This window comes from Dioscorea cayenensis, chromosome 9 (assembly GCF_009730915.1).
Source record: "Dioscorea cayenensis subsp. rotundata cultivar TDr96_F1 chromosome 9, TDr96_F1_v2_PseudoChromosome.rev07_lg8_w22 25.fasta, whole genome shotgun sequence".
In the NCBI taxonomy this organism is placed as follows: Eukaryota; Viridiplantae; Streptophyta; class Magnoliopsida; order Dioscoreales; family Dioscoreaceae; genus Dioscorea; species Dioscorea cayenensis.
Genome location: NC_052479.1, coordinates 22,588,162 through 22,732,340, shown reverse-complemented (window position 1 = coordinate 22,732,340; position 144,179 = coordinate 22,588,162). Strand labels below are relative to the sequence as shown.

Genomic DNA, 144,179 nt, shown 5'->3' with positions numbered 1-144,179 from the left:
AGCAAAATATTGAATAAAAAGAGCTAAAATCAGAAAGCGCGCGTGTGTGTAAATTCACTCATGTCAACCCAATGTCCACAACATGGAGTTCTTATTAACAAGGGCTTATTTATATACAAAAAAGAAAAGGTAGTAGTTTCACACATCCTCTAAAGTAGCCCTTTCCCAAGATGCCTTCCGAGTGACTTTCACACTTTCAAGGTGGTAGCTCTTTCTACCATGGATAGTAGCTTTCACTCGTCCTATTAGATAGATTTTTATCTCATTAGGGCATAACTAGTATCTGACTTATGAGAGTAGTTGCATACATCCTAGGTGGTAACTCCTTTCACTTCCTATGTACAAGCAAAACAATAACTTCTTCGTTATTTTTTTTTACTCTAAAATAATGCTATTACAGTCCCACGTACTGAACTAGGGTTTTCATGGGTTTAAGCTGTGAGTAGTGTACAAGATAGGTAATTAGACAAAAAGTTTTTAAGTATCTCAAGTAAAACTAAAGCATGATGGCATTCAATGTTCAAAATTCTCCTACACTTAAGAATACAGTCCTTGCACTTAAGGTGAACCGTCATTGCTATATGAGCATGAACATGGAACGCATAAATATAAAACATGTGTAGTGTGAACTCCCCCCACACTTGAGATGTACATTGTCGTCAATGTATGCATGTAAGCATAATAAAGATCATGACAATAAAAATACTATGTGTTAAGATAAGCAATTGAAACAATACTCCCCTGAACTCCAAGTGCAAAATTTGGGGGAGTCTACATCATGGATAGTTGAGTTCCAACGGGTTGTGAAGATCACATGGCCATGTGGAAATGCCACATGGCCATGCCTATTACTAACTCATCATCAACAACACTCACAAGATCATCTTCACGTATATGAAAAAGGAGAAGGGGGGGTGGGGTTCAGTGAAGCTCAATAAAAGCAAAACAAGAAACTAAGACAACAATAAAATAAACTAGAAACATGGGAAAAGTCACCTCAAATGTTGGACTGGTTGATGGTATTGTTGGTGTTGATGATGCAGGCTCTCACACAGCTTTCAGAAATACGTGTGTATATGTTTTTGAAAGTGCTACAATAACAGTGCTACAATAATTTCTACAATACACAATGCTAGAATTTCAAAAAAAAATTCCACACAACCATGTGGATCTATGGCCGCGGCAAGCATCGGCCCCAAAAATGGCTACAAAGTTACCCAAGACTTTAACAAAGTATTATCAATTGTTTTTACATGAATATTGAATACTAATATAGATAAATCATCACCAAATTTGAAGACAAAGATGCATGGCAAAGGAAGGAAAATGATGAAGCTTACTGGAGAATATAAAGTGCAAAACTTGGATAACACACCGGGAAAACCTCACAAATCCTTTAAATAGGTGACAAAATTGAATGGGGAAGAAGAAAAAACGTGATCCTTTACATGGAGGTGTTTGAAGATGAAAGGATGTGAAGATGAAGTGTTAAGAGGAAAAAAATGGCCCTTTCCTTCAAATATGATCCACACGGGGGTGTGGAAAATCCACACCCACCTGTGGATTATTTGGATGGTCTAAAGTCTTCTGAAACAAATTCAGATGGCCATGTGGAAATTCTATATGGCCATGTGGATTTTCTAGATGTCCTCAGGATTTATGAAATAAATCCACATGGGCATGTGGAATTTTCACATGGATTCTCTGTATAGAAAAGAGTAAGCTTGAACCCATCCACATGGGAATGTGAAAAATCCACACCCCCAGAAAAGATTCTTTGGATAAACAGAAAACCCACCCACATAGGCATGTGAAAAATTCACAACCCCATGTGTTTCAATTTTTTTAGCACAGAAAATTTATCAAAATTTGCAGAAAACATTGGAAACTCCTGGTAAAGCAGCAAAAATCTGAAATTAAATAAATAGATGGCTAAAAACTCACCTAAACTCAATGAAAACATCTCAAAAAACACATGGTATCATAAATTTAACACCAAAAGACGACGAAAAGCACTCAGTACGAACAAAATTAATCAAAAGCAACTACTCAGTGGAATTATTTATACAGAATTAAAATTATAAACTAAAACTAAAGTAAACACTGGGGTTGCCTTCCAAGAAGTGCTTTTTTATGCCACGGGCTTAACGTACTAGTGTCTTACCTCAAGGGGGTTCATGAAGGAGAAAAGATTATTTGTCATTACTACTCACCTCACCACCAAAGTATGGTTTGAGTCGATGCCCATTTCACTTTAAATGTACCTCTATTTAGATGGGTGATCTCAATAGCTCCATTCAGAGATACTTGAGTTAGGGTGTATGGCCCAAACCATTTAGACTTATGCTTTCCTTGGGAATAACCATAGGTGAGAATTGAAAAGTAAAACCTGATCCTCCATCTATGAAATTCTTTGTCACCTTGATGTTCTTACCATGCTAATAAACCCGTAAATGTACATAATTTATAAGTATATATTTTTACTATTCATGTATTAATTGATTAATCGATGTTTTTTTTGTTGTTTAATTGGTTTTATTCATGTTACAAGCCTCAAAGAAGCCCAGGTCAGCTCAACGATGCAATTGAGGAAGAAATCAACACTTAAAATGACATTTTAGAGCCCGGTATTGTAGCAAGCTCTGTAGCTTGAAGGAGTAAAGAAACACCAAAGTCTCAAGATTTGTCAGTTGACAATCTAAAAGCTATGAAGATGCACACAAACCTGCTTGACACAAAGGGAATATACTCTAGAAATAAGTAGTATTGCTAATTAGCTAAGTGATGATCAATTGGTGATTTCTTTTAAGATGTTAATGAAATAAAATGAGAAGAAAATAAGCCAAAGGTAAAGAGGAAGAAACAATCAATGATAAAGAGGGGTACTTGAACAATGCTCCCCTTAGGACTATTGTTTCAAGTGCAAGACTAATATTATGCTTCCCTAATTAAGTTTCAAAGAGCCGTGGAAATCCAAAAGCACACAGTACCAAATCTAAGGTCAACTGTGTCTAGCCCTTTACGTATGCCCTGGCGGAAAGAAATACTCTCGATACCTTACACAGCGTGGAACCGCTTAGGGTTCTAGGGACGTCAAGAGATAAACCCGATTCCCAATGTTAGATCTAAGCCTTTGGTCCAGGTGAAAGACCCCTAATCACAACTAAGCGCCAGTGAAAGGGATCTCTCAACACTTCACTCTATTGTGCCTATACAATAAAGCCAAGTGGAGGAGATCTATCAACAGTTCACTCTATTGTGATTGCAAAGAACTCTTGGAATGTAGTGGTAGGATATATCACATCAGAAGGGAAAGGGGACTCTCAGCTACCTCTCGAGTCACCCTCTCAACCCTCTTCAATCTTGCTAAGTCTAACCCTAATAGTGATGGTCACTCGTTAAAAGGGTTCATAGATGGATTCTCAACCCTAATGTCACTCTAAGGGAAAATCAAACCAAAGGATTTCCAGATTGAAACTAAATTTAAAAAACTCGATTAAAAAGAAAACATAATAAAATTCAATGAAGCAAAATCGTCTCTAGGGTTTACAAGTCCAAGCACCCACTAGGGGTTTAGCTCTCCATGGAGCATTACAAAATCGAAGGATAAATCAAAGATAAATGCAAACTATCCATAAGAATAACCCCCTTGTTGTCCATGATGATGGTCTCCAAGAGCCGCTTCTCCTACTCCAAAGATTCCTCCGTGAAGCCTAGGGCACATCTCTCGAAACAATGTCGTCGAAAACTCCCCCAATAACTCTCCTTCGAAGGTAATCAATGTTGAATCTGCTAGAAACACTACAAAACTTGGCAAAAACCTCCTCCAAATCCTAACCACACTCTCTCCAAAAGATCTGAAAAAGACCTCAAATATAACTCTTCGAGGCGGATATTTATAATGCCAAAATAGGGATGTCACATGCCATGTGGAATATCCACATGGGCATGTGGATTCTTAGGGTTTCTGAAATTTACACTTTGTGAACAGTAACAGCTATAGTACACATGAATAGTACGTTACTACAATACTGCTACAGTGGTCCCGAATGCCTTCTTTTCCATTGAGATCACATAGATTGGCACACACCTGTGTGGTAGGTCATGTCAAATGACGCTCTCAAAAACTCTGCACTAGCTGAAACATGAGTTTGTGACTGCCTTTGTTCCCTTCCACTTTGTCAATAGACTTGCACATTCTTGGAAGTTTTCACATACCCTCATGTGTTTGATCATGAATCATATCTTGAGACTTGTTCCATACAAGAGAATCCTCAAAAATTGCATTCATGACCTATATTTCCTTCCTTTCTTCTTATGCTGCCTCCACAATCTTGAATGCATAAAAGAATGCAAAAACACACGTATGAGCCATAAAACCTAACCAAAGTATTGCTCATTATAAGTAAAACATTCTCAATAATATGCATACACAAGCACTTATCAAACCTGCTGAAGAATGTGCAGTTACCATAGCAGTTTTGCTATAGTATTTTGTTGTAGCACTTTATGGAAATCTCGCCAAAAATCCCAAGGCTCTCATGGGTATCTTCACACCCATGAACAAGACTGTGAAGCCAGCCCAAGAAAGATTTCAAAAGAGGTTTTTATGGGGTTTTTGGGCTATTCATCATCTCCTACCTTTGAGCTCTCAACTCCACCTCTAGATCCAGGGTAAAGGAAGCCAAAAGAAGACATCAACGGAGTGAAAATTAAAAGTAGAAGCAAGATTTGGCAGGATCTTCCCTCATCTCCTTGTGTAGAAGCTTGTATAGGACAAGGAACCCACCTCTTTGTTGGCTTTGTTGGAAGCTTTCCACGGCTTGTTACTCCCCATTCATCTCTTGAGAGAGTCTTATATTGCTTGGTTTAATTGTTTTAATGGTTTTGAGCATGTATTTTGTTACCATAAACATCTAAACCACAAGGTTACAGGATGTCTATGAACCTTTGGGTGAACTTGTGTAGTTGGATGTTTTGATCTACTTTTATTGCAATTGGTGTGTTTGAGATTCAAGCTTGGTATATTTTGATACATTGGTATACATGAGAACTTATCTTGAAGGGTATTCATGTATAAATATGTCATGACTATCAGGTATTTTGTACCCCTCCAAACATTAGGGTTGGACATAGTTTGAGTATCGGCCATAATTAGAGAATTCCCTGCCCTTAATGTGATCATAAGAGGATTTGGTCAGAAGAAATTCTGTATCAATACTCATATTGGGATTAGGGGTCAATTGTCGTGACCATTAGGTTTACCTATCTTTGGAATCTCTTGGTCTGAACCACGAGTTGCATGGTAATCTTAGAATCCTTCTTACTTTAGTAGCCCTAGGGGAATCTACATCCTTGACCATTTTCATCCCTCAGATTTTCACCCCCATTTATCTCGACTACAGACTCCTTCCTTAAGTTCTTTTTATTTCTTTTGGTATTATAGAGTACTCATTCAAATCTGCAGGCTAGACAATATATGAAGAGGAAGTAAGGGTAGCTCCTTGGTCCGTGGGAATAGGACACTCTCTTGCTTGCACGAGAGGTATCACTTGACGACCCGTGCACTTGCGGAGTCACAACCACATGCCAACTACATATCCTTTCTTTATAAATTCTAGAAATTTAAAGGCTCTCAACCTTTATTCATCCAAATCGTTAAGGCGGAGCTTCCTTTGTTCCCCAGCTCGTCCAAGATCAAAATTCATTGTCTTGATCACCCAATATGTCTTATACTCAAGTTCTACCGGCAAATGACAAGACTTTCCACAGACAAAATTGTAGGGTAGTTCATATTGGAGTCTTATATGTTGTTCTATGAACCCACAATGTATTATCAAATCGTTTTGACCAATCCCTTTTTCCTTGTTCTACGGATTTTTTCAAAATCCTCTTTAGCTCCCTATTAGTGACTTCCATCTAACCAATTGTTTGAGGATGATATGGAATGGCAAGGCAATAGTGCACTCCATAATGTTTTAACACCTTTTCAATCTGAGTATTGCAGAAATGGGTCCCTCCATCACTGATTCTAATTCAAGGAGTTTCAAATTAGGCGAAGAGTCTCCTCAAGAGCTTGACCACAGTTCTAGTGTCATTAGTAGGAAAAGCTTGGGCTTCCACCCACTTAGACACGTAATCCACATCGACTAAGATGTATTTATTACCATTTGAGCTTGGGAATTGCCCCCATGAAATCAATACTCCAAACGTCAAATACCTTGCAAAATTGCATTTGATTTTGAGGCATTTCATCTCGCCGTGAGAGGTTTCCTGCTCTCTCACAATTATCGCAATAGTGGATAAAATGATGTGCATCATGAAATAATATTGGCTAATAAAATATAGCAGCCAATGCTTTTTTAGTGATTCTACTTAAAGCATAATGACTCCAATAGGTCTTGAGTGATAGTGTGCAAGGATATTCCGTCCTTCTTCTCTTGAAACACATCTTTGGACCACATGATCGTCACAAATCCGGAAAAGAAAAGGATCCTCCCATAAATAATTCTTTAGATCACAAAAGAACTTCTTCTTTTGCTAAAATGCAAGCCCTTGTTTAAGAACTTTCCTTGACAATTTGTTTGCAAAATTTGTGAACCAGGGAGTTTCAGTTCATTCCACATCCTGTATCTTATACAAATTTTCTTCAGGGAAAAAGTTATTAATTTCCTGATTTGATGACTCATGTCCTTTAAAACTCTCCAATCAAGATAAATGACCTTCAATTACATTTTTAATGCCTTTCTTGTCTTTGATTTCCATATCAAAGTCTTGCATAAGTAAAACCCATCGAACTAACCTCGGTTTGGCATCAGCCTTGCTCATGAGATAACAAAGTGCTAAATGATTAGTAAACACAGTAACTCGGGATAAGATAAGATATGGCCTGAATTTGTCAAAAGCAAACACCACTGTTAGTAACTCTTTCTCTGTGGTGGTGTAGTTCTCTTGAGCACCTGTGAGGGTTTAGTGGTATAATATCTCGGTTAAAAATGCCTATATTTCGTCGATCTTAGGACTGCCCCAATTGCATAGTCACTAGCATAACATATGAGCTCAAAAGGTGAGTTCCAATCTGGTGTGATCAAAATTGGCTCCTGAATTAATTTCTTCTACAGTAGATTAAAAGCAACCAAGCAATCCTTTCTGAAATCAAAAGGAGCATCCTTTTTTAGCAGCTTCATCAACGGTTGAGTGATTTTGGAGAAATCCTTAATGAAATACCGGTAAAACCCAGAATGCCCCATAAAACTATGAATTCCTTTCACATTAGTTGGAGGAGGAAGCTTCTCTATGACCTCAATTTTTTCCTTGTCCACTTCCATTTCTTTTTGGGAAATCTAATGCCTAGGAACTATGCCTTCTTGGACCATAAAATGGTATCTCTTCCAATTCAAGACAAGATTTGTCTCTTCACACATAATGAGCACTCTCTCCAAGTTCTTCAAGCAAATTTCCAAAGAGTTGCCAAACATTGAAAAATAATCCATGAACACCTCCATGATATCCTCGAGAAGGTAATCAAAAATAGCAGTCATGCATCGCTAAAATGTAGCTGGTGCATTCCATAATCAGAAGGGTATTCTCCTGTAAGCAATGGTACTATAGAGACAAGTGAAATTTATTTTCTCTTGGTCTTCTAGAGCGATAGGAATTTGAAAATAGCCTAACATTCCATCGAGGAAATAGTAAAAGTTATGCTTGGACAACCGCTACAACATTTGATTAATAAATGGCAATGGAAAATGATCTTTTTGAGTGGGATCAGTTTGTTTCGCTCATTCAGCCTCCTATAATAGATGCACACAAGCTAACCTGTAACTGTTTTGAATGGGATCAGTTTATTTCGCTCATTCTTCACCACAACCATGCCTCTTTTCTTAGTAACTAGTTGAGTAGGACTCACCCAAGCACTATCTGAGATTGGATAAACAATATTGCTAAAGTGACAATCAATTGGTGAATATGACCAAGTTGTAATCAAAATATAAAACAAGAAAATAAGCAAAGGGCAAGAAGAGGAGACAATCAATGTAAAAGTGAGGTACCCGGATAAGTTCCATCTAGGATTCTTGTTTCAAGTGCAAGACTAAAACTATGCTTCCCTGATTAAGATTTAATGATTTATGGAAATCCAAAAGCACAAGGTCCCAAATCTAAGGTTAACCATGACTAGTCACCTATGAGATCCCAACAGAGAGAAGACTCTCGATTCCTCAAATCATGTTTGACTAATTAAAGCTCTAGGAATTCCATGTGATAAACCCTATTCCCAAATCAAGATCAAACCTTTTGGTCCAAACAAGCGATCCCAAATCACAACTAAGCCCCACGCCAGAAACTCTCTATGCCTCACTCTGTATGCAATTGTAAAGAACTCTTGAAATGTGGAGATAGGATAAATCGCATTGGAGAGGAAAAGGGAGGTTCCACTACCTCTCGACTCACCCTCTCACCCCTCTTCAACCTTGGTAAATCTAATCCTGATGGTGATAGTTGATTGCTTCAATACAAGTGTACGGGATCGCCAAGTAATACCTCGCATGAAGACACGAGGATCGTATTCTTCGGGGCTATGGATCTCCTATTACTCCTTCTCAAACTATTATCTAGCTTAAGATCTCAAGTGATGGAATTTACTCAACTAGAAGCAATTAAAACTAAAACAAGATTTCAAACAAATTAGAGAGAACAAGCAATGAGCAAGCAAGAAATTCAATGTAATGCAAAGTCCTATGGATATGGATCCCCTTGAGGAGTTATCATGAAACATGGATGATGATTAAAAGATGCAAGGGTAAAATAGACCAAGAGATTTCTAGATTAGAACAACCCCAATTTCTTGGCGATTGAACCCTAATCCCATACGAACATAGATAGGAATTTCTTCCAAATCCACATTCCTACGATTGCATTTAGCATAAGGAAATCTCAAATAGGAGTAAAACTACTCTTCTTCAGCTTAACCTAACATGGTGGGCTACGAAAACCCAATTTCTCGGCGTGATGATACAAGTATCCCCTTCTAATCCATTCATGATCTAATACATGCGAGCAAGTCACATCTACATGCATCACTCACAAAAGAGCTACGGATTTCTCCTTAGTGTAGCACTTAGCATGAAAACAATGGATTAAATCTCAAAATTACCCAAGCATAGATTTAACAAGTAATCATGCAAAATACATGATAAAATCCACCAAGGTTCACCAACACCCGGTGGCCTTGGTGGTCTAGTGTGTCATCATCCCACAACAAGCAATACAATCAAGTGAAATCAAAAGAAAAGCATAAATGAAACTCCCTACATGAAATAGTGGAGGAGGAGGTAGAAAATGTGTTGAATGATGCTTTCCCCGCCAAAGGAGTGCCGAATGATGCTTCCTCTAGCCGCGGGTCTCCTTCTTTCAAATCGTGGTAGATCTCCCCTTGAATGATGTTGCCTTCTTGCCTTGAGAGTCTTGGAGCTTGGCCTTCAATGATCTCTTAGCTTCCTTCTCCTTCTTCTCCTTCCCAAGGTCACCCAAAGCCTCTCACGTGGTCTCTCAAAATATGCCCAGAAAAAGTCCTCGTTCTGCCCTAAAAGTTAGTATTTATACACCCCATGACATACGGGTCATATAGGGTTCTTATGGGGGTCGTATAGCACTCAAAAACCATAGATTCGCGTTCATACGGGGTGCATACGGCCTCCATGCGGCCCTGTATACTGGGTAGTATGGCAATCTAGGCAGATAACTCCAAATCATTCTACTGCTACAGTGTATACGACCCCTATACTGGATAGTATGGGGGTGGTATGAAATTCCTGTTTTCTTCTCTTTTCGCCTAAATGATATCTTCTTATTCTCCATCGCTTCCTTATGCCCTACAAAGCAAATAATAGATGATTAAGCTCAAAACGGGGATCAAACCTCACAAAATACATGCAAAGTGAATACGATATATATATGAAAACACCTACATTTAGACACTTATCAATAGTCACTCGTCAAAAGAATGATTAGAATAGGTTCTTAACCTTAGTGTCACTCTAAGGGAAAATGAAACATCAAGAACACAAGATTGAAACTCAAATAAATACTCAATTAAAGGAAACACAATAAAAGTCAAAGAAACAAATACATCCTAGGGTTTACATGTCCAGATACCTACTAGGGGTTTAGCTCTCCATAGAGGAATACAAAATCAAAGATAAAAGCAAGTAAATATGTAGACAATCCATAAAGATAGCCACCTCTTGTTTTGTGATGATGGTCTCCAAGAGCCGGTTCTCATTCTCCAAGGACTCCTTCTTTGAGCCTAGGGCACACCTCGATGAATCAATGTTGTTGACGGCTCCCCTGATAAATGCTTGTGCGATATGAATGCGAAGCGTTCATTCCTTATGTTGAGCATTACTTTTCTCAGGTTTTTACACTAATATGTGTGTTTTTATGTTACTTTCGTGCAGGTAGGGTTGTGAGGCCAAGTATGAAGGAAAGAAGCCAATGTGGATTACAATGTACCGATTTTGGAGGAAATCTTGCTAAGGTTCAAACACGAATACATAGGTCGATGTGAGATGCTAGAGTGTGTGCCAACCTCCTCGTATTCGAGTTGGCACATCCATTTGGAGGGGCACAAAGGTAGTCACACTCGAGCATTCTGACTTATACACATAGAACAAGAGCTTCACCAACGTGCTTATCATTGAAGATGCAAGTGATCCATGATGTGAACGTGTGCCCGTTTGCGTTACTCCTATGAAAGTATGGATTCGGGAAGCTATTCAGGATGGATACTGTAGCAGGGCAATGCAGAAGCATATTAAAAAGTACTGTAGCGATCTTGTTCACGACGGCGAGAGAAGCGAGGGAGTTCGAGAGGATCGGGCGGGCGTGTGGAAATTATCCACGCCCGTGTGGAAATTCCCCGCAGGCGTAAAAGCATCACGCCCGTGTAGTCGCCCGATTCCAGCCCTATTTAAAGCTGATTCAGACCCGATTTCAGCATTCTTTTCTCCATCTTTTCCCCAACTTGAGAGAGGGCTTCGGCTAGGGTTTCGAGGGGTATTGGCCAAGGTTTTGGAGAGCTTCTATGGCTCCGACATCGTCATTCCTTAGGAGAAGGTTGGTAGGGGAGCTTCCGTCGAGGCGTATACTATACCGGACGAGGGAATCCTTGGACGACGAGTAGAGGACTTTCCACAAGACCATCGACACGACTATCAAGGGGGTTTCTTTATGGATTCATTGCTTTTACATTCTATTTCTTTGATTGTACTTAGCTCCATGGAGAACTAAACCCCTAGTGGGTACTCGGGTATTGTGAACCCTAGGATGTATTTGTTTCTTTGAACCTCTTTATTATGCTTTCAATAAATTGATGTTTATTGTGAGTTCCAACCTCGAATGCTTGATTGTATGGACATTTCCCTAGAGTGACACTAGGGGTTGAGAGTTCTTGTTGGTAACCCTTGGGTGGTGACACACCACGGCGTTAGACAAAAAGCTAGGTTGGAGAGGGTTGAGAGGGTGAGTCGAGAGGTACAGGAGCATCCACTTTCCCCTCTAGCGTGATAGATTCTACCTCCATTCCTCAAGTTCTTTGCAGTCATAATAGAGTGAATGGTCTAAGGGATGAACTTCAGCGGGGCTTAGTTGCGCGTGCAGCGTGACATGCATTGAGGTGATCTTAGTATCTTGGGCTCAATTGTGGTTAGGGGACCTTCCACCCGGACCAAAGGGTTAGGTCTATAATAAGGAAGAGATTTATCACTTGGAATCCCTAGAGCTCATTGCAACTCTATGCAGGTGTGAGGTGTTGAGATTGTTCAATTTCTCCTCCGGGACATTATAGAGTTAGGCATAGTTGACCTTAGATTTTGGGACTATGTAATTAAAGAGTTTCCATGACTCACCATTGCATTGATTAGGAAGCATAATAGGGTTCTTGAACTTGAAACAATTATCCTAGGCGGAGCATTATCCGGGTACCCCATCTTTATCGATTGCCTTACCCCCTTCTTTACTTTTGCTCTCTTATGTGTTGCTTTTACTGTTGAGAATTGAATCATTGCCACACTCATTATCATTGATCTTTTACATAGCTAAGAATCAAATTAATTATTTTTATTCCCTACTCCCTGTGGATTCGATACCCGCTCACCCGGGATTATTACTTCGACAAACCCGTGCACTTGCGGAATATACGCAAGGAGATCTTGCCATCCCCTAATAACACACCATTGAACAAAATCGATGTTGAACGGTGTAGATACACTCCCAAACCTTGTAAAAACCTCCTTCGAACCCTAGCCATGCTCCCTCTCCAAGATAGGAAAATGATATCCAAATAACTCTTCAAAGTGGCTATTTAAACTCTGAAATCGGGGATCCACATGAGCATGTGGAAAATCCACACGCCCATGTGAAAATTCCACACCCCCATGTGGATTTTTAGCTACACTTAAAACTCCTCAAATGAACTGCAAATTTCATTATGTTTTCTTCTAAGGCCACCCAGATGGACACACATCATTGTGGTAAGTCATGTGGCATTTCATAAAGTATTAAAACCATTTGGAGAGCTTTTAAAATCTTTGACCACACTAGAACATGAGCGCATGACTACCTTTGTGCCCTTCTTCATCACCGATTTACTTAAACTCTTTAGAAGTTGGCACACACTCTCATGTGTATAATCCCGGCTTGTATCTTGCTCATTATGTTGAACAAAAGAACTCTATAGAAAACCTCCATGATCTATTTTTTGCATTTTTTTCTCCTCATCATGCCTTCACAACACTAAATGCACAAAAGAACACAAAAACACAATAATGAGCCATAAAACCGGATGAAAATAATGCACAATGTAAGTAAAATATACTAATTAATATGTATACACAAGAACTTGCCAGTCATCCACAGATTAGATTTCTATTTCACCCTCATAATTCCATTGTTCTTTGGCATTTACCTTAAGGAGTTCTCCCACTTGGTTTTCCAAGTTGTGAAGAGATGCTTTGATATTAGTGAGTGTGGTACCAAAGCCTTCAAATGAGGCATCATTTTTTTGCATAAATCTTTCCAATACCTACTCAATGCTAAAGTTCTTTCTTCGAGATTGCTCACATTGAAAACTTGGGTGGTAATTATAGAACAACTCTTGAGGTGGGATATAGCTGTAGCTTTTGTTGTTCTTCCCATACTTGGCCAGATTTTGCAAAATGTAAACTTTTGCTCATCATGGCTATAAGAATCACAAGGTTTCTCTTGATATATTTGGCATACATATTATTGCAGAAGGTTTCTGTCATAGTTGTCATAACCCTTGTACGACATTGAATGGTCCTTGCAAAAAAAGGAATTAATGAGTTAAAAAATGAAATAAAGTAAATATGAAGAAAGAGTAAAAGAATAAATGGCTAAAAAACTAAGCTACAGGTTTTTGTAGAATCTCCTGACTAAGCGCTTCCCCATCAACGACGCTATAAAGTTGACAAACCTCTAAGATGTATGAATATGAATGAAAAGTATGCAAATATTAACAATTAGTCCATGAATACCACTATTAGAGTGGGTCATCATATTATCTCGTAAGCGAGCAGAGAGAGTGTGATTCGAGGAATGCATGTAGATGCCCTATCACTTCATTTCACTTAATCAAATATCCTAAACGTTAATGTTGTTTCTTTATCCTACTTCTAAAATTTACTAAACAGTTCAATGGAAGATCATTAAGTGCAATTGGAATGAGTTCTAGAGAATGCATGAAGATTCCCTTAATGATTACTTGTGAAACAGTGTTAAGGTGTGATGATTCAATCTAGCATTGGACCGAGGAATTCAAAAGGAATTACATCGTCCCAATCTCTTAACAGCTGTGTCTAAACACAAGGAACTTAAGATGGAATCTCTTCCATCCCAAGCTCCTATGTTAGCCTTAAGTTTAAGAACTCCACTAGAAGGTCTAATCAAATCCTAACTCAAAAATCCCAACCTCCTATGGAAAATATGCACTTTCAAGCACTTATCAAATATCCACACACTTAAACATTTGCTTGTCCTCAAGCAAATAGAAAATATACAAATAGAAGACATGATAACATGGGCATGCTCTATAAAGAGTGGTTTACTCTACAACAAAAAATACTCTTCCAAGTGTCAATCTCTTGGTCCACTATCTTATAGTCTAGATTGTGTTGCAAAAATCTTTTCAAGATTTATTCAAACAAAATACTATACTTTTCATAACCTGTTATAAATGAACACGCTCTTCTTCTTCTTCTTCTTCTTCTTCTTCTTCTTCTTCTTCTTCCTTTTTATAGTTAGTAGCTTTCTATACTTCCTAAAGGTAGGCCCCTCTCTCGCACTAGTGCCTTTTTGCATCCGACTTATTGGGAGTGTACCATATTACCACAAAGAGATAGCTCTTTTTATTGTCAACAATTTTTAACTAAAATAATAAAATGACTAATACTGATGATATCCCAACTATAAAACATCATCCTCTAAACACGCACAAGATAGAGCAAGATGCTACTCACTGATCTGGTCTATCCTAAGGACTTCAATCAGTACAGCTCTAGATGCTACTCACTCCACTTACAAAGAATACTAAGTCTTAAACTACTAAGTACCACTTCAATGGACAAATAAGATCCTTCTAAATCTTTAGCTAGAAACTGAACCCTCTTTCTTCTCAAAACATTAGGTAGGTACTCAAAAAGATCACTAGGATTTTTATTTTCATTTCATCATTCATTTCTCCCAGTCCGACTAACGAGCGCACCAACATCATTTTAATGCTCGAGGGTCCACATGCCTGCAGTTAGGCACAAGAGCCACCCTAACTCACTGATTACTACGTCTACGTAGCGATTCATGCTTTTAGTAGCAGGGAGGAAATTCTCTACATAGACTCATCTCTTTTCATTTCATTTCATTTTTCCTCTACACACACTCACCCTAGATCACATCTTCGTAGTACTATACGTGACGAACACTGGATTAGCTCAACAAGACTTAGAAGTTCTTAAGAGTGCATTGAAGGATAGAACTAATATTTTGAAGGCCAAGTACTCAAAGTAGTGTTTTAAGGCAGAGGGACATCATCATTCCACAAAAATTTACAAATACGAGCACGAGGGAGTAACTAGAGGGAGTCAACAAAACACATAGATGAAAATAGTAAACAACAACAGGTGGGTAGGGCAGACCCGTGCCAACTTATCCAGGTGCAACAAAACACAAACAAAAGAACTAAAAGTGAGCATTGGTGTCCATGCTCAAACAAGCCATTACTCATCACAACTGGATAGTAGGGTGGTATGGCAGAAGAAGGAGGTCCATAGTGTGCGAGGATGAGCCATGTACGAGAGTTGTGAAATGGTGAAAATGCGCCTCAGCCCTACACTATCCTCAATGATCCGGGTGAAGCTGGCCACGATCTCACGGGCCTTGACGCAGCCTAAAACCTCTCCCTCAATCTCAATCTCAGTGTCAAAGTGCGTAATGATGTAGTGTCGGTAGGGACTGCACGCCCTCAAGCTCGACTCGTGCTGGCTCTGTCACCGACTAGGACTCACAGAGTGGTGGTGACGTGTGTGTCTGCCACTTGCATGCTCGCCACCACCAAGCCAATCGCTCGTACGTGGGCCTTCTCGAGTGGTGTTGCACCTCCTACAATGGTCATACCTCATGTTTGCTCAAATAAACCCATGCCACGGATCAATCTAGTCACATAGGGCCCAGATGAGATATAGCTCCCGAATAAGGTATCCGAGCCCCTGGTGAAGAAAATGCATCGCGACAAGGTGGCCAAAGGTGAGTAGGGCAGCGCTCGAAGATGCCATACATCATGTAAATATCAACATGAGTGACCACCCCTACATCCCGCACTGCCCAAATAGAACGAAAGCAACAGTGATAGCATGAATGAACTGGTAGCGGGGTGCGCCACTGCGCGAGGCCTTTTGGGTCTGATCACTACCTGCCAAGATCATCCAATAGTTGCTTCTCCCCACTTCACTTGGGTAATCAAGCTTAAGATGTGTACCGGGCATGTAATTGATAAACTCATCATCATAGATCCCCAAGTAATTAGCAAAGTCCAAGTGGTGCATAGTACGCTTTTTCCCAAAAACTTGAAAACGGATCGTGATACATATCCTATTCCACTCGGATTGTCCATCTTGTTGTGCCTCAAATGTACTCAAGACCTCCAAGGTTAATTGGCAAAAGATTGGCTCGTTGATGGCAAAAAGCTTGTCCCAACAATTACGTGATAACCACTCCTTGACTTGATTTGCTATCCCAAGGTTCTCTCCACAAGCCCCCAATCAATATAGCACAATGTCCCAAGTGGTTTTGTATTCAATCTATCATATCTCTCTCGATGATGGGGTAACTTGAAGACGGGTTCATCGGTTGTAGATGAGGGTGTGATGGTTCTTGGGCTCTTAGAGGCAAGTCTTTTTGTGTGAGGCATCCATACAATGAAGACAACCTTGTTCAAGCCTGGTGATAGATACAAGATAAACGTCAAAAATAAATGCAAAAGATAGAGGAAACAAATGAAAAATCGAATTTTTCAAGTCATAGGGCCGTATGGTCACTATTCACGCAACAAGAGTTTCCCCTATATTCATAGAATAGAAAACTTTTTACATAAATTTGAATTAAAATTCATCCATGACGTCTACATCATGCAAACCAAGTCAAAATTGCTAAAGAAATTCCTCACGTAATCTCGAGAATGCCCAAGAAATGAGAGAGATAAACTGGGGCATTGAAAATCATCATCTGTGCTGAAATCTTATACGACAAAACAAGCCTTTAACATTAAAAGGGAAACCAATAGATCGAAGTCTCCAAATGGATTTGGAAGAAGTTTTAGGAGGAAAAATGAGAAGATTTGGCCAAGAAATGAGGGAGAGAGAAGAGAGAAATTTGGTGAAAAGATGAGAGCAAAGAGAGAGAGAGAGAGAGAGAGAGAGGGTCGAGGTTTATAGAGTGGTGGAAATCTATACGTGCCCATGAGTTTGTGCGAGCCGAGTAATGCAGCCCCTCTCGGTCAGGAAATCTGAAGCCATCTCCAGAGCCGGCCCGTGTAGATGCGTTGCCCGTGACTCCCGCCTGAGGTGGCAGCCCGCCGCAATGATTGCTCTGTGTTCATCTGCGATTTACGATCTCGTCAAGATTATGGCCCGTATAGCTTTTAAAACCTTCAAAACATTGAAAACCTGTGCTCTTAGTCATGTAGCATGGTAGTGGCAAGGTCAGAACATTCTCCAAAATGAATGAAACAAATAAAAACGCGATGATCTTGCACGATGAATTAACACCTAAACATGAGTTTCTGATGGAGTTGCACCGGATGTTACACTACAATTAAAACAGGATGAGAACAATGTGCCAAGTGTGTGTGAGCAATGAACTATTCAAAGACATAAAAGAAGTCTAAGAAATACGTAAAATTGTTTGAACTAAGATCTAGAATATGAAAATGTGAGAAAACACTCTCGCTCAGGTGCTGCCTCCCAAGAAACGACTTGCTTCACTGTCACGCAGCCCACTGATCATCTTTCATTCCTCACTCCTATAGTTCAAAGAGTTTGAAGCCACGACCTCATAGTAGTGTTGTTTCTTCCCGTTAAATTCGGTGAAAACTTTACTTGACAAGAACTCGAATTGTTCATGAGTAGAGAGGGTGAAAAATTTTCCTTCCTCCTTGAGATGTAAGATGAAGCTTTGGTACATTTATTTTTTCTCCCATGAATCTCCGCTCACACTTTCTTCATAAATGATTATCTTTTCAATTGCATTCAGTGCAGGATACCTCTTTCTAGGTTGCTTGAAAGTTGTGAATTTGAGGATGATAGTGAGGTTCGCCTTGTTCTTCATTCTCCAACTCTCCCCAAATACTATCTAACGGGTTGATCGAGCACCTCTTGCACAATCGAAATCAACCTATCGCCCATCAATTAAGTAAAGTGTGTCATCATGATCTAAAGAATGTTTTATAGTAGCCGACAAAGTGTACACCACTTCTTCTTCTCAGACTCTTAGCGTTAACTTCACTTCTTTCAAATCAATTAGCAGGCTGTGTACGAGGAATGGTCGCCCAAAGAATCATGAGTATCTCCCCATCCTCATCTATGTCCATGATGACAAAATCCACAGGAAAAACAAATTTGTCACTCGGACAATCACATCTTCAACAATCCAACGAGGTTTCCTTATTGATCGATCCGCCAATTATAAGGTCATCCTCGTGGGCCTTAACTCATCCAAACCAAGTTTGAAATACATGGTGTAGGGCATGACGTTTATGCTAGCCCCGAGTCCGCTACAACATTTTCTTGGACTCCACCCTCAAGCATGTATGGGATAATGAAGCTTCCCGGATCTTTCAACTTTTATGGGAGCTTCTTTTCTAGAATGGCCGAGCAATTCCCCATAAGTGCAACCGTGCCCTCTTCCTCCAACTTTCTCTTGTCTTTGAGGAGCTCTTTTAAAAAGTTGGCATAATTCGGCATTTGAGTCAATGCTTCAACTATCAGGATGTTCAAATGGAGTTGTTTGAAGATGTTGATGAATTTTTTGAAGTGAACATCCTCCTTTTCATGCTTCAATCTGGTTGGATAAGGGATTGGAGGCTTGTACATGGATGTTTTTGTTGGTCCTTGTTATTGGGGCTTGTCGTTCCTTCTTTGATTTTTTTCTTCACTGTTTTCTTCATCTAGCTTGGGGTCTTCCCCGAAGGCTACCCCACTTTTCTTGACACTTGGGTCAACTTGACCCTTGTCTCCACTTGCCTCCCACTTCTAAGAGCAATGACCTTCAAGTGCTCCCTTGGATTGTCTTCCGTGTTACTTGGAAGACATCCTACAGGACGTTCATAATTTGCCTTTGTGAGTTCCCCTACTTGATGCTCAAGTGACTTTACCGAAGCTTGGAGGTTTCTCAAGATAGAACCTATCTCACTGAACTATTCGGCGTGCTGAGTGACCTGAGCATTCACCTTGCCAAATTGTGCATCCATACTACTAGTTAAGCATTGAACCTGTCATTAGTACTGAGCATGAACTTAGTAAGGACCTTTTTAGTAGTAAATTTCTTCTCAAAGGCTGGTTGTTGAAATTGAGATCCTTGAGGTGGTGCACCTCTTTGTTGTTGGCCTTGGTTCCATGAAAAATTTGGGTGGTTCTTCCACCCCGGATTGTAAGTTGAGCTGTACGGGTTTCCTTGATTTCGTTGCCTCCCCAATATAGTTGACATTCTCAATGGAAGCAACCGAGGATCTAGCAATAGGACATTGGGCTACACCATGCCCACCACCACAAGTACTACAACTCAACACTGATTCTGGCCTCGAACTACTGCCCATAAGAAGATCAAGCTTTCGAGTTAACACATTAACCTTTGCGGCCAAGGAGTAATTGCTACTCACTTCATAAAGCCCAGTAGTCTTTTGTGAAGATCCTATTGAGGCCCGATGTGATTTATTGCTCACCATAGACTCAAGTAATTGCTCGACCTCATAAGGATACTTGTTGCTAAGGGAACCACCCGCTGCGGCATCAATGAGTTGGCGAGTAGCATAATTCAGCCAGATGTAAATTATTTGTACCCACATCCATGAGGCAAAACCGTGATGGGGCACCTTCTAAGGAGATTCTTGAATCTTTCATAGGCTTTAAACAATGTTTCAGACTCCCCTTGTTTAAAGGCTGAAACTTCTTGTCTCAACTTGGCCGCTTTGCTTGGCGGAAAATACATCCCAAGGAACTTCTCGACCATATCCTTCCACATTTTTCTAGATCCTGGAGATAATGATGTAAGCCAATAATATGCCCTGTCTCTCAAACTGAATGGAAATAGCCTCAAATGGATAGCATCGTCCGACACCCCATTAATCTTGAATGTAGAGCAAATTTGGAGGAACCGGGAAAGGTGGTCATGTGTATCCTTGACAAGTACACCTTGCTTATATCCCGCAAGTGCACGGGTTTGTCGAAGTAATAATCCCGGGTGAGCGGGGTCGAATCCACGAGGAGTAGGGAATGAAAAATACTTTAATTTGGTTCTTAGCTACGTGGAAGATCAATAGTGATTGTGTGAAAATTGATTCAATTTTCAAAAATAAAAGAAACAAGTGAGAGAGCAAGAATAAAGAAAAAGGTAAGGCAATCGATAAAGATGGGGTACTTGATGATGCTTCACCTAGGAAAATTGTTTCAAGTGCAAGAACCCTCTCTATTATAGCTTCCTAATCAATGCAATGGTGAGTCGTGGAAATCCTTACATACATAGTCCCAAATCTAAGGTCAACTATGCCTAACTATACTCATGTCCTGAGGAGAGATTAAATAACCTCCTCAACCCTCGCTGACTCGAATAAAGTTGCGAATGGGCTATAGGGATTCCAAGTGATAAATCGCTTTCTAATTATAGACCTAACCCTTTGTTCCAAAGCGGAAGGTCCCTGAGCCACAATTAAGCCCTAGATACTAAGATCCCTCAATGCTTCACCCATTGCACGCGTAACTAGGCTCCCGACATGAGGTCTCATCCCTTAGGAAACATTCACTCTATTATGGCCGCAAAAGAACCCGAAGCGAACGGAGGTAGAATCTATCACGCTCGAGGGGCAGGGACGCCTCCACTTCCCCGACTCACCCCTCTCAACCCTCTCCAACCTAGCTATGCTCTAACGCCTCTGGTGGTGTGCCACTCACTCACAAGGTTACCAACAAGAACTCTCAACCCTAGTGTCACTCTAGGGAAAATGTCTCATACAATCAAGCATTCAAGGTTGGAACTCAAAAATAAACATCAATTTATTGAAAGCATAATAAAGAAGTTCAATGAAACGAGTACATCCTAGGGTTCACAATCACCCAAGTACTCCACTAGGGGTTTAGCTCTCCATGGAGCTAAGTACAATCAAAGAAATTGAATGTAAAAAGTAATGAATCCATAAAGAAACCCCTCGATGGTCGTGTCGATGGTCTTGTGGAAAGTCCTCACCTGTCGTCCAAGGATTCCTTCATCCGTATAGGATACGCCCGATCAAGCTCCCTACCAACCTTCTTCCTAATGGAATCACGATGGCTCGAGTCGAGAACCTCTCCAAAACCTTGGCCAATCACCCCTCGAAACCCCGGCCAAAACCCTCTCACCACTGGGGAAAAGATGGAGAAAAAGAATCCTAAATCGGGAGCTGAAAATCGGCTTTTAAATAGGGTCGAATCGAGTGACTACACGGGCGTGTATGATGTCACATCGCCTCGTGGAATTTCCACATGGCGTGATACACCTGTGCATTCTCCTCGCTGTTCTCTCGATTTCTCACCGGGCTCACATGCTGTTTTCGTCGCATTAACCTCGCTTTCAAGCATCACTTTTGGAAATACCCTCGAATTCCCATACTTTCATTGGGGTAACGCAAACTAGCACACGCTATGTCGTGAATCACTTGCTTCTTCAATGATGTACACGTTGGCGGATCTCTTGTTCTTATATGCATAAATCATAATGCCTCGAGTGTGACCCGCCTTTGTGCCCTCCAAATTAATGTGCTCACTGAATATGAGGAGGTTGGCACACACTCCAGTATCTCACACCTGACCTGTGTCTTCGCTTTGAACTTAGCAAGATCTCCTCCAAACATAGGTGCATTATGATCCACATTGGCCTATTTCCTTCATACTCAGCCTCACAACCCTACCTGCATAAAAGTAACATAAAAGCACACATATTAATGTAAAACCTGAGAAAAGTAATGCTCAACATAAGGAATGAACGCTTCGCATTCATATCGCACAAGCACTTATCAATCCTCATTTACAAGACCATTGAATTGAACCGAGTTCCGGACCATGCCGATTGTACTTGCTTTAATTTCAAAGTTGTTGATGCCACTTGATGAAAGCTTTGAAACACCAAACTCATCACCGCGGAATGGAGTGTCTTTCATATCTCGGATAAAGTACATCGCTTCTTCAGCCCATGATTGAAGACTCTCATCCTCAATCTCAATGATTTGCATTCGCCCTTCACCAACTTCTCTCGACTCATGCAAAAGTTCTTTCAATCTCACTATTCGGTGTAATCAAGGTCGATGGATTTGAATGTGTCATGCACAATACCTTGCAAAACCAAGAAAATTGGTAGAAAGTTAAGATCAACGGAAAAGAAAAATAACGATTAAAATGAGTAAATAGTGAAATGGCTAGAGTAATAATCTAAAAGTTTCCTAGAATTCCTTAAAGAGCCCCGACAACGGCGACAAAAACTTGATTGCTTCCCCGTAAGTGTACGGGATTGCCAAGTAATACCTCATATGAAGACACGAGGATCGTATTCCTCGGGGCCAAGGATCTCCTATTACTCATTTTGAAACTATTATCTAGCCTAAGATGTCAAGTGATGTAATTTACTCTACTAGAAGCAATTAAAACTAAAACAAGATTTCCAAGAAATTAGAGAGAACAAGTAATGAGCAAGCAATAAATTCAATGTAATGCAAAGGCCTATGGATGTGGATCCCCTTGAGGAGTTATCATTAAACATGGATGATGATTGAAAGATGCAAGGGTAAAATGGATGAAGAGATTTCTAAATTAGAGCAACCCCAATTTCTCGGTGATTGAACCCTAATCCCATATGAACATAGATAGGAATTTCTTCCAAATCCACATTCCTATGATTGCATTAAGCACAAGGAAATCTCAAATAGGAGTAAACCTACTATTCTTCGGCTTAACCTAACATGGAGGGCTACCAACACCCAATTTCTCGGGTGTGATGATACAAGTATCCCCTTCTAATCCATTCATGATCTAATACATGTGAGCAAGTCACATCTATATGCATCACTCATAAAAGAGCTACGGATTTCTCCTTAGTGTAGCACTTAGCATGAAAACAATGGATTAAATCTCAAAATTACCCAAGCATGGAATTAACAAGTAATCATCCAAAATACATGATAAAACCCCCCAAGGTTCACCAACACCCGGTGGCCTTGGGGGTCTAGTGTGTCATCATCCCACAACAAGCAGTAGAATAAAGGGAAACACAAAAGAAAAGCATAAATGACACTCCCTAGATGAAATAGTGGAGGAGGAGGTAGAAAATGTGCCGAATGATGCTTTCCCCACCAAAGGAATGCCGAATGATGCTTCGTCTAGCCGCGGGTCTCCTTCCTTCAAATCATGGTAGATCTCCCCTTAAATGATGTTGCCTTCTTGCCTTGAGAGTCTTGGACCTTGGCCTTGAATGATCTCTTAGCTTCCTTGCCCTTGTTCTCCTTCCCAAGGTTGCCCAAAGCCTCTCAAGTGGTCTCTCAAAATATGCCCAAAAAAAGTCCTCGTTCTGCCCTAAAAGTAAGTATTTATACACCCCATGACATACGGACCATATAGGGGTCATATTGGGGTCATATAGCACTCAAATACCCTAGATTCGTGTTTCATACAGGGTGCATACGGCCTGCATACAACCCTGTATACTAGGGAGTATGGAAATCTGGGCAGACGCCTCTGAATCATTCAGCTGCTACAATATATACGGCCCCTATATTGATAGTATGGGGGTGGTATGAAATTCCTATTTTCTTCTCTTTTCGCCTAAATGATATCTTCTTGTTCTCCATGGCTTCATTATGCCCTACAAAGCAAATAATAGATAATTAAGCGCACAACGGGCATCGAACCTCACAAAATACATACAAAGTGAATATGATATATATACGAAAACACCTACATTTAGACACTTATCAATAGTCACTAGTCAAAAGAATGATTAGAATAGGTTCTCAACCTTAGTGTCACTATAAGGGAAAATGAAACATCAATAACACAAGATTGAAACTCAAATAAATACTCAATTAAAGGAAACGCAATAAATGTGAAAGAAACAAATACATCCTAGGGTTTACATGTCCAAATACCTACTAGGGGTTTAGCTCTCCATAGAGGAGTACAAAATCAAAGATAAAAGCAAGTAAATATGTAGCCAATCCATAAATATAACCACCTTTTGTTTTGTGATGATGGTCTCCAAGAGCCGGTCCTCATTCTCCAAGGACACATTTTTTTAGGCTAGGGCACACCTCGATGAATCAATGTTGTTGACGGCTCCCCTAATAACTCTCCTTTGAACAAAATCGATGTTGAACGGTGTAGATACACTCCCAAACCATGTAAAATCCTCCTTCAAACCCTAGCCATGCTCCCTCTCCAAGATAGGAAAATGATACCCAAATAACTCTTCAAAGTGGCTATTTAAACTCTGAAATCGAGGATCCACATGAGCATGTGGAAAATCCACACACCTATGTGATAATTCCACACCCCCATGTGGATTTTTAGCTACAATTAAAACTGCACAAATGAACTTCAAATTTGATTATGCTTTCTTCTAAGGCTACCCAGATGGACACATATCATTGTGGTAAGTCATGTGGCATTTCATAATGTATTAAAACCATTTGGAGAGCTTTTAAAATCTTTGAACACACTAGAACATGAGAGCATGACTGCCTTTGTGCCCTTCTTCATCACCGATTTACTTAAACTCTTTAGAAGTTGGCACACACTCTCATGTGTATAATCCTGGCTTGTATCTTGCTCATTATGTTGAAGAAAAGAACTCTATAGAAAACCTCCATGATCTATTTTTTCATTTTTTTTTTATCCTCATCATGCCTTCACAACCCTAAATGCACAAAAAGAACACAAAAACACAATAATGAGCCAGAAAACCTGATGAAAATAATGCACAATGTAAGTAAAACATACTAATTAATATGTATACACAAGAACTTGCCAGTCATCCCCGGATTAGATTTCTATTTCACCCTCATAATTCCACTGTTCTTTGGCATTTACCTTAAGGAGCTCTCCCACTTGGTTTTCCAAGTTGTGAAGAGATACTTTGATATTAGTGAGTGTGCTACCGAAGCCTTCAAATGAGGCATCATTTTTTTGTATAAACCTTTCCAATACCTACTCAATGCTAAAGTTCTTTCTTCGAGATTGCTCAAATTGATCACTACCTGCCAAGGTCACCCAATAGTTGCTTCTCCCTATTTGACTTAGGAAATCAAGCCTAAGACGTGTACCGAGCATGGAATTGATAAACTCATCATCATGGATCCCCAAGTACTTAGCAAAGTCCAAGAGTTGCATATTACGCTTTTTCATAAAAGCTTGAAAAGGGATGGTGATACATTTCGTATCCCACATGGATTGTCCATCTTGTGGTGCCTCAAATGTACTCAAGACCTCCAAGGTTAATTGGCGAAAGATTGGCTCATTGATGGCAAAAAGCTTGTCCCAACAATTACGTGATAACCACTCCTTAACTTGATTTGCTATCCCAAGGTTCTCCACAAGCCCCCAATCAATATAGCACAATGTCCCAAGTGGTTTTGTCTTCAATCTATCATATCTCTCTCGATGATGGGGTAACTTGAAGACGGGTTCATCGGGTGTAGATGAGCGTACGATAGTTCTTGGGCGCTTGCAGGCGAGTCTTTTAGTGTGAGGCATCCATATAATGAAGACAACCTTGTTCAAGCTCATAGGGATACAAGATAAATCAAAATAAAATGCAAAAGATAGAGGAAACAAATGAAAAAATGAACTTTTGAGGTCATAGGGCCGTATGGGGGTCGTATGGTCACTATTCACACAGCAAGAGTTTCCCCTATATTCATAGAATTGAAAACTTTTTACATAAATTTGAATGAAAATTCATCCATGACATTCACATTATCCAAACCAAGAAAAATGCTAAAGAAATTCCTCACAAAATCTCCAAGAATGCCCAAGAAATGAGAGAGATAAAACTAGGGCATTGAAAAAGCATACTGATGAAATCTTGAGAAAACAAGCTTTAACATTGAGGGAAACCAATAGATCGAAGTCTCTAATGGATTTGGAGAAGTTTTAGAAGGAAAAATTAGAAGATTTGGCCAAGAAATGAGGGAGAGAGAAGAGAGAAATTTGGTGGAAAGATGAGAGCAAAGAAAGAGTGCAAGAGAGAGAGAGAGAGAGAGAGGTCGGGGTTATAAAAGGGCCGGCCCATACGGCCCCCATATGGCACCGTATGGGGGCCGTCTGGGACCCATCTGATGTGGCACAGAGCCTCTGAATTGCTCTGTGTTCATCTCAGACGACTCCCATACTCCCAGTATGGCTGTATAGCTTTTAAAAATTTTCAAAACTTCAAAAACCTGCTCCTAATCATGTAAAAAATGGTATGGCAAGGTCTAAGACTTCTCCAAAAATGAATGAAATAAATAAAGCGATGATCTAACACATGAATTAACACCTAAACATGAGTTTCTCAAGGTGTTGCACAAATACACCACAATTAAAATGATGAGAACAATGTGCCAAGTGTGTGAGCATGAACTTATTCAAAGACAAAACAAGTCCAAGAAATACGAAAATTGAAATGAACTAAGATCTAGAATACGAAAAATGTAAGAAAACACCCCCGACTGCTTGGGTGGACTCCCAAGAATTGCTTGTTTAACGTTACGAGTCTGATGTACCTCATTCCTTACCTCATGGGGATTCAAAGAGTTTGAAGTCACCCGCAATTTCCCTAGTAGTGTTGTTTCTTCCCGGTAAATTCAGTGAAAACATTGACAAGACCTCGAATTGTTCATGAGTAGAGAGAGGGGTGAAAAATTTACCTTTCCTCCTTGAGATGTGGGGTGATGAAGCATGGTACGTTTATTTTTTCTCCCATGAATCTCCCTCCACAATTTCTTCATAAATGATTCTTTTTTCTCTTTTTTCTTAGCATTGGTACAGGATACCTTCTCTTTTGGTTGCATCGAGCTGTGAATTTGAGGATGGAAGTGATGTTCGTCTTGTTCTTCATTCTCCAACTCTCCCAAATACTCATCCAACGGGTTGATCGAGAGCACCTCCTGCACACAATTAGAAATCAACCTATCAGTTTCATCAATGAAGTAAAGTGTGTCATCATGATCTAAAGAATGTTTCATAGCAACTGGCAAAGTGTACACCACTTCTTCTTCTCCGACTCTTAGCGTTAACTTGCCTCATTTCAAATCAATTAGGGTACCCGAGGTGTTGAGGAATGGTCGGCCAAGAATCCGTGGTATCTCCACATCCTCATCTATGTCCATGATGACAAAATCCATAGGAAAAACAAATTTGTCCACATGGACAATCACATCTTCAACAATCCCACGAGGTTTCCTTGTTCATTGATCCGCCAATTGTAAGGTCATCCTCGTTGGCCTTAACTCATCCAAACCAAGTTTCAAATACATAGTGTAGGGCATGACGTTTATGCTAGCCCCCGAGTCCGCTAGAGCATTTTCTTGGACTCCACCCTCAAGCATGCACGAGATAATGAAGCTTCCTGGATCTTTCAACTTTTGTGGGAGCTCTTTTTCTAGAATGGCTGAGCAATTCCCTGTAAGTGTAACCGTGCCCACTTCCTCCAACTTTCTCTTGTTTTTGAGGAGCTCTTTTAAAAACTTCACATATTTCGGCATTTGAGTCAATGGTTCAACTATCGGAATGTTTAAATGGAGTTGTTTGAATATGTTGATGAATTTTCTGAAGTGAACATCCTCCTTGTCATGCTTCAATCTGGTTGGATAAGGGATTGGAGGCTTGTAGATGGATGATTTTGTTGGTCCTTGTTGTTGGGGCTTGTCGTTCCTTCCTTGATTTTTGTCTTCACTGTTTTGTACAACTAGCTTGGGGTATTCCCCGGAGGCTACCCCACTTTTCTTGACACTTGGGGGTCAACTTCGACCCTTGTCTCCACTTGCCTCCCTCTTCTAAGAGCAATGACCTTCAAGTGCTCCCTTGGATTGTCTTCCGTGTTACTTGGAAGACACCGTAGAGGATTTTCAGAATTTGCCTTCGCGAGTTCCCCTACTCGATGCTCAAGTGACTTTACTAAAGCTTGGAGGTTTCTCAAGACAGAACCTGTCTCACTAAACTGTTTGGCGTGCTGAGTGAGCTGAGTATTCACCTTGCCAAATTGTGCATCCATACTACTAGTTAAGCTATTGAACATGTCATTAGTACTGAGCATGAACTTGCCAAGGACCACTTTAGTAGTAAATTTCTTCTCAACAGCCGGTTGTTGAAATTGAGATCCTTGAGGTGGTGCACCTCTTTGTTGTTGGCCTTGGTTCCATGAAAACTTTGGGTGGTTCTTCCACCCCGGATTGTAAGTTGAGTTGTACGGGTTCCCTTGATTTTGTTGCCCCCCAATATAGTCGACATTCTCAATGGAAGCAACCCAGGAGCTAGCAATACGACATTGGGCTGCACCATGCCCACCACTGCAAGTACTACAACTCAACACTGATTCTAGCCTCGAACTACTACCCATAAGAAGATCAAGCTTTCGAGTTAACACATCAACCTTTTCGGCCAATGCATCATTGCTACTGACTTCATAAAGCCCAGCAATCTTTTGTGAAGATCCTCTTGAGGCCCAACGTGATTCATTCCTCACCATAGACTTAAGTAATTGCTCGGCCTAGTCGGGATACTTGTTGTTAAGGGAACCACCTGCTGCGGCATCAATGAGTTGGCGAGTAGCATAATTCAGCCCGTTGTAAATGATTTGTACCCCCATCCATAAGGCAAAACAGTGATGGTGGTACCTTCTAAGGAGATCCTTGAATCTTTCATAGGCTTCAAACAATGTTTCGGAGTCTCCTTGTTTAAAGGATGAAATTTCTTGTCTCAACTTGGCCGCTTTGCTTGGCGGAAAATACCTCCAAAGGAACTTCTCAACCATATCCTTCCATGTTTTTACAGATATCGGAGATAATGATGTAAGCCAACGATATGCCCCGTCTCTCAAACTGAATGGAACTAGCCTCAAACGGATAGCATCGTCCGACATTCCATTAATCTTGAATGTAGAGCAAATTTTGAGGAACCGGGAAAGGTGGTCATGTGCATCCTCATTTGCAAGAACATTGAATTGAATCAGGTTCTGGACCATGCCGATTGTACTTGCTTTAATTTCAAAGTTGTTGGATGCCATGGATGGTGCTTGAACACTAAACTCATCACCCGTGAATTGAGGTCTTTCATATTCGGATAAAGTGCATCGCTCTTCGGCCATAATTGAAGACTCTCTATCCTCAATTTCATTGTTCTGTGTACCCGACTCTTCACCAACTTCTCCCAGTCTCCGATGCAAAGTTCTTTCAATCTCACTATCCGATGTAATCAAGGACGATGGATTTGAACGTGTCATGCACATTACCTTGCAAAACCAAGAAAAATGGTAGAAATTTAAGATCAAAGGAAAAGAAAAATAACGATAAAAATGAGTAAATAGTGAAATGGCTAGAGTAATAATCTAAAATTTTCCTAGAATTCCTTAAAGACTCCACGGCAACAGTGCCAAAAATTTGATTGCTTCCCCGCAAGTGTAAATGATCACCAAGTAATACCTCATATGAAGACACGAGGATCGTATTCCTTGGTTCTAAGGATCTCCTATTACCCCTTCTCGAACTATTATCTAGCCTAAGATCTCAAGTGATGGAATTTACTCTACTAGAAGCAATTAAAACTAAAACAAGATTTCCAACAAATTAGAGAGAACTAGCAATGAGCAAGAAAGAAATTCAATGTAATGCAAAGGCCTATGGATGTGGATCAGCTTGAGGAGTTATCATTAAACATGGATGATGATTAAAAGATGCAAGGGTAAAATGGACCAAGAGATTTCTAGATGAGAACAACCCCAATTTCTCGGTGATTGAACCCTAATCCCATACGAACATAGATAGGAATTTCTTCCATATCCACATTATTACGATTGCATTAAGCACAAGGAAATCTCAAATAGGAGTAAACCTACTCTTCTTCGGCTTAACCTAACATGGAGGGCTACCAACACCCAATTTCTTAGCGTGATGATACAAGTATCCGCTTCTAATCCATTCATGATCTAATACATACGAGCAAGTCACATCTACATGCATCACTCACAAAAGAGCTACGGATTTCTCCTTAGTGTAACACTTAGCATGAAAACAATGGATTAAATCTCAAAATCACCCAAGCATGGAATTAACAAGTAATCATCCAAAATACATGATAAAACCCTCCAAGGTTCACCAACACCGGGTGGCCTTGGGGGTCTAGTGTGTCATCATCCCACAACAAGAAATACAATCAAGTGAAACAGAAAAGAAAAGTGTAAATGACACTCCCTAGATGTAGTAGTGGAGGAGAAGGTAGAAAATGTGCCGAATGAATACCGAATGATGCTTCCTCTAGCCGCGGGTCTCCTTCCTTCAAATCATGGTAGATCTCCCCTTAGATGATGTTGCCTTCTTGCCTTAAGAGTCTTGGACCTTGGCCTTGAATGATCTCTTAGCTTCCTTGCCTTTCTTCTCCTTCCAAATGTCTCCCAAAGCCTCTCAAGTGGTCTCTCAAAATATGCCCAAAAAAAGTCCTCGTTTTGCCCTAAAAGTCAGTATTTATACACCCCATGAAATACGGGCCATATAGGTGTTGTATGGGGGTTGTATAACACTCAAAAACTGTAGATTCGCATTTCATACTTGGTGCATACGACCTCCATACAGTCCTGTATACTGGGTAGTATGAAAATCTAGGTAGATAACTCCAAATCATTCTACTGCTATAGTGTATACTACCCCATACTGGGTAGTATGGGTGGTATGAAATTCCTGTTTTCTTCTCTTTTCGCCTAAATGATATCTTCTTCTTTTCCATGGCTACCTTATGCCCTAAAAAGCAAATAATAGACGATTAAGCGCAAAACGGGCATTAAACCTCACAAAATACATGCAAAGTGAATACGATATATATACGAAAACACCTACATTTAGACACTTAGCAATAGTCACTCGTCAAAAGAATGATTAGAATAGGTTCTCAACCTTAGTGTTACTCTAAGGGAAAATGAAACATCAAAAACACAAGATTGAAACTCAAATAAATACTCAATTAAAGGAAACACAATAAAAGTCAAAGAAACAAATACATCCTATTGTTTACATGTCCAAGTGCCTACTAAGGGTTTAGCTCTCCATAGTGGAATACAAAATCAAAGATAAAAGCAAGTAAATATGTAGACAATCCTTAAAGTAACCACCTTTTGTTCTGTGATGATGGTCTCCAAGAGCCGTCCTCATTCTCCAAGGACTCCTTTTTTGAGCCTAGGGCACACCTCGATGAATCAATGTTATTGACGGCTCCCATAATAACTCTCCTTTGAACAAAATCGATGTTAAATGGTGTACATACACTCCCAAACATTGTAAAAACCTCCTTCGAACCCTAGCCATGCTCCCTCCCCAAGATAGGAAAATGATACCCAAATAACTCTTCAAAGTGGCTTATTAAACTCTGAAATCGGGGATCCACATGAGCATGTGGAAAATCCACACACCCATGTGAAATTTCCACACCCCCATGTGGATTTTTAGCTACAATTAAAACTGCTCAAATGAACTCCAAATTTCATTATGTTTTTTTCTAAGGCCACCCAGATGGACACACATCATTGTGGTACGTCATGTGGCGTTTCATAATGTATTAAAACCATTTGGAGAGCTTTTAAAATCTTTGAACACACTAGAACATGAGCGCATGACTGACTTTGTGCCCTTCTTCATCACTAATTTACTTAAACTCTTTAGAAGTTGGCACACACTCTAATGTGTATAATCACGGCTTGTATCTTGCTCATTATGTTGAATAAAAGAACTCTATAGAAAACCTCCATGATCTATTTTTGCATTTTTTTTCTCCTTATCATGCCTTCACAACTCTAAATGCACAAAAGAACACAAAAACACAATAATGAGACATAAAACCCGATGAAAATAATGCACAATGTAAGTAAAAGATACTAATTAATATGTATACACAAGAACTTGCCAGTCATCCCCGGATTAGATTTCTATTTCACCCTGATAATTCGACTGTTCTTCGGCATTTACCTTAAGGAGTTCTCCCACTTGGTTTTCCAAGTTGTGAAGAGATGATTTGATATTAGTGAGTGTGGTACCAAAGCCTTCAAATGAGGCATCATTTTTTTGCATAAATCTTTCCAATACCTACTCAGTGCTAAAGTTTTTTCTTTGAGATTGCTCACATTGAAAAACTGGGTGATGATTATAGAACAACTCTTGAGGTGGGATATAGTTGTAGCTTTTGTTGTTTTTCCCCATACTTGGCGAGATTTTGCTCAGTGTACACTTTTGCTCATCATGGCTATAAGAATCACAATTTTTCTCTTGATATGTTTGGCATACATATGATTGCAGAAGGTCTCCGTCATAGTTGTCATAACCCCTGTACGACATTGAATGGTCCTTGCAAAAAAAAAGGAATTAATGATTTAAAAAATGAAATAAAGCAAATATGAAGAAAGAATAAAAGAATAAATGGCTAAAAAACTAAGCTACAGGTTTTCGTAGTGATAAGTGCTTGTGTGATAAGAATATGAAGTGTTCTTTCCTTGTGTTGAGCATTACTTTTCTCGGGTTTTAACGCTATTATGGCTGTATTTATGTCACTTTTATGCAGGTAGGGTTGTGAGGCCGATTATGAGAGAAAGAAGCCAATGGGGTCGTAATGCACTAATTTTGGAGGAAATCTTGCTAAAGGTTCAAACGCGAAGACATAGGTCGGGTTCCAGATGCAGGAATGTGTGCCAACCTCCTCGTACTTGAGTTAGCAAAACTATTTGGAGGGGCACAAGGGCAGTCACATTCAACCATTCCGACCTGTGCATATAGAACAAGATCTCCACCAACATGTCCGTTATTGAAGAAGCAAGGCGATCCACGACGTAAACGTGTGCCTTTTTGTGTTACCTCGATGAAAGTATGGATTCGGGAGTGTTTCAGGCCGGTACCATAGCAGGGTACTATAGAAAATACTGTAGCAGCACTATTTACAGTCGGCTAAGAAAACAGGAAAACAGAGAATCCACACGGGCGTGTGGAAATTCCACACGCCCGTGTGAAAAATCCACAGGGGCGCCCACATGGGCGTGTGGATTCCCGATTCCAGCCCCGATTTCAGCATTTTTTCTCCATCTTTTCCCCAACTTAGGAGAGTTCAACGGCTAGGGTTTTGAGAGGTATTGGCTAGGGCTTTTAATAGGTTCTGTGGCTCTGACAACACGCGTCATTTGGAAGAAGGTTAGTGGGAGAGCTTTCATCGGCACCGATCCGGCGAGCTGTATCCTAGACTGGACAAAGGGACCCTTACGACGAGTAGAGGACTATCTATAAGACCATCACCATGACTAATGCGGGGGTTTTTCTATGGATGCTTTGTTTTTACATTCGATTTCATTGATTGTATCTAGCTCCATGGAGAGGTAAACCCCTAGTGGGTACTTAGATATTTATGTACCCTAGGATGCATTCATTTCATTGAACCTTTTTATTATGCTTTCAATTAATTGATATTTATTCTGAGTTCCAATCTTGGAGACTTTATTGTATGAATACTCCCCTAGAGTGACACTAGGGTTGAGAGTTCTTCTTGGTAACTCTTGTGAGTGAGTGACACACCATGAGAGTTAGACAAAGCTAGATTGGAGAGGGTTGAGAGGGTGAGTCGAGAGGTAGTGGAGCGTCCCCTTTCCCCTCCGGTGTGATCTATCCTAGCTCCACTTTCCAAAAGTTCTTTGCGGCCATAGTAGAGTGAATGGGCTAAGGGATGACCTTCCGCTGGGGCTTAGTTACGAGTACAACAGAGTGAAGTGTTGAAGTGATTTTAGCATCTAGGGCTTAATTATGTCTAGGGATCTTTCACCTGGACCAAAGGGTTAGGTCTATACATAGTAATAGGGTTTATCACTTGGAATCCCTAGAGCTCATTGCAATTCTATGCGAGTGCGAGGTTGATAGGTTATTCAATCTTTAGTCCGGGAAATGTATAGAGTTAGGCATGGTTGACCTTAGATTTGGGATCATGTAATTGAGGATTTCCATGACTCATTGTTGCATCAATTAGGATGTATAATTAAGGGTTCTTGCACTTGAAATGATTGTCCTAGGCGGATCAATATCCGGGTACCCCATCTTTATCGATTGCCTTACCTTCTCCTTTACTTGTGCCTTCTATCTTGTTGTTTTTATTTTAGTTATTTCATATTTTGTCACACTTATCACTATTCATCTTACACATTAGTTAAGAAAAAACTCAAGTGTCTTTATTTCCTACTCTCTGTGGATACGATACCCACTCATCTGGGATTATTACTTCGACACCCGTGCACTTGCGGTTTACACGCATATACGGATGTGTCACGTAGAATCTCCTGACTAAGCGCTTCCCCAGCAATGACGCCAAAAAGTTGATGAACCTCTAATATGTATGAATATATGAAAGTAAATATGCAAATAATATTACAATTAGTCCATGAATACCATTATTGTATGGGTCATCAAGTAATATCTCGTGGGAGAACAAGATGGTTGTATTTCCCGAGTAACGGCGAGATGCTCCTATTACTTCATTTCACTTAATCAATATCCTAAACGTTAATTTTGTTTCTTTATCATACTTCTAAAATTTACTAAACAGTTCAATGGAAGATGATTAAGTGCAATTGGAATGAGTTTGGGAGAATACATGAAGATTCCCCTAATGATTACTTGTGAAACAGCGTTAAGGTGTGATGATTCAATCTAGTATTGGACCCGGGGAATTCAAAGACCTACTGGTCCCAATCTCTTGGCAACCAGGTCTAAACACTTGGAACTTAAGATGGAATCTCTTCCATCCCAGCTTCCTATGTTAGCCTAAAGTTTAAGAACTCTATTAGAAGGTCTAATCAAATCCTTACTCAAAAATCTAATCAAACCCCAATACAGAGATCTAGCACAATCGAACCTCTTAAAGCATTCATAAATCTAACAAAGCATGGGTCTTCTAATACGGGGGCATATCTTTCTCACACATGTTAGCAAACTATAATTAAGAAAGCATGTAATCATTTACAAAAGGTTACAAAGAATAAATAATTACCAATAAAGAATCACAAGTAACAATCAAGAAAAATTAACATGAAATTCCCTTCGAATTCTGATCCCCTAATGGATATATAAGTATAGATAAATGAATAGCAATTATCCAAAGGAAATAAATCAAAAGAATTCCTAGAATAAATCCTTCCAATATGGTCTCCGATGGTTGAGGTTGAGTAGATCCAAGATCATTAAGAGAATGTCGAATCTCTTCTCGTGCACTCTACTATTAATGTATGTTGAATCATCCTTGGAAACCTCACGGAATCCACTGAAATCTTAATGAAAATCATCTCCAGTCGCATAGATCTCTAGAAATTCGGTGACCTCCTTATTTAACAAAAGAATTCTCCCTCTGAATAGAAAAACCTAGGGTTGTGATTGAGTCCGCCAAGGCCTCACCACAGGCGTTGTGATATCCGTGGTGAGTAAGTTATTGCTTGGGCTTAAATTCACATCCTAGCATGACCTCCCCGGGAATTGTATGGGTGAATCATGGTCGTGATGGGTTCACAACGGCCATTGTGAGGCCATTGTGGCTTTTGTGTTACTCCCAATGATTCCACACTGCCTTTCCTTGATAACAACAATGTTGAGTGTGGACAATGACCATGGTGAGTTGTCACCACGGTCGTTGTGAGCTGTGGTGAAGTTCTGATTCAGTAATTTGGTCTATTTTCCTTCAAAACACCCCCAAATTCACTTCTTTTCCCATAAGCAAAAAAAAGGCCGTGGTGAACAAAAGAATAAAATTTAGTAATAAATTGGTGCTAATCATGTCAAATCTTATGCTAAATATAGTGTAAATGATATGGAAAATATGCACTTTCAAGCACTTATCAAATATCCACACACTTAAACATTTGTTTGTCCTCAAGCAAATAGAAAAGATACAAATAGAAGAAATGATAAGTGCTTGACTTCAGGCAACAAAAGATGGAGTTTCAATAGTACAAGGGAGCAATCAAATGCAAGATAACATGGGCATGCTCTATAAAGAGTAGTTTACTCTACACCAAAAAATACTCTTCCAAATGTCAATCTCTTGGTCCACTATCTTATAGTCTAGATTGTGTTGCAAAAAACTTTTCAAGATTTATTCAAACAAATACTATACTTTTCATAACTCTTTATACATGAACACACTTCTTCTTCTTCTTCTTCTTCTTCTTCTTCTTCTTCTTCTTCTTCTTCTTCTTCTTCTTTTATAGTTAGTAGCTTTCACACTTCCCAAGAGGTATCCCTCTCTCCCACTAGGGCATACTTTTTGTATCTGACTTATTGAGAGTGACTACACACTACAAAGGAGATAGCCCTTTTTATTGTCAACACATTTTAACTAAAACAAGAAAATGACTAATACTGATGATATCCCAACTATAAAACATCACCCTCTAAACAGGCACAAGATAGAGCAAGAACTCACAAAGACGTTAAGCATTTGAGAAGCAATGAAAGAAATGCTACCTAACATATATCATATCCCTAGATCAAGGAAACTCCAACAAATAAGTGCAATGCCTTCAAAGGCCAACACTAGCATGTATATAAAGTCCAAGCACCATTTTGTAAAAAAATTTCTACAAATATAATAAGAATTTTAGACAATTATAATAAAAATTATCATACACTCCCTCCGCACAATTAAAAATGTATATTGTCCCCAATGTATGTATGCATGCACAAGTGTATTTAAATATAATAGTAAAAGAAAATGAAAGATCATATAGATACTAGTACTCCCCTAATTTCTTAGTTGGGTTGATGAGGGTGATGAGGTTACCCTTGTCCAGGCTCCAAATTGTGTTGATCAAAATAGCACATGATCACCTCAAACCTTGAAAAGTGGCTAAATGCATTACCTTTGGCATCAAGCAAATATAAGACTCCAAAAGCAATGGACAATGATACATAGATGTTGAGTTATAGTTAATAAGCATATTAAAAATATCCTGTCTCACCCTTTATATGTCTGTGACGTGAAAGTGAATATTATATCTCATTTGCCCTGATCTGGTCTAGCCTAAGGACTTTAATCAGTATAGCTCTAGATGCTACCCACTCCACTAAGAATACAAAGCCTTAAACTACTAAGTGCCACTTCAATGGCCAAATAAGATCCTTCTAAATCTTTAGCTTGAAACTGAACCCTCTTTCTTCTCAAAACCTTAGGTAGGTACTCAAAAAGATCACTAGGGTTTTTATTTTCATTTCATCATTCATTTCTTTTTCCGAGTCCAACTAACGTAGACTGCACCAACATCATTTTGAAATCTTTCTGGAGGGTGCACATGCTGGTTAGGCACAAGAGCCACCCAACTACTCGATTATAGTATGCATAGACACATTCATGCTTTAGTAGCAGAGGAATACTGACATAGACTCATTTTTTCTTTCATTTCATTTTTTTTTTTGTTATTTTTTCACACACTCACCCTAGATCACATCTTCAGAGTACTCTACATGAGACAACACTAGGATTAGCTCAACAAGACTTAGAAGTTCTTAAGAGTCCATTGAAGGATAGAGCTTAGTGTTTTAAGGCCAAGTACTCAAAGTAGTGTGTTAAGCATACAAGAGAGTTAGAGTAGTCACATTGGCTATTGCCAGGGCATCGACAAAAAAGTCAGTGCACATGACAATACTAGAGGTAAAACAGGATTCACTAAAGCATAAAAAACAAGTAAATCACATCAATCATTAGTCCAAGCTAAAAGAATCTTACAAGAATAAAGAAAGCCATCATAGGTAACACTAGCATGTAAACAATGGTCTTAATACATGAAATACACCCATCTCCACACTTAGTGTTGTACATTTCCCTCAATGTACACTAATCATGAAAAATATACGAGATGAAGAAATGCAAAATAATAGAGGAGGGTGAAAACAAATTTCCCCAGTTCAACTTGTGCTCGTCGTGAGGTATGACTCGACAAATGGTGTGGTGAGCAATTCATGTCTCGTCAAACCTCCATTAAAAACTAGAAAAGATCACCAAATTCCCTCAATGCCCTATGAGGCAAAAAGGGGACATCATCATTCCACAAAAATTTACCAATTCAAACACACGGGAGAAACTAGGGAGTAGTCAACAAAACACAAAAATGAAAAGAAAATAAAGTTTGACACCACAAGTCGGTAGGGTAAGAACCATGCCAACTCAACAAAATACAAAACACAAAACAAAGAAAACTAAATTAAATGATAGGTGTCCATGCTCAAACAAGTAGCTACTCATCACAATTTGATGCCAGTGATTGTGTCATGGCGGCAGAAGGAGGGGTCATAGTGTGCGAGGATGAGCCATAGTATGAGGTTATGAAACGGTGAAAATCTGCCTCGAGTCGGCGCTGTCCCTCAATGATCTGGTGAAGCTGGCCTCGAATGTCACGCTACTCCGGACACACAGCCTGAACCTCTTCCTCAATCCCCCTCAGTCTCATGTCGAAGTCAGGCAATGATGTAGTGCCAGGGGTAGGGACAGGCGCACCCTCAGGCTCTGACTCTGTGTGCTCTGTCTGTCGCTGACTGGACTCACCAGTGACCTGGTGACATGTGGGTCTGCCACTCGGATGCACGCTCACCACCAAGCCAATCGCTCGTACGTGGGCCTTCCCGAGGGGTGCTACATCTCCTCCAATGGTCATACCACGTGTCTGCTCAAATAAACCAATGCCACGGATCAATCTAGTCACATAGGGCCCAGGAAATATAGTTCCCAATCGGGTATCCGAGCCCTGGTGAAGAAATGCATCGGCGACAAGGTGGCCAAGGTGAGTAGGGCACCGCTCGAAGATGCCATACATTGTGCAAATATCAGCTTGAGTGACCACCCTCTTGCTATCGGCGGAGCTCCAAATAGAACGAGCAATCAAAGCATGAATGAATCTGTGTGCCGGGTCTGCCATGCGCGAGGCCTTTTCGGGTCTGATCACTACCTGCCAAGGTCACCCAATAGTTGCTTCTCCCCACTTTAATTGGGAAATCAAGCTTAAGATGTGTACCGGATATGGAATTGATAAACTCATCATCATAGATCCCCAAGTACTTAGCGAAGTCCAATTGGTGCATAGTATGCTTTTTCCCAAAAGCTTGAAAACGGATGATGATACATTTCCTATCCCACACGGATTGTCCATCTTGTCGTGCCTCAAATGTACTCAAAACCTCCAAGGTTAATTGGTGAAAGATTGGCTCGTTGATGGCAAAAAGCTTGTCCCAACAATTATGTGATAACCACTCCTTGACTTGATTTGCTATCCCAAGGTTCTCCACAAGCCCCCAATCAATATAGCACAATGTCCAAATGGTTTTTTCTTCAATCTATCATATCTCTCTCGATGATGGGGTAAGTTGAAGACGGGTTCATCGGGTGTAGATGAGGGTGCGGTGGTTCTTGGGCGCTTGGAGGCAAGTCTTTTAGTGTGAGGCATCCCTACAATGAAGACAACCTTGTTGAAGCTCATAAGGATACAATATAAATCAAAATAAAATCCAAAAGATAGAGGAAACAAATGAAAAATTGAATTTTTGATGTCATACGGCTGTATGGGGGACGTATAGTCACTATTCACACGGCAAGAGTTTCCCCTATATTAATGGAATCAAAAAAGTTTTACATAAATTTGAATGAAAATTCATCCATGACATTCACATCATCCAATCCAATCAAAATGCTAAAGAAATTCCTCACAAAATCTCCAAGAATGCCCAAGAAATGAGAGAGATAAAACTGGTTAATGAAAAAGCATATAGATGAAATCTTCAGAAAACAAGCTTTAACATCGAGGGAAACCAATAGATCGAAGTCTCTAATGGATTTGGAGAAGTTTCAGGAGGAAAATTGAGAAGATTTGGCCAAGAAATGACGGAAAAGAAGTGAGAAATTTGGTTGAAAGATGAGAGAAAAGAGAGAGTGGAAGAGAGAGAGAGAGGGGGGCGGGGTAATAAAGGGGTCGGCCCATACGGTCCCCCCATACGGCCCCGTATGGGGGCCGTATGGGGCTGAGAAGCCCCTCTCGGCCGAGAAACCTGGCCATCTCAGACGGCCCCGTATGGGGGCCGTCTGGGACCCGTCTGAGATTGCACAAAGCCTCTGAATTGTTCTGTGTTCATCTCAGACGATCCCCATACTCCCAGTATGGCCGTATAGTTTTTAAAAACCTTCAAAACTTCAAAAACCTACTCCTAATCATGTAAAAATGGTATGGCAAGGTCGAAGACTTCTCCAAAAATGAATGAAATAAATAAAATGATGATCTAGCACATGAATTAGCAACTAAACATTAGTTTCTCAAGGAGTTGCACAAATACACCACAATTAAAACGATGAGAACAATGTGCCAAGTGTGTGAGCATGAACTTATTTAAAGACAAAACAAGTCTAAGAAATACGAAAATTGAAATGAACTAAGATCTAGAATACGAAAAATGTAAGAAAACACCCCCGAATGCTTGGGTTGCCTCCCAAGAAGCGCTTGTTTAATGTCACGAGCCTGACGTACCTCATTCCTTACCTTATAGGGGTTCAAAGAGTTTGAAGCCACCCCCAATTTCCCTAGTAGTGTTGTTTCTTCCCGATAAATTCAGTGAAAACATTGACAAGAACTCGAATTGTTCATGAGTAGAGAGGGGTGAAAAATTTACCTTTCCTCCTTGAGATGTGGGGTGATGAAGCTTGGTACATTTATTTTTTCTCCCATGAATCTCCCTTCACACTTTCTTCATAAATAATTCTTTTTTTTCTTTTTTCTTAGCAATGGTACAGGATACCTTCTCTTTTGGTTGTTTTGAGTTGTGAATTTGAGGATGGTAGTGACGTTCGTCTTGTTCTTCATTCTCCAACTCTCCCAAATACTCATCCAACGAGTTGATCAAGAGCACCACCTGCACACAATCAGAAATCAACCTATGAATTTCATCAATGAAAAAGTGTGTCATCATGATCTAAAAAATGTTTTATAGCAGCCGGCAAAGTGTAAACCACTTCTTCTTCTCCGACTCTTAGCGTTAACTTCCCTCCTTTCAAATCAATTAAGGTACACGAGGTGCTGAGGAATGGTCGGCCAAGAATCCATGGTATCTCCACATCCTCATCTATGTCCATGATGACAAAATCCACAGGAAAAACAGATTTATCCACTCGGACAATCACATCTTCAACAATCTCATGAGGATTCTTTGTTGATCGATCCGCCAATTGTAAGGTCATCCTCATGGGCCTTAACTCATCCAAACCAAGTTTCAAATACATGGTGTAGGGCATGATGTTTATGCTAGCCCCCGAGTCCACTAGAGCATTTTCTTGGACTCCACCCTCAAGCATGCACGGGATAATGAAGCTTCCCGGATCTTTCAACTTTTGTGGGAGCTCCTGTTATAGAATGGCAGAGCAATTCCCCGTAAGTGTAACCGTGCCCTCTTCCTCCAACTTTCTCTTGTTTGTGAGGAGCTCTTTTAAAAACTTGGCATATTTCGGCATTTGAGTCAATGTTTCAACTATCAGGATGTTCAAATGGAGTTGTTTGAAGATGTTGATGAATTTTCTGAAGTGAACATCCTGCTTGTCATGCTTCAATCTGGTTGGATAAGGGATTAGAGGCTTGTACTTGGATGATTTTGTTGGTCCTTGTTGTTGGGGCTTGTTGTTCCTTCCTTGATTTTTGTCTTCACTATTTTCTTCAACTAGCTTGGGGTCTTCCCAGGAGGCTATCCCACATTTTCTTGACACTTGGGTCAACTTCGACCCTTGTCTCCACTTGCCTCCCGCTTCTAAGAGCAATAGCCTTCAAGTGCTCCCATGGATTGTCTTCCGTGTTACTTGGAAGACACCCTACAGGACGTTCATAATTTGCCTTTGTGAGTTCCCCTACTCGATGCTCAAGTGACTTTACCAAAGCTTGGAGGTTTCTCAAGATAGAACTTGCCTCACTAAACTGTTTGGCGTGCTGAGTGAGCTGAGCATTCACCTTGCCAAATTGTGAATCCATCCATACTACTAGTTAAGTTATTGAACCTGTCATTAGTATTGAGCATGAACATGGCAAGGATCTCTTCAGTAGTAAATTTCTTCTCAAAGGTCGGTTGTTGAAATTGAGATCCTTGAGATGGTGCCCCTCTTTGTTGTTGGCCTTGGTTCCATGAAACATTTGGGAAGTTCTTCCACCCCGGATTGTAAGTTGAACTGTACATGATCCCTTGATTTCGTTGCCCCCCAATATAGTCGACATTCTCAATGGAAGCAACCGAGGAGCTGGCAATAGGACATTGGGCTGACCATGCCCACCACCGTAAGTACTACAACTCAACACTGATTCTGGCCTCGAACTACTGCCTATAAGAAGATCAAGCTTTTGAGTTAACACATTAACCTTTGCGGCCAAGGTATCATTACTACTCACTTCATAAAGCCCAGCAGTCTTTTGTGAAGATCCTCTTGAGGCCCAATGTGATTTATTGCTCACCATAGACTTAAGTAATTGCTCGGCGGAAAATACCTCCCAAGGAACTTCTCAACCATATCCTTCAATGTTTTTATAGATCCCGGAGATAATGATGTAAGCCAACGATATGCCCCATCTCTCAAACTGAATAGAAATATCCTCAAACAGATAGCATCATCCGACATCCCATTAATCTTGAATGTAGAGCAAATTTGGAGGAACCGGGAAAGGTGGTCATGTGCATCCTCATTTGTAAGACCATTGAATTAAACCGAGTTTTGGACCATGCCTATTGCACTTACTTTAACTTTAAAGTTGTTGGATGCCACGGATGGTGCTTGAACACTAAACTCATCACCCGTGAATTGAGTTCTTTCATATTCGGATAAAGTGCGTTGCTCTTCGGCCATGATTGAAGACTCTCTATCCTCAATTTCAATGTTCTGTGTACCCGACCCTTCCACAACTCCTCTCAATCTCTAATGCAAAGTTCTTTCTATCTCACTATCCGGTGTAATCAAGGTCGATGGATTTGAACGTGTCATGCATAGTACCTTGCAAAACCAAGAAAATGGTAGAAAGTTAAGATCAAAGGAAAAGAAAAATAATGATAAAAATGAGTAAATAGTGAAATGGATAGAGTAATAATCTAAAAGTTTCCTAGAATTCCTTAAAGAATCCCCGGCAACGGCGCCAAAAACTTGATTGCTTCCCCGCTAGTGTTCGGGATCGCCAAGTAATACCTCGTATGAAGACACGAGGATCGTATTCCTCGGGGCTAAGGATCTCCTATTACTCCTTCTCAAACTATTATCTAGCCTAAGATCTCAAGTGATGGAATTTACTCTACTAGAAGCAATTAAAACTAAAACAAGATTTCCAACAAATTAGAGAGAACAAGCAATGAGCAAGCAAGAAATTCAATGTAATGCAAAAGCCTATGGATGTGGATCCGCTTGAGGAGTTATCATTAAATATGGATGATGATTAAAAGATGCAAGGGTAAAATGGACCAAGAGATTTCTAGATTAGAACAACCCCAATATCTCTGCGATTGAACCCTAATCCCATACGAACATAGATAGGAATTTCTTCCAAATGCACATTCCTACGATTGCATTAAGCACAAGGAAATCTCAAATAGGAGTAAACCTACTCTTCTTTGGCTTAACCTAACATGGAGGGCTACCAACACCCAATTTCTTGACATGATGATACAAGTATCCCCTTCTAATCCATTCATGATCTAATACATGCGAGCAAGTCACATCTACATGCATCACTCATAAAAGAGATACGGATTTCTCCTTAGTGTAGCACTTAGCATGAAAACAATGGATTAAATCTCAAAATTACCCAGGCATGGAATTAACAAGTAATCATCTAAAATACATGATAAAACCCCCCTAGGTTCACCAACACACGGTGCCCTTGGGGGTCTATTGTGTCATCATCCCACAACAAGCAATACAATCAAGTGAAACACAAAAGAAAAGCATAAATGACACTTCCTAGATGAAATAGTGGAGGAGGAGGTAGAAAATATGCCGAATGACGCTTTCCCTAAAAAATTAATGCCGAATGACACTTCCTCTAGCCGCGGGTCTCCTTTCTTCAAATCGTGGTAGATCTCCCCTTGAATGATGTTGCCTTCTTGCCTTGAGAGTCTTGGACCTTGGCATTGGATGATCTCTTAGATTCCTTGCCCTTCTTCTCTTTATCAAGGTTGCCCAAAGCCTCTCAAGTGGTCTCTCAAAATATGCCCAGAAAAAGTCCTCGTTCTGCCCTAAAAGTCAGTATTTATACACCCCATGACATATGGGCCGTATAGGGGTCATATGGGGGTCATATAGCACTCAAAACCATAGATTCGCGTTTCATACGGGGTGCATACAACCTCCATACGGCCCTGTATACTGGGTAGTATGAAAATCTGGGCAGACAACTCCAAATCATTCCGCTGCTACAGTGTATACGGCCCCCATACTGGGTAGTATGGGGGTGGTATGAAATTCCTGTTTTTTTCTCTTTTCGCCTAAATGATATCTTCTTGTTCTCCATGGCTTCCTTATGCCCTACAAAGCATATAATAGATGATTAAGCGCAAAACGGGCATCAAACCTCACAAAATACATGCAAAGTGAATACGATATATATATGAAAACACCTACATTTAGACACTTATCAATAGTCACTCGTCAAAAGAATGACTAGAATAGGTTCTCAACCTTACTGTCACTCTAAGGGAAAATGAAACATCAAGAACACAAGATTGAAACTCAAATAAATACTCAGTTATAGGAAACACAATAAAAGTCAAAGAAACAAATACATCCTAGGGTTTACATGTCCTAGTACCTACTAGGGGTTTAGCTCTCCATAGAGGATTACAAAATCAAAGATAAAAGAAAGTAAATATGTAGACAATACATAAAGATAACCACCTTTTGTTCTGTGATGATGATCTCCAAGAGCCAGTCCTCATTCTCAAAGGACTCCTTCTTCGAGCCTAGGGCACACCTCGATGAATCAATGTTGTTGACGGTTCCCCTAATAACTCTCCTTTGAACAAAATCGATGTTGAACGGCGTAGATACACTCCCAAACCTTGTAAAAACCTCCTTCAAACCCTAGCCATGCTCCCTCTCCAAGATAGGAAAATGATACCCAAATAACTCTTCAAAGTGGCTATTTAAACTCTGAAATCGGGGATCCACATCAACATGTGAAAAATCCACACGCCCATGTGAAAATTTCACACCCCCATGTGGATTTTTAGCTACAATTAAAACTGCTCAAATGAACTCCAAATTTCATTATGTTTTCTTCTAAGGCCACCCAGATGGACACACATCATTGTGGTAAGTCATGTGGCATTTCATAATGTATTAAAACCATTTGGAGAGCTTTTAAAGTCTTTGAACACACTAGAACATGAGCACATGACGACCTTTGTACCCTTCTTCATCACTGATTTACTTAAACTCTTTAGAAGTTGGCACACACTCTAATGTGTATAATCACGGCTTGTATCTTGCTCATTATGTCAAACAAAAGAATTCTATAGAAAACCTCCATGATCTATTTTTGCATTTTTTTCTCCTCAACATGCCCTCACAACCCTAAATGCACAAAAGAACACAAAAACACAATAATGAGCCATAAAACCTGATGAAAATAATGCACAATGTAAGTAAAAGATACTAATTAATATGTATACACAAGAACTTGCCAGTCATCCCCGTATTAGATTTCTATTTCACCCTCATAATTCTACTGTTCTTCGGCATTTAGCTTAAGGAGTTCTCCCACTTGGTTTTCCAAGTTGTGAAGAGATGCTTTGATATTAGTGAGTGTGGTACCAAAGCCTTCAAATGAGGCATCATTTTTTTAAATAAATCTTTCCTATACCTACTCAGTGCTAAAGTTCTTTCTTCGAGATTGCTCACATTGAAAACTTGGGTGATAATTATAGAACAACTCTTGAGGTGGGATATAGCTGTAGCATTTGTTGTTTTTTAGATTTTGCCCAATGTACACTTTTGCTCATCATGGCTATAAGAATCACAAGGTTTCTCTTGATATGTTTGGCATACATATGATTCCAGAAGGTCTCCGTCATAGTTGTCATAACCCTTGTACGACATTGAATGGTCCTTGCAAAAAAAGAATTAATGAGTTAAAAAAATGAAATAAAGTAAATATGAAGAAAGAATAAAAGAATAAATGGCTAAAAAACTAAGCTACAGGTTTTCGTAGAATCTCCTGACTAAGCGCTTCCCCAGCAACGACGCCATAAAGTTGACAAACCTCTAAGATGTATGAATATATGAATGTAAATATGCAAATAATATTACAATTAGTCCATGAATACCACTATTGTATGGGTCATAAAGTAATATCTCGTGGGCGAACAAGAGGGTCGTATTTCCTGAGGAACGGCGAGATGCTCTTATTACTTAATTTCATTTAATCAATATCCAAAACGTTAATGTTGTTTCTTTATCCTACTTCTAAAATTTACTAAACAGTTCAATGGAAGATCATTAAGTGCAATTGGAATGAGTTTGGGAGAATGTATGAAGATTCCCTTAATGATTACTTGTGAAACAGCGTTAAGGTGTGATGATTCAATCTAGTATTGGACCCGGGGAATTCAAGGACCTACTGGTCCCAATCTCTTCGTAACCAGGTCTAAACATTAGGAACTTAAGATGGAATCTCTTCCACCCCATCCTCCTATGTTAGCCTTAAGTTTAAGAACTCCACTAGAAGGTCTAATCAAATCCTAACTCAAAAATCTAATCGAACCTCTTAGAGCATTCATAGATCTAACAAAGCATGGGTCTTCTAATACGGGGGCATATCTTCCTCACCCATATTAGCAAACTATAATTAAGCAAGCATGCAATGATTCACAAAAGAATAGAAAGAATAAATAATTACCAATAAAGAATCACAAGTAACAATCAAGTTAAATTTACATGAAATTCCCTTCGGATTAGGGTCTTCTAATGGATATACAAGTATATCAATGAATAGCAATCATCCAAAGCAAATAAATCAAAAGAATTCCTAGAATAAATCCCTCCAATATGGTCTCCGATGGTTGACGTTGAGTAGATCCAAGATCATTAAGAGAATGCCGAATCCCTTCTCGCGCACTCTACTATTAATGTATGTTGAATCATCCTTGGAAACCTCACCGGAATCCACTGAAATCTTGATGAAAATCATCTCCAGTCGCACAGATATCCAGAAATTAGGTCACCTCCTTATTCAACAAAAGAATTCTCCCTCTGATTAGAAAAACCTAGGTTTTATATATGATTGAGTCCGCCAAGGCCTTACCACAGCCGTTGTGATACCCGTGGTGAGTAAGTTATTGCTTGGGCTTAAATTCAAATTCTAGCACGGCCTCCCCGTGAATTATGTGGGTGGATCATGGTCGTGATGGGTTCACAACGGCCATTATGAGGCTATTGTGGGCTTTTTTGTTACTCCCAATGATTCCACACTGCCTTTCCTTGATAACAACAATGTTGAGTGTGGACAACAACCATGGTGAGTTGTCACCACGATCGTTGTGAGCCGTGGTGAAGTTCTGATTTCAGTAATTTGGCCTATTTTCCTTCAAAACACCCCCAAATTCACTTCTTTTCCACAAAGCAAAAAAAAAGCCCATGGTGAACAAAAGAATAAAATTTAGTACTAAATAGGTGCTAATCATGTCAAATCTTTTGATGTAAATGATATGGAAAATATGCACTTTCAAGCACTTATCAAATATCCACACACTTAAAAATTTGTTTGTCCTCAAGCAAATAGAAAAGATACAAATAGAAGACATGATAAGTGCTTGACTTCAGGGACCAAAAGATTGAGTTTCAATAGTACAAGGGAGCAATCAAATGCTATATAACATGGGCATGCTCTATAAAGAGTAGTTTACTCTACAACAAAAAACACTCTCCCAAGTATCAATCTCTTGGTCCACTATCTTATAGTCTAGATTGTGTTGCAAAAAACTTTTGAAGATTTATTCAAACAAATACTATACTTTTCATAACTCTTTATACATGAACACACATCTTCTTCTTCTTCTTCTTCTTCTTCTTTTATAGTTAGTAGCTTTCACACTTCCCAAGAGGTAGCCATCTCTCCCACTAGGGCATACTTTTTGTATCCGACTTATTGGGAGTGACTACACACTACAAAGGAGATAGCTCTTTTTATTGTCAACACATTTTAACTAAAATAAGAAAATGACTAATGTTGATGATATCAAAACTATAAAACATCACCCTCTAAACATGCACAAGATAGAGCAAGAACTCGCAAAGCAGTTAAGCACTTGAGAAGCAATGAAAGATATGCTACCTAACATATATCATATCCCTAGATCAAGAAAACTCCAACAAGTACAATGCCTTCAAAGGTCAACACTAGCATGTATATAAAGTACAAGCACCATTTTCTAAAAAAAATTTCTACAAATATAATAAGAATTTTAGACAATTATAATAAAAATTATCATACACTCCCTCCACACATTTAAAGATGTATATTGTCCCCAATTTATGTATGCATGCACAATTGTATTTAAATATAATAGGAAAAAAAATGAAAGAGCATATAGATACTAGTACTCCCCTAATTTCTTAGTTGGGCTGATGAGGGCGATGAGGTTACCCTTGTCCGGGCTCCAAATTGTGCTGGTCAAAATTGCACCTGATCACCTCAAACCTTGCTGGAGACATAAGTGAAATAATTAAGTCCAAGAATATAGTAAAATACTATAAAATAAGAAGGTAAGTACAAAATGCAACAGGGTAAATGTAACTTGCTGAAATAACAAGTACAATGTAAAACCGAAAATAAAAAAATATAAAAGTGATGAAAAAAGATCAAAATGGCTCCTGTCGACATGGGAACTCTATCTCTCTCGTGTGTATGACCAACGGAGGACTGGAGGTGTCAGTGCAGTAGGAGGAGACTCCAGAGCTACTAGACCTAAAACTGTCGGTGAAGTAGGTGCCGGAATGGATGAGGGGTACTTACTTTGTAGCAAGTATCAAATTTGGCCTATGTATACCTACTTTGTAGCAAGTATCAAATTTATAAAGTATTTTGTAGCTCATATAAAAAAATTTGATTATAACATGTATTCATTAATCAAAGTACTTTGTAGCAGTTATCATTAGATAGATGAGTTTTTAAAAGTATATAGTTTATATAGAGGAACTAGTCTTTACACTAGAATAGGGAGGCCTGGCTCTGATCCAGTCATTTCTCTCCTTCCAGAAAGGGAAAATATTTGCACTTTTCCACGGAGAACAAGTACTTTGAAAATTATATCTGAAATCCATTATGAATTAATAGAAAAATAGATCTTATTTATAAAAAAATTAATTGTGGTAGAAGCTAATTTATAAGTTGAAACTATATTAGCCAATTTAGATTATATTAAAAATTATAGGAGAAATAATAGAGAAAGTAATGATGCAAATGAATTATACACTTATATAAAAGAATTAACTTCATAAAAATAAAATAAAATTAGAAAGCCAATTTCCACATATGTTATATGGACAAAAGAAGAATTAAATAAACCTATAGAAAATAGAATGAAATTTCCCAAAGAATATTTCAAACAAAAATGAAGTATTTACTTAATTGTCAGGATTCAAAAACAGCAGAAAGGTTAATAAATTCACCTGAGCCAGACAAGGATCCCATAGTTTCATATGAGTTTTCTTCAATCCTTCATTTCAATATTTCTCTTTAGTTTTCTCATTAAAAAAAAAGTTATAATTTGATTTTTTTGAATATTTTAATGATTTCTTCAATAGAATTGTATAATTTACTTTCAAGCAGATACTTAAATTTATACAATGTTTATAAAGAAGAATTAGATGTAGTACATAAAGATAGTATCTTTAATAGCTTGCCTCTTTATTATGAATTATTAGAAAGAATGTATTACTTTGTGGCAACCATCAAATTTATAAAGTATTTTGTAGAATGTATAAAAAATTTCATTATACCATGTATCCAATCATTAAAGTACTTTGTAGCAATAATCATTAGTCAGATGAGTTTTTCAGAGTATATAGTTCATATAAAGGAACCAGTCTTTACACTTAAAAAAGGGATGGTTGGCTTGGTCCAACCACTTTTCTCCTTCCAGAAAGAGAAAACATTTTCACTTTTCCTCAGAGAACAAGTACTTTAGTAATTATATCTGAAATCCATTATGAATATTGATAAATTAGTAGAAAAATATATCATATTTATAAAAAATTATTTGTGGTAGAAGCTTATTTCGTTAAAAGGGAAACTATATTAGCCAATTTAGATTATATTAAAATAATATGGAAATGAATAGAGAAAGTAATTATGCTATGTTTTGTATTATGCTAATGAGCTTCCAATCTTTTTCTTGTGTCGTTTTTGTTTAGTATTATGCTATGTTCTTGTGTTTTGGCAAATTGATGACATGTTCTATCAGATGAAATCCGTGATTTGTCTTTCATCTTCCTTTTGTGTTTTATTTTCAGTTTTTTTTGGTCGTTTGGCACATGATATTTGAAACCTTCCTTGTGCTGTAGTTCTATTATATCACTGGTTGTTTGGCTGGAGTTTTCAAAGTACAATGACAATTATCTTTAGAAGGGGATTTTTTTCATCACAAGACAAAGTCTGACTCTTCACGAATTTGTTTTTGATTTGTTTATTGTTGCTATTCTCAAACATCAAGTTTTTGTTATTATTGTGGCAAAAGTTTGCTGATGAATTTGGCATTTCTAATCTTTAGATGGGGGTTTATATCAATCCAATAACATAATTTCAATCAAGTTGTTTTCTAAATATCTATTTGTTGTCTATATTCTTAGGTTGTAGTCACCAATAAACATCAATTGCTTATGTTTTTTATACTGATTTTATTTTTTATAATCTAGATTTTTGTTTTTATTTATGAAATATCTGCAAGTTCTTGTTATGGTACTAATTGGATTTGCTATTGGAAGTAGTCTGGCCTTTCTTTTTGCTAAAAGCAGTTAGAATCTGGTATTTTGGTACAATTTCACCTTTGTGAAGTATTTTCTATTGATGTTATACTTTCAATTGGATTCTCTATTGAAAGTAATCTAGCCATTCTATTTGCTAAGAGTTGTTAGAATGTAGTATTTTGTTATGCTTTGTGTCATGTGTGTGCTTGATATATTTTGTTTTTTCGAAATTAATTTTTGGGTAGTTTTGAAAACATAGTTTAATTAATCAGAGTATTTTATTTGTGTGTGTGTGTTGGAAATTCACGTGGTGCTTGGTATTCTCTAAAGAAAATATTGTTTCATAACATTTTTTTTCCTGTATGGATGTACTTGTTGGTTTATATTTGAGATGTCTAGGAACACTTGTTCGGGTTGTGGTTGGATTGAATTTTTTTCATTTTATTAATTAGCTTGTATTATTGTTATACTCATCATGTGGGGTGTTGGGGGACATTAATATTTTAGATCAAAATGGGCTCTGTTATAAAAGAATATGAGGTCGGACATGTTTGATCCATTCTTTTTGTTGATGAGATAGTTGAATCTTTTTATGTATATTTCCTAGCATATTCCAATCATTTACTTTTTGTCCTAAGGCCAATTGTTGTTACTAACTATATTTACTTTACCTCACAGAAGTTCAGAATATTTCTTCTTGTGAATTTATTACCTATGTGACTAAGTGATTTGATACTTTAAGAGGATTAATGCTAAAACATCACTATGGATATTCTTGAGATAAATTATAATTCACATGCTCTTGATATCATGCATTTCACTCATCGTTTTCCTATTGCTAAAATAGGTGATCTTTGTTTTGCTTAACTAATTGGTTTGCTTCAGTTACTAAGTCTGAGAACAAAGTTTTACCTCACAAATTGGCTTGCTTTAGTTAAAGTGTGAGAACAAACTAGAATAGGTAGTGAATACCTCAAGGTTATATCTCAAGATTTGGTCTGCTCTTGTTTATTTATTTTTGTCTCTTTTGACCTAATCTAGGTAACAGATTTTTTTGATTTGATTCCTCTCTAAAGTTGGTGATCTAACAATTTTTGTGAATATATTATTTTAAATAGATTTGTAGTGGCTACTCTGGATTATATTTACCATTCCCTTGACTTCTTAGGATTTATTAAATGGATTTATTGCCGCCACTATTTAGTTTCTTTATAATTCCTTTGACTCTTGATGCTATCCTTATCTCTGATGGAAATCATCTCCACAGTCAAATGCCACAATTAATTAGCAATTTAGCAACAACAAGCTTCTCACAAACAAAAACATAAAACTAATCAAAGTCAATTTACAAACAACTATTCTAGATTCTATTCTAGTATGTTATAAACATACAAGTTAGCAGCATATTCAAGAAATCACCATCATGATTATATTTTTAGATGGAAGATTATTTTTTCAATTTTTTTTAACTTAGTCAACCCACAAAATATGAGTTGAGAATTTTACAACTAATATAACTCAACTTTCACTGCAGATTAAGCATAAGGCCATTTAAAATTCCACTAGAATCACACTATGAAGATCAAAACTTATTGTGGCTATGGGAGGCTTTTCCTTGGTGGCCACTATCAATAGAATGCTAATGGGTGTTTTTTCTTCAGCTTCTATGACCTGAGATTTATACAAAAGAATGAAAAATGAGGTACACCAATGAGAAACCTTGGAACAACAGTTGATTTTGAGATGCATCAATGAATCTTTATGAATAGACAATATTTTCTGAAGAAGAATATGATGATATTTGAAGAAAAACACAAACCTTGAAGAAAAAGATATTGTACCTGTCATGCGAGCGGAGGCCCCGGAGTCAATAATCCAGGAATTGTCCCTGGAAGTAAGAAGGGCATTACGAGAAGAAATAGAAAAAGAGACTATGGCGTGAGAAATTGTGCATGTAGTTGTTGGAACCGTGCAAAGTTAGCCTAAGGGATAGTGACTAACTGTTCAGTACCAAAAGTAGGTGACGGATCGGTCAACTCTATACTAGCATTGGCCACTACCAGGCGACCATGCTTATCCAAACAACAATTCTCAGTGTGGCCTGTCCATCGACAAAAGATATACACAAACCTACCCCAAGAATCACCACAACCGGCTCCTCCACCACCATGAGAGGGGCCTTTACCACACCCTTGAGATGAAGACATGACGACGAAGAGACAAATCCTTCAGCAATGAGACAAGGGCGTCACTAGTGAGGGTTAAGGAACATCACCAGGTGCTTTATAACAACGGGAATGGCGAGAGATGAGCGATGGCTAGCGGTAGAGGTGGCGGTGGCGGGTGCGGATTGAAGCTAGGGTTTGGAGTGGCAGCAACCGCTAGGGTTTTGGGTGGACGCTAGGATTTAACCCAGTGTTCTGGTACCATGTGAGAATAGAAAAAATAATTTTGATATCAATCAGGAAAAGACTACAAGGGTATATATAGAGAAATATTATAGTTTTGTGGTATGGGCCCAATATAGCCCATTAACCAATCTAAACTCCAATAGATGAAATCAGTGATCTTGATTGTGATATTGAAGATAATAATCACAAGCCTATGAATCAAAATAAACAGAAGATTTGTACTCAAAGGAAGGAGGACTCTACTTCTTCATGTGGTTCATTCATTGATGATAATAAAGAGAGATGCTCAAAACTTCATGAAAATAATGAATTAAATTCAAAACAAAAAATTTTAGAGTCATGCAAAGTTACCAGCTCAAATTCAACAATACAGAGTGAGAATCAACAAAAAGGTAGTGATTCCATTAACTAAATTATCACACTTGATAGAAAAAGAATTACTATTTTATTCATTGGACATTGTAAATTAAAAAGTGAACAAATAAGTACTTCTAATGGGGATTCTGTTCAAAAGGTAGTAATATTAAAGTTAAAATTAAAACCAATATTTCATTGAAGATTAGTAGTAGAACTAACACATTTAATAACTTGGATTTTATAGGATTGTGTGGCTTCTCTTGATGATGTATCTCTCCAACCAAAACTAGAGAATTCCAAGAGGAAGTTTATTGATAGACAACAACAGCGAGGTGTGTTTTTGTGTTTATGCATCCATATATATAATTTAGTATTCTAATAAGCTGAATCTATATAAATTTCTTTAAATCTATTTATTCTAATTTTCTTTTTTAAATATCTACAAAAACGAAGAGGAGAAAAATACAGTTGATTGAACCACAAGCTCCTGCAAAACAAGAACAACAACAAATTAGAAAACATAATTTATTCAAACCATAAAGAAAACTTGGAGTGATCATCAAATTCTAGTAACATTGTTGCCTCTGTAATCACTAACACAGTTTTCTTCTTCTTCTTATTCTTTTTTTTAAATCTTTATTTTTAACAATAATAAATTAATTACTTGAATAACTACCCTGATTATACACCGGTGAATGTGCTTTTGAGAGCCTATGTAGCATTGTTTGGGAGTCTCTTATTTTAGGAAAATGACATTTGTCGATTTTCATTTCATTCTTGATTTAATCATTGGTTTTACTTTATTTTTGGTTCCTTCACACATTTTAAGAGCCTACAGTCTATACTATATAGCGATATTGATGCTTAGAGAAAGTTGTTGTGAATAGAGACTTAGTTTGATCATGTGTGTGAAAGCTAGTGTTTAAAGGGAGGAAAGAGCTACCACCCTTATGGTGTGAAAGCCTCTCTAAGGTAAATAGACACTATGCTTAATGAATGTGTGCTTGATGATTTACCTTGAGTAAGGGCTACCTCAAAAGATGTGTTAAAGCTATTGCTCTAAGGGCGGAAAAAGCTATCACGCTTATTGTGTGAAAGCCGCTCTTATAATCAGATACTATGCATTACAAGTGTGTTTTTGATGATAAAAGATAGAACGGGATACCTCAGTGGATGTGTGAAAGCTACTATTCTATAACTAAAAGATCTACCTTTTTCTATGTGTGAAAGCTACTCCTGAGTAATTCGATAGTATGCAACGTCAACGTGTAGTCGTTAATTTTCTGAGAGAAAAGGGCTACCTGAGAGGTTGTGTGAAAGCTACCACATTGTCTAATAAGTTTTTTGTTTGCATAAGTCGATCCATGCGAAGGAAAGTGAAGTAGGAAGGACTGAACGTTTACACATGGGAGGAACCATAAATAGGAGTGAAACTTATTCTTTTATTGGAATGTATGTTTTAGTTGACACTTTGGAAATTTTTTTGACTATCGAGACTCCCAATTTTTGAGGTCTATTAAAGAAATAAGAATGAACTATGAAAGAAGTGTCATGGAGCCGAAGGTATGCATGTATTCTCCTTGTTACATTTCTCTATTTTTCCCAGCAGGTTTCTTGGTAGTAGAGGAATTTATTTTTTATTTGCTTTTAATTCTGTCAGTTTTCTTTGATGCAAGAATTTATTTCTGTTGTAACTTCATTGTTGTGCTATCTTAGATGCAGTGAACCAGGAATAGTCAGATGTCATTAAAGTTTGTTGGCATGTGCGTCAATAATGAAGAGTTGTTGACTTACAAGGATTGCTGAAAGAGGATATGTTGATTGGCTGCACATTTTGAGAAATTAACTTATTTCTTTTCTCATACACTTGTATATTATGAGAGTATATCAAATGTATGTTGATTGGGAGCATATGATGGAAACTTTATTTGCAAAAGAGACTTGTAATGATATTCATCTTGCTTTATCAACTATGAATGCCATATATATATTCTTCATATCTTTATTTAAATTACAAATACTAGTCAAATTATTAGCAATGCATCAGAAGTTTGTGATTAAATTTCTGATTGATCATCGGTGTTAATCATTTGGTTTTCCTTGACTAAGAGTCAAATATCCAATTTAGATCGTTTTTGGTACTATGCTTTAATTTGGATGACTTGGAATTTTAGCTAGATTTTAATTATTTGTCTGTGGTAATTTGTGTTATTTGCTAATTCATCGTGTCTTGATTTTCTTGTGAACTGATCACACGAGCAATTGGGTGATTGCTTACCTCACACAAGTTTGCATTATTTCTTCTTGTGAATTGATCACACAACTAATTATGTAGTAATTTGATATTTTAAGAGAGTTAATGATATTCTTGCTATATATGTCTCATTAGTCATACCCAATTGCTTATAATCCAAACTTATATTAATAAGGAAATTGTTACTGTACTATTGATTAACATACTGATGTTTTTGATCCCACAGGTTTGATGTATCATTCAATTGATACATTGATTTCTTGTGTTGATAATGTAATCCCAATAGATGATAGTATAAATATCCCAATATTTTTTTTTTTGTCTCTCTGTAAGTTCAATTACTTAGCTTCATATTGGTTTTAGTTTGTGGCACTTGTACTATTTCAGAATTTGTGGTGTTGTGTGAAATGAGTAACTTTTGAATGGGTGTTACGGAGATTTGAAATTAGTGAACAATTGTTTGTATTCATTGAAAACAAACAATTGATTTTCTATTGAATTGAGTCTTAACATTTGATTTTTCTGGTTGTATTATTGATTTATTGATTCTTTTTTTAATGATCATCTCAATGTGATCACCTAATTAATCAATTGGCAGATATAAAAGAGAGGAGCAGAGAGGAGGGGAGAGGAGAGGAAAGGAGAAGAGAGGTGGGGAAGAGGTGTAGAGAAGGGAAAGGAAGGGGAGGCGGAATGGAAAGAAGGGTGTTTTTTCTAAGTAAAGCATGGGGAGGGAAAGGTTGGAGATAAGAGTGGTTCTGAAGAATGATTAGTGTTTTTATGTGTATATTGTTTGGTGTTGTTCATAATCCTACACTGAAACAATACAATGATTCTTCTATCATTCTTAATTAATTAATGCTCAATGTGAAGAATAAAAAATCCATCTATTAGTCCTTTGAATTTTTAATGAAATGATAATCTTAATGTCATGGCTTAATCTACACTATTGGTTTGCCACCCCCAAATCTCAACCTTTATAAAAAGGCAGGCATAGAGTAATTTACAAGCTCTTGGTTTCTGAAGTTCCACCTTGGTGGGGATAGGAGATGATGATCAGGGCAAGGTTGGAGCCTTCGTGGAGGTGATCGTCTTTGAGTTTACATGGTTAGTAGGTCTTCTTTAAGCCTTTTTATTTATTTTATTTGGTCACGGGATTTATATATATATGTATAGTTTATTTATTTTTTTTTTTGAGGGGGGGGAGGGTGGAATTATTGAGGTAATGTATGTGTTAGCGATGCGGATGATGATGTGTTGTGGGAGATCGTGATGCGTTTGGAGGTTAGTGTTGTGTGAATAGTAGTGAAATTAAGGAGATGAATGCTGGTGTCGTTGAGTTGGGACCTGGGGTTAACAACATCGGATACACATCGGTGGTGGTTTCTACTTTCTAGTGCCCGTATGTATGTTCCTGTGCATTTTTGAGTTGTTTATTTATTTGGACATGGGTATTTTCTTTGGGGATTTATTTGGTTAGAGAGAAGTGAAATTATTTGGGGATGATGTGTTGTGTACTTGAGTTGTGAGGAGATGACGGGCTTGGAGTGGACCTGGACCCGGGTGATGTTGTTGGCACAGTGCTATTATCGAGCCTGTACTGTATATTGATGTGTGAGGGAGGATATCCAAGTTTAAGACCCTAGTGTTTTTTAACAATTCTTATTCATTCAAGACCAGATTTGTTGTAGCTGAGATTTGAGTAAATTTAAGCCAAAATTAACTGAGATAAGGTCAATTTAGGCATAACCAAAGTCAAAACTCAATTCAGTTCCAGCTTGAGTGAAATTAAAGCTAGTCAGAAATCAAAGAGTTTAATGTTCACATTTTTTTTTAGTTGTTTTAAAACGATACCCCAAATTATGTTCAATTTCAGCATCTATTTTCTTTTCATGAATGTCGAGGTTACTGGTTTATTATAATATTTCAGCAAATTGCTTATGTGGGCAACAATATTGCTATTCAAATTGCTGATAGAAGTAACCCTTAAGTTATGTATGTAGCTCTTGACTTCTTTAAACAACCATTTGGCATAGGTTTAAATTAAAACTAACCTTTTGGTACATCTGAATATTATTAACATGCAGTTTACAAGCATTATTATCCAAACGGTTCTTTGACATTGCAATAATTCATTATTTTCTTTAGAGTGGACCTTGGCGTTTTAACGGTTCTGTGGGTCAAGGGAGAAAGAGAATGCATGAAGGTGACATGGATCGAGAGGAGGATGTTTCCACAATACTAACCAACCACATGAAAGGATGAGTGATGATATCTCTCATCCTTCAGAGGTGCCTATCACATGAGCATCATATGATAATTAGTTATCTAATTATCCAGTTTCTTTATTATAATTTTTGCTTAAAATAAAAATTATGAGAAAATGTGGGAACTAAAAAAATTTCATATTTTACTAGCTGCGTTAAGAGTTAGGTTTTTATACCCTTCTGCAATTAGACTTTTGACAGAGTAAAGAAATTAGTAGCAAAGAACGAGGGAATATGTAGACGAGGAAAGGGTCATGGTTGGGGACGAAGGGGGTAGGGATAAGGGCACCATCACAATAATCACAAGACTAGAGGCCATGCAGTTGGCACTCCTCCTCCTAGCCATTCAATTCATTCTGAGCAGCCAACTTCTGCCAAGCAACCGCCACGGGCATGCATGCCTGATGGCACACGAGGATTCATTATGGGCCGAGGTAAGCCTTTTTCTGTTCCTATCAGTAGTTGATAATCATTCAGACTATAAATTGGTATGCTATTATGTGACTATAAACTGCTAAAGTTCTTTGCGTATATTCAAACTTTTTGAGTCTTTGGTGTGCCATTACTAAGACAGATGCTGATTTTTAGTTAAATGTCTGTCTTAAAACTTAGCCATCAAAGTACATTTTGTTTGTGGGTGTTCCCTTCGGAAATTGTAAATCTTCCTCAGAAGGGATTCTTGTTGTTCTTGTGTTCTATCAGTTCTCTTTTTTTTCTTTTTTGTAATGCTCTAATAGTTATGATATAAAGGAAAAATGGTTAACAAGCAGAAGAAGATGCCTGCACTCTGGGCTCAGCTGCTTGATAGATGGTAATTGAATTATTTGTGTTTGATGATCCCACATTTTTTTTAGGATAAATAATATAATGTCATTTTGGTGTGTAGAAGTGAATGCATCGATCCACCCGATGATTATTTTCTCATGATTGTAAGCATTTGTTAAGGTTTCATAGGATTGAATGGCTGATATAGGAATTTTATTAGTTGATTTGTTAAAAGACATTATTTATCGTGTAAATCATTTGTGATATAATTTTCAACTATAGAGGATTGACAGGATTTAGTAACATGACATTTGGAGTTTGTTTACCCTTGAAGCCGCCTTCTACATGAGAAGGCCAATATGTGGCAGACCAAGGCTATGCTTAATGCAATTTTTTTTTCTTGCACAAAATATTCTATATTCAACTATGGGAAAATAGTTTATTAACTTCAAGAAGCAACTCTATTGAAGTGAACTTTAGTGTAATCAATATGCGCTGCCATGGCATTTTAAAACAAAAGATATTGCATTTGATTCATTACCACCATATTTAAAAAGAGATTCTAGGTTTAAAAGAAATTTCAGCCATCACTAGTTGCATATAATTTATTACCACCATGATTAAAAGAAATTCTAGGTGTCACTTTGAACTTGTCATATTTGCTTCACTCTTGTTAATAAGGAAACTAGTTGCACTTAGTGATGTTCATCATTGTGAGTGAGAACAAATGGCCTTCATTGTTATTTTCATTGCCATGGATTTATCCAAGTAATGTCAGTAAGTAAGGGTGATGACTCCTATCTCCATGAATGACATTTTCCCCTTTTTTGTGGTCATCATCCTTCATTGAAATCATAATACTCAAATTATTAGTTGAGTATATGTGGCTTGGATATTGGATATGTGGCTTGCCGATTGTTTTTAGTTCTTTTTCTCTTTCCTTTAACCTTCTCTTAAGGTGTATTTATGTTGTTAGTTTGTGGGGTTCATTCATAGTTGCTATAATCTTTAGTTCCTCCATTGTTTGTGGTGGAAAGTCATTGTGTTTGTAGTAATTTGGTTTTATTTAGTTTTTTTAAAGTAGAGGTGTATTGCTCATGAGAAATTTTGCAAGGACTTATAAGGGTGTTTGAAATTTTATGAAAAACCTTATGGTCTTTCACTCTAGTTCTTAACTTTGTTTGCTTTAATTAATGAGGAAGATGCATGTTTGTCTGCTCCGTTAAGGTTCGAGTTTCCCTATCTTTTGAAATGAGTTTCATGACACTAAACAAAATATAATTTAACTGCAACTTGCTTGTCATTTATTTATTTATTGGTGTCAAAATTTTCAGATTTGTAGTATTCAGCATATAAAAAGTTGGTTTGTGGAAGTTGTGCTTATGTCACTACCTTTTGAAGTGTGTTTTGGTTCTCCAATAAAAGGATTTTTATTTTCACCTTAAGTAAAAACATAATATGACAGGAGGGTATTTTTATTGTTGAAATTTTTCAACTTTTGATTTCTTATTAGCAACATGGAACTTGTGCTTATGTCACTTTCTTTTGAAGTTTGTTTTGGTTCTCCAAATCAAAGCTTTTTTTTTCAACCGTAGATCACTGTTTTAAGCAAAAAATAGTTTTGACTATAGGGTATTTTTATTGTAGTAATTTTTCAACTTTGGGTTTGTTATTAGTAATGTCAGATTTTGGAACTTGTGCTCTTTTAACACTTGTGCTTTTCTTGTCTGTAGTTTTGGGCGTATAAATTATGCTTGTATCTTTTTGTACTCCTTCTAAATTGTTTAACATGGAAACTTTTGTTTTATCCCAACCATTGTTGGAGATTTATTTTACAACTAACCGGTTCGTAGGAAGTACATTCAGTCCAGGTTCCCGCTCTTTCAAGGCAAACCCTTTCTTTGTTTTTTTTTTTTATGTAGTTTGCAAAAGCACGTTTTTTCTAAGTAGGGAAATATGCATTTTTGTTGCTTACTAATTCAAAATCCATGTTGTCATCCATGTCCAAGAAAGGTATTGCATTTTGTGAAGAAATGTGTGCTTCAAACTGCTCTAGTGAACCCAGAGATTTTATTCAAAGTTGTTGACCTTGAAAAGTGGGCTTCTAGTGTCTGATAGATGCTGACATTCTTGTCTAAACAATTTATTAATATGAATATTTTATGAATAGATATATATGTATATATATTAAACTTAGTAATGCTGAGCTGCTTCTCATGTTGCCATCTTCATATTCTTTGAACTTGATATCTATATTTTTTGGGGATGAGGTTTCTGGTTCTCTGCAAGAAATAACTTTTTCTGATAAAGATATAAAATGTCTGGTTACATATCCGGCCCAAGGGATGCATTCTCCACAAGGTGTGCTTCAGATGGAAGAAATCTCAATGTAATTCTACATGCTTCAAGCTTTTCTCTGAGACAGCCATGGACACTCTTTTCAAGATAATGTTCAAAACCAGCTGATCAAATTCAAACTACTACTAACAACCGCAACTTTGTAGTTGCAATCTTCGGTGTAATGGCCGGTATTTTTGGAATGAATTTTGATGTACCATTATTTTAAAAACCAACTGTGTTCCTGTGGGTGCTTATAATCACTGGCATATGCGGCGTTATCATCTTCTATTTCTTTCTATGGCTCTTCAGGTACAAATGATTAACGCCCTTGTAATTTCTCCTTTAGGAACTAAAAATGAAAAATGCTCTTCATGTTTTGATTTGTGCATTTTCACCTAAGAGTAATTCTATCTATACAAAACAGACTTGACAGACAAACTCTTCTAACTTGTCAAATGATTTATTTTATTTGGTGAGTTTGTTTTAGATGGATTTAATGATGTCGTTATAGATTTTATTTGTCATTCCCATGGCTCTTATGATTCCACTATGGGTAAGGTTCCTTTTTCCAAAGGTCTATGAAGCCTAGCATTGAATGAGTTTTTTTTTTAATTAAATTTGCAGTTTGTTAATGCTTCTTCAATTTCTAAAAATATTTTTCAGTTGGTTAATACAATTAACCAAACTATTTAGGTCAAGATTATGCATTTACGTTATGGTGCTCTTGGATGATCAAGAACTTTTCTGATTGGTCTTTTACCAATGCAAAAAGGCTTCTTAACCCCAATTTTGGATCAATGGTATTTAATTTCTAAATGGTTTCTTCTTACATCTTGGTGCTTTGAGATTCACATGCATTTGGGGTTTGGGTCTTACGATTTTAATACTGCCATTTCCCTTAAAGGTTTTCATCCTGCTAGAGAATTCCTTCCCAACATCATTTTTATCTCAACCATAACAACTTTGAGGAATCCATCAATGCATCAATTTTTTCTGATCACTATTATCTGAATGTGGTGTGGGGTGTGGTGTATATAAGGAAAATTTACATATCTATAGTGGTGTGTCTAAAGACAATTTACATATTTGTACCATCTGTATCTTTTCTTTAAATACTGTGTGATATAGTTGGCCATGATATTTTATTTTATATTTTTATTTGAAAAAGGGAGTTTGGGTTTCACTTATTTTTTTCTTCTATTCATCTAGGAAGAACTTATTTTACTAAAATATTTTCCTTAATTTGGAAACATGATTCACATGTGACAAGTACCCCTTGCTTATATCCCGCAAGTGCACGGGTTTGTCGAAGTAATAATCCCGGGTGAGCGGGGTCGAATCCACAAGGAGTAGGGAATGAAAATACTTAATTTGGTTCTTAGCTATGTGAAATATCAATAGTGATTGGTGTGAAATTGATTCAATTCTCAATAATAAAAGAAACAAGTGAGAGAGCAAGAATAAAGAAGAGGGTAAGGCAATCGATAAAGATGGGGTACTCGGATGATGCTTCACCTAGGAAAATCGTTTCAAGTGCAAGAACTCTCTCTCTATTATGCTTCCTAATCAATGCAATGGTGAGTCGTGGAAATCCTTACATACATAGTCCCAAATCTAAGGTCAACTATGCCTAACTCTACTCATGTCCCGGAGGGGAGATTAAATAACCTCTCAACCTCGCACTCGAAAAAAGTTGCAATGGGCTCTAGGGATTCCAAGTGATAAATCGCTTCCTAATTATAGACCTAACCCTTTGGTCCAGGCGGAAGGTCCCTAGCCATAATTAAGCCCTAGATACTAAGATCCCCTCAACGCTTCACTCCATTGCATGCGTAACTAGGCCCCAACGGAGGTTCATCCCTTAGACCATTCACTCTATTATGGCCGCAAAGAACTCAAGGAACGGAGGTAGAATCTATCACGTCGGAGGAGAAAGGGAACGCTCCTGTACCTCTCGACTCACCCTCTCAACCCTCTCCAACCTAGCTTTATCTAACGCTCGTGGTGTGTCACTCACTCACAAGATTACCAACAAGAACTCTCAACCCTAGTGTCACTCTAGGGGAAATGTTCATACAATCAAACATTCAAGGTTGGACCTCACAATAAACATCAATTTATTGAAAGCATAATAAAGAAGTTCAATGAAACGAGTACATCCTAGGGTTCACAATCACCCAAGTACCCACTAGGGGTTTAGCTCTCCATGGAGCTAAGTACAATCAAAGAAATTGAATGTAAAAGCAATGAATCCATAAAGAAACCCCCTCGATGGTCATGTCGATGGTCTTGTGGAAAGTCCTCTACTCGTCGTCCAAGGATTCCTTCATCCGGTATAGGATATGCCTCGATCGAAGCTCCGCTACCAACCTTCTTCCTAATGGAATCACGATGTCGGAGCCGTAGAACCTCTCCAAAACCTTGGCCAATACCCCTCGAAACCCTAGCTGAAACCCTCTCACCAATTGGGGAAAAGATGGAGAAAAGAATACTGAAATCGGGGCTGAAATCGGCTTTAAATAGGGCTGGAATCGGGCGACTACACGGGCGTGCATGATGTCACACGCCCCTGTGGAATTTCCACACGGGCGTGGATAATTTCCACACGCCTGTGTGGATTCTCCGTTTCTCTGATTTCTCGGCCGGCTGTGAACTGTGCTGCTACAGTACTTGCTACAGTGTTTTACTATACTACATGCTACAGTACTCTGCCGGAAATACTCCCGAATTCCATACTTTCATTGGGGTAACGCAAACGGGCACACGTTTACGTCGTGAATCACTTGCTTCTTCAATGATGTACATGTTGGTGGATCTCTTGTTCTTATATGCATAAGTCGGAATGCTCGAGTGTGACTGCCTTTGTGCCTCTCCAAATGAATGTGCTCACACGAATACGAGGAGGTTGGCACACACTCTAGCATCTCACACCTGACCTATGTCTTCGCGTTCGAACCTTAGCAAGATCTCCTCCAAAATAGGTGCATTATGATCCACATTGGCATATTTCCTTCATACTCGGCCTCACAACCCTACCTGCATAAAAGTAACATAAAAACACACATATTAAAGTAAAAACCTGAGAAAAGTAATGCTCAACATAAGGAATGAACGCTTTGCATTCATATCGCACAAGCACTTATCAACATGTTTATATATTTACACTCACGGATCCAGTTTTTTATTCAATTCAAATATCAAATATTCTCAGATATGAGTGCTTGGATGTAGAAACGTTTGATTTAAAATTGTTGTATAAGTTTAGGCATGGTCTTGTTTTATTGTTGCACTTGATTTTTTGCTAGTTATACTTTGTATAATCAGGGTAGTTGGTGTGTATTTTAAAGGATTAGTTCATTGATGTCATGCCATGTTTAGATTTCACTACAAGAGGTTTTGTGTTTGTCATTGGTTTTGTTTTTTCAACTTTAAGCTGTAATTACCAATGAGAGAAATATTGGGTTGGGGAGCTTGTGCTTTTAGCATTTTGGGTTTTCGAACTTAATTTCTTTCAACGAGGTATTTTAACCTTGACTTATAAGGGTGTTTGAATGGCACTGCCATCCAGCAATTATACTGTTGGTAAGATACATGTTTGTCTTCTATTGTATTGAAGTGGGTTTTGGTTCTCCAATCAAAGCTTTTTTTCTTTTTTCACATTAAGCAAAGAATAATTTGACAAGAGGGTATTTTTATTGTATAGAATTTTTTAAGTTTGGACTTTGTTATTGGCAATGTGGAACTAGTGCTTATGTGGCTATCTTTTAACTATAGGTCATTGTTTGGACTTGCTATTAGCAAAGTGGGGTCTGGTTCTCCTATCAAAGTCTGTTTTTTTTCAACTGCAAGTCATTGCTTTAAACTATTTAATGAAAATTAGTTCGACTGCAGGGTATTTTTGTCATTGGATTTGACAAGGTCCCCTTGTGTATATCCCACAAGTGCACGGGTTTGTCGAAGTAATAATCTTGGATGAGCGGGTATCGAATCCACAGGGAGTAGGTAGTAAAAACACTTAATCCGTTTCTTAGCTATGTGAAAGATCAATAGTGATAAGTGTGACAATGATTCAATTCTCAAAAGTAAAAGCAACAAGTAAGAGAGCGCGAATAAAGGAGGAGGTAAGGCAATCGATAAAGATGAGGTACTCGGATAATGCTCCGCCTAGGATAATTGTTTCAAGTGCAAGAACCCTCTATTATGCTTCCTAATCAATGCAATAGTGAATCGTGGAAATCCTTAATTACATAGTCCCAAATCTAAGGTCAACTATGCCTAACTCTATACATGTCCCGGAGGAGAGATTAGATAACCTCTCAACCTCGCACTCGAATAGAGTTGCAAAGAGCTCTAGGGATTCCAAGTGATAAATCTCTTCCTAATTATAGACCTAACCCTTTGGTCTAGGTGGAAGGTTCCTAACCACGATTAAGCCCTAGATACTAAGATCACCTCAACGCTTCACTCCGTTGCACGCGCAACTAAGCCCCAGCGGAAGTTCATCCCTTAGACCATTCACTCTATTATGGCCACAAAGAACTCGAGGAACGGAGGTAGAATCTATCACGTCGGAGGGGAAAGGGGACGCACCTGTACCCCTCGACTCGCCCTCTCAACCCTCTGCAACCTAGCTTTGTCTAACACTCGTGGTGTGTCACTCACTCACAAGGTTACCAACAAGAACTCTCAACCCTAGTGTCACTCTAGGGAAAATGTTCATCCAATCAAGCATTCAAGGTTGGAACTCACAACAAACATCAATTAATTGAAAGCATAATAAAGAGATTCAATGAAACAAATACATTCTAGGGTTCACAAATACCTAAGTACCCACTAGGGGTTTAGCTCTCCATGGGGCTAAGTACAATCAAAGAAATAGAATGTAAAAGCAATGAATCCATAGATAAACCCCCTCGATAGTCATGTCGATGGTCTTGTGGAAAGTCCTCTACTTGTCATCCAAGGATTCCCTTGTCCAGTATAGGATACGCCTCGATGGAAGCTCCCCTACCAACCTTCTTCCTCACGAATGATGATGTCGGAGCCGTAGAACCTCTCCAAAACCTTAGCCAATACCTCTCAAAACCCGAGCCGAAACCCTCTCTCAAGTTAGGGAAAAGATGGAGAAAAGAATGCTGAAATCGGGGCTGAATCGGCTTTAAATAGGGTTGGAATCGGACGACCACAAGGGCCTATGGATTTTTCACACGCCCATTGATAAACGTCTAAAAGTACGTACTCTGCATGTATTTGTTTTGTAGAATTCTTTATATTTATTTGTTGAATCGATGCCCTTTTGGTTTAAATTGTGTTATTTTTACATTTCAGGCCCATTTAAAGCCTTGGGGCCTCGGTGACGCGATTGGGGATAAATTCAGCAACAAAGCGGCGTTTCCGGGGGGTCGGGTTTACTGTAGCACAGTACTGTAGTGGTGTTGCTGTAGTAGTTTCACTGTAGTTGTCACTATAGCTCATCGCGGGCTTCTCGGCAGAAACTGAAATTCCCGAGGGGTCGGTATACGGCCGGTATACTGACCTATTTACCGGTCGGGATCTGGGCACTTATAAGATCTTGAAGGGCATTTTTTGGGGATCTTCTTCTTGATTCTTCATCTTCTTTAGGGGTAAGGCCGGCTAGGGTTTGGAGGACACTTCTACATCACTTGAACCCAAGCTTTAGGAGGGCAAAAAGGGAGGAAAATCCGAGCATTTCTCGGCGGGGAGAGCAAGAACGAGGAGGATCTACTTCTAGGGCATCATTGCTTGGAGGTTGAAGACAACGGGAAGCCACCCCTTTGAGTGGCGTCTTCGGAAGGCTTTCTCCGGGGATTCTTGCGTCATTCGACCTTCATCATTTGAGGGAGTGTTCCTCATGTTTACTTTAGTTGTTTGTATGGATTATTTGGTTTTCTTGTTGAGCATGAACAACTAAACCCCTAGGTCACCGGATGTAGGTGAACCTAGGGGGTGAACTTGTGATGTTTTGGATTATTTGAGTAGTTTATGCATGTTTGGCTTGTTGAGATCCTTGTTTGGTGTTCTTACTTGTTTTGGTACATTTGATTGAGTGATGTATCAAATTCTTGGTAGCACTTTGTAGCATGACCATTGCCTTAGTGCTAGACTCCACCAAACTAGGAAGGGTTCATTGTATAAATACGCCGTGACCATCGGGTATTTGTACCCCTCCAATCCTAGGGTTGAAAACTACTTGTGTTTCCACCCTAACTTGTGAAAACCGACATTCTCCTTGCAACCGTGTGGGAAGTTGGGTGGAAGAGATTTCGCGCTCAACACTTGCACCGGGTTAGGGGTCAATTGCCGTGACCATCGGGTTGACCTAGGTTTTGGTTTTCTCGGTCCAACTAGCCACGTGCTTAATTACTCGATATCCTTTGCACTTTAGTAACCCCCTTGGGAATCCACATCCGTGACCGTTTTCCAACCTTGAGCATCTCCCGTGTTTTGCTTGTTTCGTATTTCTTAAGAATTCATCTTGCTTTTCATTTTGCTTTCTTTTCTTCTTTTCTCCTACCTTAGAATCGGTGAGCTAAACAACAGGTAAGAAGTGAGTAGGGTAGCTCCTCAGGCCCCTTGGGAATACGACCCACTCGTGCATGCGCGAGTGGTTTATTACTTGACGACCCCGTGCGCTTGCGGGTGTACACACTTTGTGTCGATCACCCATGTGGAATTTCCACACGGGCGTGTATAATTTTCACACGCCCGTGTGGATTCTCTGAATTCCTGTTTTCTCGGCCGGTTGTGAACATTACTGCTACAATACTTTCGCTTCAGCATTCTGTTACAGTACTTGACCTAAAATACTTCCCGAGTACATACTTTCATCGAGGTGACGCAAACGGGCACACGTTCACGTCGTGGATCGTTTTGCTTTTTTAATGACGGACAAGTTGGTGGAGATCTTGTTCTATGTACATAAGTCGGAATGCTTGAGTGTGACTACCCTTCTGCCCCTCCAAATGGTTGTGCTAACTCAAATACGAGGAGGTTGGCACACACTCTAGCATCTTGCACCCGACCTATGTCTTCGCGTTTGAACCTTAGCAAGATTTCCTCCAAAATCGGTGCATTATGATCCACATTGGCTTCTTTCCTTCATACTCGGCCTCACAACCCTACATGCACGAAAGTAACATAAAAACACACATATTAGTGTAAAAACCCGAGAAAAGTAATGCTCAACATAAGGAAAGAATGCTTCGCATTCATATCACACAAGCACTTATCAAGATTTGTGATGGATCCCTCTTAATGTTCCATGTGTGTGTTCTTCTTTCCTCGAAAAAAATTAAGGATCTAGGTTTGCCTGAATTGATTACATATAAGTTTGAGTTTCATTCTTTCAGTTATTCCCCATTTGGTATAGATATTACTTATGGTCATTGTTGACTTGTTGATTTGTAGTTTAATACTCATTGTGGTTTCCTTCATGATTGTTGATACTTGACATCTGCTCCATGTTTTAGTTTTGATGACACTAATTTTCAATCCTTCTAACTTTTTGATATTTTTGCTAGATTATAACGTAAGATATGTCGGTGGGGTTAGGTCTGTCATCTAGAAGCAGTTTCTTGAGGGATAACTATTTCAAGAGTGAATCTTTCTCTAAAGAGAAAGTGCATTAGGAGACCTTGCAAAAAAAGACATTTCTTGCACTCTTCAACCTTTTATAACAGGTTCGTTGGATTTTTCTAGTTATCTTTTTGAAGTGAAATAACTGAAATATCATTGTCAGATTTTATGTTATAATTTGTTTCCTTGGCATTTCAAAATTCTTGCCAATTTTTAGTCAATAATGGACTTCTTTCATTTTATGATACATAGGGATTCTTGAAGCCTGATGAAGTCCACATATTTGGATATGCCCGGACAAAGATGTTTGATGATGCTTTGAGATAGCGTATCCATGGGTAAGGTTCTTCCTTGTGATTTTACACTTTTTGTTTGTATTTATTCATGTACAATGATATTGATGTATAAACATCATATTATGTTGTGTTAGATTTATGGATGGGCTTGCTAGAGAAATTTTTTTTGCCATGTGTTGCACAATCGCAAGTGTGCGATTTTTGCCAAGTAGTAAATAAGTTATCGATCCCATGAGGACCAAATGTGATTATTAATCTATTGCAACAATAGGCTATCTAGGCAATTAAAAGGTGTATAGATGGAAGACTAAAAATAGCAAACAAGATAAATTACACAAATGGGAATGCAGAACTACAAAGCTATGGACTAAAGATCAGGTTATGGTCAGCCTAGGTTAGGGAACTCACCACAAAGAGTAATGAAGACATGTTTGAATCTCTACTAGATGTAGGTAGATCAATTAAAGGGTAATAATCCTTAGTTACTTGTCACTCTCTTTCAAGAGATAACAAGTTGATTTAGATCGAGCAACCCCCTACTTTCGTAGTAGATAAACTCTCTCAAAACCCTATTAAGCTCAATGATTAAACAACAAAACCTCAACAAATACCTTTTAGTAATTTCAGGATTGACCAAGGAATTTCAAGGATCTAGAATAACTTTTCAGTTATTCTTGATCCCTAAGATAGAGCAAGCAAGGCTTTTACACTCACAAGCTAGGCAATATAAATCTTAAGTCAAATCAAAATAATCTACCTTTAGATTTAAAAGATCCATACAAAAGAAGCAACCACATCATTCATCACTACTTTGGGCTAATCCCAAACCTAGAGAGAAGTTATACACTTCCATGTCTTGATTACAAAAGAAAACGGGGAAGATAAAGGTTATGCAAGAGCACAACACAACAAGACTTGGAAAACCCCCTATGTTGCCCTCAAAGGTTTGATCTTCAGATTTCCAGTCTTCTTCTCCACCTTTTTCCTCCCTTTTTGAGCCTTTAGAACTTCCTTTTTTCTTCTCCAGCTGCCACACTTCTGCCTCTTACTTTTTTCCTTCCCCGGAAACCATCAATTGATGCCTTTTATACCAAGTGTAAGGAGCTGGGTCCCAATTACTTTTACAGACCATAAGTGGGTTGTGTATCTTGGAATAGCTTGCTCACCTGGTAAGTGTTGTCATTATTCTCTTTGCCTTTGGAATACCCTCAGTTTATCAGAGTTTTGAGTCAGCTCCACCTTCCTACATGCAAAGTAACTAAAATAAGTATTTTGTACAAAAAAAGAAGAATTCATTACAAATGCTAAGAAAATTCATGCTTAATAAAGGATCAACCACTACATGATGATAATTATACAGATTTTTATGTAGAACACCATGTATCAGTTATCTGTTCTTGGAGCAATATAATTTAGCCAACACTGGACTTCTTATATCTTGTGTGCATGATTTTTTTTTTGATTGTTTACTCGGACTAGTTCACATGAATTTTTTTTAAACTTGCACTGCATGTCTTATTATTATATCTTGTTTCTCATTTCAATTATTATGCAAAATGCTATCCTGGTGTCCTAATTACCAATAGTGTACTTGTTTTAGTTGAAATGTTGTTCCGTATTCCCTCTTTCTGTTATATAGTCTTTATAATTTAACCAAAGCATTTGTTTGTTTTGCATAAAATCTTAAAATTGAAAATAAAAGAGTGAGGTCCCCAGGCGAGGATCCACTCAGGACTACTAAAGGTAGAATGATGCTAGAATTACACAGGCAATAGTAGTTTTGGGCCAAGAAACATCCTAAAGTAGGTTACCTCGATGGTCACGGTGATAAGCCCTAATCCCATACAAGTATTAGGTTGGAATCACTTCCGCCCAAATCCTCCTATGATTGCATTACACATAGGGAAATCTATAATTAGGGCCGATACTCAACCTAAGTCCAGCCCTAATATTTAGAGGGGTATGAAATACCCGATGGTCACGGTGTATTCATACATGAATCCCTTCCAAGTTAAGTGAGTCTAGTATAAGGGCGATGGTTACACTACCAAGTACAATCTAGAAGTTAAATCGTAGAGTTCTCTTGCAAAACAACACATCAAAGAACAAAAATCTTAAACCACAAACCAAACCAAATGCACTAGAAGTAAATCAAATCATCCATGCAAGCAAGTTTATCGCAAGGTTCCCCGAATGCCCGGTGACATTGGGAGTCTAGTTTAACATGAATAAAAGAGGGATCTCAAGATACAAATGAAACATAAACAAAAACCAAAGAAACTCCCTTGAAATGTTTTCTAAAGGGTGGTGATGAGAGCTTGTCGAATCCACGATAGCAAGCTCCTTGATGTTCTCCTTGATAGCAACCTTCTTCTCCCTATGGATTTGTGCCTTAGATCTATCTTCTCCCCTTTCCTTGAAGCCCTAGGTGATGATGGTGGAGAAAGGGTGGGCAAAGGCCCCTTAGATGATGCCCTAGAAACCCTTTTCTAAACTCAGCTCGGGGGTGCTTACGGTCTGGTTCACGGTCGGCAAACTGGCCGTGAAGTCCTCAATAACTCTGCCAATTTCCTTGTAAGTTACTACAGTGAAACTGCTATAGTAGAACTACTAGAGTAAAACTACATCACCAGTGTCTTCAGTCACCTATACGGCCATGAGGTTGCCTGTGAGGAATTCCAGACTTAGAATTTTTCTTCAAGTCTTCGTGCTACAAGCCGCTATAGTGTTGGTCTCAATGTCTTCTTGAATCATGTTGTCGAGCTTACCTATGCTTCTTTTATGCCTATAACACGAAAGAAACCAACTAAACCATAAAAGGGCATCGATTCATCAAGAAAATACACAAATCATGCGCAATAAATATGTATAAAATACATACATTAAGGCGTTTATCAAATCTCTTTGGTGTTTTTTTATCTAAGGTAAGAAAAATTATATTTTACCCATCCCAAAATCTCAACCTGGCAAGAACATTGGGCATTGGGCAGCCCTTTTTTTAATTTAGTATGTTGTCTTTTCAAGTTTGTCTCTAAAGATTATGATTATAGTGGCTATTAATTCATTTACATATCACATTTCCAAATACCTTACCCTAAACAAAGAAACTTTTATCTGAGCAATCAGAAACTCTAATCAAAGATTTTGTAGATGATAAATTAAAAAACTTTTGTCTTTCCCTTAACTTTTTGTAGAACTGGCATTTAAAAATTATTTCGGGGTGATTATTTTACTAATAAAATATGTAAGTGGGTTTTTATGACAGTGAAGAGGGTTTTCGGTTATTGTATAAGGAAATCTCAGAACATGACCTAGCAAAAAACAGTCAACCAGAAACATCTCGCATATTATTTTATCTTTTACTACATCCATCCGTTTATCCTTCTGTTTGTAAAATGATCAGAAATTATTGCATGAACCAATGTAAGCTCTTTTCTTTATTGATATGACGCAAGTTTTTGTTAAAAACTTGCTAAACACCTTATCCATTATGTGGAAGTTTTGTTTTTTGTTTAAGTGTTTTTTTTTTTTCAATATGAGATACACTTTAGTCTAGTAGACATGGTCTAGGAAGATTTACATATAAACTTTGTTAATTGTTATAGCACTGATTTTTGTCTGGTAATTCTTTTTTTGAAATCTTAAATTATTGGCAATTTTATTTTGCAATTAATTACCTTTGGAAGGTTCAAATTTTTTCCCTTGATTTAAATGACTTTTTGTCTATCTTTGCAAATTATATATGTTAATGTTCTATCTTGTTACTTGTGAACCTAGCTCAAGTTTATCATTGATGTGATACATGTGGACGAATTAATATAGTTCCTCTTACAATCTATTTTCGAAAAATGTGCAACAAAATTTAGTATACTCACATTTCACCTGAAAATATAATTGTTAATATATTTCAGCTCAGCTTAGTTGGTGGACCTGTATTATTGTTGAGAAACCCTTTGGAAAGGATCTAAGTTCTGCAGAAGAAGGAGAGCTATTTGATGAAGAACTATTTTACTGTATTGATCACTACTTAGGAAAAGAGCAGGTGCAAAACTTGGTCAATTTGTATGGCTTTCAAAGTGAGCTTATATTTATACTTTTGTCATTTACTGATCATCTTTCCCATATCTTTCCTTGGACTTGCCAAGGTGGATGATGAAGTCAATTGGTCGATCGATTTTTTTCTTTCAATTAGCTTCTCCTTCCTTGTTTTTGTATTCATTAATCCTTTCGAACTGGTTTTTTATTTAGTTAATAATAAGCTCCTGGAGCTCTTTTTTCAAAAAAAAAAAAAGAAAGAAAAGAAACATTAGTAATGGTTTCAATTGGAAGAATTGCCTCTTACCCCATGACTAATGAAGTATTTTCCGGTGGTATTTTGGCAAGAATTTATTTGTAACATGGTTTTTAAGTTGATGAAAAAGTTAAGAGCCTTTTTTTTCTCCATTTCACTAGTTAGATTTCTTTTGTTGTTGATTGAGATAGTGTAAGTTATTTGTTTGCTGTTGGTCCATGTGCAAAGCAAACTTTTGTTGGTTCTTGATGTGATTTAATTAGAAAAGCCACAATTACTTAAAAATTAATAACGTTTACAAATAAAGTTCATTAGTTAACAGGACTCAAATGAAGAAAGCATGATGACGTCAGAGAATTCTCTACCAGCTACAAGCTCAATTGAAAATGTTTTTGATGACTCTATTGTTGTTTTGAACACTCAGATTTACAGGAAGGACCTACAAACCCAAACTTTTCTCTTAGCAAGCTCACATTGCATGAGACTCAAAGTTCATTGGATCTCATGGAGTGTGCATATGATGAGGCAAAAGTTGAACAGAGAAAACTAGCTATCGGCACTGCGGATGTGCATGTTATCAAGGCTCACAATAGAGAGGCTGTTGATGGACTGCATAACTTCGAAATTTTCAAGCTTGTTGGACAAGGTGCCTTTGGGAAGGTTTTTCAGGTGAGGATGAAAGGCATATAAAAAATCTATGCCATGAACGTTATGAGAAAGGGCAATATTATGGAAAAAAAATCATGCTGAGTACATGAAAGCTGAGAGGGATATATATTGAAGAAAATTGATCATCCATTTATAGTGCAGCTCAGATATTCGTTTCAGGTACATAATCTTTCTTTGACATTGTTGTCATAATCTTATGTGTCTCTATTACTTCTTTTCACTTGGCATTTTGTTTGAGAAATGCAATGGTTACATGAGTACATTTGACAGAATATAACACCCATTTAACTGCTTTATTTATCTTTTTTTTATTCCTTTAATCATTAATTGATTGATTTATCTTGTGGGATATTTAGTCTAATACAAATAATATAGTTGATATCACAGTTTGCTCGATGATTTCGATTTGATCAATTGCAGCTTTGCCCATTGTTATTAAATGATTTTTGTGGCTTCTGGTGGAGGTTGGGGTCATATTTCTAGGATGAAATTTTGATACAAAGGATGTCTAAAACCATATGTTTGCCTTATCCATTTAAAATAATCCATTTTTCTGATCTGGTTCTCCCGATGGTGAGGGCTTGGGACAAGTGATTTGTTTCAAATGCATTGATAATTGCGTGATTGGAATTACTTTTACCGAATTGTTGATATCGTTATTGATTCTTGCATTTATCTAGTTTTATGTCCTTGTGTTTTCTGTTGCTAATGGTGTGATAATTTGCCTTGCATCAATATTTATCTTTGGTGTGTAATTAAAATGATCTTCATCAGAAGAAGATTCAACTCGATCTGATTGGGTAGATGTTTGCTTGTGTGTTATCTCAGATTTTAAGGTTGGTCATCTTTAGACTGATCAAAGAATATAATTTTAGCGCCAAGCAAAGTTGATCTTTTTTTTGTAGTATTTTTTATCTTTAGGTTTTGGTGGCCTAATAATTTTTGTCAATTAATTTATTTGAATTGAAATATTATTGATCTATGATAATTGTTCCTTTATGAATCAAGTATAATTGTTTTGGCTTGTCCTTGACCTATGCTGCCATCTTAGAGAATTGATATTTCAGAATTTGATTTTGGGGGGCTATTAAAAAACTATCATTGAAGAGGCTAATTCTTTGGTAGAGTGTATACTTGATTGAGCTTTTTGTGTACTCAAGAGGCTTGCTGTAAGGGTTTGGTCCCTTGGATATGGTCACTATCCGATATGATGCTTATATCATTCAATGTGAGGCCGTGACACTTGCCATCTTGCTTATAATAGCTCTTGTATGATTTTAGCTTTGTAAGCTAGCCATGTTGATATGCCGTGTGAAATCATTCTGGATCACTTTTTTAAGGGTTAATTTGACCCTCTTTCCATTGCATTTTGTCAGGCTTTTGGGTATGCCATTCCGCATTCCAGATTATGCAGATGCTTACGCCGGATGGAATGCTCTGAGCAGTTTACTATTTTTGCTAAGCCAAAGAATGACAAATACAAGCAGCTATTTCTTCTTTCTTATACATACATAAATATTCGATTGAAAGATAGTATGATTCAAGGAGAACAGGATCTTGATAGAGAGACTTGTACAGGTAGAAGATTGGTTTGAGCATGTACTACATTATAGGATTTCTGTAGAAGTCATGAATAAAGACCAAATACTTGATTACTATGTATTGTCTAGTATTTTCGGTACATCTTGTGATTTGTGAGTTGTTGCAGTATATTGCATTAGATGGCTATTCTATTCATTGACTGTTCCGGACTTGAACAGATTTTCAATCAGAATGAAAGATACAATTGGTGGGAGAGTGAATCAAAGTATAGAAAGCTAGATACAAAATTTTGATCTGGTGAAATTAACATACAAGTCATTCCTAGAGAATGGAGCTGTCTCCCAAATTAAGTTAGGAGGGTATGCAAAATGACACTGCCATGCTATCTCTTTATATTATCATTGTTTGGACCTACCAAGGTGGCTGATGAAGTCTATTGATTGATCAACTATTTCTTTTCATTAGCTGTTCCTTCCTTGTTTTTGTGTTTTTTTAGTTTTTGTTATTTCCTTTTGAACTAGTTTTTTATTTGGTTAATAGTAAGCTCTTGGAGCTCTTTTGTCAGGAAAAAAAGAACCGAGTAATGGTTTCAATTACTTAGACGACAAAGGAATTGGAGTAAGGAAGAATTTACTGGTGGTATTTTGGTTAGAATTTATTTGTAACATGGTTTTTCAGTTAATGAGAATAGAATTAATCTTGGCTAAACTCCAGACTCAAAAATCCTGACCCTGTATTCTAAAGAATGAAAATAAACTCAACAGCTTTGCCATATTATGCGAAAGCTAAACTCTTATTGTAATTCTTAATGGTGAAACCCAGATTCTAACTCTGTTAAACACAAGATTCAGGAATTGGCATTGAGGTCAATGAACATTTCATTCACAAGGCTTTTCGATGTTTTTTCTGCTCCAAGAGTTCTTTGGAAAGTTCCTTTCAACTGCTCCTGTTGTGAAGATATGTTTAACCAATTATAAACATATGGATTGCAATGTCGCAGGACAATAAAGACATTATTGATTAATCACTGAAAAATATGAACAATAAAGACATTTTTTTTTCTATTTTTTGTATTTTGTTCACAGAATACCAAATACAAAGATAAAATTCTACAGTAAAATCTCTTACAAGTGTTGTGCTCTCCAATCCACAAAAACCTCCGGTCATCCTCATCATCATCATCTCCTTCACAAGAGGAATCATATCTTGAATCCTTCTTGTCCATGGCCAAAGCTAGACGTTCCTGCTTTGTGGCACTACATGCAGCTTTCTGCTGCAAGACCTGTATCATCACATTTTCTATTTGTTCCCTGTATGGCCTGGTATTTTTTTGACAATAGCAAAACACTGTAGAAGTTCAAATTCACAGAGATAATGAGACAGAACATTACATCATCAAAACACTCTGGAACTCACTATTGCCCCAGTGACTCAATCTCTTGCCCAAAATTAGCATCACCAATCTGTATAATTATGTTTGCAATATCAAAATCATTCATCAAAAAATAGTAATCTGCAAAATAACAAATTGGAAATTCACCATTCAAGTTTGTGATGGATGTAGATGTCAAGCACATGCAGCAATGAATTAATTTATTCAAACACCTCAAGTATTACTGGAAATGTCCTGGATTGTGTAGAGTGACAATATGTACCTTGAACTCATTACATCAATATAAACATATGGCAAAGTTGTGGTTCATTTAATGCTTCAAATGAACCACATCACACAACATAGGCAAAATCTTGTATTCAGAGTGTAGTTAACTGTAAATCACTACATCATTGAGGACTAAGGTGTATTTGAATATGACCTCTTACATACCAAAATAAATTTGGCAAAAGAAATCTAAAGGCAGTGTTCTTTTCAAGTCACAAATTAATGAAGCTTTCTCATTCGTTGTGAAAGTACTAAAATTGTTCCGAAATTGAAATAAACTCATGATGAGCTAAAATTTGACCAATATTTTCTGCGGGATATTATTCTTTGTCCAAAAGACATGTTCAGCAAAGCCACTTCTGTTATGGTAACTGATGTTTAGGCACCATAGAACAAATAAGCTGAAGTCAGTTTTCATCTAGGCTGACTAGAAGTTGCTCAAATCATACAGAGACAGTATGAAACAAATATGTAGAAACTTACACCATGCCAACCTTGACTGGTTCAATGCTCAAGCAAGGAGGCCTGCATCGCTATTATCAAAGAATCCTTCAGGAAGGAATCCTATAACTTGTTAGGATTCAACATCACTACACTCTTTCATGATTTGATAAGTTGGTTCGAGTGATCAGCTTCAGTCCATCCTGTGTTTTCAAAGAAATCAACAGGAAGAGCTCTTTTTGCCAGATTAAATTTCATGTGGACAACTGTGGACCCTGCCCTTAATTAGAGCCTGCTTAAGTTGCTAAACATGCTTACCTTCCCCTTAATCCATTATTTTGGCTCCTTGCTATGAAAAGCTTGCGAAGTGAGGAAAATATGGAAGGATTCCCGGATTTAGTCCCATCCTTGTCGGCTGGCAATAATTCCTCACCCCTTTGCCTTATCTCTACCCCTTCCTTGCTTCCTTCCACCTTTAACCTCATTCTCCTCTCCATTTGAAGCCTCGAAAGTGAAGAACCTTACCGGAGCACTGTAGCAACAACGATCAAACCGGGGAGGAGCTCTTCAACTCATCAACAACCTAGAGGTATTTGTTGAAGGTTGTTCACATTGTCCAGAAGATAACTTCTCTTTCATGCATGATGGTTGTTAGCTTGTTGCTTGTGTTTGCAAGAGGTTGTTATTTGATTTTTTTTCTTTGTGGTTATCCTTGCATGAAAACCCTCTCTTTATGCATGTTTTGAAGCTCTTAGTGAGTGATCTATGCTCTCATGTGTCTATGGTTGCCTTTGATGATGATGTTTGCATGAAGAGCTTCATCATTTTGATTTATGTTTGGCTTATCCTTGCATGGAGATATAGATTTATTGTTGCATACATGAAACCACCTCCATATGTGTATATATATAAATATTTGAAACCACTCATACATGTACAAAAAACCATGTTCTCATTTGCATAAAAACTTATGTTTACACCCTTGAATGTTTGCTTGCATGATCCATGCCTTGGTGTATGAGTTTTTCATGCATACACCTGCCCTTATATACATATATATATATATATATATATATATATTTATTTACTTTGTGTGCTTTACAATTGTGTTTAAGTGACATGCATCTTGGTTGTGTTAATATGAGATATATATGTATTGGCATATCAAACCACTACGTTGGTAGAGCATGAGTTGTGTTCTTTTGTTTATAACAATTGATGTTTTGTTGCTTCCTTTGAATCCTTGAGTTCTAAGTTGTGTTTAAAAAGACCGTTCATAAGTGTCTAAATGTATGTATTTTAGTATATGTATTTGTTATCTCTAGCATGTATTTTCATTAGAATTGATGCCTGTTTTGTGCTTAATCGTGTGTTATTTTGTTTTCAGGGCACGGGAACGCCATGGAAGACACGAAGATATGATTCGGGCGAAAAAGAGAAGAAAAACAATGTCACAAGATCAGTAGCGTATTCCCCTGTAACAGAAAGACCCGTAGCTAGAGTATCGTAGAAGTGGACTATAGTCCCAGCACCTGCAGCAAAAATCACCGTGATCCGCCATCGTAGCACTCGGGAGTTTTCGAGTCAGGAATCTAATCATGGCATACGGCCTCAATGGTGCCAGGTATGGAGCCCGGGATGGTCACTGTAGCTATAATAGAAGATATTTACTTGATGGAGTTTGCCTACCCCAAATAGTGTCAATGTTGAGCTCCATAGCGAGTGGCATGGCACTCGGGATGGAGGCCATTTGGAGGGTATATTAGGGATCTTGGAAGACTTTTACGGGAGACTTCTTCTTGGCCTCTTGGGCTGCCGCCACCACACATCTTTGAGGCCTTCTGGCCATCTTCCGGCGAAGAGCCTTGTGGGAAACGAGCGCACATCATCACCAAGAGGGAGAGGAGCATAGGAGAAGGAGTTGGAGTGAAGTTTTAAGCCACCATTGCATCACCATTCAAGGCTTCATCGATCCAAGGAGATCAAGACCGTAGATGGAGTTTTCTTGCTTCTTTATTGTCTTTCTTTTCCTTGTATGTTGTATAAGTATCCCTTGTCATGAGGGATTAACTTATTGTTGTGTTTGGATTTGGATGAACCCTAGGGCTAATCTTGTGTATGAACTTGGAATGTTATTCTTAATTGAGTTTGATGGTTGTTTGAGATTTAATCTTTCATGCTTTCATGTCTAGAATTACATGTATGGAGAGATCCGTAATTCTACTATGAGTTGTATGCGTAGATGTGACCTACTCACGTATACTAGATCTAGGAGAGATTAAAAGGGGATACTTGTACCTACACGCCGAGAAATCGGGTGTTGGTAGCCCTCCATTGCTAGGTTTAAGCCGAAGGATAGTAGGTTTACTCCTATTAGAGATTTCCTAGAACTTAATGCGATCATAGGTTTGTTAATCCGGAAGAAATTCCGATTGACATTCGTATGGGATCAGGGGTTAGTCACCGAGAGATTGGGGCTAATCTACTCACGAGATCTCTAGGTCTCAATTATCATCAATGCATCTTTAACTCATCCTAGTTCGGGACTTAATGACAACCCTAGGTGGATTCCTTGTCCAAACACTACCTTCTCATGCTTGATACTGCCTTGTTTATTTATATCTTTGTGCTAGTTACCCGGCCATAGATTAGTTAGTTTATTTTATTTTATTTCATTTGTTCTTCATACCAAGAATTGTAGGCTAGATAATAGATGAAGAGTGAGTAATAATACTTCCTTGGCCTCGTGGAATACTACGACCCCTGTGTCACTCACAGGGTATTACTTGGCGATCCCGTACACTTGCAGGCGATCAATCAACCATGCTTTGTAGTAGAGTGTTGGTATTTTAGACTAGCTTATCTTTAACCTTTGTGCTTGAACTCTTCCAAGTATTCATGTATATTTGGTTGGCTTTCCCTTGGATTTTAGGACCACCTTGAGCATCATCTTGGATTTCTTTTGAATCAGGTGATCACTAAGTAAGTAATCCCTTGACCCCTTGTATTTAAAATTTTGTTAATTTTAAATTTATTTATTTATTTATTGTTATTTCATTTCTTTGAAATTTTTTTGAAAATTATTTGTGATTATTCATTGAAATTTATGTTGGGAAATGCCATCACATTTTATTGCTTATATCTTAGATAAATAACCCCTAGACTTAGTTGGACCATAGTATTTTTTATCTTACCAATCTTTATGCTTATTTGTTTTCCCTTATCTATAAAATTTTTATAATAATATTTTCTTTACCATCCAATCATACAACATGATGATTTGGAATTGAAATCTTAGTCATTCAAATAGAATTAGAGGGTTGGTAGATTTTGGCTAATTATTTATTCATTATTATTATTATTATAATTTTTTTTCATTTTCTTCAGGAGATATTTTAGTGGGGTTTTACCTTTCATTGCCTCTTAATGTGGGAGTCTGGCAAGACTTGGGAATCTTTTGTGTATTTAGCAATTATTTTAATTATTTAATTATTTTATCATTTATTGTTTATTTATTTATTTACTTTATAATATTAATTGAATTTTTAAAAGATAGGTGTGAAATTTTTGTATCCTTGACTTTTGAATCCGTCTGAATATTTTGGTCACCAAATGAACGATATGCAACCCTCTCAGTGGGTGGTTAAACCCTGACCTTGTCGACAAGTAATTTTGGGAAAATAAGACTGCAGTTTCGCACTGTATCCGTTCGATGAAATAATCAACGGCCACCTGGTATTCAGCCTCGGGTCACCGAGGATAAATAAATGATTTTTGTTATTTTGGCTCGGTTCTGTCACCGAGGATAAACAAATGACCTTTGGCACTTACAGTGAATTTGGAGACATAATCTTGATTTTGTTATCTATGTTTCATCCTTTGGTTTTGATAATACTTATTGGTGCTATTGATTTTTGTACAATTTTGTTATTTAAACTTTTAGTTTTCAGTTTCTTTTGGATTAGTTACTGGGCTAGTGAGCTCATGGATTTATTTTAAATCATTTTCAGATCAGGAGCAGTAGACCTAGGGATCTTAGAAGGCTTCCAGTAGATGTCTTCTTTGGAATTATGTCTTATGGCTTATGGCTTTGTATCGGTTGTATTATTGTTTAAGAACCTCCTTGTAAGTCATGTTGTATTTCATTTGCCTTATATTTGAGTTTGGTTGTAACCTTAAGTTGTACTCTTATTTGGTATTTTGTCAAGTTATTTTCTACCCCTAGTTTGTGTTTAGGTCTTGAGGCCTTGCAGGTTCACTGGGCCCCGCCCCGTGGATTTGCGGCCGTTTGTCAGCGCACCAGGATCGGGACATGATAACAACATTGTTGGAAACCAGATCATCAGTTCCTCCCTTGCTATCAAAGAAATTTTTCGGAAGGCCACATTGTTTGTTTGTCCCTGTCGCGTGATTAGATATCTTACCTGAGTTCTTCCCTGATTCTTAATACTTGTCCAATACGAACAGGAGGGAGATCTTCCTTGCTCCCATCGTTAACTAGTTTGCCTTCATTTGGAATTTTGCATGTTTTTAAATTGGAGTAATGCAACCAAAAATGAAGAATGTTCTGAAGAAAATTTATTTGACAAGGAACACATCTCAACCTAAAAATATTGTAAGAAAATGGAGAGGAATGCAATAATATGACTAATGAGACAAATCAATAACTTAGGGCACTAAGATACAACCTACGCACCTAAACATGTAATCATAAGAAGCTGTCTGTCAAAATTCAAGTTCCACAAAATAAACTTGCTCTCCAAATGGCTTCTTAGACCTAATATAATAAGCTCTTCAAATTTGTTATCATCAATACCAACCTAAGCCATTATTTATACAGGCTAAGACTCTTGTGTGTTTTAATTGACACTCTAGAGATGGATAAGATATAAGTGAGTTTGGAAAGAATATGATTGCCTAAAGAACTAACATAACTCAGAGATAGTTAACATGATCAGGCTAGAAATAAACAACGCTTACCCTTATTTTGCTTCTTTGTCTCTTGATTATAAAAAAAATCAACTGGCAGTGTCGATGATGCTCGTGTATTATGTTTTTCAAGCAGTGGTTCAATGTTTGTACATTAAGCATGGTTCACACCGGCAGCAGTAGCTTTTAAAATGTCAATATCCCAAGAAAACACAGTCAAACAACTGACTGGACCTTCAGTTACATAAGCAATACACATATATTGCATAAAAAGCTAAGAAGCAAAAATGGGGCATATTGAGTGTAAAATCTGGAAATTTTGTTTAGAAGAAATGACAATTACTAACCATAAAGATTATTGCACAATCATTCCAACATTTTAAGAAGTAAACAATTCTCATCCCACAATATCTTTGTCATATCATTAATAAATTCAAAATTAAATCCAAAAGATGAGATTTTAACCAAGAATAGGCGACCATAATTAATTCATGCCAGAAAATAATGGTGACCATGCAGGTCAACAATTAACTTTCAAGAAAACAATCTAGTTAAAGCTGAAAGTGATCAGACACCAATAATTTCCATGTAAACAACACCGAGAGCTACTTTGATGCTATATTAATGTTTACTTGATCTAGCAATTGTTACAATGCCAATAATTGATCTATTGCTAATTCAGAGTTTCCTGTTAGATAGGGTTTCCTTGATAACTAACTTTGAACATGCCACAGGATTATGAAAATGCAGATACCCTTTCTGGTGATTGTCCAACCATTCATAGTTCTCCAAGTTGACATCAGCCCAAGCAGTGTACACACCATTGAAGATCCTTGAGGTTACATTTTAGAACTAAAAACAATGAAGGATACAGTCATCTAAGGTAGACATCTTTTAAAAACTTTGCATATGAGTTTTGATTTAATGATTTTTGTACTCCAAATTGATGTACTATATGCAAGATATTGTGGAGCAAAAGAATGCCAGCAAATCAACAAAGAATCAAAAACTTCCCAAGATTTTAACATTGCATCTTATGCGCTTCAGCTTTGAAGATTCTGGATTTGTTAAGTTTGACAAATGAGTTAAATTTTCTGTCGTATTTGGAGATGGAAATGATATTCATGCCAGCCACACACAACATCAAGTAAGAAGATATTTTTCTTTATCTTAATATAGATTACCAATTAGTTTAATGGGACACTAACAAGGTCCCCTTGCGTATATCCCCAAGTGCACGGGTTTGTCGAAGTAATAATCCCGGATGAGCGGGTATCGAATCCACAGGGAGTAGGGAATTAAAAACACTTAATCCGCTTCTTAGCTATGTGAAAAATCAAAAGTGATAAGTGTGATAATGATTCAATTATCAAAAGTAAAATCAACAAGTAAGAGAGCACGAGTAAAAGAGAAGGTAAGGCAATCGATAAAGATGGGGTACTCGGATAATGCTCCGCCTAGGATGATCACTTCAAGTGCAAGAACCCTCTATTATGCTTCCTAATCAATGCAATAGTGAGTCGTTGAAATTCTTCATTACATAGTCCCAAATCTAAGGTCAACTATGCCTAACTCTATACATGTCCCGGAGGAGAAATCGAACAATCTCAACACCTCGCACTCGCATAGAGTTGCAATGAGCTCTAGGGATTCCAAGTGATAAATCTCTTCCTAATTATAGACCTAACCCTTTGGTCCAGGTGGAAGGTCCCTAACCACGATTAAGCCCTAGATACTAAGATCACCTCAACGCTTCACTCCGTTGCACGCGCAACTAAGCCCCAGCGGAAGTTCATCCCTTAGACCATTCACTCTATTATGGCCGCAAAGAGCTCGAGGAACGGAGGTAGAATCTATCACGTCGAAGGGGAAAGGGGACGCTCCTGTACCTCTCGACTCGCCCTCTCAACCCTCTACAACCTAGCTTTGTCTAACACTCGTGGTGTGTCACTCACTCACAAGGTTACCAACAAGAACTCTTAACCCTAGTGTCACTCTAGGGAGAAATGTTCATACAATCAAGCATTCAAGGTTGGAACTCACAATAAACATCAATTAATTGAAAGCATAATAAAGAGATTCAATGAAACAAATACATCCTAGGGTTCACAAATACCCAAGTACCCACTAGGGGTTTAGCTCTCCATGGAGCTAAGTACAATCAAAGAAATAGAATGTAAAAACAATGAATCCATAAAGAAACCCCCTCGATGGTCGTGTCGATAGTCTTGTGGAGAGTCCTCTACTCGTCGCAAGGGATCCTTTGTCATGCCTAGGATACACCTCGCCGTATCGATGCCGACGAAAGCTCTCCCAATAACCTTCTTCCAAATGATGCGCGATGTCGGAGCCATAGAACCTCCCCAAAACCTTAGCCAATAACTCTCAAAACCCTAGCTGAAGCCCTCTCTCAAGTTGGGGAAAAGATGGAGAAAAGAATGCTGAAATCGGGGTTGAATCGGCTTTAAATAAGGCTGGAGTCAGGCGACTACACGGGCCTGTGGATTTTTCACATGCCCATGTGGAATTTCAACACGGGCGTGGATAATTTCCACACGCCCATGTGGATTCTCTGAATTCATGTTTTCTCGGCCAGCTGTGAACAGTGTTGCTACAGTGCCTTGCTACAGTGTTGCTACATTTCTCTGCTACAGACCCTGGCCTGAATAGCTTCCCGAGTCCATACTTTCATCGGGGTAACACAAACGGGCACACGTTCACGTCGTGGATCACTTGCTTCTTCAATGATAGACAAGTTGGTGGAGCTCTTGTTCTATGTGCATAAGTCGGAATGCTTGAGTGTGACTGCCTTTGTGCCCCTCCAAATGGATGTGCCAACTAGAATACGAGGAGGTTGGCACACACTCTAGCATCTCACACCCGACCTATATCTTCATGATTGACCCTTAGCAAGATTTCCTACAAAATCGGTGCATTACGATCCACATTAGCTTCTTTCCTTCATACTCGGCCTCACAACCCTACCTGCACAAAAGTAACATAAAAACACACATATTATTGTAAAACCCCGAGAAAAGTAATGCTCAACATAAGGAATGAACGATTCAGATTCATATCGCACAAGCACTTATCAGACACAATTAACTAAACCTATGATTTTCATGCAGAGAATCTTGTATGAACTGGTGGGAAGTATCACTGTGGGAGTTTGACTTTTTCTTTACTTCGCTTATGTTTTGTCTCTTGAGTTTAACTTGCGTGCTTAAGTTCTTTTAATGTCCTATTATGTTAAAAATTTATTTGAGGTATTTAAGGAGGTTGAAAAGGTGGGAGAAAACCCTCAATAAGGGGTAAATGCAAGGCTCAAACCTTGTGAACAATAGGTGCTAAATGGGAGGGTTCACGGTTGTGGTAGTTCGATCAATTTAATATTTATTTTTCTTATGTTTTAATGTGTTTTCTTAATTCATTTTTATTTAGGAGTGTGCCTTAGAGTGTCCCGAGTCATTAGAATAAAAAATGAGGTCAATCGGACACCAAATGAGCCGTTTAGAGCCATTTTAGTGCAAGATGTTTGTGGTGCACAGTGTCTATACGGGCTGGATAGAGCTCGGGATAAAAATTCAGAAACTTTGAGCTGACTCTTACGGGCTGGAAGGAGGCGATATGGGAGGCCGTATGGACGCATATTTTTAGGGTTTAAAGCTATTTTAAGCCATTTTTACTTCATTCCTTCTACACACTTCCACAAACCCTTTCTCCTCCTCTAGAACCTTCATCCCCTATTCTCTAACCTATCATTCTTGCCTTGAATCAATAAAAAAAACTCAAAGATTTCTCCTTCATCTCTTGAGAGTGAGCTTTCCTTAGGGTTTTTGAGAAGTTTTGAGGTAAGGAAGTACTTCATTTGATCTCCTCCTCCTCTCTTTCTCTTTTGTTGGATTTATTTGATATTATGGGTGGAGAATGATGAGTTTTGTTAGGATTTAGAGAATAGAAAAACAATGGAGTTGTAAAACCTTGAATCCATTGAGATTGGAGAAAGATCTTTCATGTTCTAAATTAGGGTTAGTGTAGCAAACACTAGAAGCACTCATTTTTCTAATTTGAGCATTGTTCTTCATTTTAATTAATTAAGTGATTGATAAAGTTTCATTGCTTGTTTTGGTTGTTTAAATGCTTCTAGGAGGTGAGACTTCAACCAAGGGGAAAAAGCTGGTGGAGAAGTAACACCGGTTTGTCTCGCCAAGTTTGTGAGTGGAATTTTATTAAATCATGGACTATATATCATGCATATATATATATATATATATATTGGCCTTTGAATGACAAGCTTTCTATCTATAAAACTCTTGAGATGTTATTCATTGGATTTGGAAATCATGAGGATTTATGATTTGATTTCCTTCATGGTTTTTACTAAAGATCATAAATATATATATGTTGTTGTTATGATTTGAAAACTATATGTTTTAGAAGATATGTTTGAATTATGTATCCTTATGAAAGATTGATGTTCTTCCTATGATGACCAAAAGTTTTGGGTAAAACAAATTGGATCTTACCGTGATGATGGCATAATTGATTTGAGGTATATATATGTGTTTTTAATGAATATTCTTGTGTGATGTTCTTAATAAAAATGTTTTCATTGAATGGTTATGAACAAGTTGTTGACTTCTGGAGTGAGATTGGCATTTGTGAATACTTGTGATCTCTTGATGAGATCTATGCTTCCTTGTTAATGAATATATTAAGCATACGGGCCAGAATGCTATTTTTTACTGCTTTCATTCATGATTTGTAAACATAGTCCTGAATAAGGACCCTTTTCATGGTGTGATGAATAATTGGATTTCATTATGCAAACACCCATGGGATCTTGTACATATCCATGGAAATGGTGGGCTACGGCCTTCATGTTCTTGACGGGGTGGTTTTGATGGTGACAGGGGGAAACCCCAGTACTTACTGCAGTAAGATTGTGGATGGTTATGCCATTTCAGGTGGGAGCGTAGAGCCCTGACTTGGATATAGTTGGGTTGTTCGGAGTCACCACACGAACTTCCCAGCGGCCAACGCCAAGATACGTGTATCTTGGTGGCTCCTGACCTAACCCCGGCCACGGTTAGCAAAGGAGGGTTTTTGAGGCTATTTAAGATATATATTTGATTGTTTTAACCGAAGATTTATATGTTTCTGGATTATGAGCTACTAAACAAAACAATGGATTTGGATTTCTTACTTGTATGGATTTCATGATGATTTAAAGAGTTTTATCAAGCATTTCATTGCTGTAAATTTTATTTCTTACTTTATACTTGACATTCAAAGTATATTGAATATTTTGAGGATTTGAAATATATTTTTGACATTTTACTTTAATATATATTATGTATGAGATATAGCTTCATGTTTAGCCACTCACTGAGTAACCTAGTTACTCATTCCCTCTTCATGCTCAGTGTTGGGGGATGGTGTCCTTATGTTATGACCTTCTATGTTATGATTATCTATGTATCATATCTTGTATTATAGTGATGAGTATATGTAGGAATGGTTGTGCCTATCGGATTGTTAAAATGTTTATTGCTATTATGGTGGTTCTATACAGGAAACAAGTTAGCCGTACGGCAATCAAGGGTCGAGGCAGTGTTGTTCCTCCCTTGGGTTGTCGTGGTGGTATGTCATGTGTGGGACCCACGGAACGGGACGTGACAATCACCCACCATGGAAGTAAATCCTCCGTAGGACATTACACCACCGATGTCAAATACCCCGATGGCCCATAGCTACACTGCGATGATGAGAAAGTAACACGTGTTAGCGAGAGCGTTGTTTTGCATGAACAAGCTTATATTCTTTTATACGAGCAATTATTCTGTGACTCTGCTTTTGTGACTCTGCTTTTGAGGGCCCATTTAGCATTGTTTGGGAGTCTCTTAGTCTAGGAAAATGACATTGTTGATTTTAATGTCTTTCTTCAGTTAATCATTGAGTTTTACTTATGTTTGGTTCCTTCACACAGTCATAGAGCATGCAGTCTTTACTATGTAGCGATATGGATGCTTAAAAAAAGTTGTTGTGAATAGATACTTAGTTTGACCTTGTGTGTGAAAGCTACTGTTTAAAGGGAGAAAAGAGTTACCACCTTGATTGTGTGAAAGCCACTCTAAGGTAAATAGACACTATGCTTAAGGATTGTGTGCTTGACGATTTACATGGAGTGAGGGCTACCTCAAGGGATGTGTGAAAGCTACTATTCTAAGGGCGGAAAGAACTACCACCATTATTATGTGAAAGCCTCTCTTTGGATCGGATACTATGCATCACAAGTGTGTTTTTGATGATTAAGTTTAGCAAAGGGCTACCTCAGGGGATGTGTGAAAGCTAACGTTCAATGGTAGAAAGTGCTACTTTTTTTATGTGTGAAAGCTACTTTTGAGTGATTTGATAGTATACAGTGTCAATGTGTAGTTGTTGATTTTCCCGGGAGAGAGGGCTACCTTAGGGGATGTGTGAAAGCTACCGACCTCATCGTGAAAGCTACCTCATTGTCTAATAAGTTTTTTGTTTGCATAACTTGAGCGGAGTTGAAGGAAAGCGAAGTAGGAAGGGCTGAATGCATACACATGGGAGGAACCATAAATAGGAGTGAAACTTATTCTTTTATTGGCATTGCATGTTTTAGTTGACAATTTGGAATTTTTCTTTGATTATTGAGATTAGCAATTTTTTGAGCCGTATTAAAGACATAAGCATGAACTCTGAAAGAAGTGTCATGGAGGAAAACGTATATAAATATTCTCCTTGTTACATTTCTCTATTTTTTTATGCTGGTTATTTAGTGGTAGAAGAATTTATTTATGGTTTCCTTTTAGTTTTGTTAATTTCCTTTGATGTATGAATTTATTTCTACTATAACTTTAATGTTTTGCCATCTTTGATGCACTGAATCAGGAAGAATCGGATGTCATTGAAGAGCTATTAACTTACAAGGATTGCTGGAAAAGGATATGTTGATTGGCTCCATATTTTGAAAACTTCATTGATTTTTTTCTCAAACACTTGTAAATTCTGACAATATAACAAATATATGTTAATTGGGAGCATATACTGGAAAATTTATTTGCAAAAGCAGCTTGTAGTGATATTAATCTTCTTTATCAACTATGAATGACATATATATATATATATTCTTCATATCTTTATTAAAATTAGAAACACTAGTGAAATTATCAAAATTGCATCAAAAGTTTGTGATTAAATATCTGATTGATCATTAGTATTATCATTTGGTGCATGTGACTGAGAGTTGAATCTCCAATTTTAGTTTTTTTGGTGTTGTGTTTTATTCTCAATGGCTTGGAATTTTAGGTAGATTTTATTCATGTGTTTGTGGTAATTTGGTTTTATTTGCTAATTCATCATACATTGGTTTTCTTATGAATTGATGACACAAGCAATTAGGTGATTGCTTGCCTCACACAAGTTCACATTATTCCTAGTTGTGAACTGATCACACAAGCAATTTTGTGATTTGATACTTTTAGTAAATTATTAATACTATTGTTGTATATGTCTCACAAGTCATATTTGAATTGCTTATAATCCAAACTTATATTAATATGGACTTTGACATTAATGTATGCTCTATTATATAGCTTCATATTGGTTTCAGTTTGTGGAGCTTGTGCTATTTCAGAATTTTGGCTATTGTGTGAAATGAGTAACTTTTGAATGTGTTATGGATATTTGAAATTAGTGAACAATTGTTTGTATTAATTGAAAACAAACAATTAATTTTCCATTAAATTGAGTGTTAACATTTGATTTTCCTGGTTGTATTATTGATTTATTAAATGTGTTATGAATGATCATCTCAATGTGAACACTTAATTAATGAATTAGTAGATATGAAAGAGAGGAGAGGAGAGTAAGGGAGAGGAGAGGAGAGATAGGGGTAGAAGGGAAAGGAAGGGTGGCGCCTTAATGGTTTTAACGGTCATGTTGGCAGCACAGTGTAGTACTACCTCGCCAACATTTGGATCAAGCCTAATCCAGCGTTGATCACACGGACCCAATCATCGATTTTAACTGTTTTGAATCAAGACCAAATTTATTGGGGGACTGCAACAGTAGTAGAGGATGAACAGTGAAATGAAGCTGTGAAAGGAAGCTAAAGAAGGTGATATAAGTGATTGCCTTGCTGTTGAGGAGCTATTTTAGTTTCCTTGGTGTTAATGTTTGCTCAAGAATCTGGAATTTTTAATTAATTTGAGTTGTTACTTGATGTTTATGATCTACTTGATGTTTTTTTATATAAATGCTTTTCTCTATGAATGAATGAAGGACAGAGTCATAAGATTTTTTTGTTTTATTTTTTATTTTTATTTTTTGGATTTGGTGTAAATTAGGCACAACACAATTGATGCAACTAGGCTTGTAATGGCTTATTTCTCTTTTCTTTGGACTGATTACCCCTTTTATAGCTAGTGGTGTCTCCTTTTGTCAACTATAGCTTTCATACATTGTTGTTTCTTTAGGTGTGGAATCACATTGATATGTTAATCTAGTTGTAAACTTGTTTTCATTTTTGGCATCATAACTTTGTGTACCATGGTCTTGAAAGTACCATATTTTTTTTATGAATTACTGACACATTCATTTTCATATTTACTTCTTATAGTTGAATGAATCTCATCTCATTATCTAACAGAATTCATTATCATTTATCAACAGTGGTTTCAGCACCTACTTGCTCCATTAGGCTCAAACTTATAATATCCAAGATGAGCTTCATACTCTGTTATATTCTTGGCTTGTTCTGTACACAGGTTGCGTCACAGAGGCCCTAATTGGAGTGGAACACACTGTTATCAAGATTGTTACCTAGCTCACCACCATTTGCCTATTGTAGATCCTGGTTCTGGAGACCAACCGCTCTATAACAATGATAAAACAATTGTTGTTACGATTTGTCATCTTCCCATTAACTAGTTTAATTTTGCCAGGTATCTTCAAATTCCTATTTATGGCATCCCTCATGCCTGTGTGTATACTTATTAAACTTATGCATTGCAAGCATTATATTTTGTTAAATAAGAAATTGTTCCAGCACTAGATGCTAATTCTACTTAAACCTGTTCATTTTTCTTTTGACAAAAAGAGTTGAATCAGCTAATAACAACTAGGTACAGAAAACAAGATATAAGAACTATTTAGAATCTAAGCCTGGACTCTTCAGCGATCTCTAATAACCATCTTGGGATACTTTAACCTATCCATAGCTGGAGCAGTTTATGAAGAACACTGTGTGTGAGACATGCAAACATTTAAATCAATATATGACCTGCATCACATTATTCCATGATTGAAGTTGCAATAATGATTTTCATATGCTGTTACATAACCAACAAAGGTGATCTTGTATATTTCTATGCAATATAATTCTAATTCCTACAACACATTTTTCAAATCATCTCAAAGATAAACTTCACTTGAATTGACAGAAATTTGTTATTAAATCCTTATTTAAATAAAAAATGCATCTTAAGTGCTCAATCTTAGTTATGCTTAGTGTCAGGTGTAATGTGATCAGTGATTCGGAATTGGTTGGAATGTGGCAAGTGGAGGTATTACAGGCAAAAATATATGCAAATCTGAATGGAAAACTAGACACAATTTCCATGTTTAGACTTTTAGTCAAATCAGCTGCATTGCAATTTATCATCTATATGCATTTGCGAAGGAAAAAGATGTTTTGTAAAAACAAATTGTGACTTAGTCAACTAGAATGTTGCGCGATCAGGTGGCATCTAGAAAGCCTCTTTTGATTTTTACTGGGTTATATGATTAATTATGATTAGTGTTGTAACTAGGTTGCTAGTGTATGTCTAAATGGCTAAATAAGAATCTTGTTTCTTTGGAATCGTTAGGGTTGTATATCTCCATATATTGCAAGTAGGTATTAAATCACACTACACAATTTTCAATTTTTAGACGCCCACATATAGAGGGGTTTTTAACAAACCACCTCTATAATCATGTAAAAATTTCTTTGTACTAGCTAATAGAGCCGGTTTCAAAAAACACCTCTAAGTTTACATTATAAAATGAGAAAAATAAGTCACTCACACTCTCTTTCTCTCTCTCTTTCTCTCTAGTACTCACTCACGCTCAATCCCAAACCAAACCCTAGATTCAATACCTCGATCTCCTTCTCCTCCCTGGCCGGCGAATCCAATAGGGCCATTGGAGCTCTTGATCCCACGAATGTGAGGGATTTCTTGGAATTCCCCACTCTCTCGATCCCCAGCACCAATCGCGTCCATGGTGGCCGCTATGTCGCTAACCTTTGATCTATCACGGCAATTCTCCACGGGATCTATCGAAAAGAAAAGTGGGATCTTAGCTTGCTGCAATCTCTCCTTCGATATCAAGCTATTGTTCTCCTCTAGGTTCATCTTTGGCGGGCAATCGTTGCTCGATCCCTAACGTTGGAGTAACTCCGTCCTAGATGAGCTCACCTTGCTTGAGAACCTTGATTGTACGATGCAGCTTCTTTGTTAGGCTTGCCTTGGGGATGTGCATGGTGTGGAGGAGCTTCTTCAGAAGAGGGTTTGATGTGACTAGTATCAATCTTGATGGGCAGACTGTCCTGCATATTGAGGCATGGGAGGAGCATTGGGAGGTCGTTAGGTTGTTGGTTCGGTGGAGAGCTAACATCGATGCCAGATATCAGTGGGGAAGCATGGTGAGATTTGTCTTTGGTTTTTCTTTTGGACGTTTTGAAACCAAATTTACCTGAGCATGCCTTCCTTCAAACTAAAGTGAACTCAATGTGGGGCCAAAAAGCTAGTTGACATCTCTTGAGTTGTTCTCTGTTAATCTATAATATCTATTGTTGGCACAGGTTTTGGAGGTCAACTTGGTCACATACCCAATGTTGTTGATGCTATATTGGCGAATGGCATGGATTCATACATGCTTGCGCTTCAGGTAGAATACCTTTCGAAAGATATTTTTAATTATGTATTTCATGAATATTAGTTGTCTAATGCTGCGTATGCTTCTCAACATTATTCAGAGTTGCCTGATATCAAACTGGTTATTGTCAACACACATGCGATTGAGCCTCAGGTTTCTTTTTTTGTGATCATATTATTTAGCTTTATGAGTTATGCAGTCTTTCTAAGATTAACATTTCTTTCCAAGTGCAGGTCGAGTTTTTTGGGACCCTTTAAATGGAGTGGGCAATAGAGTGCATGGAAAGATCTAACTCGGTTAACCTGAGAAGAAATCTCCAAATAATTATTCAGGATAACTTTCTCATTGGTTCAAACTTTGGTGTGCACTTTCAAGTTACCTTTCCTTTTCAATTAACATGTATATTTTTGTAAGCTGCAAAAGAATATTCTGAGTTTTTTGGCTTAGATTCATGCATAAAACTTTTTAGGGCAATTTTAAGTCCTATGAAGGTCTTTACTTCTTTCTGGGATCCTATTTGAGCTTCAGGTATTGGTTATTTTAGGAATGTTTTTTTCATTTTGACATAAGTTTGGTTGTTCTAGTAACTTTGAATCCCTGTTTTTACCCTAACAACGAAAGATTCGGATATACAATAAGAGTATATTAAGGTAGCAGCAAAACTGGTCAGATTAAAGAAGTTGAAAGAGTGACTAAAGAATCCAACTTTTATGATCTTGAGAAGACGAAGAATTTCTTAATGGAAGTCAAACTTTCATATACATTGCCACTTATTAATGTCTGCGATCGTTTTGGTTACATTCCGGATTTGACTCACCACTTGTACACAAATAACATGCTTCGATATATTGAGCGATATGTGCAGAAAGTAAGATTTAGTTTTGATAAAGTTTTATAAGAGAATATGTTTTAAATAGTACATTGAATTACAACATTTGTTCGGTTTTGACTAAAATATGTGGGCTAAATATCAGCATACAGGTAACTAGTTCAAGGGCTTTAGTTTTTTTTTTAAAATTTGGATTATGCACATTTATTAGTTTTAATCAAAATAGATTGCACTTGAGCTCCTTATTTGTGAATGAATGATTCATGTTTTTATTTACTAATTAAACAAATTTATTTATTATTAATAGAAAAATAAATTAAAATAAATTTAGAGGTGGTTATAATTGTCTCTAAAATATGAACATTTAGAAAAAATAATAGTTTTAGAGGTGGTTATAACCGTCTCTAAAACTAAATTTATTGAATGATAAGAAAATATTAGGCATAGAGGCGGTTATAACCGCCTTTTAAAACTAAACCATTGAATGATAAGAGAGTATTAGGTATAGTGGTGGTTATAACCGCCTCTAAAACTATTAAGAGGGATAAAAAATTATTAGATTAAACACCTCTAGAAGGATAAGAAATTATTAGAGCGGTTATAACAACCTCTAAAATTAATATGGGATATAAGAAATTATTAGCTATAGAAGCAGTTATAACCACCTCTAAAGCTATTTATAAGGGATAAGAAATTATTAGCTATAGAGGTGGTTATAACCGCCTCTATGCTTGTTATTAAAAATCATGTCAGCAAATAAAAATTACCCCAATGGTTTGGTACAAACCAGCTCTAAAGTGTAGAGCCGGCTTAATTCAAGGCGGGTGAAAAAACCAACTCTATAGCTATAGAGGCGGTTTGAACCGCCTCTAAAGGGCTTGAAAACCGCCTCAGAAACTCTTTTTTGGTTTAGTGTCATTTAGGAATATTGCCAACTCATGTCTTCCTTGGTTTTCCACTTGAAAAACATCCATTTTATAGCCATTGAAATTTCTATTTGTCTTTACTTTTAGGCTAATATGGAGATCTATAACCACAGTGAGTTGAGAGCCAAGCTCAAGAATCACCAATTCAGGACTGGCAGTGATTGTGAAATCATTGCTCATCTTGTTAGTATCCAAACTTCTGTTTCTTTTGTTATTCATTTTATTTATGTTGTTCATTTTCAACTTTAAAGTGAATATTAAATTTAACTCTATTGAATGAGAAGGCAAAAAATCATGTGATTAACTGCATGGTGTTGGCTATGATACAACTTTTTATCTATTTTTCTTTTTCTCCATTCTAACAGTATGAAGAGTATGGAGGAGATTGTGTGGATATGTTGGATGGCATGTTCTCCTTTGTGCTTCTTGATAATTATGATAAAAGTTTCATTGCAGCTCGTGATGCATAGGAATTACTCCTTTGTATGTCGGATGGGGTCTTGATGGTATGTATGTGACTTATGAAAGTGAATTTATGTTTTTATGAGGGCTCTAGAAAATTTAGATTCATTTGTGAAAATACAATTGTTAGTTATTAGGCCATCATGCTTTCGTTTTCTTACAAGAAGTTTGTAGATACATGTTATTAGAGAAACTAATAATCTTATATCCGTTAAGTTAAATGTGGATATAATTAATAAGTGTGGGTTTCTCATCCGATGAACTTAAGGTTTTAGGTTGAATCAACTCCAAACAATTTGTTTTATGTTAACATTGAACATGGTCTTAAAGCTTGGTTAGTTGGTTTGTTTGCAAGGTGGCCGGCTAAAATAGACTTGTATGTATCAAGGCCTTGTATTGAAGTAACTAATTATCCCATATTAGTTAGGTTAGTAAATATGATATAAATGTATAATGGTCTCTCATCCTATCAACTTAAGCTTTTTGCTTGAATTGATTTCATATAATGTGTTTGATTTGAGTCTAACATAACTGAAAACAACATCTTAGTTGTTGAGACAATTATCTTATATCTATTATACTTATATATAGATTTTATTTTGTAAATAACGTTTTGAGTTGAATTTTTTCTTGATTAAATTGTGAAGAAAAACATGCTGAACTTATTTGTCATAAGAAATAAATCATTGAAAGTGAACTGTTCTTTACTAGGAAAGGGTCATGCTTGGAATTATTGAATAGAAAAATTAAATCTGGGTGCTATCGATTCAAAAATTTGTGGTCAAGTTAATCTTATTAATGTAAGTCTAACCCATTTAGTTGAGTGCTACTTATTAATGTTCAATGATGACAACTGCAATTCATTAACACCTTTGAAACCTATACAGTGCATCCACCTTGTTTACTTTTATTTTCTGATTTTCTTTGTCATATAAACTAGCATAGATGCTAAAGAAGTCATCATAATGCTTTTCTAATTAGCACTATTTTGAGTTAGTTATCAAAAAAATTGCAAAATATACGCTATATTAACACCAACCAGGCCTTAATTATCATGTATATTCATAGTGCGGATCCTTGAAAAAAAGTTATTTTTGAACAAATTGCATTAATTACCCTTCTCCTCTCCTCCATACCTAACACCCTTGTAATACTTTGTCCCTTGAAGCCTACTAATATTAATTATCTTACCTCTCCATACTATTGCACGTGTTGTTATCCAAACAACTCTTTTGTAGGTTTTTTCAACTAGAGCTACTTCCAGTTCATCGATCTTTTTTCGATTTGTCTTTAAATAATATTTAAATTTCTTAATCTCAGGCTCTCCTTCAGAATCTGCTAGTTCTCACCATATATAAAATTTTCATATGTTGTTGGTTTCTATTTGGTATTCCCAGGTTCTACTTGGTTTGCTTCAGAGATGAAAAGACTTAAGTGATGATTGTGAACGATTTATGTCCTTTCTCTTTGGACATATATGCTTCAGTAAGAATGGTGAGTTCCTTAAACTTTCATAGACTTAATGATACTTAAACTGAGTTCTTTAGCCATGATTCATTGCAGCTCTACAACATGAATTATTTTTTTTCCCAAAGAGTAAAGGCTAAAAAAAAAAAAGAAAACTAAAACACTAAAAGAAGAGGCACAGAGGTCATAAAGCTAGAAAGGGAAGCTGCAATATGAATGATAATAGACCCCTTTTTTTAGTCAACATGAAGCTCTATAATCCATTTTACCCTTCACTACAAGAAAACATAAACATTACTTATGGAATTTTTCCAACTGAATTTTTTTCTTTGGTAATATTAATATCACTGACGAAATTTGTGACAGAATTCAAACTAACAGATTTTTAACACCTCACAACATATTAATGACAGAATATAATTTTATCACCAACAGAAAATTCAGTAGGTGATAGTTTCCGTTGGTGAAAAAAATTAATTTTATTTCTATGATTTAAATAACTTGTTATATATCAGGGACGAAATTAGAATTTATCACAGCGGAATTTTGAATTATCACCAATGGAATTGATTATTATTACCGACGGATTTGTTTTGCTCTCACCAACGAAAATTATTATTTGACCACCAACGGATTGCATGTTATCACCAATTAATGGAATGTACACTATTTAAAACTATTCATTACTATTATTAATAATAGTAATACTATTATTAATAATAATATTTTCTAATTTATTTTTAAAAATATTTTAAAAATAATTTTTGATAATATTTAAATTATAACAAAATATTTCAAAAATAAAATATTACAAATATATTATATATAAAAAATAAAAAGATAAGATATTGATCTAGAAAACAATTTTATGATGACATTTGCGAGGGAGAAAGCACTCGCCAATTTTCCCCCTAAATTTTGTAACACCCCACGTTGATAATATTTGTAAAAAATTTCACTATAACACTTGCAGTCTCTCTCGCGCACCGTAAGTGATTTTAGGGTTTCTAACGCCGATCCGCAGTGAGACAAAGGAAGAGAAGGGTAACCCCCTCCGTCTCCGGTGTAGAGAAATCCCCCCGATGTTGGCTCCTAAACCCTAGAACAATCAATCCCCTCCTTCCGCTCCTCCAAAACCCAAATCCCCTATGAGATTGGGCGGCCTCACGGTCTTGGCAAAGTGGATCCCATAGGACAACCTCTTGAAAAACGCAGTTGAGGTAATCCAAAACTCTATTTCCGTTTTTTTCTCCCATTTTTCTTGTGTGCCAGTAATGTTTTTCATATATTGTATGGAAATTTCTTTCCCTTTTTTGGTAAACAATGTGTTAATTGTTTTTAGGTATAGCTTATTCTTCAAACAATGTGTTTTTTTGCACATAATCTATCAGATTCACATATGAGATGTAATAATATTGTAAACATTCTTATCTCTTTCCTGATGTTTTTTTTTAATTGTATTTTTAATCATATTACCATGTTTCTTGGCATGAAAAGCATTTTATTTATGTGGTAATTGTGATAAAATGCTACATTTTTTTAGAGAAAAAGTTAGATTTTGTATGTAGGTGAAAATAGGCTTAGTTGAGGTTTTGTGAACAGACAATTTCTTTCTTGTATGTGTTTGTTTGCTAAAGATTTTTTTACTTTGTTATTTTTATCTATAATCTATATCAAGGATAGTTGTTTGTTTGATTAATCAGGGATGCAGTGATTAATTATTTTGTTAATTTATTAGTGAATTGATTCTCTGTTTGTATATAATGAGGTTGTTAGTGGCATCCCCCATTTAGAGTTATATTAGATAAGTGGATGAATTCTCACAGATTTAACATTTGATTTTGGAATATTGATTGATTGATTGATTGGTTTAACCCTTTGGGAAACTAGTGTGATGATTTTTTTGTAGCCTTTAACATAGTGTGATGATTTTTTCAAGTCCTAATTTAGCATTTCAAGCACAGAGGTTGATCAAGCATATTCAAAATTTGAAACTTGTCATCTACGCAGACACTAGATTTCAGTTTAAAGCTACTAGAGGTATGGGTGTTTCCACAACACCCATTTATTTCTATTTTTAGTGACCATCTACATAATCTGATGAAGTGTGTGGTTTTCTCTTGTTCCTCAGCCTCATGTTTGTACACTCTATTTTTGTAACTGATTTAGATTTTGGTTGAGAGGAACCCATCCGTGATTCAAGGTATATTTAACTATTTGTTTTATTAATAATTTTGGCATTTTTCATTTAGCATGCAATGAATGGAAAGTGTGTTTTGTATTGTGTATAAGTTTTGGTTCATGAATTTAATGTCCTTTCAAAGAAATATTGATGCTAAAAACAATGGTGTTATGCTGTGGTAATTTTGTTGATCATAAGCCCAAGAATGTCAGTGTAAGTGTAAGCTCATCTAGATATGCACTTTCTTTCCTATATGAGGCTTCTTTGATTAATTTTTATGCTATGGTAATTTTGATCAATAGACTAATGGGAATATCAGGCATGCGAATCATGTCTCATTGAAAAAACAGAATTTTGCATTTTTTGAACTATTCCATTGGGTACCTTCCAAAATATGTATTTCATATTTTGCTTAATAAAATCTGATAAAATGATTGATATTTCATAAGAGATGAAAATAACTCCCTATGACATTTAAAGAGCAAGAAACATTAATATCAAATATTATTAATCTAAACATTACTTCATGGTGTTTTAAATCATTTAGGATTGTACAATGGCTAAAGATGGATATTGGGCATGTGCTCGTTTAGACAAGAATGGATATATCACAGACCAATATATGGGGGCAGTTGAAGAGTACATAACTTTTGCAATGAACGAGCAATGGATATTGTACATAACTTTTGCAATGTCAAAAGCATTTCATTTCTTAAACATGATGATTTGCAGCGACACTTATACTATAGCATTTTTGTAATGATCCATTGTCTGGTGTTGGGCAATCGTCCAGAGTTAGAGTCGAAGTTGAACAATTATACAGTGTGGAAGTTGAAAATCCATATGCTAATATGGCCAGGGATGCTTTTTACTCTTATGTTGATTAAAGATGGAATCGTGATGGTGGGTCAATGTCTATGGATCATGAACCTAGTTTAAGGCCATCATCTTTTTTCTTTCTTGAATGATGCTAATGAACTAGTGTGGTCTTGTAGTACAAAACACATGATACTATCGGCAGTGTCATAGCTGTTAAATTGCAAGTCTGGATTCAATATTAGCGAAAATAGTTTCAATCGCCTAATGGCCATCATAAAGGATATACTACTAGAGAATAACAACTTGCCAGAGAATTATTACCAAATGAAGAAGAAGATGGCGCCATTTGGCCTTCGATATGTCAAGATTGATGTGTGTGACAACAATTGCATGTTGTTTAATGGAGAATTTGAAGAGTTGGAATACTGTTCAGTATGTGGTCATCCTCGATACAAATCAAGTAATACAAGTGAAAGAAGGGTCTCAAAAAGTTCCTTATAAGATTTTGCGATACTTCCCAATTATACCTAGGCTTCAGAGGCTTTTCAAGTTAAAGAAAATTGCAAAGAATATGACATGGCATGCACATAATGGAAGTTCTCCAAGAGAGTTACATCATCCTGCCGATGGGGAAGCATGGCAACACTTTAATCACACACATGAGTCTTTTTCTAATGAAGTGAGGAATATCAGATAAGGATTATTGATATGACCAAATATGCGTGTAAAGCGCAAGTGCATGGGTGTCAAAGTAATAATACCCAGATGAGAGGGTAGTCGAATCCACACGGAATAGTGCTTAGAACCACCAAGATTGCTATTTAACTAGAATGAAAATATGTTGATAGTGATGTGAAAACAAACTCAATGCAAATGAAAATAAGAAAATATAAAGGAGGCTCAAGTAAAATATAGGGAAGGCAATCGATGATAAATGAGGTACCCGGATATTGTTCCGCCTAGGACAATCGTTTCAAGTGCAAAAACCCTAAAGCCTTGCTAAAGCCTCTACAAACCCTAGCCGCGGGCGTCTCCAAAGATGGGGAAAGTTGGAAGAAAAGATAGGGGAAAAGATGGATAAATCGGTCCTGAATCACGGCTTTTAAAGGGCTGGAATCGGGCATCCACATGGCCCTGTGGATGTTCCACACACCCCTATGGAATTTCCACACTGGCATGTGGAATTTCCACACGCCCGTGTGGATTCTCTGAATTTCTGATTTTCTGCGGGCTGTGAACAGTAACTGCTACAATAGATTGCTACAGTGATTTCCTTGCAAGATTTCATCAAATTGTTCCTTCACGTGATTTGCTACAGTCTTCACGTTTGTTCCTTCCAAGATTTCATCAAATAGTGCATTCGCGATCTACTTTTGACTTCTTTTCTTAAAACATAGCTTCACAACCCTACCTGCGCAAAAGAACACAAATACACATGTAGCTGCCATTGTAGCACCTGGAGAGTTTTTTAGTCAGGGTTTGATCCATGCCATACAGCCTCAATGCTGCCCTGGATTAACCTCGAGATAAATACTATAGCCAGAGAAAATAAGAGTTTGTTCGGAGGCATACTGGGTGAATGAGGTGCTCAATGACCCAGTATAGATACTGTTACGAGGGCTAAAATGGAGTTTGCCTACTTCATACTGCCTCAATGAGCTCCTTATTGAGGCAGTACGGAGGTCCTCATAGAGCTAGTATGGAGCCAGTATGGATGCCATTTTGGGGATTTTTGAGTCTCATTTGATGGGCATACGGGCTATTTTTTTTTAGGGAGTATACTGGGGGTATATGAGGGCATTTGGAAGCTTTTGAAAAGGACTTTTAGCAGCCACCACTTGGTGGGGAAGAGAGGAGAAATGAAGACATCATCTTGGTAGAGCTTGGCTTTAGGCTTGGGGATGATCAAGAGCTTGAACTTCAAGGGGAGAGCTTCATCATCAAGAGAGGAGGAACATTCGGCATTCCTTGGGCTAGAGGAAGCGTCATTCAGCAGGCATTGTTCTTCTTTATCATCATTAGGACTAGTGAGTGCCTCTTATGCATTTGCTTTATATTTTTCTTGAGATTGTTACATTTGTTTGTATGATGGCACACTAGATCCCCTAAGGCCACCGGATGTTGGTGAACCTTGGGGAGTTCATCATGTATTTTGGATGCTAAACCTTTATTTTGAATGCATTGGTGTGATTTATGGGTTGGCTCATTATGCTTCATGCCTAGAACTATTAGTTGGAGAAATTCTTAGTTCTTTGTTGAGTTGTACATGTAGACGTGACCTACTTGTATGTACTAGATCTTTAATGAGCTAAAAAGGGGTATTCTCAGACCAACATGTTGAGAAATTGGGTGTCAGTAGCCCCTCCGAACCATGAGCATAAACTTTGGTTAAGTGTATCCTTATCGCGTGATCTCCCTACACTTAATACAATCGTAGGAATATGATTAGGGAGAGATCCTTGTCATCATTTGTATGGGATTAGGGTTTAATCGCCGAGAAATTGTTGTTGAACTAATGTTGAGGTCCATCAGTCTAAATCACCCTTGCTATTTTATTCTTATGCATCAAAATATCATGATAACCCCTCATGGGGATCCACATCCCTAGGCCTATTTACATCATCATTACTCTTGTGATCTCCTTACTTGCCTTGGAATTGTTATACTTATGATTTATCTACATTCTTGCATGTATTAGAGTAGTATACTATGTTTAAGTTGTAAGGTTAGAAAGTAAGTGATGGAGGAGTAATAGGAGCTCCTTAGCCCCGTGGAATACGATCCTTATGTGTTTGCACAAGGTATTACTTGGCGACCCCGTACACTTGTGGGCACGCAACCAAGTTTTTGCTCATTGAAGCAGTATGATGTAGGCAAACTCCATTTTAGCTCTCGTAATAGTATCCATACTGGGTCAATGAGCACCTCATTGACCAAGTATGCCTTCAAACAAACTCTTCCCTTCTTTGGCTACAGTATTTATCTCAGGGGTCAATCCAGGGCAGCATTGAGGCCGTATGGCCTGGATCAAATCCTGACTCAAAAACTCTCCTTGTTCTACAGTGGAAGCTACAGTGTCCTCCATGGTGTGCCATGACCTGGTTTTCTTCTCTTTTTTCGCCATGGCATACAATGGCAGCTACAGTGATTTGACTGCACTAAATATGCTACAGTACCATACCCTCGTTTTCTTCTCTTTTTGCCAAAATTGTATCTTCGTGTCCTCCATGGCATTTACGTGCCCTGCAAAGCAAATAACACATGATTAAGCACAAAATGGGCATAAATCCTTATATAAATACATGCTAAATCATCAAATATATACACTAAAATGCGTACATTTAGACTCTTATCAAATATTCCCACACCTAAGCGTTTGCTTGTCCCTAAGCAAACAAATCATGAAGAACAAGGGAAATGATAAGTGGCTAAATGTATTACCTCCGGCACAAATAAATACAAGACTCTACAAGCATTGGAAAATGATTGATAGATAATGAGTTACAAACAATAAGCACAAAAGAAAGATCCTGTCTCACCTCTTATATGTCTATGCCATGTGTGTGAGTCCTCTATCTCATCTGCCCTGACCTGATATAACCTACTAACTTCAATCAGTACAATTCTAGATGCTAATCACTCCATATGCAAAGAATACTAGGTCTTAGAATGCTAAATGCTACTCTAATGAACAAGTAAGATCCTTCTAATTCATGAACTTGAAATAACTCCCATTTTCTTTCTCAAAACCTCTAGTAGGTAGATAAAAATGATCACTAGGGTTTTTATTGTCATTTCATTTCATTTTTATTTTTTTGAGTCCGACTAACATAGACTGCAAAAAAAAAACTTTCTGGAGGATGCACATGCTGGTTAGGCACAAGAGCCACCCAACTACTCGATTACAGTCTACATAGATGCATTCATGCTTTATTAGCAGAGGAATACTGACAAAGACTCATTTTTCTTTTTTTTCACATTTTCCATTTTCACATACACCCTAGATCACGTCTTCAGACTACTCTATATGCCATAAAACTAGGGCTAGCACAACAAGTCTTCGAAGTTCTTAAGAGTTCATTGAAAGAAAGAACTTAGAATTCTAAGGCCAAGTACTCAAAGTTGTGTGTTAAGCATACAAGAAAGTTAGAGTAGTCAAGTTGGCTATTCCCAGGGCATCAACATAAGATTCAATGCATAAGACAATACTAGAGGTGAAACAAGATTCAATAGAGTACAACAACAAATATGTAACTCTAATCAATCATTAATCCATGCTAGAAGAGTCTCACAAGAATGAATAAGCCATCATGGGTAACACTAGCATGAAAATAATAACCCTAATAATAGGCAAGATCATTTTTTACATCGGGCAACATTAATATGGACAATTAGTGACTTTCCTACGTATGGTATGTTATCAAGATGGAGCACTCATGGAAAATTATCTTGCCCTTATTGGATGGCAAATTTGAAGTCATTCAATCTAAAACATGACAGAAAATCATGTTTTTTTTTTATTGTCACAGACAGTTCTTGCCTCCCGATTATCCTTTTTGATGACAAAGAGATAAATTCAAAAGGAGAGTTGATCATGATCCTCCTATTGAGATATTATCAGGTAAAGAAATCTTGAGAGATATTGATAGCTGCCCAGATTTGACATATGACACCAAATGTCCAGTACAAAAACAAAGGGGTTATGGGTCGACTCACCATTGGACAAAGAAGAGCATTTTTGGGAGTTACCATACTAGCATACAAATTTAATTCGCAATAATTTGGATGTTATGCACATTGAGAAAAATATTTTCATAGTATATTCAACACCATGATGGAAGTTAAAAGAAAGACAAAAGATAATGTAAAGGCTCCGTTGTATATGGAAGAGTACTGCAAACGACCAGCTTTACATTTGGTGGAATGGAATGGAAAAATACTCAAGCAAAAGGCTTCATATGTTTTAGTGAAGGATTATCGATATAGGGTGTTCAAATGGGTGAAACAGCTTCGACTACCTAATGGCTTTGCATCCAATATAGGGAGATGTTTTAACTTGGAAGATGACAAGGTCTATGCAATGAAAACTCATGATTGCCATGTGTTTATGAAACGATTGCTTCCTATTGCCTTTCGAGATTTGGTGTATTACTGAGCTTTCCAATTTCTTCCAAGATCTTTGCTCCACCAAAATAACTATTGATCATATGGTGTTGTTGCGGAGAAGTATCATCGAAACAGTTTACAAATTAGAGAAGGTTTTCCCACCAAGCTTTTTCGATTCAATGGAGCATCTAGTAATCCACCTTCCTTACGAGGCTGAAGTTGGTAGACCGGTCCAATATCATTGGATGTATGTGTTTGAAAGGTATACTAATATGTACATTTACAATCTTTACCGATCTCAAGTGTTTTTAGCTTCATTACACAAAAACTTTTATTTGGTAATGATACGTAGGTTTCTACATCAATTAAAGAAGAAAGTGAAAAACCCAGCTTGTGTTGAAGGGTCTATATGTGAAGCATATATCATTGAAGAAATTGCATCATTTTGTGCCTTGTACTTCAAAGAGGATGTCAAAACAAAATTTACTCGACTGCCACGTAATGATGATGGAGGTGAAGTAGATCCCATGGGACGTTTTTCGATTTTCAAACATCTTGGATGACCCTTGGGACCCAAAAAAAATACTCGATATCTGACAACAAATGAGTATTTGGCTGCAGAATTATATGTTCTGATGAATTTTGAAGAAATGATTCCATACATTGGGTGAGTAATATTTATTTTTTTGCTCAACTTCCTTATTTTTGGGAAAATATTGTTTACAATATTTTCTTTATTTCATATGATTAAGGACATTCGATGAAATGGTGAGGAGGAATAACCCACATGTTACGAATAAAGAATTGGAGAAAGCATGAGAGACCACATTTACATCATGGTTTAAGCGATATGTATGTATCAAACTATGTGTCCTCCTTTATCATTTTATTTTTCATTTAGTAAGAAATTATTGAAATTTGATATTTCTACTAGGTGAAAGAGAATTGTTCCGAAATTGATTGTCATATTACTCAACTTGCTCATGGTCCATCTTGATTGGTAAACTGCTATAAAGGTTACTTTGTGAATGGTTTCAAGTTTCATACTAAAAAGTATAGCGGTTATCGGTCGACACTGAAATGCGGTGTATGCGTGAACATAAATTGTTATAATGATAATAATATTGACTTTTATGATGTCTTGCTAGATGTAATTGAATTGGAGTATTTTAGGGAAAGAATCCGCATTGTATGTTTTAATTGCCATTGGTTTGATACAAATAAAAGGAGTTCGGGTGGATCCTCGCCATGGGCTTGTGGAGGTTAATTATAAACCAGTACTTGGCAGTAATAAACCATTTATATTAGCTGAGCAGTGTCACGAATTTTATTATGGTCCTTATCCCTCCCCAATTCCTCACCTCCGGAATTGGTAAGCTGTGTTCAAAACAAAGGCAAGAAGTAGGTTTCAGTTTAACACCAGTGAACAAGAAGTACCTGATTTAAATGAAGGGGTTTATCAAGATGTTGAAGTGTCTAGACCATTAAATACCATATATTCAAAAGATATTGACAATGAAAGAATGATTTTTCATGGTAGTATTGAAGAAGTTCATGATGAGGATGAGGAGGAGGAGTTGGAGGAGGAGGAGGAAGGAGAAGAGAAATGTGAAGTAGAAGAAGTAGAAGAAGAAGAAGAAGAAGAAGAAGAAGAAGAAGAAGATGATGATGATGATGATGATGATGATGATGATGATGATGATGATGATGACAACGAGGCAATTAATGATGACGATGATGGCTAAGAACATTCAACTAGCCTGTTAGCTGACAATCATTAAATATTACATTCTTTTGGTGAAAGTTATCCCTGGGGTTTGTCATTGTTAATACTTTCTACTAAGATATTGGTACACTTGCAGTAGAGATCAACTCTTGTTGTTATATATATGCCCCTTGCCTTCACTTTTCTCTTATGCCTTCATTTTAAAGCAAATTTCCTAGTAATTTTCATTATTGCTTCCCAAATTGGAACAAAGAAATGAAATCACTATTGATGAAAACAGTGTTTTGGCAGGCCGAAATATTTATTTCTCTATCTCCTGTATCATTGTCATGCATTATATATATCAGATCTATCTAAAAATGCATATTAGGTATGGATATCCATATAGGTGCAAATTCCAATGACAATTGTCTTGATGTACTTGTTAAAAGCTTTTTATCTACATTATGATCACTTTCATACAATTGCATGTACTTAACATGCACTAGTTTCTTACTAAGATGGTGATATTCTTGTTCTATTAGAGACATCAGGAATCAAGCAAAAGCTAAGAAAAAATCCAAGACAAAGAAATCTTTCGAAACAAATGCAGCTAAGGATCTTCCAAGTCAAGTGGCATGGGAAGGATGGTTCAGAATGCATCAATCGTCCTCACAAAGTCCACAAGAGATGAACCAACCTATTTTTTGCACGAATGCCAAACTATGAAGATGAAGTAACACAAGATCCTACTATGTCAGCTGAAGAAAATCATGATGATATCACACTTAAAATAGAGAAAAACAAACTCCGAAGAGGTCCTAACAAAGAAATACCCGCACTGGCAAATCCAAATGAGCGAATCTTGGTTAATATTTTAGATGATGAGTAAGTTGATTGTTTAATTTATTTATTTGTGCTAAAGTCATACTTGACTAATATAGGCCTAATTCCTCCTTATTTTTTTTTTCTTACAATGATAGGAAATTTGTAGACCCTAAAATTGTTAGAACAATTACAAAGTGTATCCAATTACACTTCAATGATGCATGGCCAACATGGAAGAAAGTATCTAAAGCTATCAAAGGTGAGATGTGGGCAAAATTTGAGGTGTTTATTTCTCTCTTTTTGACGAACTTTGATTCTTGCTACTGATATGCTCCTATTTGGTGTTTTAATAAGGTGCAAATCATATGGTATTAAAACTATACACATAACTTTCCTATGCGCTTACATTGACATTGTTTTCATATCATGAAGTGCAACTCCCATGTTTAACTTCTGGTTATTGGAGTATAATTTGTTAGGGACTCTGTTATTGTTTATTGCCCTGTTAAAGAAATTAGCTAATTGTTTAGTTGTGGTTGTATAAAAAGAATAAAGTACTCTAATCCCCATCGCATTAGTTTATTTTTGGGTATTTATTGCTTGAAAAGATTATGGCTTGGTAATATGATTTCTATTGTTGAAGATTTAATTATCAAACATGCATGTAAAATATACTTGGACAAATAAATGATGATCTCATGCATGTATTTAGAGCTTGGTTAGTTTTCTTTTCCAATTGTATATACATGATCACTTGAAGATACTTACCAAGTCATTGGGATGGATATGAAAAATTCATTAAGATAACTCTAAAAATAAACTATACTTAACTATATGCGAGTGGAGTGGAATTTAGAACTCTAAATTAAGAACACAGTTCACTGATTGAAATGTCTTGTTTTATTTCTTAATCTTACAGTCTTTTTTCATTATTATTATATTACTTTAGAATCTTACAGCCCAATTCCCACTCTATGATATTCTAAATTGTCTTGTTCTATTTCTGCAGTATGATAATCTAATGGCCTATTGAGAAAGCAAAAGTTGTGAGAGCAATTTGGGAGACTACATGCAAGGAATGGTTGTGTGGTATATTGAAAGAAGAAAGGAAGCGGGCAATGAGGCATTTTGGTGTTAGTGATATTTCAAAGTGTAATGGTTACAATGTAGGTTGGATTCGACTGGACATTTGAGATCGATTGGTTAGTGATGTGTGAACTACTGATGCATGGAAAAATTGATCAATTAATGGCAAGCAAAATAGGATGACTGAGAAAGATGGAAGCATCACCAAGCATATCGGTGGATCGATCCCTTTTATGGTTCATGCGGAGAGGATGGTATGTACATAATTCATATTTTAAATTATACTTGCATATGTCTTTATAGTCTCTCATTTAATATCGTCATGTAGGAAAAACAACTAAACTGTAAACCAACCTATGGAGAATTGTTCAACCACACCCACAAACATGAGAAAGGTCAAGGTTATTTTGTTGATCATAAGTCCAAGAATGTCAGTGTAAGTGTATGCCCATGATAATATGCACTTTCTTTCCTATATGCTTGCCTATGTTCTTAATAATTCTTTTCACTGCATTTTAGAATAAATGTGCTACTTTTTTTTTAAGAGATAGTATTTATAGAATTTAATCATGGTGTGCTTTCCATCATGGCCATATAGGAGAATTTACATATGTTTTCTTACAATCTATGTATCTTTATTTGTGCATGCTTCTTGTGCCAAAAACTAAATATGCTACGCCGTGGGGATTATTACATCACAACTTTTTTACTATCAACTTTTTATTGTCATGTTATAATGTAGGATCATTGATCTTAATTTTGATGAAATTACAACTAGCTAGTTTATATATCTCTTGTGATGCATATGTTGATCTAATTCGTTTGTTATTTTTTTTATAGAAATCTTATACTTCTTCAATGAGTCAAAAGTATGGTTCTGATGAAGCTAATTATCTCGAGTTTGACCCAAAAGTTTGGTGTGATGCAATTGGAGGGCAAGGTACTGCACGCACTCATTTCTATGGGTTTGGAATCAGGCAACATGGCAAGAATTTCGTATTTACTTCAATTAATGCTGGAGATGCATCATACTCAGCTTATAGTCATCTGAATCATGAACATGAACAAACTCTAGTTGAAGTTGACAATTTACATGAAGAAGTGATGCTTGTGAAAGACAGAATAATCAACTTAGAGGATAAAGTAGAGAAGCGAGCGAGCGATACGGCGGATATCAAGAAGTATCTTGAACAAATAATGGATATATTTAATCTTGCGTGTATGTTTACAAATGCTTCAATAGGACCTTCTCAACCTACCTCTCAGGATAAAGACACTACTAGACCACCACTTTGAATATTGAACAGATTGATATATACTATATATATAGTACTGTTTCATTATATATGTTTAGTACTTGTTAAGACTTGTTAATTATCAGTGATGTATGTACACAAAGTATGTTACGGGAAATTAATTACATGTAGGTGACGGAATTTAATATTGTGTGTTTGCTATATGAAATTTCTTATATGTATTGCTACAGGGAAATCAAGTAGGATAAATATGATTAATAATATACTATAAGAGCTTTAATCATGGAATTTATTTGGATGTAAAGGGACTGATTCCGTGGGTAATATTTTTTTAGTGACGAAATTCTGTGGATAATACACCACATCAGTAATAAAATTCCATTTGTGTTAAAAGGACTTTCCCGACGAAATTCCATGGGTGAAGCGGGTATTTGTGACAGAATTCCATCAGTGATATACACTACCAGTGACAAAATTTGTCTGGTGGTAAAGAGACTCAAATACCTAATTCCGTGGGTGATAATTATTTAGTGATAGAATTTCGTGGGTAATAAACAACATCACTGATGGAATTCCGTTGGTGTTAAAGATCATTACCAACGGAGTTCCGTAGGTGAAGTGAGTATATCTGTGATGGAATTCCATCGGTGATATACACTATCAGTGACGGAATTTGTTTGGTGGTAAAGAGACTCAAATACCTAATTCCGTGGGTAATAATTTTTTAATGACGGAATTCCGTGGGTAATACACCACATCAGTGACGTAATTTTGTTGGTATTAAAGATCTTTACCAACGGAATTCCTTGGGCGAAGTGAGTATATCCGTGATGGAATTCCGTCGGTGATATACACTATCAGTGACAGAATTCGTTTGGTGGTAAAGAGATTCAAATACCTAATTCTGTGGGTGATAATTTTTAGTGACGAAATTTCGTGGGTAATACACCTCATCAGCGATGGTATTTCGTAGGTATTAAAGATCTTTGCCGAAGAAATTCTGTGGGTGAAGTGAGAATATTTGTGACGGAATTCCGTCGGTGATATGTATTTTCATATCATTAATTTTAGTTTTTATTTTGGATTCATTGACAGAATATTCTGTCGGTGATGCTCTAGCATCACCCACGGAAAAAAATATTTCCGACAAACATTTCCAACGAACATTTCCGTCACTCTAGCATCACACAAAATTTTCCGACAAACATTTCCAACGAACAGTTCCGTCGCTGTGGATCATCAGCGATGGAATTGTAGTTTTCAGTGACGGAAAATTCCATCAGTGATGCGACTATTTTCTTGTAGTGCCTGAATACTGGTTCACTCATTACAATCTATATAAATTTGGTCAATGTGTCATTTATTTGTTGATCTTATTTATTTTTAAAATTTGAAATTAAATGTAGAAGGGATACGGTAGTGGTACAGCCCCCCATGGTTCTCAGAACATATCCCATCAGCTCCCAATGATCGTCTCCTTTTACATGAGGCCTTTGAGAAGGTACATATTCAAAGTTTTCTTTTTAGCATATATAATGTTGGTCAACTTCTATACCAGTGAGCTGATTCTAAAGAATTAAATTTCCATTAATTAATTATTTACCAGGCAGTTTTTTATTGTTAACTGCAAAACTATATCAATACTGATGAATTTCACATAAAAGGTAGTTTTTATTTCTGAAGCTTTATATTATATTTGTCACTAATACAATTTTTAAGAAATTTGTCCACTAATTGATTGCAATAACTGATTTTCCATATGCTTTGTCTTAGATCTTGTTTTATTTTTTGTTTGTCATTGGTTCCATACATTTTTACTTTTATTCCATCCGGTTCTTTCTTCTATTTCCCTAGCCATATTTATTCTTGTTGTTTATTCCCACAATAATCAAGGTCAACCTCAATAAATTTGTACTTTTGCAAGAACTGTTGGGGTTACAGTTGAGATTTCCACCTTCTCAAATTACAAGTCCATTTTTTGTGGTTCGTCTCTGAAGGAAAGAATATAAACCCTTTAGAGTTTTGTTATTCCCATTTTAGTTGTGTATTCTAGTAACTAAGCAAGTGTTTATCAATATTATGTTTATTTTAATCATGTAAATCATAAGTGTAATAGAGAGAGATTAATAATATGCAAGCTGCAGGAAACCCGCACAAGTTTTAGGAGGGACTTTGGCAAACAAAATGACATGTTTAACAAAATTTTGCAACAATATTACTCTCCTATTTGATATGTTCTTATAGGAGAAAGCTCCTTATTAGAGGGCAAGATTAATCTTTAGGCGAAAAATAAATCATCAGCATTCAAATCGGAAAACATGCACTAATCATTCTTATCTATTACAAAGCATTGTCTAGAGATGTAGTATTTACTGGTTATATATGAGTCTGGTGGAATAAATAGAATATTCTTAAAGCAATGGTCACATGAACTTTCTACCTCCATTATGGATTCTTGATGTGATAGATACCACTTTCCACGGCCCATTTATAAATCATTAAATTGATATGCAGAGTAATCTCTTGGTTTTTTACCGAATCATTAAGAGCCATGTGTAAAGATGGATTAATGAAATTGTCATTGAGTTTATGGCCAAGAAGTTTGTTTTGCCTCTAACACTAATCCTGCCATATATTTTTACTTTTTGCATAAAGGCATAAATAATTTTCTTTATTTTAAAAGGAGATTTCTGACATCTTATAATTGTATAATCATGAGCCATGAGATTAGTGCATCATCACTCTTCTGGTTTCGTCCTTTGTCTCATTTTGCTCCTGATGTTTCGCTTTTAATCTACAAGCTGTTATTAAGAGGCTGATGACTGATGTACCTTTTGGTGTGCTCTTTGATGAGAATAAGACTAATATGTTAACTCACACTCTTTCCAGGTTTTCACTCTTTGGATAAAGAAGTTACTGAAGCTAGTAATCTATTAAGCATGCTTGAAACACTACAGAGTCAACATAATATAAAGATAACAAAAGGCTTGACAACTAAACAACTGACAAAGTAGACAAAACATAAAGTAAGAACAAAAGAAAGGGAACATCCAATCAGCACCACCCTTGGCCATGCACGTACACAGTAGCTCATCTTTGTGAATTGTCAACTCTTCCTTAGCTTCTTTAGATCTGAGCAGCAACCTGACAATCTCAACATCCTCCCCTTGCTCAGAACTCTTTCATCCCGAGAACATTTCGAAAGTACTTGTGTTTATGAACAGGCAACACCTTTGGTAAGAATGTCAGCGATTTGCTCATATGTGTTGTAGTGAATCACATCGAGTGCACCGTCTTTCACCAAATCATGGATGAAGTGGAAGCGAGTGTCGATGTGCTTCGTGTGGTTATGCAAAGGTTGGGTTTCGGGTGATGGATATGGCTGATATGTTGTCACAATAGATGATGCTCTGCCCTAAGTGCTTTTCTCCCAAGTCTTCAAGCAAACATCTCAACCACACAGCTTCATAAGCCACCGAGGTAGCAGAGATGTACTCGGCTTCAGTACTGGACAGAACTGTGATCTGTTGCTTCTTCGAGCTCCAAGAAACTGTAGCTGATCCAAGAGAGAAAACTGAAATGGTGGTGCTTTTCCGATCATCCGGTGAGCCTCCCCAGTCACTATGTGTATAACCAGTGAGCTTGAACTGGTCATTGTGGGTGTAATGAAGTCCAAAACTCATTATTCCTGATATATAGTGTAGTATTCATTTAACAGCACCATGTGATGTGTTGTAGGTGCTTGCATGAACCAAGAAACCACCTCAATGGCGTACATAAGGTCTGGTCTGGTGTGTTAGATACAACAAGCTTCCAACAATTCTTCTATAGCGAGATGAGTCTACATTCCCAGAGTTATTCTTCAAATAAAGTTTTTCATTCGAATTCATAGTAGTAGAGATTGCCTTGCTATGTAACATTCTAGTTTTCTTCAATAAATCTTTGGCATATTTATGTTGAGACACAAACAGAGAACCTGGTTTCTGCTTTACCTCTAGACCCAAGAAATATATCAGCGGGCTGAGATCTGATATCTCAAAGGTTCTCAACATTTCTTCTTTGAATTCAATCAACATTTTTGACGATGAACTCTTATAAACAACATTGTCTACATACAGGCACAACAACAGAGTGTCTGAGTTCCCTTGAAGCTTTCTATATACTGTTGGTTCATTAGCACTTCGTACAAACTATGTCTGTTGGAAATTCTGATCTATGCAGCTATACCAAGCTCTAGGAGCTTGGCAAAGCCCATATAAAGCTTTTCAAAGCCTGTATACTTTCTCCTCTTCTTCTTTGATGATAAATCATTCTGGCTATGATACATACACTTCTTCACTTATCTCTCCATTGAGAAAGGCAGGTTTAATATCAAGTCAATGGATGCATCACCCTTTTTGGGCTCCAATGGCCATGGACACACGTATCTTCTCCATCCGAGCCACCGGGGAGAATACTTCTTTCAAATAGATTCCCTCTAGTTACGAGTATCCCTTTGCGACTAAGTGTGCCTTCTTTCTCAATAGAGATCCATCGGGGTTGTATTTGGACTTGAAGATCCATTTCAGTCCAATCGCACACTTTCCTCGAGGCAAATTGGTCATCTCCCATGTATCATTCTTCTTTATTACACTGAGTTCTTCAAGCATTGCTGCTGCCCATTCATTGTTCTTCATTGCCTCTTCATACGATGTTGGGTCTGAACAGTTAGTGCAAATAACCAGGTGTTGTATAGTTCTAATAGGGATCTATACCTTGTAGGGAGTTCATTGTCTTCTTCATTTGATGGTGTAAGTTCTCTATTTAGAGATATATCACATGAATATCTCACGTCATCAGGCCCTTCATCAAGAAATGTTGATGGCTGAGGAGCACCCACTTGATCACTAGACGAAGCTTTTCCCAGACCTTCATTCAGAGAGAATATTCGTGCTGCTGACTCATCATGCCTTGCCCAATCCCAACATTTATCTTAGAAGAACGTGACATCTCAGGTTATCTGGACCTTCTTAGTCTGTGGATCCAATATTTTATATGCTTTTGACTGGTCACAATAACCAATGAACACTCCAGCACATGATTTGGCATCGAACTTGCGCCTTGATTGAGGATCCACTATAGCATGGCAAAGGCTTCCGAAGATCCGGAGATGGTTAACCATCGGCTTTAACCCATTGAGAGCCTCATAAGGTGTCTATGATTAAGTGCACTAGTCAGAGAGTGATTTAACACATGGACGGTGGCCACCACCGCCTCTACCAAGAGCTCAACAACATCTTCTTCTCCATGAGCATTTTCCTTGCCATTTCCATAACCGTAGGGTTTTTCCATTCGGCCACACCATTCTGTTGTGGCAACCTTGGTGCAGTGAGTTGTCATCTTACATCGGAGTTTTCACAAAAGCTGTCGAATTCCCAAGAAACGAACTCCCCTCCCCGATTAGTTCATAGGCTCTTCACCGGCAGAGAAAGCTGTCTTTCCAGTGATGATTTGAATGATTTAAAGCTCTAAAGTGCTTCTGATTTGTTACAAAGGAGGTAAACACAACTATAGCGAGAGTAGTCATCGGTTAATAAAAAGAAATAGATACTACCTCTAAGAGAAGGACTTTGCATAGGTCCAACCAAGTCACTATAGACAAGCTTCAAGGGGATGGTGGCACGCTTGGCATGTCCTTTGGGAAATAGGGTTCTCGTTTTCATTCTAAGTGAGCATGCCTCACATGGTTGTATGGATGCAATAGGCGAAAGACACACCACCATATGTTCAAGTGATAGCAGCTACAAACCTTTCTGATTTAAGTGCCTGTATCTACCTATGCCAGAGCATAGATGAGTCTTCTTCACCTTAGGAAACATGGGCCGAGCCAATGTCATCCGCATTAAGAGGGAATAACTGGTGATTTTCATTTGAATTTGAGCAATCTGAACATTTGAAGCTTTGTCTTTAATGCCACACTTTCCTTCTGAGAACTCAACTTTGTAGCCAGCCATCATAAGCTGTCCTACACTCAACAAGTTATGAGCAAGGTTAGGAATGTATTGAATGTTTGTTAAAACGTTTGTTTTTCTTGAGCTTGTTCAAAGAGCCACTGTGCCTACTCCAGCGACAGGTAAGATCTTGCTATCACCCAATCTAATCGTCTGATGAGGTGCTTCTTCAATGTTTTGGAAGAGATATTTGTCTCTTGACATGTGATTTGAGCAACCACTGTCAATCAACCACATCCCTCTAGCTTCTTCTTTAGAGCCATCACTTACCATGAATAAGAGCCCTTCATCAGACTCTTTTGCTTCTTCTGTTATGTTTGCCTCTTTGTTTCAATACCAGCATTGCAACTTGATATGCCCGTAATTCTTGCAGATGAAACACTACATTCCTTTGTACTGTTTTGAGCTCTCAGCAGAGTTAGAGATCTCTGAGTTTCTCCCGCGTCCACGCCGTCTTCTTCTCCCTCTGTGAAAGCCGCCACGACCACGACCGCTTCCTCCTTTGTTGAGGTGATCGCCAGGTAGTGTAGTTCTAACATGCAGTGCCTTCACTTCATCTTGGTCACCTGCATTGTTTAAAATTGATTCATGGCTCGTGAGTGAGCCACAAAGTTCATAAACTATGAGGGTGTTGAGGTTCTTAGCCTCAAAGATGGAGGAGATAACATTTGTGAACCTAGGTGTCAAACTCGTGAGGATTTTTGTGACCACCTTCTTCTCTGGGAACTCCTCTCCCAGTACTTTGATTTGATTGACAATGTCTAGGACTCTGGTAGAGAAATCTTCTATCTTCTTTCCATGCTTCATCTTTGTTGCATCACGCTCTCGGTGTAGGGAATGAAGCTTGACTGTAGCATTGTTTTCATTCCCTTAATATTGAGTTTTCAGCACCTCTCATGCTTGTTTTGCTGTCTTTGCTTCAGTGATCCTTAGAAGAACCATGATCATCCAAGTAGTGTTTGATTAAACATAGAGCTTTTCCATCTTTATTCATAATTTCATTGAGTCTATTGTTTTCGGCTTCTTCAGCTATCCCTTTTCTCAATAATGCTCCACAGATCATTAGACCTGAAGACTTTCTTCATCTTGAGACTCCAAAGATTATAGTTCTCTCCCTTGAAGAGTAGAATGTTGGGTTGAGAAGAGCTTGAAGAACTGCCAACCATTGTCCCAATTATCTGATACCACTAATCAGAATAAGACTGATATGTTAAATCACACTCTTTTTCACGCCCTGAACCCGGCTCGCCAGACCTGGTGCACCGACAAATGGCAGCACACCTACAAGATCAAGATCCAGTAGGCGTGAAAGGCCTCAAAACCCGATTCTGAAGCAGTGATCTATTAAGCTCCTGATCTGAAAAAAATTAAACAACGGATTATGAGCTTGACAACCTAGTAAGCACCCACTAAAAAAATTATAGGGATCATTTACAAAAATCATAAATTATCAAAATCAAAATCAGAAATCAAATTTATTTCAAATAAACACAGATGTCAAAACCAAGCATATAGGTCCTTAAACAACTATTGCCATAAAATAACAGAACTCATATATTAACTCTCGGTGACCCGAGCCAGAATTATCAGAACTCAAATTTTTACCCTTGGTGACCCAGAGCCAGATTTATCATAGGCCTTTTTCAACGACAAAAAGTGATGGGAAACTATAGTTTCTATATCAGAGTACATGTCGACACGGTCATTGTTTAACCCCAGTGACAGGATTATTACAAAGTTAGTTTGGGGACTACGATTACTGCGCCAAAATATTTCAAATTCACAAAAGAATAAATTATAAAATTCATATTGGGCAAAATGCAAGTTATTTGCAGTTGCGTGATCTCATTTTTATCATAGCAAAATAAACCAGTTATTTTAATCCAAACATGAAATAATTTTTAAAAAATATTAATAATAATTAATCAGAGATTAACTAAAAGATATCTGAAATTCAGAATTGAAGTAATTCATATTTAGATAAGCTGTCTAAACTTTAGAACTTAAATAATCTAAATTTAAATAAATATTCCAACCTTTCTGATAATTCTAATCCAAAATATAAATATCACTAACTCCAAAGTTTCAAATAATTTAAAGTAATTCTGAAAAAAATAATAAATAAATAATTCAAAATATAAATCAAAATAATCAGTATTTTTTTTTTCAAAAATTACAAAAGTTCACAAAACTAGAACTTTCAAGTATATACATATAATAGGATTTATATGTGGGATACTTACCTTATTAACGCCCAAAAATACTCCAAAACCTTACATCTTTGGCATGCCATATATTTGGGAAGAAATCCTATTAGCTTTCAAATAACAAGTCGAGACTAACAAGAAATAGTATAAAAAAATGATGTTTAGAAGGGTACAAATGCAAAAACTTCAAACTATTACTTTTACACTCCCAAATATTGATTATTGCGAGAGTACGATAGTAATTACCCACTCCAAAAGCCATATCAATAATTCCAACATGATCAATGAGTACTAAAAACCATCATAACTTCACATGAACTTTTCCAAATCACAAATTTAAAAATTTTGGGAAAAATAGACACTTAACATTATGACATATCCGAAATTCACACAACTTAGAGCACTACACAATTTATAACATTCAATTGAATGTCCAACTATTTCTGCAGGCTTGTAATTCAAACGTATCCCTTTCAAATAAGAATATCTCTCAATATAAAATTTCAATAGAAATAATATTTTACGTCCAGTCAGATAACTCAGTAATACCTCACTTTCTTATTTTATGCTATACTAGATACAACATCTAAGACCACGAGAAACACAACTACACAAATAATGCTATAACTTTTAAAAGACTCATCCAAAGAATCTAAAATTTTATAGGTATCAAGAAGATATCAAATTATATAACTTTTTTATATTAATATTCTCCAAATTCCATGTAGAAGACCATCAAATTGTCTAAGAAATCTTTATAGTTTCTGCAAAAATATTAATGAGCACACCTATAGAAATCTGATCATATCTTACACTTTACATGGCAAACAATTCTGAAATTTTGTAGAGTCAAAGATAAAATTGTCCTCTATAACTTTATTAAATAAATATAAATCTAAATCAGAACTTAGAAATTATGAAATCAATCAAAAATTTTTAAGGGTTGAACAGAAATCCTGTCCGCGTCACCTGTGTCTAAAAATTTATAATTTATAGAATACTACTCCAAAAATTTTGAAATTATGCAGGTATTTATACAATGTCAATCTCTACAAGTTTCTTATTCTATTATCCTCCAAATTCGGCATCTAAGACCTCTAAAATTGAAGAGGGGTTTCTGCTATGCGTTAGGAATTTCTTAATTTTATCATCAAATAAACCCAATCCTTAACATAAGAAGGAAAAGACAAAAACAAATCAGAACCTTACCTCAACCACTGCAATCAAGCACCAACAGAGGTGAGTTCCTCACCTTCGTCGCCAGAATCACATTGAACCAAGGAGAGATGCTAGATCTCACTTTTCTTAAACGATACTATCAAAACATGAGGAGGCGAAGAGTGTGGGGCTGTCGAAGAAGAAGTGAGTAGGGTTTCAATTAAAAGTTAACTGAAAAGTTACAATAAAAAGAATAAAAAAAAACTAAGTTCAAAACTAGCGGCTAGGATCTAATCAAGGAGTGGGGTCCACACTCTCTCCACGTTTTCAGTCTTTGGATAAAGAAGTTACTGAAGCTGGTAATCTATTAAACATGCTTGAAACACTACAGAGTTAACATAATATAAAGGCAACAAAAGCCTTGCCAACTAAACAATTGACAAAGTAGACAAAATATAAAGTAAGAATAGAAGAAACAGAACATCCATTCAGCGCCATCCTCGACCATGCACGTATACAGTAGGCCGTCTTTGTGAATTGTCAACTTTTCCTTAGCTTCTTTAGTTCTTAGCAGCAGCTTGACATTCTCAACACTCATGTCCGGTGGTCTTGATTCTTCACTTATTGCTGATGTTGAATCACGGTATTTGTTTGAGGTTAAAAGCGTCATTCAGTGGGGATCTCAATTACATACATTCTGTGTTGGTTTGAAGGTTGATTTTTGTTTAGTCTTGTGCATTAACTGAATTCTTCTTCATCCATAAGAAGGTGTCTTTGAAGTTACTCTATGGCAATGACATCTCCAGCAAACCTATAGAGCCACTGTTTCTTCATTTCCAATTTCTTTGATCCTTCAATAAAAAATTTCTTTCCATGACAACATAAAAGTTATACACTATTCATTCCTAGAATTATTTCTGGTAAACCTACTTGTGTATAAACCGATGATGGTAATTATTTAAATTTGATTGTCATGTCACTGGATTCTAGGGTGTGTTTTTGAAATTACTTTTCTCAACTACTCCATATTCTTGGGGATGCCCTTGTGTAATATTTAGGGATAGGTTGCATTATGCCTAAGCTAGGCTTGCTGCAATTTACTGCATGAAAATTTGGTAGAAGCACTGCACCCATAAATTCCTTGTTTAGAGAGACGATTTCTATATTGAATTAGATTTTTTTTTTTTTAAGAAAGGAGAAAACCTTTGGCAGGGAGGTTAGCAAGAAATTTCTTGTAAAAACAATAGCTCCTATTAGTTCATAATGCGACTAGTAAATTTTGATTCCCATGGATTACTTGGTATTTTACACTAAAGGGAGGAGCTCTATGAAATGAAAATTTTACATACAGTTAAGGAACAGAGATTATTTGCTTGTAATGAATTACCGTAATGGATGTCAGCTCAATCGGGAAAAAATTATATAAAGGCTAGGCAAGCGATACTCCCTTAACATCTTATAGTTTACATTCCTTTTATGTACAAGTTGAATTTATTGATTTGGTCATGTTTAGGTATGTGATTTCCAACTGAAAAGGGCATGTATAAAGTAATATAGCATCTACAGAGATGAGATATTGGATGATCTAGTTCATATAAATGGAATGGTGCATGTGCATGATATTGGGTATATCTAAGAAATTATAGTTTTTAATCTCACCTAGAGCCATTTTGTACCCTTTTCTAGTGTTAGAACTACTTGCCAATTTTCCATTAGTGACTTAATTTTCTTAAAAAAATATAATACTTGTGAATTGTGCTGAGGGCTCTCCTGATCTAAAAAATGCTAGGGAAGTCACAGATTATCTTGGTACCATTCATCATGAATTTCACTTCACAGTGCAAGTGATATATTCTAAATTTTGTTGATGAGTTAGAAGTGTTATATGTTTGACTATAAGAATGGCCATCCATCTTCTTCTTCTTTTTATTATTATTATTATTATTATTATTATTATTATTATTATTATTATTATTATTATTATTATTATTATTATTATGATTTATGTTTTTCATAGCTTGTTTTTCACTTTTAATTTCAGGAGGATATTGATGCACTTGAAGAAGTCATTTATCACATTGAAACTTATGATGTGACAACTATTAGGGAAAGCACACCAATGTTTTTAATGTCACGCAAGATTAAGTCATTGGGTGTAAAGATCGTGCTTTTTGGAGAAGGTTTAGATGAAAATTTTGGAGGTTACCTATATATTCAGAAGGCACTGTTGGTGGGGGTGGTTCTTTGAGGAATAAAGAAGAAGAGATAAGAAAGAAAATAGTGCACACGTCTTTAAGGCGTGGGAAACACTTTCCTTTAGGCTTAATTCGCCTCCACCTAATTTCAAACCTTTGATGCAAAGTAAATTGAATGGTGAATTTCCTTTAGGATACAATGAAGACCCTTTAGTATGGTTTGCACTTCCAAACTCAAGCAAAGACATCAATGGCTTCTACAATGTGAAAGTTTGCTTTTATCTTTTGTGCACTCGAAGAACAAAGAAATAAACTTGTGAAGAATTTGTTTTTTATTCATCGACTTCAATGATGGTAGGAGATTATTTTTATAGGAATTAAGTGGTGTTTAGAAAAGAGACACATCACTTCCATAATGAGTGTTATTCAAAATAACATGCCACTTCAATGAACTACTTCATTAAAGAGACACACTATTTCATTATTGAGACACACCACTTTACTAATGAGATATCTATTTAAATAAAAAAACCATTCATTAATTAATGAAATTACAAATTACAACCTCTCATTAGTTGTATTACAAGTGGTGCTTATTGGATTAGTGTCTTTTAAAGTTTTAACTACCTTTAGTTTAGTGTTGTGCATTGATGAATAGGCATAGATAAATTCCTGTATGACTTTCCACATAATGAAATAATTAATAGATACACCTCATTTTTAAAATCCCTCACAGGCACCCAATAAGGTGGAATTTCATTAGGAAACATGTCAGAAGGTAACTATGGGAAGCCCTTACTTTTTTGCCAATGATAGCATCTATCCACTTATTTTCAAGCTTGTTAAAATTTCAATAAATGGTGCACATTTGCATATTTGAAAGCTTGTTAAACCTTTTTCTCATGTTCATTTAGCATCAGTGAATATAATGGCTAGTTTGGTTCCTGGTTTTGTTGAGTTCATTTTCTGTTTTATTTTTCTATTTATTTTTAACTTTATGTTCCATTACATTTAAAATGTGTGCATTGAAGGCACTAAAGTTGCATATCCTTATCAATTGGGATAATGTATCCCGAGTCTTATTTTTGTAGAAGTGTAAGGTTATTAATTATAAGAATCTTAGGAAACCATGTTTCCAACTGCAAGGTTATCAAAGTTCATTCAGAATGATTAAATTTCACATTTCTGAGTTTGTTGCATTGCTTAACTTTTCTCACAATATCTTAGAAATCATCTTTCTGATGGCATCATGCATATTTGGTTCCACGAACAAATTGTACTAAAAAAAATATCACAGTGATGCTTAGTGGGTGCTTTGTTCTTGATTTTGAGTCATCTTCCCTGTCAAGAAGATGTATATACCACATGCTGTGTTCTTGGAGGTTTGATTTGCCGAAACGTTTTTCAATTCTATGAGAACCTTAATAAAACATTTGTCAGTGAGATTCTTTTTTTTTTTGCAATGCTATGATATTTTGTTAAATATGTAGTCAAATGCATTATTTGGGTTTAACTCTACCGAAATGCTTAAGTTGATAAGATGAAAGAAGTGCACAAAAATTTTCAAGTTCAAATTTAGTGCATTAACTAATCTCGGGTTATTGAGAAAGGATGTGTGTGTCTGGAGGTGTTCAATGTAGCAGGTGATGTTGGCAGCACAATATAGTACTACCCACCAGGATGTCCAGACCCTGATCTAGCGTTTGGGTTTAATGGTTCTGATTCAAGACTAGATTTACTGGGAGACTTCTTAGTAGTAGCAGCAGCAGGTGAACAACGTTGTTGCGTATGTCAACAACATTGACAGACATCGGTTGGTTTCTAGTTGGTAATGTTTGGAATATATTATGCATGAATGTTATGTTTGTAATTATTTTATAATTTTACATCATGTTACATCATGTTAATAGCACTTGTGCATCATTCTTTCTCTTGGACTAAGGTGATCTGTTTTTCAGATTTGTTGACAATTTTCATGATCGTTTTCATTCTGTAAAAATTTTATGATTTTTATTTTTCAGGTCTCAAATGTGATCGATCTTCTTAGACTCTCCTGTTAGAGTGTACAAGTTTCTCAAAAAGGTATTTAATCACATGATCCTCATCATCTTCTTTTGCATTTGATTGAATGCTCTAAATAGTAACTAAAAATCAAACTTTGTGTTGTGATTTACAGTGGCTAATTGATCACCATCAGTTCCTCTGCCATCCTCTGTATATTGCTGGTGATTCAAATGTTGGCAAGGTTGTCCCATTCATCACTCACCTGATATCACAAGGTAACCTATCACATCTCAAACCAGTTTTTCTAGTTGATATTTATGTTGTTTGTTCTATCTAAAATGTGATGCTATTGATATTCAAGCATTCAATCTGGGACTCTACCTCCTCTGAATCTCAAGGTAGTGATAATAAATTTAGTCTTAAAAGATTCTAACTATATCCTTCATTTGTTTTCCTACACCTTCAAAACATCAATAACCTCTTCTAGTATGACAATGATGTTATTGTTTCAGGGATATTTGATTGGCAACCTAGGAACTGAAGAAGCAATCAATTTGAATTCTTGCATCCCATATGCTCATAATATTGGGATAATTTTTGATGAGTTATATGAGGTGATGCATTTCTTTTCCTACATTAAAATCCAGTTCTAGTGTTAAGGTCTTGATGTTCTATGCTAATTAGCTTTGCTCTGGTATATATGGCCATTGTCAATCGGTATATATAAAAGATTTGATGAAGAGAAGAACATTATATCTTGCATCAAACTATTTTTAATTTTGCAGTCCACCATTATTTCTTGTGAAGGAGAGGATTATGAAAGTCCTACCAATACTTTTGTGTGCTGAGAAGCTTCAAATTGTGAATAAGGTTTTGTTATTCATACTTCACTAAATACGCTACAGATAATTCCACATGAAAGCTTGAAGTTGTCACACCTCTTGACCTTGCAGTTCATTAATGAAATTCATGACCTCCATATTTTGGAGCCCAAATGTCCACGAACATGTCCAAACCCAAGGAACTTGGCCGGAGAAAGGAGATTTCTCAAGGGATGAGCATGAAGAGCTTATCATCCCACCACCTGTTCCCCCTCTTAAATGCACAGTGAGTTTCATGCTCTTGAGATCTTTCATGCTTTAACAACTACTTAATTACTGAATTTTTAGTGTTTTAGAGAATTCTTTATGTTGTCTAAGAGCAGATAGCCTCTTGTTAAGAAACTAACTGAACATAATTCTGATTTCAGTCTTACTCTCACTATTTGTCCTACATTTGGGAAAATACCGATGCCATGAAAGATGCTTTCACATCCAGAAGGTACATCAAAGGGAATCTGATATATGTATCATTTCTGATATATGTTGCTCACTTGCCATTTATATAAAGCAGGGGATTATGCCGGAATGGATTAGATGCAACGATTATGTGCTGTGATCCTATGATCTTCCAACAGTGTAAAAAAAATACCAGCATAAGCTCATAAGCCACGGTTATCGGGCTTGATCGGAATTAACAGGACTAGTAATAAGTTTTATTGATCATGCACATATCTCTATTTGTAGACTGATGTTGTTGTTTGGATTAAAATTCTTCAGATACATGAGACCATATGCCCACAATCTCACATTCATTACTATAAAGGTATGGCATACAATAAAATTTTGATGATAAGAACTTTGGAGTAGTAAAAAAGAAAACCAAAATAGATGCTAATGCAGAGGTGGTTATTTGTCTTTATTTATACATGATGCTGGTCATACAGGTCTAGAGTACAAACCAAGGGAGAGCCTGGATATGATTAAAATATGGATTTCATATCAACAATGCTAATCACTTACTTGCCATCTCCAAGGATCAAACTTCTGAAGATTCTCATAAATAGTAGGATTTGGAGTTTGTTATTGGCAGAGAAAGTTTATATACCACTAATTAAAGCATGTTTTCACCATGAGTTCTTTTCATATTTTTGTTATATTTATTTTTTGAATGTTCAAATTCCAGGTTTATACTTATCAATAAAGCAAAAGTAGGTTAACTTAAAATCTGGCAGAGAGTTTTTATTGTTCCAGAGTTGGTTTGATATCTATACAAATCATTACATTTATCTCAGTGATATGTTTTTTCTAATTTGATCCGTATGTTGTTGGCACTTTTAATTTGTAGTTGTTGAAATTGGTTCATGGTGCTTGTTTACAGTTGGAACTCCCTTTCTTTTGAACCTAGTATCTTCCATTGGAGGTTTCCATATCACTGAACAAAATGTGATCTCATTACTGTAAATTGTTCTCTATTTTGATGTATTTATTATTGATGTTTTTGAACTTTTGGTTTCTAGTTGTGTGTGAGGCAAAAGTTGGTTTTTAGAGCTTGTGTTTTATTGAAATTTAAGGTATCTTAGTTCTAAAATTTGGTGTCTTCTAAAGGGGGTTCATATCACTAAACAAATCTTGATCTTATTACAATAAACTTTTTCCATTTTGATGTACTTATTCATTGTTGGTATTTTGGACTTCAGGTATCTACTTCTCCTTTTTTTTGGAGCTTATTGCCTATCAAAATCAGGGGTTTGTTAGCTCTAGAACTTGGTATCTTTCAAAGGGAGTTTATTCTAATCTCTAGGACCTAGTATCGTTCAACCACTTTTTTTAATTAATTTGAAATTTTTGATTTCCCAATCTTTAAAAATTGAGCATTATTGACTATGGTGGTTACACTTGATATGTCGCTTGTATGCTGGTGTTTTTTAAAACTATATTTCCTATTCATTTAGTCATCTGCATATCTAAAGCACTCCCGCTTAAGATGTGATAAGTGTCTAAATGTACATATTTCTGTATATGTATTTGTCGCTTCTAGCATGTATTTGTATAAGAATTGATGCCCGTTTTGTGCTTAATCGTGTATTATTTGCTTTACAGGGCATGGGAACGCCATGGAAGGCACGAAGATACAATTTGGGTGAAAAAGAGAAGAAAACCAGATCGCAGTACTGTAGCATATCCCCTGTAGCGAAAGACTGTAGATTGGAGTACTGTAGCAGTTGTACTGTGGCATCGGCATTGTAGTAAAATTACTGTAGCTGCCACTATAGCACCAGCAGAGTTTTCAAGACAGAATTCGAATCATGGCATACGGCCTCAATGCTGCCCGGTATAGAGCCCGGGATGATCACTGTAGCACAAAAGAAGTTAATTGATTGAAGGCATACTGGCTCAATGAGGTGCTCGTTGAGCCAGTATGGATACTATTTGGAGTGCATATGAGGAGTTTTCTTGCCCCGAACAGTGTCAATAAGGAGCTCAATGAGGTCCTCATTGAGCCAGTATACCACCTCGGGATTGATGGATCTTGGAGTAATGAGGAGGGATAAAAAGGGCATTTTTGGGGAAAGGAAAGATGACTTTTGGGGAGAGACTTTGGGGGTTCTTGGCAGCCACCACTTGGGAGGAAGGAGAGAAACAAAGACATCATATTCTTGGGACATTTGGTTTGAAGCTTGGGAATATCAAGGGCTTGAACTTCAAGGGGAAGCTTCATCATCAAGGGAGGAGAAGCATTCGCCACCTTTAGGGCTAGAAGAAGCATCATTCGGCCGGCATTCTCCCTCCTCTTCATCATTCGGACTAGGGAGTGCCATTTATGCATTTACTTCTTGCTTTTGTTTTGTTTGAGACATTTATTTGTATGATGGGACACTAGACCCCCAAGGCCACAGGATGTAGGTGAACCTTGGGGTGTTCATCATGTATTTTGGATGCTTCACTTTTATTTGGAATGCATTGGTGTTATTTGTGGTTTAGCTCATGTTGTTTCATGCCTAGAACTATAATATGGAGAAATCCTTAGTTCTTATTTGAGTTGTATACGTAGACGTGACCTACACATGTGTACTAGATCATCATTGAACTAAAAGGGGAGATCCTTGACCAACATGCCGAGAAATTGAATGTAGGTTGCCCCTCCGAACCATGAGGATGAACTTAGGTTAAGTGCATCTTTATTTCGCGATCTCCATGTGCTTAATGCAATCATTGGAATATGACTAAGAAGAAATCGTTGTCATCATTTGTATGGGATTAGGGTTTGACTACCGAGAAATTGGGGTTGAACTATTGTTGAGGTCCGTCGGCCTAAATCACCCATGTCATCTATTCTTATGCATCCGTACATCATGATGAATCCCTCTTGGGAATCCTCATCCCTAGGCCTGTTCTTATCATTAGCCCCATGGAATACTACGACCCCTGTGTTACTCACAGGGTATTACTTGGCGATCCCGTACACTTGAGGGCACACAATCAAATTTTTGGCGCCGTTGCTGGGGAACTTAAGGAATTCTAGGAAACTTCTAGCTTATTGCTCTAATATTTTTGTTTTCTTTCATTTCTTCTTTTCTTTTGTCTTACTTCTTTTTGATCTTAACCTTCTTTATCTTTATTGACTTTGTAAGGTACCGTGCTGGAAGAAGATTCATTATGGCAGAGGTGAAAATTACACAAGGGAATGAACATGCCATGGTTGATATATGGAAGGATTGGATACCACCTATATTTTATTTATTCCATATACAAGACAGTACAGGATGCCAATTCAAGCCATGGGAAGGTTATAATATAGTAGCTGAAAATAATGAGTGGAAAACTATGCTTACAGATTTCATGAATTATGGTAGAAATCCCACAAGAGAAGATGTCAATATTTCCACTGATCTAACTACACAAGACATAGAAAAACTGCAAGCATACCAGTCAGTACCAGTACATGACACTTGCAACGATCAAGGGGGAACCATTGAGGATATTGTGCAACCTGTGTATAACATCAATGAGAATTTAGATGAAAGCTCAGTATCTACGAATGAAGATGAACCAGAGCATAGCGAGGTACTGCTGAATAGAAATCTACGACCTTCAACTGAAGAAGCACCTGAATTGGAATTGAAGAAGTTACCTGACCACCTCGAATACGCTTTCCTTGGGGAAGGGACTCAATTCCCTGTCATCATTGCATCAAACCTCAAGATGAAACAAAAGAATGATTTGGTAAATGTCTTGAAAAAGCATAAAAAAGCGATTGCTTGGAAGATAGCCGATATCAAGGGGATAAATCCTTCGTTCTGCACTCACAAAATATTGATGGAGGATGATCATAGGCCATCAGTCTTACTACAGAGAAGACTAAATCCGAACATGAAGGAAGTAGTGAAGGTTGAAGTCATCAAACTCCTTGATGCAGGAATTATTTATCCTATCTCTGACAATGAGTGGGTAAGCCCAGTGCAAGTTGTACCGAAGAAGGGAGGATGACCGTAATCACTAATGAGAAAAATGAGTTAATTCCTACGCGAACGATTACAGGATGACGTGTCTGCATTGACTACAGAAAATTGAACGATGCCACCCGAAAGGACCATTTCCCACTACCATTCATCGATCAGATGCTTGAGAGGCTTGCCGGGCATTCATACTATTGTTTTCTGGATGGCTTTTCAAGTTACTTTCAAATTCCCATTGCACCAGAAGACCAAGGAAAAACTACATTCACATGCCCTTATGCAACATTTGCATATCGCCGAATGCCATTTGGCCTTTGTAACGCCCCTGCTACTTTTCAGAGATGCATGCTAGCAATTTTTGAGGATATGGTGGAAGATTTCATGGAGGTGTTCATGGATGATTTTTCTGTGTTTGGTGACTCATTTGAGTTATGTCTTAAGAATCTTGAGCATGTTCTTACACGTTGCGAAGAAACCAATCTTGTGCTGAGTTGGGAGAAATGCCATTTCATGGTTCAAGAAGGAATAGTTCTGAGTCACAAAATTTCCAAAGAGGGAATTGAGGTAGACAGGGCAAAAATCTCCATTATAGAGAAACTACCTCCTCCAACTTCAGTAAAGGCTATCAGGAGTTTTCTTGGACATGCAGGCTTTTATAGAAGATTCATCAAGGACTTCGCCAAAATTGCTAGACCTTTAACAAAATTGTTGGAGAAAGATGTACCATTCAAGTTTGACGATAACTGTATGAAAGCCTTTTTCATGCTCAAGGAAAAACTCACTCAGGCACCCATAATGGTAGCTACAGATTGGAATTCTCCATTTGAATTAATGTGTGATGCAAGTGATTTTGCAGTGGGTGCAGTCCTTGGACAGCGAAGAGACAAACATTTCCATCCTATATACTATGCCAGTAAAACATTGACAAATGCTCAAGAGAATTATACCACAACGGAAAAAGAGTTGCTTGCCGTCGTCTTTGCATTTGATAAATTTTGATCATATTTGGTTCTATCCAAGGTGGTGGTATACACTGATCATTCTGCTTTGCGGTATATGCTCAATAAGTCTGATGCCAAGCCATGCTTGATTAGATGGGTCCTATTGCCCCAGGAGTTTGATTTGGAGATTAAAACAAGATGAGGGCCGAAAACCTTACAGCAGATCATTTATCCCGGCTATAGAATCCCAATCTCGATACTTTGGAGGAAAACAATATCAATGATTCGTTCCCTGAAGAACATTTATTCAGCATTCAGGCAGTAAAAGAGCTTGAACCACCTTGGTTTGCTGAATTTGCTAACTATTTAGTTGGAGGTGTCATCCCAAAATGGTTCACATTTCAACAACGAAAGAAATTTTTTCCATATTTGAAGCATTATGTGTGGGAAGACCCTTATCTTTTCAGAATCTGTTCAGATCAGGTTGTTCGCAGATGTGTGTCACGGACTGAAGGTATGAGTATCTTGAAGCGCTGCCATTCAGGACCAACTGGTGGTCACTACAATGCAAACCACACCGCAAAGAAGATTCTCGATGCAGGATTCTACTGGCCATCATTATTTTCAAGACACCCACAAGTTCATACAAGCATGTGATCGGTGTCAGAGGGTAGGCAACATTTCTCGCCGAGATGAGATGCCTTAGAATTGGAACCAAGCTTGTGAAATTTTTGATGTGTGGGGGATCGACTTCATGGGACCATTCCCAAGTTCACATGGTTGTAAGTTCATCCTTGTAGCTGTCGATTACATGTCTACGTCGGTGGAAGCTCAGGCCCTACCAACAAGTAATGCAAGGGCTGTGGTCAAATTTTTGAAGAAGCTTTTCTCCAGGTTTGGAACACCACGGGCAATCATTAGCAATCGAGGCACACACTTTTGCAATGCTCAGTTTGTAAAAATCCTAAAGCGCTACCATGTTTACAACAAACTAGCAACGCCATATCACCCACAAACAAGTGGACAAGTGGAAGTTTCCAACAGAGATTTAAAAAGAATCTTGGAGAAAAATGTCACTCAGAATAGAAGAGATTGGGTGGAACACTTGGATGACGCTCTATGGGCATACAGAACAGCATACAAGACTCCTATTGGAACCACTCCATACAGACTAGTTTATGGGAAAGCCTGTCACTTACCTGTAGAACTTGAACACAAAGCTTATTGGGCCATTAAATTTCTAAATTTTGATTCCACACTTGCAGGTGAGAAGAGGAAGCTTCAATTAAATGAGTTAGATGAATGGCGCGCCATGGCATACGAAAATTCCAAACTTTACAAAGAAAGAGTGAAAGAGTATTACAATAGGCATATCAAGCATCCTAAACAATTTCAAGAAGGGGATCAAGTGTTACTATTCAACTCAAGGTTGAAGCTATTCCCGGGAAAACTTAAGTCACGATGGTTAGGTCCATACACGGTCACTCAAGTTTACCCACACGGAGCAGTCGAGGTGACTCACCCCAAAAATGGTACTTTTAAGGTGAATGGACAAAGGTTGAAGCTTTATTTTAACAACAACAATTCAAAGATGACCGGGGGAAATTTCAAATTATTTGAAACCCCGTAAGGTAAGTGAGAAGGTACGTCAGGCTCATCACGTTAAACAAGCGCTTCTTGGGAGGCAACCTAAGCATTCGGAGTTTTATTTTCATATTTGTTTGTTCTTTGTGGTCATGTTCATGTTCTTATAACTTTTCGTATTTTCTTAGAGTTGTGAATTTGAATAAGTCCATGTCCTAACTATTTTGTTCATCATGATCATTGTTCATGTGGTTGTTTACTTAATTTTTATTGTGGAGTAACACTTGATTTGATCATCATTTCATGCATTAGATCGAGCATTTGAACCATTATTTTATGTCAGAGATGATTTTAGAACATATTTTAGCCATGGCCATGTGTTTGGAGAAGCTAGGATGACTTTAAAATCTGATTTTAGAAGCCATACGGCCTAAATGAGCTGCTCATTGAGGTCCTCAATAAATTCCAGAAAGTTTACACTACCTCTCACGGCCTCAATGAGCTCCTCATTGAGGTCCTCAAGACCATCCAGTAACTTTTCTCTACCTTTCATGGCCTCAGTGAGCTCCTCATTGAGGTCCTCAAGAAATTCCAGCAACATTATACTAGGGCATACGACCTCAATGAGCTCCTCATTGAGGCCGTATGACCCCTTGTTTTGCATGTGAACTTGGCCCCTTTTCTCATCTCTTCATTGTTCTTCTTCTCCAACCGAGCCCTAGCCTCCATGAGCTCTCTCTCCATGGCCGGATCTCGCTAGATTATGCTCTAAATCATCTCCAAATCTCTTTGGGAAGTAGATCTAGTGCTTCTCTTCAAGATCCACTCAAGTGTTTTCAAGATCTTAGTTGGTATGAAGCTTGGTTGATGAAATCTTTTCTTTTCTTTTCTTCTTGCTTTCTTGAGCTTGTGTGTGGATGTTTCAAGATTTTAGCTTGTATTTTATGGTATGAACATCATGTCTTTGTATGATCTTGAATTTTTGCATAAATTGTTTTTTGAATTCATGATTTGGGGGAAACTCTTGCAAAATGAATAGTATCCATACTGTCTTAATGAGCTCCTCATTGAGACCCGTAATGGATACTATTCACTTCATATTTTTCATGTTTTAGCCTTTCTCATGCCATATGATACATGCTTTTTGATTCCTTTCAATCTTATTTGAATTTTTATTGATGTATGAATGCCACAAGTCAAGAAATTTGCCTCCATACATCCAAGAAACACAATGCCAACCCCGAAGAACCACACTTTAAGCATGCTTATCATAAGGCGAAGTGTGAAGTTTCGAAGACCAAACCATGTGGCACACTTCATCACATAGAATAGGGTATTTTGGAAATATTTGGGACGCATGAACAATTCAAGGAATTACTTTCACATGGTTTTTGGTGAATCTATTCTCAATTGATGATCCTACCTTTCACCAACTTACTTTGGAGGTTTTAAGCAATTTCGAAGCACACCAAGACAACCACATCTTCAACATCTTGTGATGACTAGTTGGACATTTGAGCATGGACATTTGCTTTACTTCTTTAGTTTATTTCTTTGCTTTACTTTTGATGCAAGTGTGTTTGTTTGCTTTGAATAAGTTGGGGAGGGGACACCCTACCAACATTGTGTACAAATTTGCTACTCTTTATCTAGTACTTGTGTGTTTGGACTACTCCCTATTATTTATTTTTGCAATCTTAATTTTTGTTTGGAATGATGATGCCCCTTTATGCCGTGCAGGGCATTAAGGGAGCTTGGTGAGCCTTCCCATATTTCATGGAAGCCGGACCCGACATGCAACGCTTGCAACACCTTTTGTTTGGGTCACATCTCGGCGGATGCACAAGAATAACCGGGGAAGTTCGTTCCACCCTCCTCTATTGTTTCATTGCATATATTATTATGTTTTTAATGATTAGTGTACATTGGGGACAATGTACAATACTAGGTGTGGGGATGGGTGTATTGTATGTATTAGGGTGATTATTTACATGCTAGTGTACCCACGATGGCTTGTTCGTTATTGTAAGACTCTTCTAGCATGGTTTAGTGATCGATTTGAGTTAAATACTTGTTGTTCTACTCTATTGAATCTTGTTTCACCTCTAGTATTGTCTTGTGTACTGAATCTTGTGTTGATGCCTTGGGAATAGCCAACATGACTACTCTATATCTCTTGAATGCTTAACACACAACTTTGAGTATTTGGTCTTAGAGTACTAAGTTCTTTCATTCAATGAACTCTTAAGAACTTCTGAGTCTTGTTGAGCTAGCCCCAGTTTTGTGGCATGTAGAGTAGTCTGGAGACATGATCTAGGATGAATGTGAAAAAGAAAATGATGAAAAAAAATGAGTCTATGTCAGTATTCCTCTGCTAATGAAGCATGAATGCGTCTATGTAGACTGTAATTGAGTAGTTGGGTGCCTCTTGTGCCTAACCAGCATGTGCACCCTTCCAAATGATTTTTTGGTGCAGTCTATGTTAGTCGGACTCGAAAAAGAAAGAAAAAAATGAAATGAAATAAAAATAAAAACCCTAGTGATCTTTTTGGCTACCTACTAGAGGCTTTTGAGAAGAATAGGGAGTCAATTCGAGTTCAAGACTTCGAAAGATCTTACTTGTTCATTGGAGCAGCAATTAGCATTTTAAGACTTAGTACTCTTACCAGTAGAGTGATTAGCATCTAGAGCTGTACTGATTGAAGTTAGTAGGCTAGACCAATTCAGGGCAGATGAAATACGAGATTCACACACATGGCACAGACATATAAGAGGTGAGACAGGATCTTTCTTTTGTGCTTAATGTTTGTAACTCATTATCTGTTATCATTTTCCAATGCTTGTAGAGTCTTGTATTTATTTGAGCCGGAGGTAATACATTTAGCCACTTATCTTTATCTTTGTTTTTCATGATGTGTTTGCTTGGGGACAAGCAAATGCTTAGGTGTGGGGATATTTGATAAGTGTCTAAATGTACATATTTCTGTATATGTATTTGTCACTTCTAGCATGTATTTGTATAAGAATTGATGCCCGTTTTGTGCTTAATCATGTATTATTTGCTTTGCAGGGCACGGGAACGCCATGGAGGGCACGAAGATACAATTTGGGTGAAAAAGAGAAGAAAACCATGTCACAGTACTGTAGCGTATTCCCTGTAGCAAAAGACTGTAGATGGAGTACTGTAGTATAATCACTGTAGCTGCCACTATAGCACCTGCATAGTTTTCAAGACAGAATTTGAATCATGGCGTACGGCCTCAATGCTGCCCGGTATAGAGCCCGGGATGATCACTGTAGCACAAAGGAAGTTAATTGATTGAAGGCATACTGGCTCAATGAGGTGCTCGTTGAGCCAGTATGGATACTATTTGGAGTGCATATGAGGAGTTTTCTTGCCCCGAACAGTGTCAATGAGGAGCTCAATGAGGTCCTCATTGAGCCAGTATACCACCTCGGGATTGATGGATCTTGGAGTACTGAGGAGGGATAAAAAGGGCATTTTTGGGGAAAGAAAAGAGGACTTTTGGGGAGAGACTTTGGGGGTTCTTGGCAGCCACCACTTGGGAGGAAGGAGAGAAACAAAGACATCATATTCTTGGGACATTTGGCTTGAAGCTTGGGAAGATCAAGGGCTTGAACTTCAAGGGGAAGCTTCATCATCAAGGGAGGAGAAGCATTCGGCACCTTTAGGGCTAGAAGAAGCGTCATTCAGCCGGCATTCTCCCTCCTCTTCATCATTCGGACTAGGGAGTGCCATTTATGCATTTACTTCTTGCTTTTGTTGTGTTTGAGACATTTATTTGTATGATGGCACACTAGACCCCCCAAGGCCACAGGATGTAGGTGAACCTTGGGGGGTTCATCATGTATTTTGGATGCTTCACTTTTATTTGGAATGCATTGGTGTGATTTGTGGTTTAGCTCATGTTGTTTCATGCCTAGAACTATAATATGGAGAAATCCTTAGTTCTTATTTGAGTTGTATACGTAGACATGACCTACACACGTGTACTAGATCATCATTGAGCTAAAAGGGGAGATCCTTGACCAACATGCCGAGAAATTGGATGTAGGTTGCCCCTCCGAACCATGAGGATGAACTTAGGTTAAGTGCATCTTTATTTTGCGATCTCCATGTGCTTAATGCAATCATAGGAATATGACTAAGGAGAAATCCTTGTCATCATTTGTATGGGATTAGGGTTTGACTACCGAGAAATTGGGGTTGAACTATTGTTGAGGTCCGTCGGCCTAAATCACCCATGTCATCTATTCTTATGCATCCGTACATCATGATGAATCCCTCTTGGGAATCCTCATCCCTAGGCCTGTTCTTATCATTATTGCTCTTGTGATTTTCTTGCTTGTTGTGGGACTGCTATACTTGTATTCTTAATTACGTTATTGCACGTACTAGAGTAAGAACATGTTGGAGTCTTTAAGGTTAGAAAATAAGTGATGGAGGAGTAATAGGAGCTCCTTAGCCCCGTGGAATACTACGACCCCTGTGTCACTCACAGGGTATTACTTGGCAATCCCGTACACTTGCGGGCACACAATCAAGATGGTTTTTATGTGGCTTTTTATATGGGGTGTAAATACATTATTGATGCGGGATGTTTATCTTCTTTAAGTCATTTTTTTATTAATTTTTTTGTTGGATAACATTTGTTGGCTAGATAAAGGGCTGATAGGTTTTATGATTTTTCATTATTATACATTTTCAAATGAAAGCCTGCATTAGTGACTACTAAGGATGTTGGAGATGTTGTTACATTATTGCAATCTCTTGTTGGTTCTATCTTTGACAACAGCCAACTTGTCCTAACTGCTTGCATGGGTTATCAAGCTGTGAATGAAACAAAAACTCTAGGAGTTAATTAAAAAGCATAGGCCTAATGTTATAGCTGCCATGGAGGAAAGGTCAAAAGGGCTTGGTGTTTTTGTATGGCTCCAAGGGTCTTGCTACCTTGATTTATAGTTGTAAGCATGACCCCCCTAATCTCTCTTGTCCAAAAGGATTGCATGTGCCCTCTGTAGTTGTTCATCATGCACTGTTTTTACTGCATCATAACGTGCAAATTCTGGAATAAATTTTTAAGATGTTTGACACTTAATGAGATTTTTGATGGAATTCTTCATTACCATGTACACTTACTCTTCTTTAGTTGTCCTTTGATTTAGTTTTGCTCAAGCTGGTTGTCAAATGTAAAATGAATTGGTTCATTCAACCCCTAAAATTTTGCCATTGCCCCATTCTATTGTAAACTTGATCAAAGTTGTAGATCTTTTGATTAGCATGGTGTTTCCACTTACTTTATCAAATCTAATTGTATAGAGTGTATATAGTGTTGATGTACTTGCTATTGGTAACTGCCAACAAACTATTGAATGCCTCTAAATGAAGTATTATTTAAGATTTAATACCTAAATTGGTCACTCTATTTTTTTCTCTCTTCCCTTTTGGTCCCTCTACTCTTGAAAATGACCAAACTTAGTCTCTCTACCCTTAATCTCTTCTCATCTAGTCCCTCTACTGTTGAAAATACAACTAATAATTTGTCCATTTTAGAGTAGAAGGGACTAAGTAGAACCATTTTCAAGAGTAGAGAAATTAGTAGGGAGCATTTCTGAGTAAAGAGACCAAAAGGGAAGAGAGAAAAGTAGAGGGATCAATTCAGGAATTATACAATAATAAGGCATTTAGAGAATGAGTTGCCAATATTTGATTAGAGCTGGTTAATGTGAACTAATTCAAATTCTCTTGCTTAACCTTAATAATTTATCATGATATGTGTAGCTCCTTCTCATTTTTTTTAACTATGCACATTTTGCTTAATATAATTAGGTATAATACTCAGTTTAGTCCCTGTATTATACCCAAAGTGCCCTTTTAGTCCCTCGAATATTTTTTGTTCCTGTAGGATCCCTGTAATTTTCATTTCATGTCAAATGAGTCCCTCCCCCTAACGGCCGTTTGATTTTCGGTATAATACCCGAATTAGTCCCTCTACATTTCTCTCTCTTCCCTTTTGGTCCCTTTACTCAGAAATGCGCCCTCACTAATCCCTCTACTCTTGAAAATGACCCAATTTAGTCCCTCTACCCTTAATCTCTTCCCTCTAGTCCCTTTACTGTTGAAAAATACAGCTAATAATTGGCCTATTTTAGAGTAGAAGGGACTAAGTAGAACCATTTTGAAAAGTAGAGGGACTACTTGGAAGCATTTCTGAGTAGAAGGACCAAAAGGGAAGAGAAAGAAAAGTAGAGGGATCAATTCAGGTATTATACCTTTGATTTTCTTTCTGCGAGTTTGACGTGGCATTTTTCATGAGTAAAAATTGGTATAATACCTGAATTGGTCCCTCTACTTTTCTCTCTCTTCCCTTTTGGTCCCTCAACTCAGAAATGTGCCCACTAATCCATCTACTCTTAAAAATGACTCAATTTAGTCCCTATACCATTAATCTTTTCCCATCTAGTCCCTCTACTCTTGAAAATACAACCAATAATTGATCTATTTTAGAGTAGAAGGGATTAAGTAGAACCATTTTCAAGAGTATATGGACTACTTGGCAGCATTTTTGAGTAGAGGGACAAAAAATGAAGAGAGAAAAGTAGAGGGACCAATTCGGGTATTATACATAAAAAATTAAGGTGTAATTCCTAGTTTAGTCCCTCTATTATTTTGAAATGACCCTTTAGTCTTCCTATTATTTTTGCCCTTACAAAGTCCCTTTTTTTAATTAATTTTTTAGGTATAATACCCAGTTTAGTCTCTCTATTATTTCAAAATGACCCTTTAGTCCCCAATTAGAGGTACTTCTTAAGGACGAAAAATAATAAGGGGACTAAAGGGTCAGTTTACACTAATAGAGGGACTAAAGTGGGTGTTATAACAATTTTTTACTCATAAAAATTTCCACGTCATCCTCACAGACGGAAAATCAAATAGGCGTTAGGGAGAGAGACTTGTTTGACACGAAAATGAAAAATACAGGTATCCTACAGGGACAAAAAATATTAGAGGGACTAAAAGGACACTTTGGGTATAATACAGGGACTATACTTGGGTATTCTACGATATAATTAATATCATTGAATTTTTCTTTGCATGTTTCCTTGTCATTGGTAATTGTATGTTTCCCGTTTTTTTTTACCTATGGTGTTATCGCCATTCATTCTTTTGCTACTTTAGTCTATCATAATTTGTCTTTCGTAATTCTTTTATAAATGTTCTATAGTATTTTTCTTTTATGAGGTTTTGCCTATTGTTTCTTATCCTAAAGGATACTGCAATTTCAAGCATCCGAGAGTGGTTTAGTGATGCAGCCATAGCAAGCAATCCGATCCTGTGGGTTGTGGCCTGTTGCAGGAATCATATACATGCATGAGCAAGACTATAATGAGGCTCTAAAGCATACAAACTCTGGCGGTACTATGGAATTGTGAGTGCTAGTTGCTATTTGTCTTTTTCTTTGTGGAATAGTTGTCTTTCACTTTCTCTTCTATTTAGTTTGAGTGTGTTTTAGATGGCTCCAAGGGTCTTGCTATATTGCTTTATAGTTGTAAACATGACCCAGGATCTCTCATCCAAAACAATGGCAGCAGAAATTTTAGGTGACATGCATACGAATGGGGATGCTCTCCTTTCTGAGCCTCAGTCTTCAGATAGTTGAGGGTTCTTGAACAGTGAAATGGTGGATAATGAATTTGATACTGTGCCTTATCTTAAAGAATAGGTATTTTTTTATATTGTTACTTTTGCTACTAGATATACCTCGTTAGAATAGGTTATAGACTTAGCTTAGTGTAACTGAAAATATAGAGTGGCTCTTGTAGACAGATATTACATGATTTTGGAATCATCTTAAGATTTCATATACCGTTTGGTTTTGTAGCATGGATAAGTCTAGAAATATGATCTACTTATGCATCTATTTGTTATAACTAATGTTATGAAAGATGCAAAAAACTTTCTATAGACAAAACTAAAGTTATTACCAACAAATTAACAATTGTAACCTTTTATCGGCAGATGTTCTTTGGATTTGACTATAGTTGTTTAATAACTTTTTCTTCCAATTTGGGGATTTCTTTGTAGTTGAAGCTGTTGGAGATGTAGAATGCGTCTGTGTCTTGTGATTGGGTGATAAGGTTATTTTTCTTGTTGGTTATGATGACCAGTGTAAGTGACCTACAACAAAGGTTGGTCAATATCACAGACCTTCCTTTTAACCTGCTTGGTTGCTTGACATCCTTGATTTTTGTAAGTGCATCTATAATAGCTTCTGCAAATTAATACGCACCATCAATTAGTTTTTCCGTAAAGAACATATGTTAATGACTAATTTTTATTAAACAAAATTTTGTATTGGCTATCTCATTAAAAACCTGCTTGGTTGCTTGACATCTTTGATTTTTGTAAGTGCATCTATAATAGCTTCTGCAAATTAATACACACCATCAATTAGATTTCCCTTAAAAAAAATATGTTAATGACTAATTTTTGTTAAATAAAATTTTGTATTAGCTATCTAAATAAGAACCTCTATATATGAAGCATGATATACAATATTATATATATATATATATGGATGCTTATTTCTGTTTTGAAGGGCTTGATAGGCATATATGTATATATATATATATTCTAACCAAACCTTGAGAGTTTGGTTTTCTAGATGTTCTTCTACCCATACTTCCTCCATTGGTAACCATCATCATGTGGAGAATAAGTGATTTGAAGAAATGACTTTAGTCCATGAGTTCATGCTCTTCCTATAATTGAAAAAAAAGAAATTACAAATAGCCACACATATAATGTTGTGCACTAGTCTTAATTACTGTATATCTAAGTGCTCCCCCATGAAATTTATTCATATATCTATGCTATTAAAAAAAAGACAACAAGACATCAAAGATGATCCTTAAAAAAAATTTACAATTCTTTTTTTGACAAAATCCTGTTGCAGCTGGGAATTCAGGTGCTTCATGTTGTATTGCCTTGGCAAGAAAGAGCATAATATATAAAGTGTGTTACAGTGTTAATATGAAGTTCAATAGAGATTTGGTGAGATGTGGTGATATTTTATGAATGAATGAATGGATGTGTTATCATATCATATACTTTCTTCAACAGAGAAGGATTAAGTTTGATACAGAGTGGACATTGGAATCTTGGATGGATGATGTGTATAACATAGTGTAAAGGGTGTATTGATTAAGGAATATGACTGAATGATGTTTTGATTTATTTGTAAATGAGTATGGAGTGTAGAGGATTGTGGATATTTGTGACGCATGTGAATGTTCAGTGTTGTTTTGATTTCTCTTTTTTTGTAAAAAATTTGGTTTGGAAATGGAATGAATCATGGACAACAATGAGAGGTTTTTGTCCTACAAATGAGTGGTCTCTCTAACCTTAGATAAGTAGCTTGTTCTGATTCCCCTTCTCTCTCAGTTAACCTTTTCTCATTGTGCTATTTATGTTGTTTTCTTTTTCTTTATGTTCATGCTTGGTATTATCTTTGGTACCGCCATGGTCCGCGGTGGAAAATTTTGTAGGGTTCATTTATTAATTTGTTTTATTTATCATCTATGGCTGGATAGACTTAGTTTATTTTAGAAGTCCAGAATTACTTATCAATGGTGTATTTCAGTTGATATCTATGATTTGAATTGTTGTCTTTGCTTCTTTATAGGATATTGCTTTGTGGATGATCTAAGACAGGAGTATGAAATGAGATATTTGTGTCTATTAGTGTATTTGACATATATCTATTTTGTCACTTGGTTTAGTACATCATATATGTAAGCATATGTGGGTTTCTTCTTTGTAGGATGTTACTTTGTTGATGATCTAAGATGGAAGGGAGCATGAAATGAGATATTTGTTTTGTCTATTTGTGTATTTGACATATTTATGTTTTGTAACTTGGTTTGTTGCGTCATGTAGGTAGGTTATGTAGGTTGCAAAAGTGATTTGTATAATGCATTGATGCAGTAAAGGTATGGTTTCAGTTTTAGGCAATGACAATAAAACATGTTTACTGACACTTATTATCATTGGTGAAATGTTGTTTAAATCATAATTTATTTGCTTCAATTAGGCAATAAATTCAGGCTTTTTGCCACCACCAAGGATTCAGAATGTTGTTGATGGATTTTGAGCTTTCTCAGAATCTGCATGTTTTCTTTTGGCCATGTTAGTATTATTTAATGAGGGTTTTGAATTATACTATTCAAAACATCACTGAAATTACTTATGTATTATATTGTGAACTTCAGAAGGTGGTTGCTTGATTGTGTTCAGCCACAACAAAGGATACTTGAATAAACTGCGAGAGACAGCAATCAAGGCATTTAGATTTGCTGATAAATACAGAGGAAAATATAGTGACTCCCTTTCCTCCGTTGTTTGTCCCTTCTATTGCTCATACTCTGGTTTTGAAGTAAGGATTAATTAAATTCTTGTTTATTTATTTGCTAATAAATAGTTTGATAACAAAGAGTAAGACTAGCATGTTGATGTTTGGTCATTAGGATGAACTTTTTATTGGGGAGCTGCATAGCTTATAAGGCTACACAGAACTCTTCTTATCTTAACTTTGCCAAGTCTCTCAGTGTTAATAATCTGGATTCAGATACTTTTAGTTGGGATGACAAAATACCTGGTGCTCGTGTGCTTCTTGCAAGGGTATATGTGTGTGTGTGTGTGTGTGTGTGTTTTCTTTGTATTATTTTTAGTTTTATTTTAAATGAAAATGTGAAAATCTAGGATTACTTGGTTGAGAAACATGAAGTAGTTGCAGAATATAGAAAGAGAGTAGAGAGGTAATTTTGTATTGTGCTATAGAGTTCTCCATCAATGAGTGTGACGTATACAACAGGGGGATTGTTGTATAAGATTAGTGGGTGTAATTTGCAGTATTTGAATCACTTATCACTTAAAAACACCTATTTGGATTTATTTTAGTATTGTGAACTTCAGATGAGCTTGTGCTCTATAAAAATTTGCCAATTGAGTCGTCTATCTTCAAAGCATGTGTTTAATCAAATGACAAATTGTACTTTCAAAGCATTGTTAGCAATGACTTGTTGAAGTAGATGGTTGTGCAAGGGTTTTATTTTTTATTTTTTTAATTCCTTGAATTATTAATTGCTTTATTATTATTATTATTAATATTGTTGTTGTTATTGTTGTTGTTGTTGTTGTTGTTGTTGTTTTATTCCTTTAATCATCAATTGCTTGATTTATCTTGTGGGATATTGAGTTGGATATAGTTAATATAGTTGATATCATAGTTTTGATTGATGATTTTGATTTGATCAATTGCAGCCTGTACTCATTGTTCTTAAATGATTTTTTGTAGCTTCTATTGGAGGTTTGGAGTTAAATTTGCAGGATTATATTTTGATACAAAAGGGTGTCAAAAACCATATATTTGTTTGATCTATTTGATATAATTCATTTTTATGATATGGTTCTACCGATGATGAAGACTTGGGACAAGTGATTTTTTTCAAGTGCATTGACAATTACGGGATTGGATTAACTTTTACGGAATTGTTGATATCGTTATTGATTCTTGCATCTTTCATATTTATGATATATTGCGTGATAGATACAATTGAGAACAATCATTTCTGTAGATGGAGACAACAACCTCAAGAGATTTGTATTTCAAAAAACCCAACCTGATTCAATACCAACTAATGTTTGTTTCAACTCTAAAGATCACAATGATTTTATGAGAAGTGAAAGAAAAAATATTAATATAGAGAATGACATTTCTTCTGTGTAAGTTACATCAATAGGAACAACAGGCGATCTACATCAAACAACCAAGAAGAACAAATCAGTTTTTTTCAAATGATGCTAGTCAGGAAGAAGTGTCATTCATATTGATTAGTCAATAAAGTAGGGCTTGTGCTCATATTTTGGTATAAAGTATACCAATAGTTTGGGGTAAAAATTTTAGGAAAAAACTGTACTATAACCATTTTCCACTTTACTCACTGAATTTCAATTTGTTTCTTTTTAGTCACCCTACACTGATTTTCTTTCACCGGGCGATCACCTATAAGAATTCGGTCAAAAAAGCTAAGCTGGCCACCGGAATTAGCTGAGTTGGCTTGGTGACGTGTCCAAGCCAACTCAGCCAATTCCGGTGGCCAACTCAGCTTTTTTGACCGGATTCTTATGGGTGATCTCCCGGTGGTAGAAAATCAATGTAGGATGACTAGAAAGAAACAAATTGAAATTCAGTGAGCAAAGTGGAAAATGGTAGCAGTATGGTGACCTCCTAAAATTTTTACTCCAATAGTTTGTGTATTGTTTGGAGTATAGTTAATAGAACATGTTTAACATC

At 37.0% G+C, this 144,179-nt stretch overlaps 2 pseudogenes; both read left to right on the top strand.

The window, feature by feature from the left end:
• Positions 1-79,498: 79,498 nt before the first annotated feature.
• Positions 79,499-124,652, top strand: LOC120268587 (annotated as a pseudogene).
• A 316-nt stretch (positions 124,653-124,968) lies between these two features.
• LOC120268586 lies at positions 124,969-130,461 on the top strand (annotated as a pseudogene).
• The last annotated feature ends 13,718 nt before the right edge of the window (positions 130,462-144,179 follow it).